Below are 144,179 nucleotides of genomic sequence, written 5' to 3' on the forward strand. Positions count from 1 at the left end.
ATTAGAGCATGGGCTAAAGATCTGGGAGCTAAGCAGCGACTTGCTGACTCACTACAGCTTTAGACCTTCTCTCACACCAAAGCAACAAAGGCAAGTAAATAAATCAGCAGAAAGTAAAACGGAACAACGAAATGGAAATGGGACAGCAATAAATGATACAGCAGTAACATGGAACAACAATAATCAAATGGAACAACAGCAATCAAATGGAACCGCAAACTCAAATGGAACAGCAAACTCCGATGTATGTACGCGTTCTATACTACTGTAGCGATCCGAGAGTAATGTATGATGTGACTATGTTTCTGAACAAAGTGATATTATCTTCAAGCCTCACAAATACTTATTTTATATGAATCCAATAATGATAACATTCATACCAATATCTTGCTGTAGAAATGGATGCAATTCGAATAGATTCAGTTTGTGTAATACAGAGACGTGAATTAAAGAACTTATTCAGATTTAGATATTAATTAAGAAGCATAGTCTATCATATAAAAGATATATCGGATTACTGAAACAAGAGAAATAAGCAAACCACACAAATCACCGTATGATACAAAGGCAGGTGTCCTCCGGAGCCGGGCCCTTAGCTGCCGATGGTACACCGCCTTAGATTACTCCAAACGCAGAGACGGAATGAACACCAAGTCTCTTATATTAATTGCATCCAAAAAAGTATAACAAAGTCAGGTCTCAATGAGACTCAGCGATCAAAGTTTATTCCGAAAGTGCAAAATTACAAAAACAATCCTCCCTCCTCTGATCTTTGGTTTCATTTAAATAGAGAAAGATCAGAGCATAGATAATTACAACATGATAAATTTGGGTTGATTCTAACCATATGATCAACAAGAAAATATATTCCCTCTCATCTCTTCAACAAAAGCAAGACGAATTTGGGTTTACAGCTGAGATTTGGAGGGCAGCCGCAACTGCAAATCTGAGAAAATCGTGCTCAAAGAACCCTGCGTTTCTCCCTGTACAAGCTGAATTTGGGCAATCTGTTCTCTTTGAAGATAATTGGGCCCGTTCTGGACAAAACCCATGTTCCGGATTTTCCAAATTCGTCTTCATTTGCTCAGAATCTTAACCGCAAAACTGTCACTCCTTAAACCAGCGAATTTCTGAGTTGGCAGATTTAAAAATCAAATCTTCAATCTGGAAGTTACTTTGGAGGCTAAAAATGGTAAATAAGGTTACAACCAACTTATTAGAACTATCATTGGTAAAATAATGCATAATAATCAATTTATTAGAAATAAAGGAGAATAAATAATATTTATTCATGAGAGCATAAATAATTAATAAAATGGATTTAAATGATAAATTATAATAAATAACATGATGAAGAATGGTAGAAATGGGTGAAATAAACGTTCACAAGTGACAATAATAATGGCATATTATCGACTCTACACACCCCCACACTCAATATATTGCATGTCCTCATGCAACGAAAACTGAATATATTGCATGTCCTCATGCAACCCAAAGACAAAAACCCATGTGTTAACCAAGCAAAAAAAATATGTTCATCTCAGCTCATGAAATGAATAGAACAAATGAATTCTTCCTTAATTAATGAATATTCACTTTTGGTAATCTTGATGAAGGCATAACAATTTTTACATTGACATTCAATTATATGTATATATGAAGTTGCAACAAAATATGATATATGTAACATCAAACTTCATGAACCATTTTCTCAAAAACTACAAACCAGCTTTTGTTGAAATTTGGCAAGTAAATTTATAATATATGAATGCCTTTATGATCCAAAAATCAGATTGTTTTGATGCATGGATCATGAGATATAAACAAAATGGCTGTAGGTGAGAGTGCATGATTTCCGAAATTTTATGAACCACTATTTCTTGAAATTGTGTGGGTTTGTATTAATGATAGGTATGTGTTTTCCAAAAATTACAAGAATTGGGTTCATAGTTTTAAAAATATGTGGAAATCAAAAAATGAAATTGTATGCCTTAAATAAGGAAGAAAGTAGAAAATATCCATCATGCATAGCAATTCCTCCCCCTCTCTGAAAAATTAGCATGTCCTCATGCGATGCTAGAAAACAAATAGAGGTGGTTGCTACCAGCTGTTGAATTCTACGCTTGGTGTAAAACAATCATGAAATAAGGGAGGTGTTGAGAGTGAATAAGAAGAGCAATGAATGATAAAGAATATGAATGACATGGTGATCAGAAAAAATGAAGGAACACTCCCCCATACTCGGAAATGATATGCTGCTGAAAAAAAAGAAAGTGGTAAAGATGTGGAATGAAAGATGACAAATAATGCTCAAAGTAGATTTTGATGAAATTCTCCTAAATTCATAATAAATTAGAAAACTATGCGATTTTACCTCAAGTTTTACCTCCAAAAAAAATGTGGAATGACATATATGGACTGGCAGTTGTTGAAGCTGATGTAGATAGAGTTGGTGCTGAAAGTGATGCAAAAGGTGGAATCCAGAAAAGCACATCATATCTGAAGAATTGTTCACGTTCACGAGCCTCTACTGTGAAGTGCAATAGTGTGGTCATGCTACGAATAGAATTGCCCCTGCATACTTGTTGTTCTCCTGTAAACAAAGCACTATTTTGCATACAATGTTCTTGAATCCATAGTGTTAGTGTTGAATAGCAACAGACAAGATGCATGCAAAATTTCAATTAGAAAAACTTATGTATACATGCAATACTAATATGTTGTCAAATCAACAAGGTATGGCAAAGTGGAGTAATCATATCGCATGCAATCCCATAATGCATACATCCCCCCCTCTAATTGGAAAATGGGTTCCATAACCATAAAGCATATGAAAGGGGTGGTGCTAAAGGCAAGGCAATGGAATGAACAATATATCAGTAAGGGAGGCAGAGTACACTTATCAACGATAGGACGGTGAAAGTTATGGTTATTTTGAGAGCAAAGTGTGTAAAGATAGTTATGAATAAGAGATAGGACGCTGTGGATTGATGATAGTTTATACAAAACGAAAAAGGACAACAATATGCTAAAAAGATGCTTTGCTGACGGTATTCTAGCTGAAAATGATGTGATTGATCATAAAACAATTTCTCATGCATAAAGGTTCAAACAGGGAAAAAGTTAAGGAAATAACTTCTCTGATAAAAAGAAAATAAGAAAAGGGTATTATAATAATAATTGACGATAAGATATAACTTCAATACCATCAGCAGAGCCGCTGCTGCCAGCAGGCGTCCATAGCCTCGGCAGGGTTGCTTTTTAACCCATATGAGCCAGGATCCTCAATTTATAAATGGAGAGTTTTAGTGTTGTTCTACAGAAGAGATCAGTGTGCTGGCATGGTAACCAGATAACCACACTGCCATTCACTAGGAGGTAGCAAAAGTGATCAAGCCGGCTCGTGATGAGACCTCCTGTTCCAAGGATAATTTGGCTATCCAATGGATCATAACCCTGGTGTGGCGGCCATAATGGGAATGTCACTTTGTTACAGCCTTATGAACATGGTAGGCTGGCTCGTAATGAGACCCCCTATCCTCCATCTGCGAACAAAATTTTGTTATTATTACACATTTTTATGATAAAAAGAGGGAGGCTCAATACTCCTTAAGAGCAGGGGATGGCAGAAGAAGTTGAACATGTCAATATAAAAAAAAAAAAAATATACCCATAATCTCATTTATTACAGACAGAGAAGATTATAACCAGGGATGATGGAACCAGCATGGTATTAAGATGGTCAATCAATATCATGTTCAACAGAAAACAATGCAGTAAAGTGATATATAAATAATTGTGTCCCTTCTGAAAAGAATCTATCATCAAGGAGCTGTCCTGTTAAAGATCATAACTTGAATGATATTATCTTGCTTCAATAGAATCCATAATTCTTGTCCTCATAAAAGTAGTGTACTTCATGCCATGAAAGAGAATCAGGAAAATGTTGTTGAGATGAACTATGAATAATCCCACAAGAGAAAGGAAGGGTTGCTCTCAAAATTACTCTCAAAGTGTTGCTTTTTTTTTCTTTTTTTTGGAAGGAACAGCAAAAACACTCAAAAAGAAAGTGGTGTTCTGTGTAGGGAACAAAAAAGAAAATGCATACCAAAAAAAATCAAAAATACACACAAAAACGCGAAACTGCTGTTCCTTTTGAAAAAGGAATAGCAAAAACACGCACTGCTGTTCCTTTTGAAAAAAGGAACAACAAAAACTCAAACTGCTGTTCCTTTTGAAAAAGGAACAGAAAAAACACGCACTAACTCAAACTGCTGTTCCTTTTGAAAAAGGAACAGCAAAAACACGCACTGCTGTTCCTTTTGAAAAAAAGGAACAGCAAAAACTCAAACTGCTGTTCCTTTTGAAAAAGGAACAGCAAAAACACGCACTGCTGTTCCTTTTGAAAAAAGGAACAGCAAAAACTCAAACTGTTGTTCCTTTAATAAAGGAACAGCAAAAACACGCACTGCTGTTCCTTTTGAAAAAAGGAACAGCAAAAACTCAAACTGCTGTTCTTTTTGAAAAAAGAACAGCAAAAACACGCACTGCTGTTCCTTTTGAAAAAAAGGAACAGCAAAAACTCAAACTACTGTTCCTTTTGAAAAAGGAACAGCAAAAACACGCACTGTTGTTCCTTTTGAAAAAAGGAACAGCAAAAACTCAAACTGCTGTTCCTTTTGATAAAGGAACAGCAAAAACACGCACTGCTGTTCCTTTTGAAAAAAGGAACAGCAAAAACTCAAACTGCTGTTCCTTTTGAAAAAGGAACAGCAAAAACACGCACTGCTGTTCCTTTTGAAAAAAGGAACAGCAAAAACTCAAACTGCTGTTCCTTTATCACGCACTGCTGTTCCTTTTGAAAAAAGGAACAGCAAAAACTCAAACTGCTGTTCCTTTTGAAAAAGGAACAGCAAAAACACGCACTGTTGTTCCTTTTGAAAAAAGGAACAGCAAAAACTCAAACTGCTGTTCCTTTTGATAAAGGAACAGCAAAAACACGCACTGTTGTTCCTTTTGAAAAAAGGAACAGCAAAAACTCAAACTGCTGTTCCTTTTGAAAAAGGAACAGCAAAAACACGCACTGCTGTTCCTTTTGAAAAAAAGGAACAGCAAAAACTCAAACTGTTGTTCCTTTTGATAAAGGAACAGCAAAAACACGCACTGCTGTTCCTTTTAAAAAAAAGGAACAGCAAAAACTCAAACTGCTGTTCCTTTTGAAAAAGGAACAGCAAAAACACGCACTGCTGTTCCTTTTGAAAAAAGGAACAGCAAAAACTCAAACTGCTGTTCCTTTTGATAAAGGAACAGCAAAAACACGCACTGCTGTTCCTTTTGAAAAAAAGGAACAACAAAAACTCAAACTGCTGTTCCTTTTGAAAAAGGAACAGCAAAAACTCAAACTGTTGTTCCTTTTGAAAAAGGAACAGCAAAAACTCGAACTGCTGTTCCTTTTGAAAAAGGAACAGCAAAAACACGAACTGCTGTTCCTTTTGAAAAAGGAACAGCAAAAACACACCACAGTAAAAACACACCCAACGTGAAAGTAAAATGCAAACACGCAAAGAATGAGTTAGCTGTTCACGCATTGATGCTTTTGAATGAAGCAACACCTGAAACACAAAATATAAGAGAAATTAGAAAAGAAACAACATTTTATTTAAAAACAATATGTAAATTAAGTTACAACAGCTATGATATTATGTAAAAAAATGATCTTTTTGAAAAATGTTTTGGTAGTAGTAACAAGACATGAATCTTGAAATTGGAATCAATTCTTTATTTGTTCTATTATGAATCTGTTGGGTAATGATTTGGATAAAATTCCTTTGTTTTATAAAAACTTCTTTGAAAAATCACTCGTCCATAAATTGACCTTCTTTATTTTCCCAGGACCTGCAAAAAACGAGTATCTACCTGTAATAAAGCATTAAATCATGAAGAAAGAGAGGTGTAGGGGCTCCCTTAATCCAAGAATTATGCAAAAAACAACAAGTGGTTATTCTGTATAACAAATCCATAGAGAAAATAACAAAGTAAAATTTATTTGTTACCTGCGGGAGAGCAGTGGTCGACCATACTAACCAGCAGTGTTTTAATCACAACTTCTTTGTTTTTCGTCCAAATTGAGTGATTCCAAAGCAAAATGAGAGCTAAATCAAAGGTTTATCTCCATTAGAAACAGGTTTTAAAAACTCAATCATATGATATGTCAAATTTGTTTAGAACAACCTGCATAATAGAGTCATTTTCGATTACCCAGCTTAGACCAACAGTTGATATTTCAAGCATAACTTTTTCGTTTGATGTCGGATTCGAATGATTCAAAATGGAAATGAAAATAGATTCATTTATTGATCTCCAATAGAAACAGGTTTTGAAGACAAGAAGAATTGATAGGTCAAATACGTTAAGGAACAGCTGAAAAGACATAGTTTTAAGGGTGCTGATTTATGATAGACAGTCAGTATTTTGATCATAACTTCCCCATACGATATCGAAAATGAGTGATTCCAATTTCATTGTAAACTAGATTCATATGGGAACCTACCATATAAACAGGTTTTAAAAATTCATTCATTTAGGCCTCCAAAAACTGACTGTCCCAACTCTGTTCCTGAGCTGCCCACTAGACATCCGGTCAATGTTTTGGCTCTAACTTTTTCGTTTCAAATCCAAATTGAGTGATTCAAATTGGATTGGAAAGTAGACATCAAGGGCTACTTAGGATTGAAACAGGTTTTAAAAATATGGTCATTTAGGCCTCCAAAAACTGACTGTCCCAACTCTGTTCCTGAGATGCCCGCTAGATAACCGGTCAATGTTTTGGTTCTAACTTTTTCGTTTCAAATCCAAATTGAGTGATTCAAATTGGGTTAGAAAGTAGACATCAAGGGCTACCTAGGATAGAAACAGGTTTTAAAAATATTCACTTTTGGTCCCTCAAAACATGACTGTCCCGACAGTTTTTCCAGAAAGTTCATCAAGCCCGCAAGCCAAAAAAAATGAAATTCAAGCATTTTTTCAAATTGGTGATAAAAATGAAAATGAGTGTTTGTAGAACTTATTATTTCCATTATGATTCATCTACATACACAAATTATAAAAAAATTATCACCGATGTTGATTTGCATAGCATGTTGCAACAAAAACCCTAGTTTTACAAAAAATAAAAAAAATGTGCTTGTTTTATTTCGTTATTTATTTTATTTTCTCCACTATCCTACTCTTCTTTGAGAATTGATTATGTTTATGTATAAGAGTATTTCCAGTGGAACCATGTTAGAAATAAGGCCTCATGTATGCACATACCCAAATTTGAAAAATGCATGTTAATGGATATTAGGGTATGAGAAGTCAACTTCCCTTCAAAAAATGGTATCAAAAATTGTTGAAGCATGGAGTGATGTTGCAAACAAATGATGGAGTGAAACCAATCTTCAATGTATCCTTTATTTTGTTGATTTCTCATATCCATCAAATCATGAAGTCCTTGGTCTTTTAAAATGGCTTGTTGATGCAACCTACAAGAAACCTCATTTTCTTCCATAGCTTCTACAATTTTTGAATTTGAAACATTCTGAATCTCATTGTAGGTTTTCTTTAATGGCACATGTGAGATAGAATGGGTGGGAAGGGTGGGTAAATTTGCCAGCTCAACATTGTAAGCATGTTGTACTGGTTTATTATGGTGAGGGTGTGGAATTAGTTGAGCAGGAAAATGTGTAAAGAATGGAGCATTGTGATGATGTGGTTGGTTGGGTTGGGTGAATGAATTTGGTATGCAAGCAGGATGTTGTGAAAGAGCTGGTGAAAAATATGGAGAATATGTTTGTGCTACAAGATGAGGGAGAGTAGTCATGCCATCATAAGATGAACCATGCCCAACTTGTAAACAAGATAGGTGGTTATATTGAAATTGACATGGCTGCCCTAACACATTAGCATTCCATAATGGATTATGCAAGTATGAAAATGGAGAAAAAGTGTTTTGAACCATACCTGTAGGCCTTGTTGCAGCTTCCTCACCTCTTTGATATGCTACTTCCATCGTAGATAAGGAAGAGTGAGTATCTATGAGATGCTCCTTTCGGTCATGAGGGCAAAACACTTTATCAAATTCTTCATTTTTATGAACCTGCAAAACATCCAATTTTTCATTTAGAGAGCTAATAAAATCAACTTTAAAATTTTCAAATAAAACATTGATTTCAGCTCTTATGTCTCCTATTCTTGTAGCAGATTTGGAAAACAAAGAAAAAACATCTCTAGGATTCTTACCAGCCTTGGAGATTCCTCTTGAATACCTTATGCACAACTCACAAACATCATCATATGATAACTGAAAAACATCACATTTTCCTATCAGATTTAAAAGTTCTAAAAATTCATCTTTGATTCCTTTAAGAAGGAGTGTTTTTAAGATCTCTTTTTCCAAATGCTTATATTTTGATTTTTGAAGGTTGTAATGAAATCGATCTACATAGTCCTCCAAACTTTCGTCTTCCCCTTGTATCATATCGAAAATATCTTCATTGGCTTTACAATAGTCTTGGTACTTCTTCAAGAATATGTTCTTCATGTCCTCCCATGATTGGATGCAATTCCCACCTAGGTTCATGAACCATCGGAGAGCTGCTCCTTTTAGAGTAAGAGGAAACACTTTCAATCTTTGATCATTAGTACAATAATCATATCCTCTACAAAGTATTTCAAACTCGAACATAAATGTATGTGGATCTTCATTTGCTAAACCATGAAAATTTGGTAAAGATGGGGGAATTATGTGCATTTGTGTCACTCCTAGATCTTTGATAGGAAATTCAAAAGTAGAAACGTGAGCCATTTCTTACCATAATATAAGATGTTCTTCATGTGTTTCTTCAAGGCTCCTTCTTCAAATGTTCCTGTCAATCGGTTAGTGAAATGGGTGGTGCTTACATCACCACTTGAGTGAAATCATGTGATTCATTTTAAAAAAAATTCTATTTTTCCTAATAATTCACACAAAAATTCAAACATCTATTTCTACTCTAGGTTCTTTAACAGTCCTGCTGGAAAGCGGACGGAGGAGCAGGGCTTTTACATGCTCCGTACGCAGGTTCTTACCTTCCGTTTTTAAGATCCAACTCTTCCCTAGCAGGCAGTCATCAAATTCACACTACTCTTTAGAAATGGCTACACTCTCCCCGGCAACGGCGCCAAAATGTGGAGCGATAAAAAGGTGTCTTGTGAACTCCTAATTACCTCACATTAATTATCAACCCAGGGACGACTTTTTATTTCAAGAGTGTACTCTGTCTAAGGCGGCTATTTACTTAAGAGTAATGTTTCGCAGTATAGTGCTTAAAACCCAAAAGTAAATGAAAGCTGGAAACAAAATCTAAAGCAAGAAACTGAAATGTTCTAAACTAAATCATTCATTCAAATAACCATCAATCGAGGATACAGTTGCAATAACTCATTCCTCTAGAAATTGATGAAAGAAAAGGAATTAGAGTATGGATCATGGATCTGGGAGCATAATAGCGTCTGTTGTGTCTCACGACAGCCTTGATCCTCCTCCCACACTAAAACAGTAAATGCAAGTAAATGGAATGGAAATTAGAGCATGGGCTAAAGATCTGGGAGCTAAGCAGCGACTTGCTGACTCACTACAGCTTTAGACCTTCTCTCACACCAAAGCAACAAAGGCAAGTAAATAAATCAGCAGAAAGTAAAACGGAACAGCGAAATGGAAATGGGACAACAATAAATGATACAGCAGTAACATGGAACAACAATAATCAAATGGAACAACAGCAATCAAATGGAACCGCAAACTCAAATGGAACAGCAAACTCTGATGTATGTACGCGTTCTATACTACTGTAGCGATCCAAGAGTAATGTATGATGTGACTATGTTTCTGAACAAAGTGATATTATCTTCAAGCCTCACAAATACTTATTTTATATGAATCCAATAATGATAACATTCATACCAATATCTTGCTGTAGAAATGGATGCAATTCGAATAGATTCAGTTTGTGTAATACAGAGACGTGAATTAAAGAACTTATTCAGATTCAGATATTAATTAAGAAGCATAGTCTATCATATAAAAGATATATCGGATTACTGAAACAAGAGAAATAAGCAAACCACACAAATCACCGTATGATACAAAGGCAGGTGTCCTCCGGAGCCGGGCCCTTAGCTGTCAATGGTACACCGCCTTAGATTACTCCAGACACAGAGACGGAATGAACACCAAGTCTCTTATATTAATTGCATCCACAAAAGTATAACAAAGTCAGGTCTCAATGAGACTCAGCGATCAAAGTTTATTCCGAAAGTGCAAAATTACAAAAACAATCCTCCCTCCTCTGATCTTTGGTTTCATTTAAATAGAGAAAGATCAGAGCATAGATAATTACAACATGATAAATTTGGGTTGATTCTAACCAGATGATCAACAAGAAAATATATTCCCTCTCATCTCTTCAACAAAAGCAAGACGAATTTGGGTTTACAGCTGAGATTTGGAGGGTGGTCGCAACTGCAAATCTGAGAAAATCGTGCTCAAAGAACCCTGCGTTTCTCCCTATACAAGCCGAATTTGGGCAATCTGTTCTTTACAAAGATAATTGGGCCCGTTCTGGACAAAACCCATGTTTCAGATTTTCCAAATTCGTCTTCATTTGCTCAGAATATTAACCGCAAAACTGTCACTCCTTAAACCAGTGAATTTCTGAGTTGGCAGATTTAAAAATCAAATCTTCAATCTGGAAGTTACTTTGGAGGCTAAAAATGGTAAATAAGGTTACAACCAACTTATTAGAACTATCATTGGTAAAATAATGCATAATAATCAATTTATTAGAAATAAATGAGAATAAATAATATTTATTCATGAGAGCATAAATAATTAATAAAATGGATTTAAATGATAAATTATAATAAATAACATGATGAAGAATGGTAGAAATGGGTGAAATAAACGTTCACAAGTGACAATAATAATGGCATATTATCGACTCTACAGTCGCCATTTCTTAAGTGCATGGAGTATTGCCAACATTTCCTTCTCATAAATAGCTTTGCTTAAAAACTTTCCCTTGATTGGACGACTTTCAAAAGCAATGGGTCTTTCATCTTGCATTAGAACAACACCAATTCCATTTCCTGAAGCATCACATTCCACAATAAAGGTTTTTGTGAAGTCCGGTGTAGCTAAGACCGGTGCTTGGCACATTGCCTCTTTAAGATGTTCAAAGGCCTTTGTTGCTTCCGGAGTCCATGAAAATGAATCTTTCTTCAATAATGTTGTTAGAGGTGCTGCTATTCTCCCATAATTCTTAACAAACTTGTGATAATACCCTGTCAACCCAAGAAATCCTCGTAGATGCTTTATGGATGTGGGGATTTTCCATTCCTTAATGGCTTTAATTTTGCTAGGGTCTACCTTAACTCCTTCATGAGATACAATATGACCCAAATATTCCACCTCCTGGACTCCAAAGAAACATTTGGATCTTTTTTCATATAATTGTTTCTCCTCCAATAGTTGTAGCACCCTGTCAACATGTTCAACATGATCCTTCCAAGACTTGCTGTAGATTAGTATATCATCAAAAAATACTAACACAAATTTTCTAAGGAATGGTTTGAAAATTGAATTCATCAAACCTTGAAATGTTGAAGGTGCATTGGTAAGGCCAAAAGGCATGACCAAAAATTCATAATGACCCTCATGAGTTCTAAATGTCGTTTTCGGAATGTCTTCAATCTTCATTCTAATTTGATGATATCCCGAACGAAGATCCAACTTGGTGAAGTAAATTGATCCATGCAATTCATCCAGTATTCATCAATGACAGGAATGGGGAACTTATCTTTAATAGTGAGCTTGTTGAGCTCCCTATAATCCGGACACATGCGCCATGATCCATCCTTCTTGTGCACCAATACTACTAGAGCTGAGAAAGAACTTTGACTCGGTTGAATTATACCAGCCTCTAGCATTTCTGCAACCATACGTTCAATTTCACTTTTTTGGACATAGGGATATCTGTATGGCCTGATGTTTGGAGGAACACTTCCTGGAATCAGATGAATAGCATGATCATGATCACGCATAGGTGGGAGACCTTTGGGAGTCTCAAATACCTTGGAATGATTGTCCAGGACTTTTTGGAGATCTGGAGCAATAGCCGATTCCAATGTGGAAACATCTAGCGAACATAATTGTGCAATTACGCCTCTTTGCTCCTTTTTTAGAAGCTTAGTCATGCCATTAGAGCTGATTATCTTTCCTGGTTTCCCTGCAATACCCCTTAATTCAACTTCCTTTCCTCCCATAGAAAATTTCATGAAAAGTTCTTGAAAATTAAAAGCTATTGTACCCAAGGATTGTAGCCATTGGACTCCTAGTACAACATCGGCACCTCCCATTGGAATGGAAAGCATTGGGCTAGTCAATACATATTCTCCCATGGATAGCTTGATATTATGGCACTTTCCAGAGCAATTTATTGTTCCTCCATTTGCAATCATCACTTGACACTCTGGCGCTGGATATAGAAAGCAATTCAATTCTTTTGCTACCCTACAATGAATAAAATTGTGGGTGCTTCCTGAATCAATCAACACTATTACCTTTTTCGTCTTGATTTGTCCTTCTATCTTGATGGTTTGAGGAGTGGTAATTCCCGCCAATGCATTACAAGATATGGTCGGATTTATTTGTTCTTCATCTAGGCTTTGTTCCTGGAATATATCCTCTTCTTTTGACCTTTCTTGCTCCTTTTCTTCTTCCTCTTCACAATCTATGTAGAATAATTTCTTCTCAGCACACTTATGACCCTTTGTGTATTTGCTATCACAATTGTAACAAAGCCCTTTTGCTCTTTTTTCTTCCAATTGTTGTGGTGTCAACCTTGTAGGTTGTGGAAGACTAGGGGCAACAACACTTCCGTCTTTATAGTTGTGAGTGGTATGCTTCCTAGTTGCCATAATTTTGCTTTCCATTTTTCTTGCTAACCTGAATGCCTTCTCTAATGAATCAGGTTCCCAGAGGCGAACATCATGTTGGATATTATCCTTTAAAGACCCTATGAACACATCAATCCTATGCTCCTCTGGAATATCTTTTACCCTTATGTTCAATTTTTGAAACTCCTCAATGTGCTCCATTACTGAACCCTTTTGTTTGAGACTTATCAATTGGCTAAAAAAAGTGTTGCTTTTTGTATCTTCATAATGTGCTATCAATTCTTCCGTAAAAATTGCCCAAGTGATAAATTGTTTACGAGAACAAAGCCATTGATACCATACAAACTGATTTGGTTCTAAATATACAGTTGCCATACGTACCTTTTGTGCGTTTTGCACATTATTGAGATCGAAGAATTGCTCCATCTGTAATATCCATGTGGCGGGATCCTTGCCGTCAAACTTCCTCATATCGATTTTTGGAATATGGTGATTCTTCGATCCAACATTAGTGTTACATTAAAATTTGTCACCATGACTATTTGCAGTTAGTATGGCTTCATCAACTGTCATACTATCTGATGAGCCCCAAAAATGGACAATTATTTGGGCTCATTCAACCTCCTAAGATGACTTAATCCACCATTCTCATTGGTTTATTGCATGTTTTTGATTATTTTTATGTTAATAGAGTGAATTTGGTTAGTCATTATGCCAACAAGTCTAATGGGTGCTTTGTGTAGCCTTTTTGGTCAACTTGGAGACAAAATTGAAGGTCTTAATGAGCACTTGGCAGCCAAATTCGTGGGAGAACAAGCTAGAGGATTTGTAGGAAGGTGTCCCCTTCATTTATGGGCCCTTACCTCGAATTCTCCACCATCAGCTCGGAGTTCAAGGGCCACCGAATCAATCAGCACAAGGGCAGCCAACCAAGTCAAGTAGGACTGCTGTTAACTCCAAGTTTTGGGCAGCCGAGTCCCTAACTTTTAGGAGGACTGTTGGGTCCTCAATTTGTATAAATAAGAGGGCTTAAGGCCTCATTTCAGTTAGTCAATTTGGGTTTTTGCTCTTTGTAAGCCAGTTTTGGCATGATGTTAGACTCATGATTATTTAATAAAGGCAGGCAGCTTTGGATTCAATTCTGAGTTTTTAAGGGAGCTATAGCTCTCAGGTTAGGGCCCAACCTGAGAGCAATAGACCTCCTCTTCCTTGTATTGTTACTTGTTTCCTTGCAGCACTTTATTTCCTCTGTTTTGACATGCATTTAGAATTTACAGTCTTCTGATTTGATTTCTTTTATGTGATTGAGTAGGATTAGTTTATAGTTCAAGTGCTTTCAGTTGCTTAGATTAGAGTAGGAGGATTGTAATTCATTAGAGCTCCAAAAAAGGTTGATAGTGCACTCGCTGCCATCTCTGTTTAGAGATTGGGGGTGTGGGCTGTACCAACCACCAAAAACGCAGTCTTATGCTTTCATGCAAGCTGCCACACAGTCATTTCAATTATAGATCCATTCATGCATTCTGCTCTTGAGCACTACTGCTTCGTTCCAACACCATGCACGATTTTTCTCCACACTTTACATTGCTGTTCATTGGTTTAATAACACAGTTAGAATAGGTTGATGGAATTCTCGGTTTTGTGCAAGATATGGAGGATTTGTTTCTTTTACACTGCATAGCATCTCTTTATCGTGTTCTTCTTCTTCTCAACCACGCTTGAAGCCACTTTCTCGACCTCTGTTCAGCTCATTAGCCTTCCAACCCTTCTACATCTCACGTAGCTCCATCTTTTCAACTTTTCCTTGCTTCTACCCTTCTATTCACCAACCAACTGTACTCACTCTTTCCTCACCTCAGATATCTATCCCTGAGCCACCACAAACTCCTCCTTCACCTTACCCATCCACTCATACCACTCCTCCATCACCCAAAACTCCCACGGTAGAACATCCTGTAGAAGTTAGCAGACTTCCTGCAGAATTCCTGAGTTTCCTGTAGGATCCCCTGCAGACATCCTGTAGAAGCCTGCAAACTCGGTTGCCGAGCATCTGAATGTTGTGGACTTCTGTGGACTGATGCTAGGGACCCCCTGGGACCTCTCCTAGCCCTCCTGACCTTTCCCAAGCTTTCTCTCCCTTCGCACCACCTCTGCACAGCCAAACCCTAATAAGAAACAAAATCATAATCACTCCAACCACTTAAGCAAAAATACAAAAACAATGTTCTTTTCAATGGAAGTAGTTTGAGTTCATGCATTTCACATCACTAGAAGTAATGGCATCATTTTTAGACATTTGCACTCTCGCTATTGCATCATAGAGGTTAAACTAGTCAGATTAGGGTTTACTAGGGTTTCCATGTTTTGGTTGGCTTTCAGTTCATTTTTGCAAAGTAGATTAATTTCCTTTGAGATAGCCTTCGTCCATCATTTAGAAAGCTTCTTCTGAGATCATATAGAAGTTGGCTTGAACCCTAGCGGACTTGTGCCAGCTGACCAAGTGACAGCTGCGACAAGAGCTAGTACTTGTGCATACAGCACCGTCGCTTCCAAGTTTGTACGAACTACCGGGTTGATAAAATTAGAGATAGGAAGCCCCAGGAGTTGTAGCATTATTGCTACAATACTGGAGCCCACCATCTTTTTGGCGCCGTTGCCGGGGAAGCGGCAGAGTATTGGTGATTTTTGCTATTCTTCTATTTTCTACTACAACCTTCTGCTAAGTAGTTTATTTCATTTCCATTATGCAATTTCATTTATGCAAAAGTAGATTAGCATTTCTTGCTTTCGTAGATTAGCATTTCAATTCCGCAATTTCATTTCTGCAAGCGTAGATTAGCATTTCAATTCCGCAAGCGTAGCCTAGCATTTCATTCCTGCAATTTCATTTGAGCAAAATAGATTAGTCCTTTCCTGCTTTCATTTCAATTCCGCATTTTCATTTTCGCAAGATAGTTAGTTTCAGTTCAATCTATTTCAGTTTTGCAGGTAGAAGTAGAAAAAAGCAAAAATCAACCAAAAAGATTTCCTTTCATGCCTGGTAGGAGTAGAGATAAGTTAGAAAAATATTTTCACAACACCCCCCTTTGCTTCACACAGCCAATCTTCTCTCTTCTTCGATGGCTGTGACTAAGAAGAACCCCTGGGTGGACATCAAGGCATATTTAAAGAACCTCTAGGGGAGAAGAAGAAGAAAACATTCCTCTAAGCGAATGGCTACAAGCAGAAATGTTGGGAGCAACATCTTGTCCAAAGATGAATTTGAAAATCAGATCAAAGATTTCAAGAGTGATATGAGGCAGTTTCTTGCCATGCAACTGGATACCTTGCAGATCCAACAGAAGCAAGAGGAAGCCAAGAGGGCTTTGGTCATTTTTTGTCCTAGGTGCACTAGAAAGCATCCTAGGAACGAATGTCCATTGTACTCCATAGAAGTGTGTTTTGTCTGTGAAGAATACCATCCTACAGATCAGTGCCCTTCCTTACCCAGATTCAAAGCTGCATATCAGAGAGCCAAAGGAGCCACTGAATCACTCTATTACATGAACCAAAGTTGGCCGCATGGACCTAGATCTTACCAGCAGGAACTGCAAGGGACACCCGAGACCTATTATGACCCCTATCAAGCCACTTTCATGCCTTCTTGGGGTCCCCCTGCTCATCCTTCTTGGTTCACACCTCCTCCTCGTTCCTTCCCAGATCCATATTATGCCCAACCAGCTGCTCATTCGTTTCACTCTTATGCTCAGCCACAGCCTCAGTGGAATGCACCTCATCAGGGGTGGAGGCCCCAGTACAACACTCCTCCCACTTCGTTTCCTCCACCACCTGCTCATCCACAACCATCGCCTCCTCCTCCACCAAGGCAACCCCAAATGCCTGCCCAACCACAATGCCATCCACCTCCATCTCAATTACACCCCTCCACTCAGCTACCCGTAGCACCATTTCCAAAACCATGCAATGGAGCAGCTCAACCAAATTGCAAAGCTGAGGCACAATATGTGCAAATGACTCATTTTGAGCTCAATGATGTTCACCAAAGCTCAGGAAAAGCATTGCAAAAAAGAGATCATCTTGAAAGCATTGAAGGATCACATCCAGCAAAAGAAGATTCAAAAGAGGAGATCAAAGAACCATGGGCTGCACTTGATGAAGAGAAGAGATCAAAATCAGAGATCGAGAGAGCTTCCTCATGGTTACCATCAAATCTTCCATGTATTCAAGAGAAAGATCAGCAAAAAGAGGAAGATGAGAAAGTCATGATAGAAGGTGACATGAAGAATGATCCAGATCAGCAAAAGGACCAAGGATATCAAAGCTATATTGAGACATGGTTCCAGACAGTCACTAAGTTGCAGCAGTACTCTCTTCCTCAGCTATGTTTGATCCCTTCAAGGTCAGAACATTTGGTCTCTGAGATTTGGATACCTATCCAAGCATGCATTTCGAGCCTCCACATCATCTTGTCTCTAATCTCGATGTGCGCATGGCTCCATTGGAAGTATTCTTATACTTGAGAACGATTTTGTTTTTCAAGTAGGGTAGGGTAGAAAAAAGAAAAAAAAAAAAAGAAAAAAAAAAAATGAAAAAAATGAAAAAAGAGGAAAATAGAAATCTAAGGTGAAAACCTCCTCGGAGGCGCCTTAGATTGGCTCATTGATTGAAAACCTCCATGAGGCGGTCAATGGGTTGGAAAAAAAAGAGAAAAGAGAATAAGATCTTTGGGTGAAAACCTCCCTTGGAGGCGCCCAAGGCAGGCAATTAGGGTGAAAACCTCCATGAGGCGCCCTAGTTGTTTTTCAAAAAAAAAAAAAAAGAGAAAAATAAAAAAAATAAAAATAAAACTAATTCCATTGGCTAATTGCAGGTTGCAAGAAGGACGTTTCATGACAGGAGGAGCACTCAAATCAAGGTTAAAGGAATTTTTCTTGTGCCTTCTACAAGAAGCTCTGTATTTCTACAGGAAACATCCTATAGAACCTTTGGACGAGCCAAATTAAATTTCAAAAGTGAATCTAATGGTGGGAGCCTATTGGTTAGGCCTGCAAGCACTTGTGTGTCCATCCCTTGCCTTTCTCCATCATTTTTTCCACCTCAGTATGCTTCTCATTGTGCTTCTACAGGAACTTCCTATAGAAATTTTGGGAAACTAGTCATGGATTTCAAAAAGTGGTTTGGCGAACATGATAGCTTCCTTAAGGGTTCAGAAGTCCTCATGCAATCTTCCAACTCCTCCTCCATCATCTCCATACCTGCATCACAGCCCAAGCTCAGTTTTCCTTTCCATGCAAGCACATGCAAAAAGCCTTGAGGCAAAAATCCATAGAACAAAATTTGTTTTTGCCATAACTTGAAAACCATGCATCCATTTGACAAACCGTTTTATGGGGAATTGTACAAGGTTGATGACAACATGCCTGAGCAGTTTCATGCAATTCCGGTGCATGGTTTCCAAGAAATCAGCCTCCATCACCATCAGCCATTTTTGCATTTTCTCATATCCGTGCATCCGTTTCAAAACCTGTTTCATGGGGATATGCATGTGAGTGATGGTAACATAACCAAGCAATTTTAGCCGATTCCGATGCACGGTTTCCGAGAAATCGAGCTCTGAAATCTTCAGCCATTTTCCATTTTTCTCGAAATCCGTGCATCCATTGATCACGATTTTGCTATGGGAGATGCATAATGATGATAGGAACATGCTCACCAAGTTTCAGATCAATCCGGTTTACCGTTTGAGAGCAATGGCGAAAACAAGTTCTGGTTTTGTGACCATGCAGCAGCAGCAGCTTGAAGGTGCAGATCTGAACGTGGAAACAATGGCATGCAGCTCAGATCCGGCCAGAGGACACCTGCACAAGGAAAAGCAATCAAAGATTAGCAGCCAAGCCACATGCAATCAGAAAAACCAATGCATGCAGCAATGACAGGCCACAGCAGCTCACGGCAGCCATTCAACTTCGAGGTATGTGACTGAAACTCATTCCTCTATTGCATAAATTTAATTTAAAAACTGCATGAATTAATGGAATGGTGGGATTAAGCCACGAATAGAACAAGTTTAACCCGACATCCAGTTCTCTAGCACTCATGAAAAAATCACGTAGCATGCGTGGATAGTCATTCACGTGGAAGTTGAAAAACACCGGCAATGGTAGATTTGTTGAACTTCAGTGCACAGGGCATCAATTAATTAACAAATAGAAGGGTTCATGATAGCACAGCAGTTCATATGGGCCAGCACACGTTTTGCCACCTCACTCCACCAAAAATCACGCAGAAATTAATGAGCGCTCAGCTGAAATTCATGGACTGTTATCCAACTCGCACTTGCAACCTGTTCAACTGAAGATGCATCCTCTTCTCCCTCAATCAGTTAACCTATCATCCTTCGCTGATTTTTTTTTTGGCCTGTTCAAAATTCTCTCGCTCATCCAGTTTGAAGCTTGAAGAAATGCAGTCAAGGTTGTTGCAAAACAACTACAGCCCAGGAACAAATGGATTGCTTCTCCGCGGTAGAGTTTGGACAGACTAACCAGGGATAGAGCGCGAAGTCTTGAGCACAAGAAGCACTTGAATGACCAAGTAAAAAAAACGCTCAAGATATTGATGGTAACTGCTTATCTGTACTTTCATCTGAAAGATCTATTCAGGATGGCTCCGACAACTCTAAGGTCAATATAACTAGCAATGTTGTAGATCCAGATAAATGCAGTAAATCTGGACCAATGGAGACAGGTTGGCTTCGGCACAGAAGCATTAAAGCTACTGCTAAGATTTGCCCAAAATCTCTTCATCAGAGACAGAGTATGAATGATTCGAATAAGAAGGAAAATACGTCTTCCATTTCTGATCAAAAGGACCATCATCAAGTTCACATGGAAGAAATTGGCAGAGATACATTGGGTGTTGCCGATGATCCTTGTGCAAAGAAAGTAAGAAACAGAGGGGATTCCCCTTCAGCTGACTCATTTTCTGGACCAATTCCCTGTCAAGAGCATGGCACATCTGCGAATTTAGTAAATCCAGAGACTCAGAGATACATGGAAGGCTTAGACAGTCATAAGAATGTCTTGAAGGAAGCTCATAGGAAATCAATCCATGCAAAGATATTCAACCCAAGCATCTGGAAGAAGCGAAGAAACGAGGGCATGATGCAAAAAGGTGATTGTGCAAAAGCAAATTGTCCAAGGAAAGACACCTTGAAGCAAGATTTTTATCAAAAGATTCAATCTTGTCCTCCATCCCCTCAAAAGGTTTCTAGGTTTTCCCCAACTTCAACTTCTTCCGGCCAAGGCAGAAAGCCCAAAATGACACTTGTGCAACCTTTGAGGACAAGAACCATGGAACAATGTTTGCTCAAGGAACTTCAGTTCAACAAAAAAACCAAACAGATCTTTTGAGAGTACGGACAACATTTTGACCTCTCCTGAATCAAAGTTGTATCTTCCAAATGTGTTTTGGTTTTTGAAGGGTTGTACATCAACGAATTAACAGATTATTCCTCCTTGAAATGAATTTAATAGAGAATAATCCAACAAAAGCAGGTGTAATGGCAGTATTTATCTCTATGTTGACTCGGATCAAATATGCTTAAGTGAAAAATATTACCTTCTGGCATTCTAGTCCAAAATATGGGTCCTAAGAGTTAATGTTGAAGTCTGTCAGCACTGTATTTCAGCTTTCTGCATTATCATGCCACTGCCCTATGCTTGCAATTACTTCTGTCACTTGTCAACACAGCGTATTGTCTTCAATGCCTGTGACATTTCCTATCAATGATCTTAAGGAAAGCTCTGTTTTCAGCACCTGAATTGGGGCATTTGAATTCAGCAATACATTATATTGTTTCTGCTGCCCTGTGTGATATTTTCCAACTATGATAGGAAAATACAGCGTATAGAAAAGAGAGCACTGATATTGGGCACCTGATTTCTCAGCAATACACAGCATGCTATTTGAGACATATTTCAGAAACACGGCATACTGTATTTGCTGCCTGTGATGTTTTCCGATTATGATAGTAAAAAGAGCACTGCTTCAGTCTCTAGATTTCTTAACAGTATGCATACTGTTCGGGGCATCTGATTTTTCAGCATCAATTCAGGGTATATGATTTTTCAGCAGTAAGTCATAATACATATTTCATTGCCTGTGATCTTTCCAACTATGAAAGTAAATAGAGGACAGGTCAATTTGAGGCACATGATTTCTGCACAGGAAGCCAGAACTCAGCTACAGGACTGTTTCTACAGGAAGACAGAGGATTGTTTCTACAGGAAGATAGAGAACTGTTTCTACAGGAAGCCAGCGAACTGTTTCTATGGGGAGTTTGAAAAGAGGGAAGCCAAAGGAGAAATCAGCCGAGATGTTAGCCAAAGAAGCCACCAGGGCCATCAAAGACGAGGAGAGAGATTGGTTGCTCAGAGGATGAGCAACACTTTTAGTAGGGGGTGATGATGATCCCCAAAAATGGACAATTATTTGGGCTCATTCAACCTCCTAAGATGACTTAATCCACCATTCTCATTGGTTTATTGCATGTTTTTTATTATTTTTATGTTAATAGAGTGAATTTGGTTAGTCATTATGCCAACAAGTCTAATGGGTGCTTTGTGTAGCCTTTTTGGTCAACTTGGAGACAAAATTGAAGGTCTTAATGAGCACCTGGCAGCCAAATTCGTGGGAAAACAAGCTAGAGGATTTGTAGGAAGGTGTCCCCTTCATTTATGGGCCCTTACCTCGAATTCTCCACCATCAGCTCGGAGTTCAAGGGCCACCGAATCAATCAGCACAAGGGCAGCCAAGCAAGTCAAGTAGGACTGCTGTTAACTCCAAGTTTTGGGCAGCCGAGTCCCTAACTTTTAGGAGGACTGTTGGGTCCTCAATTTGTATAAATAAGAGGGCTTAAGGCCTCATTTCAGTTAGTCAATTTGGGTTTTTGCTCTTTGTAACCCAGTTTTGGCATGATGTTAGACTCATGATTATTTAATAAAGGCAGGCAGCTTTGGATTCAATTCTGAGTTTTTAAGGGAGCTATAGCTCTCAGGTTAGGGCCCAACCTGAGAGCAATAGACCTCCTCTTCCTTGTATTGTTACTTGTTTCCTTGCAGCACTTTATTTCCTCTGTTTTGACATGCATTTAGAATTTACAATCTGCTGATTTGATTTCTTTTATGTGATTGAGTAGGATTAGTTTACAGTTCAAGTGCTTTCAGTTGCTTAGATTAGAGTAGGAGGATTGTAATTCATTAGAGCTCCAAAAAAGGTTGATAGTGCACTCGCTGTCATCTCTATTTAGAGATTGGGGGTGTGGGCTGCACCAACCACCAAAAACGCAGTCTTATGCTTTCATGCAAGCTGCCACATAGTCATTTCAATTATAGATCCATTCATGCATTCTGCTCTTGAGCACTACTGCTTCGTTCCAACACCATGCACGATTTTTCTCCACACTTTACATTGTTGTTCATTGGTTTAATAACATTGTTGTTCATACCACTCCTCCACTCCTCCATCACCCAAAACTCCCACGGTAGAACATCCTGTAGAAGTTAGCAGACTTCCTGTAGAATTCCTGAGTTTCCTGTAGGATCCCCTGCAGACATCCTGTAGAAGCCTGCAAACTTGGTTGCCGAGCATCTGAACGTTGTGGACTTCTGTGGACTGATGCTAGGGACCCCCTGGGACCTCTCCTAGCCCTCCTGACCTTTCTCAAGCTTTCTCTCCCTTCACACCACCTCTGCACAGCCAAACCCTAATAAGAAACAAAATCATAATCACTCCAACCACTTAAGCAAAAATACAAAAACAATGTTCTTTTCAATGGAAGTAGTTTGAGTTCATGCATTTTACATCACTAGAAGTAATGGCATCATTTTTAGACATTTGCACTCTCGCGGGGCGAACCTCCTGAAGAGGTCCCGAGTCATTACGAAGGTTTGAAGGTCCTTGTAACTCCTAGTGGCAGTAAAGTAGGTTCACCTGAAGAAGGAGAATCGTCATTGGTAGTCCATCCAGATTACCAAGGTCTAGAAACAGGTTATAATCCTGAAGTTGTTGCAATTTCTGAGCTTGCTGGTAGTTTTTCATCTACTAGTGATATAGGCGAATAACCTGAAATATCTGAACCTGTTACTCCAACTTCTAGTGTTCCTGATTCACCTAGGGTAGAAAGAGTCATCACCGAAAATCTTCCTGTTGGTTTGATAGCTATTGAAGAACTTGCTCCAGAGGAAGAATTTGGCGTATCTATCCTTGAAGATCAACCTACTATTGATCTAAGGGAGCGTGAATCTATCTTTTACAGTCCTCCTAGAAGTACTACTTGGTACCTTTCGTTAACCAATTATTTAGACAACTCAGGGATAAGTTTTTCTCCACCTCGTACTCCTTTTCCACCTAGAGGTATTTATACTCCTGTAAATATGTCTGGTCAGTCGTCTGTGTTCACTCAATCTCCTGAATCTTTCTTGTACGGCGGTCCTTCTGTTCCTTCCGGGTATCAGTCACTTTCTGGTACTTTTGCGGGAGCATCTCCTCAACCCATTGAACATGGGTTATTCGCTGGAAACAATGGTAATAAACCGTTGGGTGTAGGAGACATTTACATGATGTCAGGTTCAGTTCCCGATTCTCAAACTCAAGGTGGCCAATTACCACCTGGGGGGCAGCCTCAATTAACGCCTGGGGGGAAACCTCAAGGTACACAAATTGCGTCTGGGGGGCAACCTCAAGGACAGTATGTACCCATAGTACAATACATTCCTCAAGGTCAACCCCAGCCTCAATATGTACCCCAAGGTCAACCTCAGTATCAGTATTTACCTCAAGGGTATCAACCTCAAGGTCAAGGTCAACCCCAGTATCAGTATTTACCTCAAGGTTATCAACCTCAAGGTCAATACTCGAGTCAAGGTTATCAACTACCTCAAGGTCAATCATATGTTCAAGGTACGGGAACTGTGCCTTTCAGTTATCAATCCTACCCTCAATCCGGTTATGGATCTCAATACCCTCAATTTGTTATGGGTCAACACCCCGGAATGAACATAGTGTGGGATCCATCGCAAGTTCAACAGGTATTGCAGCCAAGTGTACAGTTGTCATCTCAAGCTGGACAACCTTCAGTTGCTGGTCCATCCCAGCAATCAGTCCAGTCTAATGTTCAAACTTATGTACCTTCGGTAGTTACTCAGTCGCCAATTGCACCTAGTACTCCATCTCAAACGACTGCTGCAACTACCGCAACATCTGCTCCTTCTACCACACTTACTTCTGGAGTATCGACAGCTCCGGTTTCTACTGTCTCTGCCACTACTCCGCAGTCATCTTTACCATTGTGTGGATCCACGATTCAAACTACGGTTCAGATGCCTGTAGGGCAGCCTGGTATAAGTACGGTTGTCACTACTCAACCTCAATTTGTTTATCAACCGTACCAGGGACAGTACCAATACGGGCCTACTGTCCAACAGCCGGTTTACCAGTATCAACCGTATCCTGGGTACACTTATCAACAACCTCAGCAACCCCAGTACGGTCCAGTTAATCCTGGTTTTCCAGGAGGATACAATATCCCGAATGCGATTCCTATTCCAAGTTATCCTGGATATCCTCCTCCTGGGACTGGTCTTGTGACCCAGAGTTTTAGGGATCCTAATCGGCAGTTACCGTTTATCGCAACTTTGGATTTACCAGACTTGTCACGCCTAACGAACGATCCAATAAATTATCTTCTGTTTTGGCCGCCAATGCCAAATAAGTTGCCCAGTGATATACCCAAGTTCGAAGGTAAGTCTGGAGAGGATCCGTCCAATCATGTGATGACTTACCACCTCTGGTGTGCTTCAAATTCCATCTCGGATGATTCGATCCGCTTACGTATTTTCCAGCGTACGCTCATTGGTCTCGCGGCCAAGTGGTACATTGAGTTACCACGGGCCTCTTTTTACAATTTTAGTCAGTTAGCTACCTCGTTCCTAACTCATTTTCAGTTGTCGGTCAGATATGATAATGGCACAGAGCTACTAACTTCATTAAAACAGTCAACGTCCACTTATATTTCCGATCATATACATGAATGGAGACGTCGACGGCGATTAGTGAAGGTTTTTATCCCGGACCAAATCTTAGCTGAATGGTTTGTTAAATCATTATTACCGAAGATTACTGAAGACATATCTAAGGCCGGAGTAGTTACTGAGGAGCAAGTAATTGCTCAAGCGCAGTACCTCGACTTAGTTTACACTCAGTCAGGTACGTTACATGAAAAGATCCCAGATCTTCCAAAGACAAATCAAATCGTTGCTGCTCCTTCGGGATCTCATGCTGCTGATGGTATGATTGGTTTGGTAAATACTAAAAGCAAGAAGAAATCTTCAAAGAATTCTTCGCCCATTATAACCTTACCAGATTCCCCGACAGGAAAGTCTTCTCCTGAAATTTCCGCCGATATTCACACTGTAGAGTCATCTACGACTAAATCAAAAAACGGTGGGAAGAAGAAGGGTAAGAAGAAGGATAAAGCAGACAAGGCTCCAAAGGAGAAAAAAGAAAAGTTGGAAACCAATGACAAAAAGCGCAAACATCGATATCCTTGTCTAATTTGTGAAGAGGATCATTTTACAAGAGATTGCCCCCATCGGGCCGAGGTTGTGAAAATCGTCAAAGGTTTCTCAACTCCTGCTGTTTTGAAAGATCCATTTCCAAAGAAGGAGAGTAAGATGATAGGTTCTTCCTCAAGTGCCACTGAAGAACCCATATTGATGATGTCTCATGTAAGGATTGCGACTCGATCACACGATTATGGTAGTAAAAGTCCTGTTGATGGATCGAAAGAAGCAGAATCTTCTCATTCAAATCCATCAACCTCAGCTCCCGGTTCCGATCCACTACAGATCGAGAAACCTAACCCTGACTTAGTAATAAAACCGCCCGCCAAGAGTGTACTTCGAAGGTCTGCTTTCAATCCACATGCGAGAGCAGCCCAGAATTACAACATTGTTGAGGATTTAGCTGTTTCACCCTCAGCAATGTCGGCTTTAGAAGTGCTGCAATCATGCCCAGCACAGCGAAAATTACTTTTGTCGGCTATAGGAGCTGTTGATGTTCAGGACCCGAACCTGATAATCTTTGATCTAGAAAATAGTACACCGTGTCTCCATCATCAGAGAGCTTTCTAGATTCCAGTGATAGTAAAAAACAGGCCTATTCATCGGACTGTAATTGATGAGGGAGCTTCCACGTGTATTATGTTGATTCAGTGTTGGATATCCCTTGGTTCTCCTTCACTGAATCAATCCCCGGCAATTCTTAAGGCCTTTGATGGCCGTGGGTTCCATCCGTTTGGCATTTTACAGGACTTGCCTATAGGGGTTGAAGGAAAAACCGGTAGTCTAGATGTGGAGGTGGTTGATGCCCCTCTAGACTACAACCTTCTCTTGGGTCGAAGTTGGTCTTACACTATGACAGTGGTCATTTCATCGGTCTTCAGAGTAATAAAGTTTCCACACAATGGAAAGATCGTAACTATAGACCAGCTGGCTTATTTTTCATCCGACCCAACCTCTTTGGAGAGTATCCAGCATGTTGGTAAAACGACTATCCCTTATAAGGATGTTGGCGTAGGATTAGTTAAAGATTCCGGTTTACTGGGAACTTTTCCTTTTCCTCCAATCAACGCAGACCCTTCATTCGCATTCATTCATATGATTACGTCAGAGACTATTATTTACGATGACCTTGGATTGTCCCATCTGAATCTGAGATAGAATCATTCGGTGATGCAATGCCTTTGAGTCCATATGAGATTGCTTATGAAGCCGTGCAGTCTTTTTCCGACCCAAGTTCAACCCAAATCGACCAAATGAATGTGGTCCGTGAGGAATCCCTTTTCGCGTCAACCTCGGAGTTAATAACGTTTCCCGAAGTTGTGTCATCTGACGAACAACTTTGTGAAGTCCTGTGTGTAGACGATTTACCATGGGAAGATCTCCATCATAGATCTTCGTTTTTACCTAAGGATGATCGTTTTGAAAACAATTTCTCATCAATATTTACAGCTAAATATGTCAAAGACACTCAGAGTCCAATGAAACATCCTGATTCAGAGCTGAATTTGGGAAACGTTTCTCACACTATTCCCATTGACATTTCAGTGAAGCCTGGAATTGTTGAACACATTCATATAGGTGCCTCGTGTTCAGATGACGAAATTCAAACATACAAGGCCCTATTTCAAGAATTCCGCGATGTGTTTGCCTGGTCCTATGAGGAAATGCCAGGAATTGATCCCTCCATTGTTGTTCATGAGATCAAGACTTACCCGGACGCTAAACCCGTTCGGCAACGTCTGCGTCAAATACACCCTCGGAAAGCGGCTGCAATTAAAGCAGAAGTTGAGAAGCTATTGAAAGCAGGTTTCATTTATCCGATCCCGTTAACGGATTGGGTATCGAATATTGTTCCGGTTAACAAAAAGCAAGGAACAATAAGAATATGTATCGACTATAGGGATATCAATCGTGCTTGTCCCAAGGACAACTATCCAACGCCCTATATCGATCAAATAATTGATGATTGTGCCGGCAGTGAAATATTTTCCTTTATGGATGGTTTTTCCGATTACAACCAAATCAATATTCTACCTGCCGATCAACCAAAAACGGCTTTCATTTGTCCATGGGGGACATTTGCTTATTGCAAATTATCTTTTGGGCTTAAGAATGCTGGAGCCACTTTTCAAAGGGCGATGTCTTATGCATTTCATGACATCAAGCACATTGTGCAACCGTATCTCGATGATTTTCCCGCTCACTCCTTACATCGAGCTGATCACCTTGTCCATTTACGTGCAATTTTTATGAGGTGTAGGCATTATCGTCTACGTTTGAACCCACAAAAATGTGTCTTCTGCATCGAAGTGGGACAATTGTTGGGATTTGTAGTTTCAAAAGCCGGCATTCACGTCGATCCCTCGAAGGTCGAAGCTATCATCAAATTGCCTCCTCCTTCGAGTCTGCGCCAACTCCAAAGTTTGCAAGGGAAAGCAAACTTTTTACGCCGATTCATTCCTAACTACGCCGAGATTACCAAGGGTTTTACCCGGTTGTTGAAACAAAATGCTCAATTCTCTTGGGATGAGATAGCTTAGAAATCTTTTGATGCGCTAAAGCACGCGTTGACCCATGCAGTGTTGTTGCATCCTCCCAACTACAACCAGGATTATTTTTTGTACCTCGTCGCCGCTCATTCCACCATTGGAATGGTCTTAGTACAGGAAGATGAATTCGAAACGGAACATGTGATATATTATCTTAGTAGGACGTTAAATCCCACTGAGCTAAAATATTCGCATGTGGAGAAATTGGCCCTGGCAGCTGTTCAGGTTGTCCAACGTTTTCGTCATTACATTCTTCTCCGTAAAACTACAGTCATTTCGGATTGCAACCCTATGATCTATATTTTGACTAAACAATTGCTAGGGGGCAAGTACTCTAAATGGATCGTTATCCTGCAGGAGTTCGACTTGGAATTTGAAAAATCTAAGTCTAAGAAATCTTTAGTTTTTGCAGAGTTGATGTGTGACTTCCCGCATGCTGACACGGAAACTGTGGCAGAGGAACCCATTGCAGACGAATCTCTGTTTCTCATCAGCACTTTAGATCCGTGGTATGGGGATATAATCGTCTATCTCCAAACCCAATCCTTTCGGCCCCAAGCTTCAAAGTCAGAACGTCGGAAAATTCGATTCCAATCCCAACAGTACAAAATTATTGGAGATACTCTTTATCGTCGTGGGGCAGACTTGGTTTTTCGTCGTTGCTTAACTCATGAAAAGGCAGAAAGGGTTATGAATGACTGTCATTCTGGAGCGTGTGGTGGTCATATGTCTGGGTATGCCACATCCCAGAAGGTGTTGCGTGCTGGCTACTTCTGGCCGTCCATATTTAAAGATTGTATCATTGCGGTCCGAAAATGCCACAACTGTCAAGTGTTTGATCGCAAGAAGCGCGCACCACCTGCTCCTCTCCACCCTATAATTTCCGTTGGCCCTTTTGCAAAATGGGGTATCGATTTTATTACATGTAACCCTCACTCGGCCGGGGGGCATGCGTATATCATCCTTGCGGTTGATTATTTTACTAAGTGGGCCGAGGCGATGCCTACATTCGAGGCAGACGACAAGACAGCTGCGATTTTCGTATTCAATCATATTATTGCTAGGTTTGATGTCCCACAAGCGATAATCACTGACCATGGGCGCCATTTTCGAAACATTATGATGACAGAACTTACAGGTCAGCTTGGTTTATGTCATGATAGTTCTACTCCTTATTATCCCCAAGCAAACGGTTTGGTTGAGTCCATCAACAAAGTTCTAGTTATCATGATCCGACGAATCATTGGTATTCATCGGTCGAATTGGCACAACATGTTATTTTCAGCGCTTTGGGCATACCGAACCTCAGTGAAAACATCAACAGGGTTCACTCCTTTCCAACTAGTTTATGGTTTGGAAGCAGTGTTGCCCATTGAATGCGAAATCCCATCACTTCAAATGGCTGTCGAATTACTTCCAGCTACTTCCGAAGAGGAGAAGCGTCTATTATACTTAGCTAAATTAGGTGAGACTCGACGTGACGTTGCATTGGCAATCGAGACTCACGCAAAAAGGATGAAAGCTCAGTATGATCGCAACGTGACCCCTCGTAATTTTTCGGAAGGAGACCTAGTGCTATTATATGATCAAGCTAACGATAAATTAGGTGCTGGAAAATTCGTTCCTATGTGGCATGGGCCCTACATTGTCAAGCGAAAGCTAGCAAAAGGGGCCTATGAGCTGGTAGATTTTGATGGGGACTCTTTGGGTAAACCCAGAAATGGACTTTACCTAAAGAGGTATTATGCTTAAATGATGGGTATGGAGATTTAGTTAGGTTAGTTTTTCTTTCTAGTTTGTGTGTTTGTTAGTATAGACAGTGTGCTTAGCTTAGAAAGTGTGTTTTTCGTCATTATTCTGGCTTATCTTGGTTTTACTCTTGATATTGCAGATGTCGACGCCTCTCCAAACGTACATTGGATTCGCTGATGGTGCTTGTCGTAGTACACGGAATATCTCTTCTGCAGCTTGGGTTATCTATTCGCCCTCTGACGAGTTAGTTTCTATGCATGGGGTGAGCCTCGGTCAAACAACAAACAACATTGCAGAATACAGTGCAGTGATTGAGTTATTATCTGAATCTATTTCATTTGGGATTCAGAGTTTGATAGTGAGGTTAGATTCTGAACTCGTTGTATTACAGCTTAATAGAGTATATGCCATTAGAAATCCAGTGTTATTAAGATTATTTTTGAGAGTGCGCCTCTTGGAACGTGAATTTGATTACATTGAATATCAGCATATTCCAAGGTCATTAAATACATTAGCAGATGCAATTGCTTCTCGAATGTTAGACAGACATTTGCGATAATCATAAATGTAAATTTAAAAACATTTCATCATACATGTTTAACAAGATGAGCCGGTAATAATGATATATATATATAGATAGGAGTGTGTCAAAAAATATACATCGTCTTCGATCATAGGTTGAAAAGCACCTTATGATCGGCAAAAATGATAAGTACAAAAAACCAAAATGTCACATGTGTCTACAAAAAGTGACTAACCAATCACTGGTGGTGCTCTCTATACGACACCACTGCCCGTGCTACCCTACACAGGAACCTCCTAAAAGGTCCTGGGACTGCGACCACATAGCGCTGAAGTCGGATAGGAATATCGTCTATAGTCGTCTCTGGTATGTCCGCCGTGAGACGCTCTAGGTCTTGTTCCAACTCGGGTAAGGTCTCTGCGGCCGCATCCTGTGGGGCCAGTGCTGGTGCAACTGGTACTCTTCTCTCGAATGGCCAGAGATTGGCTGGACGCTGTGGACCTACATCTGCATTTTGAAAATTGTCACTATCAGTTTTGAGACGATATATAAAAAACAAAAAAAAAAGTAAATAATTTAAAAACTTGTAAAAAATGAAGTACCTCTGTCGTCCCATTGTTCTCCCTGTGGAAGAACCATGTCCGGATCACCGCGAAAATCTACTCCGGCATAAGGAAAATCCTGGATCGCAAAGACCTGGTCCTCCAACCAGTGAAAGTAACCCGCAGTAAATCGGACAACTCCCGCTCCCTCATCAGGATGCCGGGCCATCACCGCAACCCATCGCATCAACTTTGGCTCCCGAGGAGGCCCAGCTGCAACAGTGAGATGTTGTGGGATCAGCATCGGAACCCTCTCTAGGGCAAAGCTCACAACCAGAGGCCCATACCCAAAGGTCTTTAATTTCCCGTTCTTTGCCCTAGTCAGTTGGCCCTTCATATTGGCCAGCACAGCGTCACACCAATTGAAAATGGTGCCTCGGTAGCAATCTATCGCCATCCGCATTTGGGACCTGGTGGCAATATGCAAAGCGGCTGCGCCGCAGAGTCTGGTAACTGTAAAGGCAATTACCATAAGTTCAGGCAGGGATATGTATTTGATTTCTATCCCTTTCTCCTGGTGCTGATTGTTGCACCACTCTAGCCGGAGGCTAGCAAGGGATTGGTCACCCGGCCTAGTCCCGGACAGAGTCAGTTGCTCGCCCCTATTAGGCAAACCAGTGAGAAAATATATGTCTGAGGGCTCTATCTCGAGCTGGTGTCCTCCGATGTAGAAGCATTGATCCTGAACGTTCCACCTTTCAACCAGCCATTCTAAGAATCACACCTGGGCCCTCATGCCAGGTATGGCCCAGTATTTGTAGAGACCGCATGCCTTCAAAGCATCAATGGAGGGTTGATGATCTATTACGGCCAAATCGACATCTTCGTGTTCTCTTTCACACCAATCAAGCATGGTGGGTAATCTACACACCAGAAAACATTCATTAGAATTCATTAAATCAAAAATTAATGGTTTAGTTTTGAGATTTGGGGTTTTAAATTCACTTTGCGCGGAGTACGCACCCCGCGTTCAGAAAACAGAGCGTGGGTACGCAGCTGTTCTGAAGGTAGGCTGCGTACTCCTGCCATTTTCCCATTAACGAAAATGTCGGGGTACGCAGGTCGCCCATGGGGCACCTGCGTACCCCAAAAAGCGGATCCTAAAAACCCAAAGCCCCCAAAAAATCAAACTAGGGCTTAAAATGAAATTCTAAACGGATGAAAAAAAAGAGGAGGATTTTGTGAAATACCTGAAAGAGACGGCACTCGATTCCGAAGTTCGGATTCTCCGCAAAGTCCACGGGAAGTTTCTTGCCAAAAGCCCTTTTCTCTCCCTCAACAGTAAAATGGTAAAAATGACATGGTAAAAGGTCTTTTTATAGGTTTTTTGGATAAATGAATGCTAAGTTTGTTTATTTTTCACCATGGAAGGATATTTCTCAATGCATTTTTGCTTATCTTAAACAGGTATGAGTAATGTGTCATTTTTGTGCAGGACAAAAGGATTTTCAGGGAAAATTATCATTTTTCACAAACCAAAACATCAGAGTCATCTTTTAAACCCTTTTCTGACTCCTAAAACATGAAAAGATTGCCGAGCATTTCTTTTACACTCATTAAAACGGAATTAAGAGACAGTCCCCTTATAGCTCTTTTCTGACCGTAAAAACAGGAAAAGATTGCCGGGTTTTTGTCGTTTCAAACTCGATACTGGAAATAAAACGACGTGTCCTTGATCACTTTTTACTTTTTAGGTCAGAGGCACTAATCATGAAAGTACTCCTTGGTCGCAAGACTAAGCGGTTCTCTCAAGTATTATTTTATACTTTTTCGGGCTTGGGAGACACAACTTTACGAAAAAGTTCAACCTGGAGTCTTCTTAAGTTTTTTCAGACTCTCTAAAAATGAAAAACGCCGAGTTTCTCCTATACTGGACTCGTTAAAATTTCACAGTAAAGGACCTGTTCGATTACAAACAGGAACGGACCACTCCTTCTTAGGGTTCGAATCAAAACTAAGTTGGACTCATCCGAAGGATGAGCTTATAATCAAGCATATGTTATCCTCCTCAAGCTTGTAAAAAATAAAGAGGTACTTGCCAGAAATGGTGGGGGAAAAGAGAGAAAAATGAGCCCATTTGTTATCCTTTGTCTCAGAAGAATCCTTATTACCACTCTTGAACACGACACTTTTCATTCACCTGGGTTGGGAAATCCTTTGCCTCACAGTTGATCAAACCACATTGAAAGTCTTCAGTCGGGTATTAACTTTGGGTCAAATAACACCAAGCCATCCGTCGTGTCGTTATGTGTTCAAGAGGTCTCTGCAATAAACATTCATCTGCAAAATACTCGTCATCCATTTTGACCATCCCTGAGTCAGTCCTTACAGCTACATTTCTTCAACTTGATCTATGATTTCGTGTTGTGGGCTTGCCTGCAATGGGTCGCTTTCTATCGACATCAGCACATTATCTAGAAAGATGACCTAGGAATCGTTAGTACCTTGAAGTCTGCATGCATCAATGGCAAGTTTCTCGCCTTTGACGACAGTTTACATCATTGACTTTCGATCGAAGGATTCCGTGAAATGTTCGACATCAACTCATTCATTCATATCTCATGGATTGTACTGGGTACTTTGAGAACCATTGACATCACTGGTGGTCTCTCTCACGCTTGTTACCAATTTACATCATTGACTGGTAATCAAGTGGTTTCTACCATGTTCGACATCAACTCATTTATTCGCATGGATAGAATCGTACCTGTTCGGGAAGTAGAAATGAAGACCCTGGATATAGTTTCCACCATCCAGGCTGCGAGGAGTTTTGTATTCATTATACAGTAGACTAACTATAAACAGATGGTTGCGTCCATACTGTGTCCACAAAAGTCTATGATTATGATGTACTGCAGAATCATTCCTGTATCAGAGCAGTAGATAGTCAATTAGTTAAAGTTTTCAATCTGAGTATGGGAATGCCTACCTCAGCGATGATATGATCATATATATGTATTTTGTGTTGAATACTTGCAAGTTCCGACTGGGCTCTCCACAAGATAATCCTTGAAATGATAAAGTACTTCACCCTTCCTAGATGAAATGAAACCCTAATCTACTGCAGGCTTCGCACTTTAGGGAGCAATCTGTTACACTAAAATTTGTCACCATGACTATTTGCAGTTAGTATGGCTTCATCAACTGTCATACTATCCTCCTTGGCAAGCCTCATACCTCTGCTCTCCATGTCAAACTCCAAGAAAGAGAGAAAGTCATTAAAAATCTATATATCTCTGGGTACGCAGTTTCTCTTAGCCTTACCTGCGTGTACGCACCCCAAGTTCACAATACCTGCGTACTTGTACGCTCTGTCTGTAAAGCAATGGGTGCGTACTCCTGTGAAGGTCAAAAGGCGCAAGTTTCACTCCCAAAAAGTTACTTGTGGTCATTTCTAGAGCATTCTAGAAGCTTGTTTGACGTGTATGAAGCGCCTCCAGATGGTTCATGTATCCCTACCAAAGAGGAACTTATCCCATCAAGAGGGGAGCTATCCCATCCAAAGAGGGGCTTATCCCATTGATGGTGGACCTGAATAACTTCCTCTAGAGCATTATAAATACAGGCATTGGGCCAGAGGGAGGGGAGGTTGAAAGTTGAACATTCCTAAGGGTAGATGCTGCTGGAATTAGGACTCCCTTGTAAAGCTTGAGAGGAGAGATTCCCATCCTTTCCTAGCCTTATTTGAGAGTGGGTGAGCTGATCAAAGTAAAGGAAAACTCTTGCTGGACCCTAGGAGGGACTTGCACAACACCAAGGCTCAAGTTGTAATGGTTCCTTTTGTTACCTCTTAATACAAATGAACTTATTTTTCTCAACAGATTGTTATTCATGGTTTGTTTCATATACTCCTTGGTCTGTATGATGGATATGTATTGTTTTATGATTTTATCAGGTGCTATTTAATCTTTTGGCTTGTTAGTGAATGTAGGTTTTGAAGAGGAGGAGCTCATCCGGATCGGCGAGGCTGGACTACTACAGAGTGTTGGACTAAAGGTATGTTAAAGATCCCCTGATTACTTGTATTCGCAATGCATGTTTAGAGAAAGGTAGTGTTTATTTGTCTTTTTTGTCATTAGAAAGCTTTTTCTTCTAGGGAGGTCGGTTGTGTCCGCACTATCGACTCTTTCCGCATGACAATTAGCGTCTATGGAATCATGATTAACATTTTTTTTGTTCTCATCATGAGTTTCCTTTACTACCTTTTCACCATTAGTGACCCTTTCTTGTAGCAACTTCTTTAATTCTTCCATGTCTGTCTTCAAATCTATCTTCAAATCATCCATCTTAGCTTCCATGCCCTTTATCTTAGATTCCACGCCATTTATCTTAGCATCTGTTAGCTTTTGTGAGCGTGACATTTGTTGCACTTGTTCTTGTAATTTTGATATATCATGTAGCATTTCTTCCTCTTCTTCATGAGTCATGCTAGAGCTTTCAAGTTCCTTACTAGGTGTTTGCATTTTCTTTCCTCGGGGCATCAGTTACCGATAATAATGCTTTACTATGCCCTTTGAATTCCTTCAAACCAATCTTATGCAAAAATTTAAAAAAAAAAACTACACACCTTTTTTTACTTTGTAGAAGTCTGATATTGAATCTGATGTATCTCTGTAATTTCGAATCATCCAGTTTTGGAATTGTGACCTACAGTATCCTTCTATGTCCTCTTTCCAATGTCACTAGTCTGATCCAAATTGGATTCTCCAAGAAAGAGTTATGCACAATCTCCCGCAGTGACCTGATTATAGACTAGTTCCGTAGAGAGAACTTGTATGAAGTGCCACGTGTCACTGTTTCAACCTTTGACTCTGAAAAATATATAAACGAAAACTACATTCCGTCCTCTTTCTGTACCTTCTTACGAAATTTCAATCCGATGCTCAGAAAGAAAGTTATGATGCTTTTCCCCAGGTCACCTGTTTTGAGTGTAATTCAGGAGTCTGCAAAAAGACCAACTTCCTCAGATCATATCTCCGAAACTATCGCGCGAAAGGATCTGAAGTTCGGACCCAAGGTTCTACGCAATTTCTTATCAAATGGGTTTTTTTTGCGACTTCTGAAACATCATAGAAAAAAAGTTATAGTGAAAATGCCACGATGACCTGTTTGGAGCAGTGAAACCCTAGAATCCAAAGCTCTGATACCAAATGTTATGAAACCAGCTCACAAAAAGATAAAAAAGAGAGATCCATGCCTTAGAATTCAGCCTCTTCGAGGGGGAAACCTCCTTTACATTATCTAAATGAACAATTCTTGGATGATTCAAATGACAAAACCTCCTTTCTATATATAGGAGTCTAAGGAGTCACAATATAATCCAGCCGACCTAACAATAATAATATAAAGCCACAAAAATAACAAAAGAGGGATTCTATGGGGCACAGAAATAACAATAAAGGGGTAATAGGGGCACAACAATATAAATAATGGGTATAACTATAATAGTAATGGGGTAATCACTAGTATTATAGGGACCCAACAGTGACAAACCAAAGAGAGGAATTATTGGAATACGTGATGGATAACAAGCTTCCAAGATTGGCTTAACCTATAACCATTTTCCTTATTGAAATTCTTGTGTGCTTCTCGATTTCGAGTGCTTCCTAAATTATTATAGGATTATGATAAGGAATAGATGCTAAGATCTTATCTTGATCGAAATAGATAAGATGTTGAGTTTTGAATGAGTGCTTGGCAATGGTTGACTTAGAGATGTGGTCTTGGGTGATATTTTCTATGTTCTCTTTGAGGCGGGCCTAGAGGGATTGACCAGTTCGACCGATGTAGGATTTACCACAAGAACATGGAACGTGGTAAACACCATAAGATTGAAAGAGGTCTAATTTATCCTTGGTTGATCGTAATAAGTGTTTAAGTGTTTTGTAGGTTTAAAAATGACTTTTACACATATAAAACTTTGAACATCTTTGTACCACATGTCAATTATGTGTTTCGCATGGAAGGAATTACATATCTCCTTGATACTTAGCTGCAATATCAATTATATTAATTTAGATGTCATTTTCCCACTCCATATTAAGTAGTGAATAAATTATACATCTCCCTCATACTAAAAAATAGAAAGTAGTTATAAATGAAATTATAATTTTTTTACTTTCAATTATATCTCTTTTTATATATAAATTTATGTTATTTAAGATGGAAATTGATATGGTAGACATTGAAAAAAAATGATATTGGTATTTAAAAAAAAAATAATGGAAATCTTATTTTATTATTTTTTAATATAAAGTTATGGGGCAACATCTCCCCCATACTTAGTTAGCTTAATCAAATAATACAATGTATATATTAAATTTAAAATGCTTCAAATCTAATCATGTATATTAATGTGTAATGAATTTATATATTTAATTTTAAATGTTTCAAATGAATAATATTCTAGTGATGGATTTATCATACTTAATTTTAAATTTAAATGTTTCTAATTTAATTATTTTTAAATAGTGGGAAAGCCTATCATGATTCATTTTTCAACGCATTATTGGAATAATCATCATTGTTTCTTATTCACAAACATAAATTAACTCATCACTTTTACTCCTAACAAATATCTTCAGGTCAATACTACAAATCTAACCTTTCAACATTGTAGTGATAAATTTATTGTAGCCAGTGGAAGGGTTAAAAATTGAAGTTTCCATTTCCCTTTAAGAGATTTCTAGCTCCTCATATAAGGGCATGAAACATCATATACACATATTAACTCTGAATCTAATCTACCAAACTCTGAGATAGATCTAATATCTCAAGATGAAATCATCATATTGAGTGAAAAATTTGAGGAAAGGCTTGCGTCTTAAGAGATTTGATCCATATCAATTCTTAATAAATTCAAATTTAAAATGGATCCATGCTCTCTCTCTCTCTCTATCTATCTATATATATATCTATATATATATATATATATATATATATATATAGAGAGAGAGAGAGAGAGAGAGAGAGTGTATATATATATATATATATATATAGAGAGAGAGAGAGAGAGAGTCTGCAAAAACCCTAAAACTCGTAAAACTCTCAAGATAGAAGGAAATATCAAGAATAAAAAGGTTCAAGACGTGAAAGATCGCATCGAGAAAGAAGAATTGAATCCGACCATATCTTGTAATGCATTGGATGGAATTACTACTCCTCAAACTATCAATATAGAAGGACATGTCAAGAAGAAAAAGGTTCAAGAAGTGAAAGATCACATCGAGAAAGAAGAATTGAATCTAAGCATATCTTCTAATGCATTGGACGGAATTACCACTCCTCAAACTATCAATATAGAAGGACATATCAAGAAGAAAAATGTTGAAGAATTGAAAGATCACATCGAGTCTCAAGAAATCAATCCGACCATATCTTGTAATGCATTGGAAAAAATTACCACTCCTTAAACTATCAAGATAGAAGGAAATATCAAGAAGAAAAAGGTAAGAGTGTTGATTGATTCGGGCAGTACCCATAATTTTATTGATTGTAAGATAGCCAAGGAATTGAATTGCTTCCTATATCCAGCACCGGAGTGTCAAGTGATGGTTTCAAGTGGAGGAACCATAAGTTGCTCTGGAAAGTGTCATAATATCATGCTATCCATGGGAGAATATGTATTGAATAGCCCAATGCTTTCCATTCCAATGGGTGGTGTTGATGTTTTACTGGGAGTCCAATGGCTACAATCTTTGGGTACAATAGCTTTTAATTTTCAAGAACTTTTCTTGAAAGTTTTTTGGGAAGGAAAGGAAGTTGAATTGAGGGGTATCAAAGGAAAACCTGAAAAGATAACCAACTCTAATTGCATGAAAAGGCTTCTAAATAAAGAACAATGGGGTGTAATTGCACAATTATGTTCACTAGAGGATCCCACATCGAAATCATGTGTTTCTCTGGATCTCCAAAACATTTTGGACAATCATTCCAAGGTATTGGAGACTCCCAAAGGCCTCCCACCTATTCGTGATCATGATCATGCTATTCATTTGATTCCACGAAGTTTTCCTCCAAACATCAGGCCTTACATATATCCATATGCCCAAAGGAGTGGGAACTCATTCAAAAGTTGCAGAAGATCCCAGTTCAAACAGTATTGTGAGAACTTGACAAGGAAGGAAAAATCATATTGGAACCTAAAGCAGTCACAGAACCGAGAAATCAAAAGCTATGAAATAGATCAATTTCAGAGTATCTCATCAAGTGGAAGAACTTATCTGCTGAAGATTCCACATGGGAGGACAAGAATTTATACAGAAGCATCAAGAACTACTCAAGCATTGAGGACAACACTTTTTGAAGGAGAGGGGCATGTTAGGTCCCTATACTACTAGTGTAACCCCTTACTGTTATTAGTACAACCCCCTTATTATATTGTTGTGCCCATGTAGTCCCCATATTGTTATTATTGTGCTCCATAGAAGCCCACTATTGTTATTATTGTGCCCTTACATTATTATTGTTATGTCGGCTCTGATTATATTATGACCCCTTAGACTCCTATATATAGAAAGGAGGTCTTGTCATTTGTATCATTGAAGAATTGTTCATTTGTGTAATGTAAAGGAGGTTTCCCCCTCGAAGAGTCTTATTTCTAAGGCATTGATCTATCTTTTCTATGTTTTTATGATTTGGTTTCATAACACACACACACATACACACATATATGTGTGTGTATGTATGTTACACACACACATACATACATACATACATACATATATATATATATATATAGATATATATATATATATTCTATCTTTTTGTGATTTGGTTTCATAACACACACACACATATATATATATACATACATACACATACATATATATATGTGTGTGTGTGTGTGTGTGTATGTATATATAAACATACATATATATATATATGTGTGTGTGTGTGTGTGTGTGTATACACATACATATATATAGATATATAGATATATATATATATATATATATATATATATATATATATATATATATATATATAACAACAATCATTTTTATGTCATAAGGTGTTCCCCTCTTGGACGAACTCCCATCCTGCTATCATTTAGTGTCATCTAATCAATGTTAGACGATTGGATTGTTTTGAGGTTGCCCCCTCGAAGAGGCTTATTTCTAAGGCATTGATCTAGCTTTTCTATCTTTTGTAAGTTGGTTTCATAACACTCTATATGTGTGTGTGTGTGTGTGTGTGTGTGTGTGTGTGTGTGTGTGTGCGTGCGTGTGTGTATATATAGAGAGAGAGAGACTCATAATACATATAACAATAGTTATTTTTACGTCATAAGGTGTTCCCCTCTTGGACGAACTCCCATCCTGCTATCATTCAGTGTCATCTAATCAATGTTAGACGATTGGATTGCTACAAACCATTGATCTTTAGTCCAATCACTGTCAAGAACATTATTGAATAGGCAAGAACATTTTGTGCAGCAGAGAGAGAGAGAACTATCTTATTTTAATTTTATTAAAACCCTCATAATACATATAGCAACAGTCATTTTTACGTCATAAGGTCTTCCCCTCTTGGATGAACTCCCACCCTGCTATCATTCAGTGTCATCTGATTAATGTTAGACGATTGGATTGTTACAAACCACTGATCTTTAATCTAGTTGTTGTCAAGAACACTGTTGAATAGGAGAGAACAGTTTGTGCAACACAACCCTCCATGACCACTGAGACCAGATCACATGGTGTAACAAACAAGGCTTCCACTACTGAGCATTGATGTCTAAAATTGAGGGATTCACAAGTGCCAGTAATGCCCCCATTTTGAGCAAAATAAGCCCCTCCACGATGGTGAGTTTGATTTACTGCCTCTTGTATTATTTAGTTACAAAGGAAAAGGTTGCTTGCTTTCTTTATGTATGTTATTATTCAGTTGGGTGCTTCAAACCCTTAGAGAAGATCAAGAAATAGGCACCGTTGAGGATTTTTATATTGCGGTTTAGGTTTTCATTTTAGGTAAGAACAAAACCTATAATTAGAATTGGGTTGAAAATTGATATAATTGTTATCGTAGTTTCATAAGGAATTAGAGACTTATGTAGATTATTGTCCTATATGTGCATTTTTATGTGTAGCTGCTATGTATTAGTTTGTGGGAAGTCAATGTGATACTTGATGGCCAATATGAATTTCAGACTCCTTATTGTGCTATGATTTTAAAGCACCATTAACAACATTAATTGCTCCGTCACTTTGAATTTTTACTTTTAGCATTTTTTGTTTTGTTTGTTTGTCATTGTTTTGTTGCAAGGTGATTTATGAACAAGCCTCTAGGTATTGCACTACAAAAGGTGGAATTCCTTGGTATTAGGGACTAGTTTTTAGGGGGTAACTTTTTTATCACTATCAGCCATTACTTTCATCCAGTCTTACTGCTTTAAAACTCATGTTATATGGGTGGGAAAACCATAGTGCGAACTTGGTCGATAGCTTAACACTCTTCCTCATTAGTGAACAATGTCATGTTACCAAATTGCTAAATATTGGTTGTAACATTCTATTTTGTTTCAAGTGCCGTAATGATGCAAGTTATACCTAATATTTTCATTTCCTTAAAGGTTCTATTAATCTTTTCATTAGAAACAAGGTGCACTCTATAGTTTAGTATGGATAAAATGTGTAACTTGATGCTACTTAGTTGTTTTCTATTGTTTCTCTTAAGCATTCATGACACTGCCAAAACTCTCTAACAGAGACATTTTAACATAACCCCTTGTTGCATCCTCCCTTGAGCTCTCTTGGTGCCTTTTCCATGGCGTAGAAATCTCCTATGAGCTTATTCTTATACAAATTCTCTATTAAGCATATATGTATCCTCTTGTATACAACCATTCCCCTTAAAATACACCCACACAATAGCTAAAGGCACAAAATTTTGTTATCCACTTGATTAAGGATCATAAAAAACTCTCTGTAAACTTCAAGGTAAGAGTTTGTTATCCCCATTTAATATTCTAAAATCTCTAGGACATGTGCCTACTATGAATAGGTTATTTCAAGGATACTATTTTTCATGTAACTTAATTGGACACAAGGCTATAGACGGCAGTTCATATGGAAATGAAAGGAATATGAAGATAAAATCCTATACATGCAATGATTCTTTTGCCCCCTTCTTTGGTCACATAAGATGTTATACATGCAATCAATTTGGACACTTGTAAAAGGAGTGTAAGATCAAGTCAATGAGATCTTTTTGATAGCAAGAAGAACGTATTCAGAATTGGCAACTGAACAAGAAATCAAAAGAAGATCCATTTAACAAAAGGCCAGAAGAAGATGCCTCCATTAGCAGTCATCATACCATAGTATGGAAGAAAAGAAAGAGAATCAAGTGAAGTATGGTCTTGTACTATGTGCACTAGAATAAGATGATCATTGGTACATAGAAAATGGATGTTCTCATCATATGTATAGAGATAAGAATAGATTTACCTCTTTAAAGAAAACCAAAGGTGGTAACATTATTCTTGGAAATAATGCATCGGCAAAGATGATAGGAAAAGGTAGAGCCAATCTTGATGTTAAAAATATAAAATCTGCAAATGAATTACTGGTTGAAGGATTAAACCATAAAATCTTGAGTGTGGGTCAATTGATTAATAGAGAATACATAGTCTTATTCAATTCAAGAGGATGCAGAATTATAGAAGAAGACACTGGAAAGATAATAGCAAAAGGAATCAGAACTCTAGACAAGGTGTATGTGTTGAAAACAAGTCCAAGAAGCAACAAGAGATTGAATACAATATCTTCCTCTTCAGATTCTAAGTAAGAGAATCTATTCCCCACTGTAGTCCATTACTCTTCGATTTATTCACATGAGGATTGCAAAAAGAGTAATGTGGTGTGTATGGTCTCAAGGAGAGCATATGGCATAAGCATGGGAAGCATCAAGATGATATGATTACAAGTTGCATGGTATGACCAAGAGCCTCATAACAAGATCAAGTTTGAAGTATCAACAAGAATCTTAGAAGGTACATGAGCTTAGGGGGAATTATGCATGGTGTTCAAACTTTAAAGGATTGTTTACTATTTTCTCCTTGCGTTTACTACATCTTTATATATTTACATTTGTTGTAGCCATGAGTAGAAGAGCATGTGAAACAATTGTATGTCCATGCTTATCATTTGGAAATTTGATGAAGTAGTCCTTGGAATGCATAGGATAGTGTCACTTGCTTTAGGCTTTCATGGCGGTGATTCAGTTGGTTCAACCATATGTGTACTTTTGTGTGTAGTAACCTTGTACTTTTCGTGAGTAGCCTTGTACTTACATTATTAAATTCCCGTACAATAATTGTTCATCATTTGTTGTGAATTCTCTTGCATGTTTCAAGGAGGCTTTGAGAAGAACAACAAGAAACCATTATACAACAGTATTAATTTGATGATTGTAGCCTCAGTACATGTTCAAGGGGAGCAGGTTCTGCAAGAGGAAGGCCATGATGTTGGTTTTTGTTTTCATTAATGTCACGTTGTTTGTAGATGTTCAAGAGTGAGTAGAAGAAAGTTTTCTTGGTTTCTAATGGCTATTTTACAAGAGTGTTATAGCTGGTCATAATGCTTCATCATTCTATTAGCATGGTGTTCAAAAGAAATTTGGCCACCCTTTTCCATTGATGTCAAAGGGGAATAATAAGACCAATCACTAGTGGAGAATGAGACAAGAGGTAAGTGGAGAATGAAATCCAATGTAGAATATCAGTTGTGATGTGAATGTGGTGTTGTCATCAACACCAAAGGGGGATATTGTTGGCAGCATGGTATTGACATTGATGTCAATAGTGAGTCAACTTGTGTTGGGCATTGATGACAATCAATTTGTGTGTTATTATGCATGGTTCTAATGGGTTGATGGTGTTACAAATGGTTAGAATAGTGCTTAAATATATAATGATGAAGGTGTTTTATGGTATTCTTGATCTAGCTGAAGAATTTTAAGTTTTCCACAAATTAGGGGACGAATGCCAATTAAAGAGGCAGCTCAAATCACTAGTGTCAAAAGAACATCTGAAACCCATATTTGTTGTGTTTAAATAGATTCCAAAGACCTCCTTGTGTAGAATTAAAACCATGGGGTCTTACAAGTGAAATTTCCCATGGTAATTATAACGATGAAGTCAACCAGTGTTTGTCGGGTCATAAAACTATCAACAATTACGTTGATTTTTTCCAGTGGTAAATTGATCAATCGAATTGAAAATATCTCCAAGCTTTGTGTATACATAATCCTCATTGCATATCAAATGGTTATTCAACTAGTGATTACGTAATAACTATATGTGGGTCAAATCGTTCTTACAGGGAATCCAATTGAGTGAATACGATCTGTGTCTTTTTGTATTCTGATACAAGGGTCATGATGTTGTTCAAATGCATGTGTAATCCAATATTATAACTATTGTTTGTTCTGGCACATGTACCATCTAGTTTTGGATTGATATCTATTGGTATAATCATAAATCAAGAGGGTCGAAGTGCATAACAGTGACTTCAGACCAAATCTGAACCAACCACATGACATTTGCATTATTTTGGTCCAATCTAATTTTGATTTAATCGCTTGTGACTTTGTGTATGTTGTAATCAAATGCTACGAACCTTTTGTTAATGGCAGAAGTGTCCTCAGACACGTAATTTTATTAATCAGAAAAAAATAATTACATAATTGATTTTGCAAGAGTTTACACCCGAACAACCAAACACTCTTGCAATGAGCTATTTATAAGCTCCATGTCTTAACTACCTCTAATTATGGATCACTTACAAGTGTCCATTTACAATAAATGCTATTCAAACCAACTAGCTAACTAATCTCCTATAATAGAGCCTAAGATACGACTCATTTGGAGAGTCATATCTTGTTACAACAATATAATAATTCTAATTGTCTCTAAAATAATTAATCATTCTAGAATAATTATTAATTTAATTTATTAAATTAATAATTATTTTATTTCAATTTTATAACCTATGATAATAAAGTATTTTTGGATCATCTAACATTCCCCCCTATGATCCAAAGATACATTACAACAGATACCAAGTTCATCCCTGAACTTAGTAAATTTTATTCTGCCAAGCGGTTTGGTGAAAATGTCGGAGATCTGATCTTCGGAAGGACAATAAACTGGTTTGAGAACATCTTTGGCAATGAGAGACCTGATATGATGATACTTGGTGTCCACATGCTTTGTCTTTGAATGAAAAACTGGGTTCTTGGCAAGTTTGATGGCTGACTGGCTGTCAATGAACAATGATGTAGCTTCTCCCTGAGAAATGCCCAAGTCCTGCAAAATTCGGCGCAACCAAACAATTTCACATGCTGCTTCCCATGCTGAAATGTACTGTGCTTCTGCTGAAGAAGTGGCCACTGTAGCTTGTTTTTTACAACTCCAAGATACTGTTGCTGACCCCATATTCATTAAATAACCTGATGTTGATGCTCGATCATCAATACTCCCAGCAAAGTCGGCATCAGATATCCACCAAGTACAAAATGATTAGTCTTTGTGTAAAGAAGACCAAAATCTTTTGTTCCTTGGATATATCGAAGAACTCTTTTGGCTGCATTCCAGTGGTTGTCTCGTGGTTCCTGCATAAAACGGGAAAGAATACTAACTGCATAAGATAGATCAGGACGAGTATTTGTCAAATAAATCAAGCTACCAATCAACTGTCTGTAAGTTGTACTGTCCACCTTTTCCCCCCCTTCAAATTTTGAAAGTTTCAAGTTTTGCTCCATGGGGGTGAGAACGGGCTTGCAATCTTGCATTCCAAATCGCTGAAGAACCTCTGCGGCATACTTACTCTGAGAAATGAAAATATGATGTGGACGTTGGAAGACTTCAACTCCAAGATAGTAGTGAAGTAATCCCAAATCTGTCATCTTAAAACCTGCATGTAACTCCTTTTTTACCTGTGCAAGATGATCATCATGATTGCCAGTGATGATCAAATCATCTACATACATAACAAGAATTACCAGATATTTGCCCTATTGTTGCACATACAAAGTATCATCAGATTCACTTCGTTGAAAACCAACTTTCTTAATGTAATCATCCATCTTTGCATACCAAGCTCGGGGAGCTTGTTTTAACCCATATAAAGCCTTGATCAATTTGCAGACTTTATGTTCTTGTCCTTCAACTTCAAAACCTGGTGGTTGGGTCATATACACTTCCTCCTGTAAATCCCCATTGAGAAAAGCACTTTTCACATCCATTTGATGAACTTTCCATCCTTTTTGAGCGGCCAATGCAAGTGTTAATCGGATGGTGTTCCATTTAGCTGTTGGAGCAAAAGTTTCTTCATAATCAATGCCTTCCTGCTGTGCAAAACCTTTTCTTGTATTATTCCAGATATCCAATCAAGATTTCATGGTAAACAAAGTGGTGATGTGTCGTATGTCTATGTCTCAAACGACGGCAACCACATTTCCATGACGCAGCCCAACTCAATTTCTTTTGAATCAAGTGCACAGGCACTTGAACAATACCGTTTGTTGGATCAAGTGTACAGGCATACAATACCGTCTGTTGGATCAAGTTTACAGGCATACAATACCATCCATTGGATCAAGTGCACAGGCATACAATACAGCTAATTATGAATGACAGTTAACTTCAATTCCGTTTCTAAAAGCATGAATGCTCAATATTAGTGCTAAAATATCATTCTGTATCAATTCAAGCTAATATTGTTACCAAGTAAAATTATGACCATTTCTAAGGTTCATGCACAGGCATACTGGCGAATCCAAACAGGCAAACACCATGAACTTGGGAGACTGGCCCTTGGACAATCTGGAGAACAAATCCACGTCTTCCGCTGCGACCTGTTGTCGCAATTCATCAGTGATTTCCTGGATTTTCTTAGCAGTGACAGAATACAGATCCGGGGATTGACTCAATAATTTATTGAGAAGATCCACGGCTTCATTATAATTTATTGAGGGTCTTCACCACTTCCAACGTTTAGATCGGATCAGCTCCGATGGCCAACCACGCAACTGTTGTTGTTCCAAGAAATTTTCGATTGCTGGAAGAGCTAGAACAATCCCAGCGATCCACTTATCCTTTCTGCCCAGCGACAACAATTACTCAAAGCAACCTCGTTCAAACAGAAACTTTAGCGCTGTCCTCCTTTTTTTTGTTTCAATTTACTCAAACAATTTGAAACAATCATACAAAATTCCAAGATACAGAGGCAAAAAAAAAAAAAATTATAATAAAAAATGAATTTTAGATTTTTAAAAAATCTAAAATCAATGATAAAATTTATTTTCCTTTTAAACAAAACTGTACAATTTCCATACCAATGATTTGCTGGCCAACTGAATGGAGTTTTCCAGGACTTTGTTGAGCTGAAATCTCCTCAAATCCACTGCAGCATTACTGGAGCTCTGATACCACAATAATGGCAGAAGTGTCCTCAGACACGTAATTTTATTAATCAGAAAAAAATAATTACATAATTGATTTTGCAAGAGTTTACACCCGAACAACCAAACACTCTTGCAATGAGCTATTTATAAGCTCCATGTCTTAACTACCTCTAATTATGGATCACTTACAAGTGTCCATTTACAATAAATGCTATTCAAACCAACTAGCTAACTAATCTCCTATAATAGAGCCTAAGATACGACCCATTTGGAGAGTCATATCTTGTTACAACAATATACTAATTCTAATTGTCTCTAAAATAATTAATCATTCTAGAATAATTATTAATTTAATTTCTTAAATTAATAATTATTTTATTTCAATTTTATAACCTATGATAATAAAGTATTTTTGGATCATCTAACATTTGTATGGATGCATGACTGAATCAATATGATTACAATTGTACACTTACTGATGTATTATGCGTGAAGGTTGCAGACTACTAGCATTTCATTTGATCTATTTTGGAATATGGTTTGGTAAAATATGATATAATTTGTTTTTTTTATTATTGCATAATGTTGTTTCCCTTTTAGTTCTCTTAAAGATATGATTTGTAGGAGGGTATAATCTTGTTTTTGCACATGGTATGTTAGGTCCCTATACTACTAGTGTAACCCCTTATTGTTATTAGTACAACCACCTTATTATGTTTTTGTGCCCATGTAGTCCCTGTATTGTTATTATTGTGGCCCATAGAAGCCCACTATTGTTATTATTGTTATGTCGGCTCTGATTATAGTATGACCCCTTAGACTCCTATATATAAAAAGGACGTCTTGTCATTTGTATCACCCAAGAATTGTTCATTTTTGTAATGTAAAGGAGGCTTTCCCCTCGAAGAGGCTCATTTTGAAGGCATTTATCTATTTTTTCTATCTTTTTGTGAGGTGGTTTCATAACATTTGGTATCAGAGATTTGGATTCTAGGGCTTTGCTACTCCAAACAGGTCATCGTGACATTTGCGCTATAAATTTTTGTCGGCGACATTTCAGAAGCTAAAACAAAAACCCATTTGAGCCGAAATCATTCTGAACTTCGTGTCTGAATTTCAAAGGTTGTCTCGCTATATTTTCAGAGATATGATCTGAGGAAGTTAGGGTTTTTGTAGACTCCCAAATTACATTCCAAACAAGTGACCTGGGGAAAATTGTCATAACTTTTGTTCTTAGTATCATATTGAAATTTCGTACGAAAATCGGAAAGAGGACGGCCTTAGTTTTATGTATATCAGTTTCAGATACTAAGGTCGAAATGGTGATAGGTGGCACTTCATACAATTTCGCTCTACTGAACTAGTCTATAATCAGTCACCGTGGGAGATTTGGCATAACTCTTCCTTGGAGAATCCAATCTTGATCATACTTTCAGGGTCAGAAAGAGGACTCAAAGGGCTAATACAATATGTGATTTCAGATATTCGAGATCCGCAGTTACAAAGATACAACAGATTCAATATCGAGCTCTTACAAAGTGAAAAAAAGAAGAAGCATTAATTGATGCCCCAAAGAAAGGAAATGGAAACACCCAGTAGGAAACCTGAAAGCTCTAGCATGACACGTGAAGAAGAGGAAGAAATGCAACATGATATATCAAAATTACAAGACCAAGGACAACACATTTCACTCTCACAAAAGGTAACTGAAGCCAAGATGAATGGTGTGGAAGCTAATATGAATGGCATGCAAGTTAAGATGGATGGTGTGGAAGCTAAGATGGATGGCATGGAAGCTAAGATGAATGGAATGGATGCTAAGATGAAGGGAATGGATGCTAAGATGGAAGAATTGAAGATAAATTTGAATAAGTTGCTACAAGAAATGGCTAAAAATAGTGAAAGGGTAGTAAAGGTAACTCATTATTAGAACAAAAGAAATGTTAATCATGATTTCATAGACTCTAATGTTGGATTGAAGACCCAACATGTTCCAAAAATCGATATGAGGAAGTTTGATGGCAAGGATCCCAGAACATGGATACTACAGATGGAGCAATTTTTCGATCTCCATAATGTGCAAAACACACAAAAGGTACATTTTGCAACTTTATGTTTGGAACCAAATCAGTTTGTATGGTATATGTGGCTTTTCTCTCGTAAACAAATTGTCACTTGGGCAATTTTAATGGAAGAAATGATAGCACATTATGAAGATACAAAAAGCAACACCTTTTTTAGCCAATTGATAAATCTCAAACAAAAGGGTTCAATGATGGAGCACATTGAGGACTTCCAAAAATTGAACATAAGGGTAAAAGATATTCCAGAGGACCATAGGATTGATGTGTTCATAGGGACTTTAAAGGATAATATCCAACATGAGGTTCGCCTTTTGGAACCTGATTCATTGGAGAAGGCATTCAAGTTAGCAAAAGAAAAATAGAAAGAAAAATTATGGCAACCAGGAAGCCTACCAATCACAACTATAAATATAGAATTGTTGTTGCCCCTAGTCTTCCACAACCTACAAGGTTGACACCACAACAATTGGAAGAAAAAGGAGAAAAAGGGCTTCATTACAGTTGTGATAGCAAATACACTAAAGGTCATAAGTGTGCTGAGAAGAAATTAGTGTACATAGATTGTGAAGAGGAGGAAGAAAAGGAACAAGAATGACATATCAAGAAGAAAAAGGTAATAGTGATGATTGATTCAGGAAGTACCCATAATTTTATTCATTGTAAGATAGCCAAGGAATTGAATTGCCTCCTATATCCAACACCAGAGTGTCAAGTGATGGTTGCAAGTGGAGGAACCATAAATTGCTCTGGAAAGTGACATAATATCAAGCTATCCATGGGAGAATATATATTGAATAGCCCAATGCTTTCCATTCCAATGGGTGGTGCTAATGTTGTACTAGGATTCCAATGGCTACAATCCTTGGGGAAATCGAGAAATATAATCAGCTCTAATAGTATGACAAAGCTTCTAAAGAAGGAACAATGAGGCATAATTGCACAATTATGTTCACTAGAGCTTCCCACATCGAAATCATCTATTTCTCCAGATCTCCAAAAAGTCTTAGACAATCATTCTCCCAAAGGCCTCCCACCTATTCATGGTCATGATCATGCTATTCATTTGATTCCAGGAAGTGTTTTTCCAAACATCAGGCCATACAGATATCCCTATGCCCAAAAGAGTGAAATTGAATGTATGGTTGCAGAAATGCTAGAGGCTGGTATAATTCAACCTAGCCAAAGTTCTTTCTCTGCTCCAGTAGTATAGGTGCACAAGAAGGATGGATCATGGTGCATGTGTCTGGATTATAGGGAGCTCAACAAGATCACTATTTAAGATGAATTCCCATTCCTGTCATTGATGAATTATTGGATGAATTGCATGGATAAATTTACTTCACCAAGTTGGATCTTCATTCAGGATATCATTAAATCAGAATGAAGGCCGAAGACATTCTGAAAACAGCATTTAGAACTCATGAGGGTGATTATGAATTTTTGGTCATGCCTCTTGGCCTTACCAATGCACCTTCTACATTTCAAGGTTTGATGAATTCCATTTTCAAACCCTTCCTTAGAAAATTTGTGTTAGTATTTTTTGATGATATACTAATCTACAACAACTCTTGGAAGGATCGTGTTCAACATGTTAACGAGGTGCTCAAACTATTGGAGGAGAAACAATTATATGCAAAAAGCTCCAAATGTTTCTTTGGAGTACAAAAGGTGGAATATCTGGGTCATATTATATCTCATGGAGGTGTTAAGGTAGACCCTAGAAAAATTAAATCCATTAAGGAATGGAAAACCCCCACATCCATAAACCATCTGCAAGGATTTCTTGGGTTGATAGGGTATTATCGCAAGTTTGTTAAGAATTATGGGAGAATAGAAACACCTCTAACAACATTATTGAAGAAAGATGCATTTTCATGGACTCCATAAGCAACAAAGGCCTTCGAACATCTTAAAGAGGCAATATGCCAAGCACCAGCCTTAGCTACGTCGGACTTCACAAAAACCTTTATTATGGAATGTGATGCTTCAAGAAATGGAATTGGTGTTGTTTTAATGCAAGATGAAAGACCCATTGTTTTCGAAAGTCCTCCAATCAAAGGAAATTATTTACACAAATCTATTTATGAGAAGGAAATGTTCACAATACTACATGCACTTAAGAAATGGCGACCCCACCTAATAGGAAGACACTTCAAGGTAAAAATGGATCATGATAGTCTTAAATACTTTTTAGAACAAATATTATCTTTAGAAGAACAGAAAAATGGGTCACAAATATGTTGTGTTATGACTTTGAGAACATCTACAAAAAAGGGAAGCTAAATGTTGTTACAGATGCACACTTAAGAAAGGATGAGGATGTGGAAGCATTGTTTTGTGTTATTTCTACTATCCAACTAGATTGGATAAACAAAGCAAGGGATGAATGGAAGAAGGACGAAGAAGTGTGGCCACTCATTCAAAAGTTTCAGAAGATCCCAGTTCAAAAAATATTTCTAGAACTTGATGAGGAAGGAAAAATCATATGGGAGCCCGGAGCAGTCACAGAAAGAAGAACCCGACAGCTATGAAATCAATCAATTTCATAGTATATCATCAAGTGGAAGAACTTACCCGTTGAATATTCCACATGGGAGGACAAGAATTTTATACAAAAGCATCAAGAACTACTAAAGCATTGAGGACAACACTTTTTGAAGGAGAGGAGCATGTTAGGTCCCTATACTACTAGTGTAACCCCTTATTTTTATTAGTACAACCCCCTTATTATATTGTTGTGCCCATGTAGTCCCCATATTGTTATTATTGTGCCCCATAGAAGCCCACTATTGTTATTATTGTGCCTTTACATTATTATTGTTATGTCAGCTCTGATCATATTATGACCCCTTAGACTCCTATATATAGAAAGGAGGTCTTGTCATTTGTATCACCCAAGAATTTTTCATTTGTGTAATGTAAAGGAGGTTTCCCCCTCAAAGAGGCTCATTTTGAAGGCATTTATCTATCTTTTCTATCTTTTTGTTAGTTGATTTCATAAAATGGTGGTTCATACAATCTTGACCTGGTGATTATGGTATTGCAGAGAAAAGATTGTGTTGAAATCCAGATCGATAGTTTGTATGGTGTAAAAAAGACAAAACATTTTGTATGGTGAATAGATGTTGTTGATTGATGATAGGATAATTTTATTTTGTTGAATTAGTGGTCCAATGCTTGCATTGACATGGTGATAATGGTATTGTTGTTACAAATCTAATCACAATGTGTTTCCATCGATAAAGTGATTGAATGCATAATAGTTGAGCAAATACCTGATATTATTTGTCTAAAATCTATTGAAGCTAAGTGATTTCTTGTTGTTGAAACATTTCATATAACTATTGTTTATATGCACAGGTTTAATAATGTTCTATGATTGAGTCAATGAGACTGAGTATGCGTCTTATACTACTGTTGATATATGTGTTGTGGCAAAGATGTGTGTATTACTAATCACAGGGGTTTATTATTGAAGCTATTAAGAATGATAGTGTGTTGATGATGATTTTTTATTGAAATAAGGATGAGAAAATTATTGATTCCATGTATAACTAAGTATTTATATTTCTAGAGTTTGTATAAGGGTTTGTAATGCAAAAAGGATTTTCCATTGAATGTACATGTTAAGCAGAGAGAGTATTGGTTATGTCATGTATCTTGTATCATTTCCTTAGTGTGTTGATGATGATTTTTTATTGAAATAAGGATGAGAAAATTATTGATTCCATGTATAACTAAGTATTTATATTTCTAGAGTTTGTATAAGGGTTTGTAATGCAAAAAGGATTTTCCATTGAATGTACATGTTAAGCAGAGAGAGTATTGGTTATGTCATGTATCTTGTATCATTTCCTTAGTGTGTTGATGATCAAAGTATGACAATATTGATCTATGTATATGCTGCAAGCATTTCTGATCATGGGTATGGGATTTCCATATGTGTTATGGTGTATTTCCTTGAGAAACAATTATTCAAATTCTATTGTAATTGTCTTGTATGGTCATAAAACATTTGTATGGTTGAGTGTTAAAGAAGTCAGAGTATGTTGTTGAGGCTTAAGGTGTATGGTTCACTAATGTTGCCAATTTTATATGTTTCTACCATTTACTATCATGGTTTTGACATTGTATTGTAAAGAGGTCAATGTATTGAATTGCTAGAGCTGATAGTAAGTTTATGTCAGAGTATATGTTGTTGGTAGAGTTTGGACCAAGTTTTTTCTACAGGTTGAGATCAGTGTTATGTGTTGAGGAAAGATTTGATGTATTGTCTATGCATATAAATTGTGTCATATGTTGATGTTGTTGATGAGCATAAATGATGTATGTTAATCCTATGAATTGACAAGGTTAAGTTGTTAACCAGAGCTATTAAGATTTTCATGTATAAGGCTTATATGTGTTTATGTATGTGTGAGTATATTATTGTGAATAGAGGTCACACTTTATGAAATGAGGCATCTATGAGGAGAGTTAATTAGAGCACAATATTGTTGGTCAAAGTGAAGTTGGGGTATGTTTTTGGGGTTTTACATTGAGTGCATATGTTAAGAAAAGAGTGAGTGTATTGTTGTTATGTGATGTATGGCTAAGAGAGATTTTAATATGTATATGCTTTCCAATCTGTTAGTGAGGATGTATTGTTGCTAAAGTATCTTCAGTTTGATATGTTGCTAGTGTGAGATGGATTAATGAGTACAGGTTACATTGTACAAAGGTTTTTGATGTTTTTTCATTCAAATTCAGTAGAGAGAGCATGGCTTTGTATGATGTAAAGAACTTTTATTTATGCCATCTATAAGCTTATGTATGTATTATATTGACATGACTTTTCAGAGATGTATTTGGTGGAGTTATCCATGTAAGGTTTTCAAGTGCGAATATGATGCAGATGTTGAGTTGTTGAGATAGGATTTGATTTTGTGATTTTCATGTTGTTGAATATGTTGAGTCAGCAAAGGTTTGTGTTTTTTATTGAGCAGAAATTTTTAGTGGATCCAATATAAAAATATATAAAACAAGGTCTACAAGGGTTAGAAGGATGGGGCCTTCACTAGAAAATGGTGGCTCATTGGTATAAGGAGTGGTGGCTTGAGAAACTATTTGGTGGTCAGAGCCTCCAACAGATCATTCTCTGCAAATCCAGTATGGAGTGGTTTCTTCCAAGAAGTGGGTGCCTACAACTTATTGGGGGTTGGTGCCTCTAGCAGATGAGTGTCTATAAGTAATTGCAGAATTGGTGACTTCCATTAGGTAATAGCTTGGAGCGGGTGGTTGCTTGCATACATCACATTGGTGGATGCCAGTGAATGATGTAAAAGAATATTTTAAATAATAAGAAGAAGAAGTAAAAGGGTATGGTAGTTTTTCTGCTAGAAAGGTTTCCACCTGATATATGTTGTCCTCATTTGTTTGGTGGTGTTTATTTGATGTGTTATATGTTTCTCTATGGTTAATATGTTCATATATTTTTTGCTTATATGTCATGTTTAGATCAGCTGATATATATATATATATATATATATATATATATATATATATATATATATATATATGCCACCATATTAATATAATGATTCATTGGTTTATAAAGAAATTGTATAAAAAAGTAAAAAGTTGAATTGGTGATGGATTGGATGAAATACTGATTCACACACCCCCCCCCCCCCCCCCCCTCATTATTTCCAACATTGAATGCCTTTAATACTATGGTAAGTAAACTATTATCTATTGATATTGAGATTTCAAATGAAGATGAGGGCATCAGTTTTTTATGTTCTATACCAAGGTTGTGGGATATTCTAGCTGTTGTTGTAGGTAGTAATGTAACTACTTTAAAGTTTGATGAAATAGTTTCATCATTGTTATCAGAGGAGATGAGACAGAAAAACATGGAAATCCATAATAGAGATGCCTTTTACTAAAGATAATGCTCCCATAATAGAAATAAAATAAGTCCTTGAGTGGGAGATCTAAATATATAGGAAGATAGAAATATCCAATAAAATATGTAAATGTATGTTGGAGATGTGGAAAAGAAGGGAATTAAAAGAAAGATTTCATATATATACTTCCTAAGAAAGGGAAGGGATCTGAAGATGCTCCTTCTATAGAAGCAAAAACCTCCTGATATGAAGGAGGGGATATGTACTTGGCTTCTTCAAGTACACATGTAAATCATGAGGCATGGTTAGTCAACTCAAGTGCATCCTTCCATATGACTCCTCACAGCGAGTTGTTTCATGAGTATGAAAGATTCCAATGTGGTGATTTATTCTTAACTAGTGAATCGAAAGACATAAGAATGGGATAAGGAAAAATCAAGTTTAATATCATGTGTGGAAGTATTATAATATATTGTGTTGTCATACACATCCCAAATTAGCCATGAATTTGATTTTTGCAAGCAAGATGAGTGATGGAGGTGTAAAAATAGTGTTTTAAAAGTATACATGTAGGATGCTTCAAGGAGAAATGGTATTGCAAAGGGGAGTTCATATTGCAACTTTGTATATGTTTTTGGGAAGAAATATTAGTGAGGGTGCAAAAATTTTGTTGTTCCTAATAATGGAGTAGAAGAAGGAAACACTCCACAGCCTTTGGACAAAATATTATACTATGGCATCAAAGACTTGGACATATAAAAGAGAAGGGCCTTCCAGTACTACACAATAATGGTATGGTAGAGAGTATTTCTAATTACTCACTAGATTTTTATTTTTGTGAACATTGTTTATAGGGGAAGTAGAATCAAGTAAGATTTTCCTTTCGTTATATGATGTCAAAGGGAATATTACAATTGGTGCACAGTGTTTTGTTTGGACATGCGTTGGTTCCATCCTTGGGTAAATATTTTTTTTATGTCTCATTTAAATATGACTTATTGTGGAATAATTTGATTTATTTCCTAAGAAATATATTTTAAGTCTTTGACAAGTTCAAATAATTTAAGGCTCTTGTGGAAAATCATACAAAGAAGAAAAATAAGGTGTTGAGGACAGATAGTGGTGGATAAAATTGTGGTAACGAATTCAAAGAATTCTATAAGAAGTGTGGTAAGAAAGGCATAATACTACTCCATACACACCTTAGTAGGATGGAGTTGAAAAAAGGATGAACTAGATGTTGATGGAGAAAGCAAGGATCATGCATGGTGGTGTTGAGTTTGGACAAGAATTTTGGGCAAAGAAAATAGACACTACATGTTATCTGGTAAATAGATCACCTTCATCCATGTTGAATGACAGAAATCCACATGAGGTATGACCTAGTAGAAAACCTTCTCTTAAGCCTTTTATGATAATTGGCTATGATTCTTATGTACATGTTCCAAAGGAGAATAGGAGTAATCCATATAATAAATTTGAAAAGTGTATCTTCATTGGATATAAAGATGATCTGAATAGTAACCCAAAAAATAAAAAGGTTGTGTAGATTCAATATGTGGTATTCAAATAATTCAAAGATGTTGTCAAACAGGAACACCCACCAAGGGAGAAAGAACTAGAAAAAATAGATTTTGGATTAAAGGATGATGACTTAGACTCTACAGAAGAACAATAATTAGAAGAAGAAGAACCATGTACTCTATCACTAAGGAGATTGGTTTAGGAAGGAAAATAGCCAGAAACGAATACTCCACCTAATTTCCTTTCTAATTTTACTTTGTTTATTACTGATGATGATCCTAGAACTATTAGAAAGGCAATGGATTAAGAGGATGGAAAACTCAGGAAAAGGCCATGGTTGAAGAAATGAAAACCTTGGACAAGAGTGAGGGTTGGGATCTAGTCACGTTTTTGGCCAGAAGAAATCCCATTGGAATCAAATGGGTGTTTAAGAATAAATTAAATGTAAAAGGAATATTGGAGAAATACAAGACTAAGTTAGTATCAAAGGGTTATTCCCAAGTAGAGGGAATTGTCTTTGGTGATATATTTTATCATGTTGCCAAGCTAACTTTTATTAGATTTCCTTTATCTATTGCTGCTTATTTTGATCTTGAAGTAGAAAAAATGGATGTGAATACAACATTCCTACATGGGGATCTAGAAGAAGAAATATACAGTAAGCATCTAAAAGGATGTGTTGTGAAAAGAAAGAAAGAGCTAGTATGCAGACTGGGAAAGTCCCTATATGGGATAAAGAGATCACAAAGAATGTGGTATAAAAAAAGTGATACTTATATATTGAGACTTGGGTTCACAAGGAGAAAATAAAATCACTATGTATTTAAAATTAGTTGGTGATTGTGTGATTATTTTGTCTTGTATGTGGATGATATGTTTTTGATTGGAAATGAAATGAAAAACATCCAGGAAGTGAAAACTTAATTGTTCTATAAATTTGACTTGAAGGACCTTGGTGCTACAAATTTTATCTTCGGAATGGAAATCAAAATAGATCAGGTAAACAAGAAATTATGGTTAAGCCGGAGGAAGTATGTAGAGTCAATATTGTAGAGGTTTAATGTGAAAGAATGTAAATTGGTTAAGGTGCCTCTTCCTGTAGGTTTAAAGTTATATTCATATCAGTGTCCCAAGATACATGAAGAATAAGATGACATGTCTGGTGTTCCATATTCCATTTTAATTGAAATATTGATGTATGCAATAGTTTGTACCAAAAGCATATATTGCATATGCAGTGGGAGTATTGAGAAAATACCTGTCAAAACCAGGGAAGGAGCATTGGATAGCAATAAAGAGGGTTTTCAAGTTTTGTGTGGTACTACTAGATATGGATTTTGCTACCAAGGAAGACCAATATTGGATAGAGTTTTGTACAATAATGGCTTTTTTGGTGCATAATGGGATGGAGATCTAAATTATAGAAGATCTACAAGTGGGTATGTGTTTAACTTATTTGGAGGAGTAATTAGTTGGAAGAGAAAAAAACCATTTGTAGTGGAACTTTCAACTACAAAAGTTGAATACATGGCAGCCACTTATGCAAGTAAGAAGTATGGTTACACATATTGTGGTTAGGTATTCAGTTCATACAAGTTTTAAGGATGGATTGTGATAATCAAAGTGAAATATTCCTAGAAAAGAACCCATCTTATCATGCAAAGACAAAGCATATTTATTTTTAGTATCAGTTTACTAGAGATATGATTGAAGACAAGAAGGTGTTGCTGGAAAAGTGGAAACTTTGAAGAATGTTGTAGATTCAATAACAAAATCTATGAGAATTGAGAAGTTTTGAAGGGGGACAACTCCATTTTCATGAATGCAATGGAGGTGGGGGAAAGCATGGAAGGTGTTATGTATGAAGGGATATGGAACATTTCCTTAGCATGCCATCATAGTAACATAGCTTAACCATGGGAAATGACACTCTTCAATGAGAAAACTATCTCCTAGATGGTGTGATAAGATAAACAAACAAACTAAATAGACTATGAAGTGTGGTAAGTCCTACTTCAATAAACGCCATTTTCACCAATCACTCAAGATAAAACACCATCCAATTACACATGTTTGTATCAAATGATTACAGAAATGGCATTGCTTCTTCCATCTAAGGTCGATGAAGGCTTTTGATGCTTCATGGTTGAGCTAGCATGAGTGATTGAGAACTCTAAAAGTCAACATCACACACCTTGGTGGTTCCTATTCATGTAGTTATGCCTTGGGTGGTAACATTATGTGCTCGCATTGGTGTAAATATTGTGTATTTCTAATTTCTTATGATATTTGAAGTATTTGGTGCATCGCACACAAGCATAAGTCAAGGATTATGTTTAATAGATATGGCTTGTTTAGATGTTTTTTAAACAACCTAATACTATGAAGTATGCCCTCAAAAAAATGATTATGAATACGTCTTCAATCTCTAAAACTCCCAACTTAACTTGAAGCTTTAACAATAGATCATTGTATTATGGATGAATTGACTTAGAATTTGTATCAGTTAAAGTCATTGCGCTAACATATTTACCCAATACCTAAGGGTGTAGTACTTTACCTTCACAATATATGTGAAATAAGTTGTGGGATCTTATAGAAATTTAGCGGTTATGGGTTTGTGTACTAATTTCTTTTGACTAATTCAAATTTCTTGCATGTAAAAATAACTTTAAATTTTGTGCAAAATTCAAAATTTAAAATTTCTTGTTTGCTAACAATATAATTCATTTAACATTTGCAAATTGTAGTTTGGAATCTATATAACCTTTGTATATACATTTTAATCAATGAAATTTTAATTTCAACACTTGAATTTAAACAATGCAATTAGCTAAGAAGCTTGAAAAATCCCTGCAACCTTGTTCAATTTTGTAGCCTAGGTTTATAGTAGTCTAAGTCCCTAGACCTTTAACAGGATCCCCAAACTAGATTTCTAACCTCTTGACTAGCTAGGAATAGCCTTTCCAATCCCTTAACCCCAAGAAACCTTAGTATTTCCTATCCCTTCATGCACAGATATCCAAGAATAACACTCAGCTCATTGATATCCCAGCATATACAATTAGCCTCTCCCTTCAGGGATTAGTCTCTTAAAGCTCTCATATATCTCCTAGTTATGAGTATTCCAAGTGTCCTCTACTTCCAATGGTTTCCACACACCGTGCCTTCCCCCTCCACCAAACATCTCCTAATATATCCATTGTTTCATCCTATTTCATTCCCCTTTCCCAATTTTTCCTCAACCACCCTCATAAATGGTCATCAAATGCCTTCTATATATTTGGAAAGAGTAAATTATAATATAATATTAAATGAATTCCAATAAAATAATTAAAAACATAGTTTTAAGTGGTTTTCCTCTCTTTCTCATGCAAGTTTGTAATCAAAACATAAATATTTACCCTGAATACATAACAACCACCATACTCATTTAAAATCACGCAACCAACCAATGAATCAAGTCAAGGAGCATGTTTAATGATGCTAGATACTTATGCAATTTAATTTTCATAACTATTCAACCTATAATTAAGTAATTAATAACCTAGTCTAGAAACTAATATATCAAGTAGTTGTATTATCATACATGCAAAACATATGTATGCATAGCTAGCATACTCATAAATTGTTTATGTATTAATGATAACTAATCATTGTCTCTTATGCATAATTCATATATTCTTAAAACGAAGTAGGAAATACAATAAATATAGTAATGCGTCATTTAATAACCTATAGTAAGATAATTGCAATAATTCATCATTCAAAAAAATCCAATCTGGATTTAACATCATACAAAGTTCATTATAAATAAATTGTGAAAAAAATTAAAACACGGAAGGGACTAAGAAAAGAGCTATGTTTTCAGTTCTAGTTCCCACCAACATTCTCAACTACTCCAATTTTCCTTACCTACCTAGCCTACTTCCATCTTCGAAATCCTATATTTGTCTTTGTTAGATTATGCTAGAACATCAACTACATTAGCATAACCCTAGAGAAAATCCATAAGAGAAAGTTTAAACTATCTTGAATAAACTTCCTTAGTAGGAAAATGGTAATCACCATCACTCGTCTAAGGGAGTGTGGATAAATACAACCCTTCAATGACTCTAGGTCTTGAAGAATAAATGATTTCCAATACCTCCACCTTTCATAATAGAACTAGGGTCACCCTATCATTGATCATACCATGTTGCTATTGTTATTCTTAAATCTTTGTCATCAAATAACTAGTTTGAGCAACCATGCTTCCCATAAAACCTACACTTGCCCAAATAATAGCAATGTATTGAACCAATAATCAAATAATCGAATAATACTCCCTTGCATACCATTCTCTTTTGGTGTCCATGACATCTACATCATAGTAGTATCACACTAATTTGGCTATCACTTAGGCCATTCATTTTGTAGGTTATTTCACCAAAACACAAGATCATTCATAATCATATAATTATCTATATGTGATTTCCATGTTACTCATCAATAAACAATGTAAACAACTAGTTTATTTATCATCTACATTATACAATAAATAATCTAAATTGGTATATACGTTATTGAAATCTTTTACTTTTAAATATTGCATGTTGGAAATAAATCACACAATAACCACCATTAATAACATAAACAATAACTTGCACATTAATTTCATATTTACGTAGGGCATATGGGTAGGCGCAAAGTCCATATAATAAATTCATACCATTTTAACAAAGTTCCACAAATAATAAGCACAGAGAGATAAAATACGTCATAATGTAGTTTATTTATCTAAGTCAAAATGGGGCATTACATTATCCCATCAAGTGATCTACCTTTCTTCAACAAATAGCTAACTTTAGTGATTTTATCACCAATATAAGGTAGTTTCATCCATATTAACCTTAATTATGAGGATATTTTATACATTAGTAATTGCAGGTTGAGTCTTGAAACATGCCTCTAGACTACATAATCATAATCAAGTTTCTTACCATTGAATTTGCCATTAGGCTTAGTGATTTGGACTTTCACTTCCAACTATAAATAAATCACTAATATTGGGTTCTATGCAAAATGCTCTTGAGGACAATTGTATAGGAGAATTTCTTTGAAGGTTTGCACCATTTCCTATATATTTGAGTTTGGATTTTATCCTAATGAGTATTTGTTTCTTCAAGGGATTTTTTAGTATTTAATTTATGCATTATTTTAACACACATGGACCTCTTGGAGCCTTTACAGAAGAATCACCAATCAATGCTAAAAAATGGAAATTTTGAAGCCAATGGGTGTCATTTATTTACTAGATTCAATACATCATAGATTTGGTAATTCAAGTCAAAAACTAAATTATATTTTATGGCCTTTATAAGGGTGTGTTGTACCTTCAAAGTTGTTGAACTACATTCAACACCCCTTCACCTTGTAGAGCTCACCTCAAGATCTCAAAGGCCCTTTACAATTCAAAATTATAATTTATGGTTAAGGATATATGGTTAAGGTAAGTTATGGGTCCATTAACCCTTAAACCAAAAAAGAGAGGGTATCAATTCCCAAAATGCATAACTTCAAAAGGATGAATCTTGTTGAAGAAAGTGGATCTAGTAGAGGGTTAAAGGTGGAAATTCTCATGGAGACTAGATTTAGGACTTTGATTGAATACAAAGTTGCATGATGTTAGATCTATTAAAGGTAAATATAACGAAACCCCTTAGGTGAATAGAATTAAAAGATACACTTACTAGGATTTGATCATAATTATTGTGAGCATAAATGGTAGTGTGAATCCTCAGACATAAGAAAGCATTAGAGACGAATTATGTAATTATTACAAAAGAATGTTTTTTAGTGTTAAAGGAGGGTATGACCTCAATAGTGAGCCTATTTCTCTATTATTCCAAGGTAAGTTAGAAAGGATTAGTCCTAGCCCCTAGTAACATGGTGGATGCCTCATTGTTAATGAAAAAAATGTGAATATAAGATATTTTATAATGTACACATATTATACATTCATTTTTACCTATGATATATATAGTAGAAAATTATAAGAGACTGATAAATTTTGACCATGTCTTCCATAAAGTACAAAAGGAAAGCTTATGAGAGAAGAAATATATACATGTAAGCTTCTAGAAGAAGGAAGGTTCTTTGAAAAGTACATAGATATGTGCAATGTATAAGAATATAAATTAAAACACATTAATGCTTTTGAATGTGTCTCATCATAAAGTATAATAAAGGCATAGATACGTTGGAAAATTAATACATATGACTAAATGAAACATAGTTAAGTTGGTAAGTATGGGTACCATGCAAGACGTATTGTGTTTCCTAGGAATCATATGGAGACACAAATTTGAACTATTGAGGTGGGGTAGCATCCTTAAGAAGACATCACTCCCACCCAAGTTTTGCATTAAAGGATTTTAGCCAAAATACTTCTATTTTGTTATGGGAAGAGTATTTTTTGGCTCATTAAAAGGTGAATGTTAGCCTCTACTTATAAACATTTCTAAAAGGTAATTAATTTTGCCAGGAGTTTGTGACACACATTGTGCCACTTATCCATCCTCTCAACCATGAGAAACTCCCTTTTAAAGGACCCTAAGGTATGGAAATAGAATTATTTACCTTAATGGGGAATATTTATGTAGTAAGTGATGGTGTAAATGAAGGATTTAGCCCACAGGGGCATTTAAGGAGTCTTAAGCTATCCACAAGGACACGAGTATAAACAATTATGGTTTCCTCATTTTTTTTATGACCTTGCTATTTTTCATCCAATTTTGTATATTTGTGAAGTATCCTTTGTTAGATACCATGTGTTATACCATCAATGATTGTCCTCTTCATAAATATAAAGCAGCTATGGGCAATGGAAGATGAGTTATTTTAGTTCAAAGACAATGTGGAAGAAGTGAAGGCATTATTGTCTGGCAAAGTGAGAAAGGTTGAAAATTTGTGCTCATATACATTATCATGTTTCTAATAAAGGGAGAAGTATGATTAGGGTAAATTCAAAGAGATATATAACATATGGGCATGAGAAAATATCTTAGCTACAATCCCATATATTATCATATTGCTCCTTGGTTGATCATTGATTTCATGTGGAAGATGTGTCATGGTGGATGGATGACTTAGAGGACCAAATATTGCAATTGAAAATTCAAGTTATATATAATACAATACCTACTATTGGTTAGACTCCCAATGTGAATCCCCTTAGGCTTCTCCATGACGAAAATAGAAAAGCATAGATCTAATAATAGTCCAATTGAAAGAAGAACGCATGACCTCACTAAGTGCTTGTTACAAATATCGTGTCATATTAACTTTTTCAAAATATATGTTTTTATGTTTTATTTGTTATATATGTATTATTGGTTAAGGTATAAAACATGTAAATTTCATAGTGTACAAGAGTTTTGGTGCTCGACCCTAAAGCAATATGAATAATATGAATCAAAAGGTGTATCAATAAAAACCATATTGCTAAATTGATCATCTAGGTGAAGTTTTGGGCCATGTTCCTTTTTGCACAATAATAAAAATCCACATTGTTCTTATTTAAACAAAAAATACAATATAGTATGCTATTCAACTTCATTATTTCACAAATATATTGGCATGCATACATCCATCATCATTTGTAGAATCACACACCTATGGATGCACACATTCTTATGAATGTATGTACACACACATACACTCACATATATCATTAATATCATGCTAAATAAACATCATAGTATATACTTAATGCATGTAAACCATTATATGTTTAAATATTTTCCTAATCGGTATTATCTTTAAGTTGATCATGGTTGGAGTAACATGATGGTTAGAGTGAGGTGTTCCACTACCACAAGGAGGAAAGCCCAAACATTAAGGCTTAGAAGGGATATGGAGACACCTGCCAATTTTGAGTGGAATTGGGAGAACATTGATACAAAAGAAGTCCAATAGAGTCATTAAGGATGAAGAGTTTATATTAAGGTGAAAACTAGGGTTGAAGGTTGATTTTATGTGCTAAGTTATCTTATGTTTGAACAATAGATAGATGTATAGAAGAAAATTAATCAAGGAGGCATTATAAAGTATATTTTATTCTTTTAGTGACCTAATGTACTTGCAACCAAGGAAATATAACTTCAAAAAGAGGAAGATACAATCCATCTAGCCTCTTTCGAACCTAGGTGCAAAAAATGAACAATAATCATAAGGTTCAATTTCTTTTATCTTTAATGAGAAAGTAGTCCAAAAAAGGAGAACCTAGGGTTTATTGATTACCTAAGTGGGAAACACCCTTAATTAGGTGAAATAATGGGAAATCAAGATGAATAGTAGGAAAGGAAGTCTACTTGGATAAAGATCTAAGACATGCAGTCTAGAAGGGATAGGAACTTATGTCAGTTTACCTAAACCATGTCAAAGATCCCTTGCGAAATAGACCTGGATAATTGTCTCCAACAATATATGTGATAGGTGATACATACATCAAGTAAATCATACACAAAATATGTAATTAATAATTCAATCATGAAATCCTTGGTGCTTGTTATGAAACCAGCTCACAAGAAGATAGAAAAGATAGATCAACGCCTTAGAATTCAGCCTCTTTGATGGGTCAACCTCCTTTACATTACACAAATGAAAAATTCTTGGATGATACAATTGACAAGACCTCCTTTTTATATATAGGAGTCTAAAGTGTCATAATATAATTAGAGCCGACATAGCAATAATAATGTAAGGGCACAATAATAACAATAGTGGGCTTCTATGGGGCACAATAATAACAATATGGGGACTACATGGGCACAACAATATAATAATGGGGTTGTACTAATAACAATAAGGGGTTACACTATTAGCATAGGGACCTAACATGCCCCTCTCCTTCAAAAAGTGTTGTCCTCAATGCTTGAGTTGTTCTTGATGCTTCTGTATAGATTCTTATCCTCCCATGTGGAATCTTCAATGGCTAAGTTCTTCCACTTGATGAGATACTCTGAAATTGATATATTACGTAGCTTTCGATTTCTTGGTTCTGTGACTGCTTTAGGTTCCAATATGATTTTTCCTTCCTTATCAAGTTCTCACAATACTGCTTGAATTGGGATCTTCTGCAACTTTTGAATGAGTTCCCACTCCTTTGGGCATATGGATATATGTAAGGCCTAATGTTTAGAGGAACACTTCATGGAATCAAATGAATAGCATGATCATGATCAAGAATAGGTGGGAGGCCTTTGGGAGTCTCAAATACCTTCGAATGATTGTCCAAACTATTTTGGAGATCTGGAGAAATACATGATTTCGATGTGGGATCCTCTAGTGAACATAATTGTGCAATTACACCATGTTGTTCTTTATTTAGAAGCTTTGTCATGATGTTATAGTTGATTATGTTTCTAGGTTTTCCTTCGATACCCCTCAATTCAACTTCCTTTCCTTCCAAAAAAAATTCAAGAAAAGTTCTTGAAAATTAAAAGCTATCGCACCCAAAGATTGTAGCCATTGGACTCCTAGTAAAACATCAGCACCACCCATTGGAATGGAAAGAATTGGGCTATTCAATACATATTCTCCCATGGATAGCTTGATATTATGAAACTTTCCAGATAAATTTATGGTTCCTCTGCTTGCAACCATCACTTGACACTCTGGTGCTGGATATAGGAAGCAATTCAATTCCTTGGCTATCTTACAATCAATAAAATTATGGGTACTGCCTGAATCAATCAACACCCTTACCTTTTTCTTCTTGATATGTCCTTCTATCTTGATAGTTTGAGGAGTGGTAATTTCTTCCAATGCATTACAAGATATGGTCAGATTGATTTCTTGAGACTCGATGTGATCTTTCAATTCTTGAACATTTTTCTTCTTGATATGTCTTTCTGTATTGATAGTTTGAGGAGTGGTAATTCCGTCCAATGCATTACAAGATATGGTCAGATTCATTTCTTCTTTCTCGATGTGATCATTCACTTCTTGAACCTTTTTCTTCTTGATATGCCTTTCTATCTTGAGAGTTTTAGGAGTGGTAATTCTTTCCAATGCTTTACAAGATATGGTCAGATTCATTTCTTCTTTCTTTGGGGTTGGTTCCTGGTGTATGTACTCTTCTTTTGATGTTTCTTGATCCTTTTCTTCCTCCTCTCCACAATCAATGTAAAATAATTTCTTCTCAACACACTTATGAACTTTAATGTATTTGTTATCACAATTGTAACAAAGCCCTCTTTCTCTTTTTTCTTCCAATTTTTGTGGTGTAACCCTTGTAGGTTGTGGAAGGCTAGGAGAAACAACACTTCCATCTTCATAGTTGTGAGGGGTAGACTTCCTTGTTGCCATAATTTTGCTTTCCACTTTGTAACAAAGCCCTTTTTCTCTTTTTTCTTCCAATTGTTGTGGTGTTTCTCTGAAGAAGGTGTTGCTCTTTTTATCCTCATAATGTGCTATCATTTCCTCCATGAAAATTGACCACGTAACAAGTCCTTTTACGACAACAAATCTCTTTATACCATAAAAATTGATCTGGTTCTAAATATGAAGATGCAATACATATCTTTTGTAACAGTGGTACACCATGTAGATCAAAATATTGCTCCATCACTAGTATCCAATTTACTGGATCCTTTCCATCAAACTTACTCATATCGCCTTTTCTTGATTTTAGGAGCTCGATCTTGAAATGACTGTAACTCTGTCCTTTCAGATCTCAAAGTTCTGAAATTGTCTCCTGTAGTATCACTCTGAGTCCTCTTTCTAACCCTGCAAGTCTTATCAGAATTTGATTCTCCAAGAAAGAGTTATGCCCAATCTCCTAAGATGACCTAATTATATAATGTTTCAATAGAGCGAACTTGTATGACATGCCATGTGTCACTGTTTCGACCTTCGGATCTAAAAACTATGCATAGAAAACCAAAGTTCGTCCTCTTTCTTCAACTTCTTACGAAATTTCAATTTTTTGCTCAAAGAGAAAGTTATGACGATTTGCCCAAGGTCACTTGTTTAGGATTTAATTCAGGAGTCTGCAAGAACCCTAACTTCCTCAAACCATATATCTAAAGATATAGAGAGACAAGATCTGAAATTCAGACCCGAGATTCAGAAAGATTTCTTCTCAAATGGGTTTTTTCTTTAGCTTCTGAAACTTCGTAGCGAAAAGGTTATAGAAAAAATACCAGGATGACGTGTTTTAAATGAAATTCTGGAGCTTTCAAAAAACCTAACTTCCTCAGATCATATCTCCGAAAATATAGCAAGACAAGATCTAAAATTCAAGCACACTATTAAGAAAGATTTCTTGTAAAATGGGTTTTTTTTGTAGCTTTTGAAACGTCACGAAGAAAAAGTTATAGCAAAAATACCATGATGACTTGTTTGGAGTAGTGAAACCATAGAATCCAAAGCTCTGATACGAAATCTTATGAAACCAGCTCACAAAGAGATAGAAAAGATAGATCAACGCCTTAGAATTCAGGCTCTTCGAGGGGGCAACCTCCTTTACATTACACAAATTATCAATTCTTGGATGATACAAATGACAAGACCTCCTTTCTATATATAGGAGTCTAAGGGGTCATAATATATTCAGAGCCAACATAACAATAATAATGTAAGGGCATAATAATAAAAATAGTGGGCTTCTATGGGGCACAATAATAACAATATGGGGACTACATGGGCACAACAATATAATAAGGGGGTTGTACTAATAACAATAAGGGGTTACACTAGTAGTATAGGGACCTAATAGTGCTTCAGTGTCAACACGCCTTCTTATAGTGCTAAAACCTTCCTTGAGGTGACTTTTGGAAGACTAAGATGCATTTATGGATGGATTTAAAGACATCTTAGAGTGATGAAATGATCTAAAAGGAGGGAGAGAAATACAAGATAAATAAAAACTAATTTAGGAGGCCTCTAGGTCATTGTAGGGTTGAGAACACAACAAGTAGAAACAATCAAAGTGAATGATAAATAGAGATGAGGTAGCTTCGATCACAATTCAACACAAATTTTATGGACACAACCTCTCGGGGGGAGATTTAGTGACCTTTAGCACAGTGCCATGCATCAACTTATAAATATTTGGGAACACCTTGAAGGTTTCGTTGAATGATAGGCTAGAAATTGTACAAGTTGAATTTTTCTATAAAAGTTGTACCATAGGTTTTTACCATCAGCTATGTGAGAAAACACTCTCATATCTCTAGGCCACAAGAGAGAAGTGTCGTAAGTTACATAAAAAACAATTTATACATCTCACACCTAGACTAAGGAAGGTAAAAAGAAGCTTGGTCGAGCTAACCCCACTAAAAATCACATCAAAATGAATTTGGGCCAGTAGGGATTCAAAATGAGGCATTTCCAGCTAACTAATATCAAATCAAGGGTGTGAATCTAAGGTATGATTGAGTTACTTGTAAATTTCCCTAAGTTACAAACCTAAAGGGGTCTAACAAGGCCAAATATGTTACCAATGGTTAAGGCGAAGGAGAAAAAAGAACATGGGTCCTTGTCTTTAAGTAATAGACAACAAGTGGATGGATTTTGGTCATGCACCTAGGTTAGACAAGTGAAATACCTTATTGTCATGTATAAGTGATTCATGTGGTAAATATAATATAGGTACTCAACAAATCCATATCCAAAGTGGGATGTAAGAAGAGTACAGAGTGTGAAATCCATATGCTACAATTGATAAGAATTGTAGAGATCATTTCGCACAAGCCATTTAAGGCCTATATTGTGGAAGCTCCTTATCTTAAAATGGAATTAGACGCACACAAATGGGTTTAGAAACTACTATTAAAAATGAATATAAACAATGTATGAGCACTTTATTATACAAATTGTTAATATAATTAATTATAATAGGAGGTTGATGATCTATTTCAAAAATCCTAAGAATATTTTGCATGCATCTCCATTTATTTAGCTCTTTCTTCCTAGTGTTATATGATTTGGTGGCTTACTTATTTCTTATAGAAACTATTTTCATGGCAAGTCTAATTAATCATCTTAGTAGATAATTATACTCTAGATAATCAAGTGTAGGTTTCAATGACCTTTCCTTGTTAAAAAAATTATTTTATTTATAGGGGATTACATTATATAATAGCTAATACATAGATTTCATTTGAAGAAGTGAAAATACATTCATTGGAAACCACATTGGAGAACTACCTTAAGTCATTCTAACTCTTCAGTTAGACAAGGAGGTGGATTTTAAATGCATAAATGAATCAATTATTTTGAGGGATGCATTCATTCTATATTTATTAGTGCAATGTTGATTAATTGGATAAGAAGTGTCAATTGAATGTTTAATCATTTTTTTGAGTAACTTTGATAAATATGTGAAAGAAATTAATACTAACATAATTTAAAACATAACAATAATAATGGAAACACATCAGCACAAGATACACAAGATTTACCTAAGAAACAACTATCCAACAAAAATAACATAACCAAAAGTCACATCCTCTCCTCATCTCATTGTTCTAACTCAATTATTCACCATGCAGACATTTAGATCTTCTACAACTTCAATCAACCATAATTCATTAACCTAGATTATACTACAACCCTAATCCCTTATATGATATTATATCACAATGGGTCAAAAAATTTCCCCAAAATAACACATAACATATCAAAAAATAATAGTATTCCTTGAGGGGCACATTGACCCCCCATTCCCTCCTAATTGACAGGTGAGTACCTTGCAAACCCCTTCATCTAGGGGCTAGTCCTTCAACCCTAGTCAAGACGTGACTAGTCTACCTATATAGGATATGTCACACAAACAATATTATCCCACTTATTGAATGTTTTGTGAAAATAGGGTCAACGGGAATTCATTCATATAATCAACTACTAAGAGTAGAAATTTCCATTGATTTTATACACCAAGCAAAATTTTTAATACTAACATACAGCATCAATGAGTCCACAACATTATTCAAATCATTAATCTCCTCCAACAATACTTTTTATGTTCAACCATATCTCTAACAAAATGGTACTACACATCACTATGCTTTTCCTTATAATCATAAGCATGATTCTTTGCCATAAAAAGGGTACTTGAGCTATCACAACCTATCCTCGCTACTTTTTAAATGAAACCAATACCTAAACACAACCTTTGCAATCTACATATATCTTCCTTATTTCCATGAGTAGCTACCACGTACTCAACTATTATAGTTGAAAATGCAATTGTGACCCACCTCTTTCTCATCCAATTGGTTGCTCCATCAATTAAGTTATAAACATAACCTCTTGTAGATATTTTGTAATTAAGATCACTATCCCAATCCACATAAAAACAAACCATGTATATGTATTTCTTTGGTAGAAAATTTAGTAATATGAGGTGTTTGCACAAATATGTAAAGGCCCTCTTTATAATAGTCCAATGTGCCTGTTGGTGTTCATATATGAATCATGCAATTCACCCAATTCCACAATAATTGTCAACTCAGGGCTCTGCGAGTTATTTCAAGGCTATAATGTAAAGTATATGCAGGCCACAGTTTCCCTACCTAGTACTGAACATTCAACTATAAACTTAACAATGTGTAATAGCAAGCGATCACTGTAATAGCAAATAATAGTAACAGTAGTAATGACTATAACAATAACAAGAGTAACAACAAAGCAGACTCATAGCAACACATTGATAATCATTCATAGTGATAAATAAATTAATTGAAATAAATGTATGCACACATCTATCCAATAGCACCTGGTTAGGAGAGTGGGCCCAACTCCCTAATCAGGGCTGTGGCGAGATCAAGAAGTCACGAAATGCTCAAAAGATCAAAATTTCATTAATCAAAAGGATAATACATGTATGTTGTTACAGACTCAAAGTTAATTTAATTCCTTGCGATCTTAACTGTCAGATTTCATAGCCCCGTAACTCTACTTATACAATTTGTTAATACTAACAGCTCCTAGAATTATGGTAGTTGTCTGCCTACAATTACATAGTGGTTTCTTAAGCGAAACTTAATATAAAGATAGCAGTGCGTTGATTAAAATATTGATCCACCTTTGCAGCTGATGTCTCAAGATAGTGTTTCCAATTGGATCGTCACCATTGTAGAACCATGACCTTGATCATACTTCCTCCAAATCTGCAAGAATAACTAAATTAGCAAGCCACTTAGGAAACAATCCCCTATGACTATGCTTCATTGATTAATGAATCATAAAGACATGAAAAGAGGTATACTTGTGTGGTTGATAATGTAAATTGACCAACAATGGTGTAAAATGGATACAGGAAACAAGGTAAAAAGGTGGGTAAAAACATGCAAATTCAGCCACCAACATCTCCCCCCAACTAGTCTTTTTTCATGTCCTCATGTAGCTTATTTCCTGCATAGATCAAGTTTAGAGTTGCGATGACTAGCATGAATTTGTGTGAGATCATATTTTGCAGTCATTTCTGTCCCTGGAGGCTTATATCCATCTATCTGGAGGACTTCCTTCCACCAGTCCTCACCTACCTCGTAAGCTGGAGTATACGGATTGGCTGGCAGCCAGATAATGGGGAACCGGAACCTCAAACCCATCCATCGGACCCCACGAAGTTGCATGCATGAAATATGCCAAGGTACCATGTTTAAATCCCTAGCAAAATTGGTGACCCCAAAAGGTTCACATATCTTGACGGTTGATGATGATAGCATCCACCGTTTCTGGTAGTTTTCCTGGGCCTCCTCTTGACAAGTAAAAATTTGTTTTGTGCGTATGTCAACGCACCATTTTTGGGTTTCTAGCATCTGTTATTTCCATCCCTCGTTCCCTAAGAGGGTTTTCCATCTTTTATAAATGTTCACAGACTGACAATTCTCCATCTGAAGGACAAGTGGCATGTTTTCTTGATTCTCTTCGAACATGTCGAACACCTTTTTCCATTTAACCCAATTAACTGTGTAGGAGGTAAAGGCTCTCAATTGAATGTCTCCCAAATATGGTGATGGGTTAAATGATTGATCATCACCCAAAAAGTAATCATGTATATAGAGTTCGCACATCAAGTGTTGATCCAAAATATTGTGGCTTCTCAAGATGCGTAGAAACTGCATTAAGTCTTCAATCTCTTGGTTGTGTTCATGGCAGACACTTTCTAAAAAAAAGAATATATATTTTTCATGGAGGAACAAAGCATAGTTGTGAGAAGGGAGTTGGCAAGCCATTACCTATTATTCCAAAGAAAACATTTCTTCCTTATCAACCTTCAGTAGCTACACATTCCCTTCTAGTTCCTTGATTTTATTTTGTTGCTTCTCCTGCTTCTGTTTCTCTCTCTCCAATTTCTCCATGTAATCAGTAACTATTTCCGCGTCTTGCTTAGGAAATCCCTACACTCCTTCCTAGTGGGCTTCTAAAGGAATGGTCCCCCATTGAAGGCGAGCTGCAACAGTTTGCCACTTTTGATTTTTTGCAGTCATGAAAAACTCTCATGCCTCAATCACATGCAAAAAAGACTCCATCTGTGTAGCCATGGAGGTTGTGGGCCTGTCCTCAGTCTGCACTGCTGCTTAGATGATTTGAGCTCCAGGTTTCACAGCATTCTTATTATGCCTCCTCACATTCCTTCGTAAGCATCATACATGCTTCCTTAACTTGACAATTTCCATTTTTAGCTGCATGTTTTCCCTAAACTGCGACTAGTACCTCTCTTTAAGAGGAGACCTTCTTTTTGCACATTGCTCAATGAATTCTTCTTTGACAGCAACCTCCTCAACCGTTCTCATAGCTGGGTGGGTTTTGGTGGATTAGCATCGACAAATTCATCAATCGGACCCTGCTTTACCCTAGCCCCCTTTGTTTGTTCCTCAACTTAGGGAATGGTCCCAACGTCTTCTCCTTCGGGTCTCAGAATATCCATATCTTCCCTTGGTAGTTTTAGAGTCACTTCATGCCCTTGCAGGGTAGTGCCTTCGACACCCTTTTCTTGTGACTGCTCCACTTCCCGATATTTTTCTCCTTCGAGCCTCAAATCCTCCACACCCTCCTTTTGTGGCTTTGTATCCACTGCAGGTCCCTATGGGGTAGCATCAATAGAAACATCCTCCTCTAATGGCCCTATGGGGACAGTGTCAGCCATAGTCTCTTCAGTTTGCTCTTTGGTCGGCATTGGTTCTTGTGTGACATTGTCAATCACCAATCCCTCAATTTTTGCAATTTTTTCACCAATCGACATTGGTTCTTATATAACAGTGTCAGTCATGGTGCCTTTAATCGCCTTGACAAATTTTAAGATCGAGGGATAGGCTTCCTCCTTCACTAGGTGCCTAGGGGAATGAAACTTCATTACCCCTTTTGGTAAGGATACAAGCGGAGAACGAAAAATGCTTTCTTCAGTGTCCATTCTCTTAGTGCCTGTTGCCTCAGGTCCTCCTTTCCTTGTGCTCATTGGCTAGTTTGTTCTCCCTTTTTATTTTTTTGCTTGTGCTTCTTCTAGTTTGTCCTTTTTCTTAGCAATCAACACTAGTTCTTGTGGAGTAGTGTTGACTATGGCCCCTGCTTCTTTCAAGGGTTATTTAATCACTTGATCAAGTGATGTTGGTCCTTCTGTATCAACACTACTTGCAGCCTCACGCAAAGGTTGCTCAATTTCTTGAACGGGTGACATTGGTCCTGTGTGTCAGCACCACCTGCAATTTCATCCAAGGGTGGAAATTCTCTCCTCAAAGTGGCAGTGGCCACTGGTTCCTACGGAACAATGTCGCTTGCATTTTCTTATATCTCCATTCCTTCTGCTCTCATTGGGCCAACAGGCAACACTGGTTCTTGCGGAGCAGCGTTGGTTGTGGCTTCTTCTGTCTCAATTGCTTCCACTCTCGTTGAGCCAGCAGGCGATGTTGGTTCTTATGGAGAAGCGTTGGATGTGACCTCTCTTATTTCTAGTGCTTCTACTTCCGTTGAGCCAGCAGGCGACGCTGGTTCTTGTGGAGCAATGTCGTATACAACTTCTTCTTCTTCTACCATCAATTCTTCCTCATCCTCCCTTGCAAGCATCATAACTACAAGTTCTTCCTCTGTTAGCTCGGTGAATTGTGGCCAAGCCACAGGTGTTTGGAACAGTGCATGCACCACTAATAGTCTGACCAACCCATGATTTGTAAGGACCACTAATTCTTGTCAAGGCCGATGAGCACACTGTGCCATTAGCTGAATACTATTCCATAGAAAATATGACATGTCTAGGGAATGAATCTATGCATGACGAAACCGAAGGCATGCAAGAAGCTTAAAATGATACTTAAACAAAGTAGCAAACCAACCTTCACAAGTAATGTACCTCATGACAAAATATGCAATCTCGGCCCATGGGAGTGGCAAATACTTTCAATAATAGCCCCTACCCTTCTGGATTATTGTTTCACCAACCTGTAAGAACAACTCTGGGAACTCTAGCAAAGGAGATTTCCTTGAAAACCATTTCTGCCCTCCTTACGACAATCTGCTGATAGTCGAAATTACTTCCTCTGTGGTGAGAATATGCAATCCATGCACTCTGGAATGATTTACATCCAAATTCAACGTGAATTCGACTGTGATGGCTTCGTCAAATCCTTACAACCTCTCAAAATACACATGCCATCCTGCATCTAAAAATACCTGCCATACGTCTTGATTGCTCCAAACCTGCACTATATTCTTTAGTTCCTGTCTAGCAGCTTTCCCGCCCATTCTGCTGTTGCTTTGTAGTATAAATTGGAGTAACAGCTAGACCATTGAGGAGGAGTGTCAGTAGGTGAAATTACAGTGACAGGGTTGTGGTGCTAATTGGGTGCGGTGATAGTGAAAGTCAGAAAGATAATGGTAATATATGGAAAAATCCATGGCAGATTATGGTAATAATGAGTGATAATTATGGTAATCATTTCACAACATTGGAAAGGACTGTCCATTAACACAATCGTACTTATTCAAGTCCCAATGCATAAGGATAACTGTGCGAGGTATGGTGGGGATCTTAGAGTCTATGCACTTGGCACAGGGTTCAATAGTGATACGACAAGTCATTACTTCATTTTAATTATGGTGTCTTCGTATTTATTATAATACCCCCCCCCAAAAAAAAACTAAGGGGATGACCATCCTCAATCATATCGAGTCATGTCAAATGAATTATCGATCAAATCCACAAAGTTGATCGGGGATGTACCTAGTGACTTACCTTGACGGTGTAATAGTAGCAGAGGAATAACAACATCGGAGGGAGTAACAACACCGATGAGTAACAGCATCAGGGAAGTAACAACACCTGAGGAGTAACAGCACCACTTGAACACTTAGTCAGAATCACGATGGAGTAACAGCACTGGAGGAGTAACAACACCAGAGTACTTAGATGAAATCACGATGGAGTAACAACACCAAAGGAGTAACAGCACCAGAGAAGTAACAACACCAGAGTAATAGCACCAGAGGAGTAATAGCATCATAGGAGTAACAGCACCGGAGGAATAACAGAATCGCAGGAGTAACAACCCCAGTGAAGTACTTAGACAAAATCACCATGATCAGAGTAACAACACTAGTGAGATACCTGCAGGAAAAAGAATGATAGTGTAGTAAAAACATTTTATTATATTAGATATATAGATATATATTGTTGTTTTTTTTTCTTAGATCAGAGGTGCAGAGGAAGAGTTCTCTACACTGATAATTTAAAAATTGGAATTATGAGATATATGTTTGATAAAGGAGTCTTTAGAAGTTGGACGGTGGTATAGTCTTAGGTGATGTCCATTTACAAGAAAAGGAGTATGTGCTCATCAATTGTTATAAGTCTAACGGTCTCGTTATCAAACATCGTGTCAATGGTCCCATCCATCTGGAGCAAAGTTTCCCTTTAAAATATTTGAACTGAGAGTCATAGTGAAATGCCCAATCTCCCCTTTGAAACACCTTTTTCTTGATAAATTTGTTGTGCCATTTAGTTCATTGCTGCTGAATTGCAACAGTATTCTGGACAACTACCAAATGAATTTCATCCAACTCATTTAACTATTCCAGCCAGTGTTTCTGGGCTTCTGAAAGATTCAAATCTACTTCAAGGGTTGTCTTGAGCATCTTACTTTCCAATTCCATTGGAAACAAAGGGGATTTCCCATAAACAAACTCATATGGTGAAAATCCTATTGTGTTTCGCCATGTTGTTACATACACCCACAGTGCCTCAGGAAGTTTTTCAGCCCAATTCCAGTGATGGTTTGCTACAGTCTTTGTAAGAATATTTTCCAATACCTCATTTATGCTCTCAACTTGGCCATTCGCCTGAGGGTGATATGGAGACGTTACCCTATGCTTAATCCCATATTGCCTCATAAGTCTCGCTGATGTGATGTGAACTGCATTTCTCCATTTGAAACTATCTCTCTAGAAGCTCCATACCGAGAAAAAAAATATTCAAACAAAAATTCCAAGACAACCTATTATGTTGCTTTCACAAGGGCCTTAGCCTCCACCAACTTTGTCGCATATTCTGTGTAAACCAGAATGTGTACTTTCTCATGTGAAGGTGGATTGAATGGCCCAATGAAATCAATAGCCTATTTTTCGAAGGGCTCAACAACTAGTTGACGCTATAGCAGCATCTCATATGCTTGACCAGGCTGACCCATCCATTGGAAATTATCGCACCCTCGAACATGTTATCACCAAAAAATTTATCATCTAGCCTAATTTACTAGATGGATCGAAGTACACCATGTAAAGCCAATTTTACCATAGTAAAATTGCTTTCACTATGAGAAATTACCTAATAAACTGCCTTTGTTAAGTAACTTATAGTTAAACCCATGAAGAATAATTAAATAAATCACTATTTATTTGATTTTCTTCTAGGAATAATAATTAAACCATTGTTTTATTATTATTCCTTGTCAAATTTGACCCAATCATGAAAAATAAACAAATAAATCATTATTTTTCTTATTTTTCTATAAGAATAATTAATTAATCACGAATAAATTATTATTCTTTGTTAAATTTGACTAAATCCCCTAGGAATAATTAAATAAATCCTTATTTGTTTATTATTCCTTAACTAATTCCTTGAGATAATAAATAAATCATTTATTTATTTATTATTTCTAAATAAAAGTTTAAATATTTTTTCGCTCCTAACCAAATATAATAAAATATTCCAAGTGGTTATTCCAAGAATGGGATCAATAATATTTTATTATTGCTCATTATTCGAGGATAACTCAATATTTTGTTATAAACAAAAGGGTTTTCCATTCATCATTCACTTTTTTATTTTCATTGTTGCACCAATTGTTGTAACTCTAACTATTTTCATTGTCACACACCATATTTTTGTTGGGTTTACGCATTATAGAGGAGAGAGACTCTACAGGAGCTGAAAACGTTTGAGGATAGCCAAGAACCCATCCCATAGAGGGGGACTGGTAACATTTATATGTTCTCTTCACAGGTATTATTATTAAATTATTCTTTACATATATGGTTTCCATTGGATGTTTGGGGTTATTACTCTTTCTTTCATTATTTAACTATGATCGTAGCATAGATCAGAATTTTGGAAAGTTTTGTTTTTATCAATAGCTGCAGATCTATAATGTTTAGCAATCATTTCTATTCTTGAGATTGTTTGTCATCCACAATCTTAAGTGGGTTCTTTTCGTACATCATTGAGAAGAAAACACCACAACAAATTGGCGACTCCACTGGGTTTTATACTTCAGATCCAGAACCCTCGGTAACCTTTGGTTTTCAGCTTAGGGTTTCTTCTTTTTTCAATTCTCTTAATGTTTCCTAGTTTTTTAACCCTAGATCTGATAAATTTCCAACTTCCGCAAACTTTCTGGTCATTTTCACAAGTCACAGGAACCAACTGCGACAAAGGCAGCACTTTTTTCTAAAATTTGCAGACCAGGATCCTCAGAATAGAAATCATAGTTTTCAACCCAAAAAGTGTGATCTGGGCTTCAGAACGCGCCTTTTAGCCCAAAAAGTGTGATTTCAGCAGAAAACAGGTCAATACTTGCGATTTCTAGGTTTTAGGGTTTTTCTCATATCTGTTTCTAGGTTTTGCTGAGAGCTTTCTGTTGGGTATTTGACCTCTATCTCATCCTGCTTAGGCCTTGATCCACTATGATTTACTTGTCGAAGTCGAATTTAGCTTCCCTTAAGGCTTCTAGTACACTTCCACCTCTCTAGAAGGAGTTTAGCTAAGTGAGAAGTCTGAGTTTCTCCAGTTCTTCCAACCATATTTTCCAAATTTGTACCTTTCTGTTTCAGATCTGTTAAGATAGCTTGTTACCATCAATAGTGTCACATTTCCACTTGTTTGGTCATTTTCCTTAGGGTCCCATCAGTTTCCCTGGGTGTTTCACCCATATACCTATCTTTTTGCAGTGATCTTCCACTCTGGTTTTTTGTTGTTGCTGCACCACTTTCCAACAGCGTAGTGTCACTTGATCCCAGTCACACCGACATTCAGATCTCTTGATCGTTTCATTGTATTTTCCATTGGTTTATCCACCAAGCAGTACAGTGTTTGCAAACCCTGTTTGGGTTTGGGTTAGTTAATTATTTTGTTGTTCATTTTCTGTTATTTATTTCAATTTATTTTCAGAAATCTTTTTTCTTTTCTTTTTTACAAACATGATTTGGGCTTAATCGATTAATACACTAGCACACACAAGCACACCTTAAGCGAAGGGCGCTTGGTTTACACCGCCAAGCCAAGACTTAACATAATAAATTTATCTCCTTGCGTCAGAGACAAAAGATATATTGTTGATCTCCCTTCACCATTTATGTGTTCTATGTGTCCTTCCATCATTGCGCCACCAAGGCGTGTGTCACGTAGACTGTTAGGCCTTCACCCCAGTTGCCTCTTGGCCGTATTACCCCTCCCCATTGGGTTCGATTTCATAGCCCTCTGAGTCCCCATACCGAATCTTCTCCTGGTCATTATGATTTCTCATCTGATTCTGAACCTCCTTCACCGCATATCGTCACCATGTACAGACCCACAGCTAGTGCAAGAACCCAAACTAGTGTTGGCTCTGGTTCTATAACGGTGGTCACATCAGGCGGAATAGTCTCAGGAACCATTCTGGAAGCCCCCATGCTCCCCTCGATGGCTGGTTTAAGTCTACCAGCTCTTAACCAGTTGATAAACGACCCCATACACCATGATGTTGGTTGGCCCTCTATGCTGACTAAGCTTCCCTTAGACATCCCAAAGTTTGATGGAATTGCTGGAGAGGATCCTACCAACCATGTTCGATCCTTCCACATGCGGTGTTTGTCCAACTCCATAATCAATGACTCCATTTTTCCTCGGCTCTTCCAATGCACGCTCACTGGAGACACTGCAAAATGGTATGTAGACCAACCCTCCACCTCTCATTCCATTTTCATGATGCTTGCTAAAGCGTTCTTATCATATTTCCTGTTGCCTCTCTGGTACGACACTGGTATGGAGCTATTAACCACATTCCGTCAGTCCTTCTCCACTCATATTTCTAACCATGTTCAAGAGTGGCGTCGAAGGAGGAGCACATGTCGTGCCCCGCCTTTTGAAGACCATGTCTATCTAGATTGGTTTCTTAAGAGCCTTTTATTCCCCATCAAAAAAGATGTCACGTCCCACTTTCCTCAGACCAAGGAAGAATCTCTCTAGACTACTTGGAGATACAATCTAATTTATTCTCAATCTAGTTATGTCTATACCGTCATTCCAAACCTTCCTTGTCCTAGAAGTGCCAATGCCCTGAGGGCATATCACATTGTTGACGGTATCATTGGATCCCTTTCACACTCTTCACCATACACTTACCAGAGTTATGGCTGCCCACAAGGGGGCACCAGTTCCTCCAACATTTATGCCCCTCCTGCTAGCAACATTTTTCCAGGGCCCCAACCCATCTACCAAACGGTTGCTACTTCTTATGCATAGCCTGGTGCTCAAGCCCCCCAAGCATAAGCACTACATCATCCCATGCATCCTCAAACCCAGCATCCACTTCCCCCTCAGGGCCAAGTGTTTGCGCAACAGAGTGATACCAATCACGAAAATTCGAAGAAAAGAATAAGGGGAAGGGTAACAAGGGTAACAAGGGTAACCATGGTAACCAAGGTAACCAGCGTAGTGAACCCCAGGGGAACCAACCTAACACAAACAACAAGCAACAGGGTGGCTAGCCCAGGAAAAAAAAGGCTATTTGTACAAGCAAGCCTTGTGCATGTTGTAGTGTACATGGCCACTATACACATGAGTGTCCTCTTTTACCCCAGATGTGCCAAATGTGGGAAGCTCAAGAAGCTTCTCAAGGTCAACAATCACCTCAGAATCTTGCGCCACCTCAACCAGTTGTGCACACAAATCCTTTCCCTCAGCAAGGATTTGTCACTGCTCAACCCCAGCTAGGTCAAGTAGCCCACCTCCCCCAACCTTCTGGTCTTGGTGACTACCAAATCCTAATGATGAACTCTAATGAGGTTGACCCCTCCAATATCAACCTACAAACTCGGTCATGTCAATATGACAAGCCCTCCACTTCGTCAGCTACTGAATCCAAAACCAAAGTGTCCATTGAGCCTCTTATGACACCAAATGGTCCTTTACAGATCCCTCAACCCAAAGTTGAGGCCACTCCCAAGATCCCAAAGGGACCATTACGTTATAATGCGACTTCTAATAGAGCTTCCCATACATACAGTATAGTAGATGACTTGGTGCAATCACCTGCCACCATGTCGACACTAGAAGTCCTCTAGTCATGCCCTTCCCAAAAGAAGGCTCTACTAACTGCCTTGGGTGTAGTGGATCCTTCAGACAATCATTAGATTGTCTTCTCAATTGATACATCAGAGCATCCCCCATTTCCTTCATCTGTTGCTTTCCAGATACCAGTTAGAGTTCGTAATTCCATCATCTCCAGATGCATTATTGATGAAGGCGCATCCACCTGTGTGATGTTCACTACTATTTCGAAACAACTCAATTCACCCGAGTTGTCCCCCTCCACAATCACCTTGTGTGCTTGGGATGGACACTCCTCCCAGCGCCTTGGCATGTATCGCAATTATCCAGTGACCCTTGCGGGCAAGACTATCCATGTCGATACCGAAGTTATGTGTAACATCCTCTTAGGTTGTAGTTACACATATGCCATGTCAGCTGTCACATCTGCGGTCTTCCACAATATGTGCTTTCCCCATGAAGGGAATATCATTAACAGTGATCAGTTGACTTACTACAAGCTGGCATCCGTGACCTCCCCTGATTCCATCATCTAGTCGATGTCAAACAACTAGTCTTCAACTCCTTGAACTAGTGTCTCGCCCGAAGTCTATAAAGATTCCTCATTGTTGGGTGCCTTCCCTGGTCCTCCCCCTCCCACTTCTAAACCTGCTTCCATGAGTTTTTTCATGTTACAAGTGTCACGAGCTACCCTTAAGCAGTTTGGTACACCTGATCAACAACCAACTCCTCAGCATCCTATTATTGCTCTTCCAGCTGAACCCTATAAACCCACTCCCCCAGGACACCCTCCATTTGTGGGTGCCTCTCCTATGTTCTCTCCAAGAATTGTTCCTCCAGGTCTTAACCATCTAGGAGCTATTCCGCTAGGACATTATCTTGTCAGCCAAATACCTTTCTTATTCCCCCCTCTGAGAATTTTTCTATACCTGTCATGGCTTCTCTAGTCCTTCCTAACATGACTATCGGGATCTCAGTATGGTACATCGATCCCCCTGCAAACACTCTGCGTAGTTAGCCAAGACTGTATCACGCTTTGACCCCTGTTCAACTGGTCCCCATGACCCTTTTCGTTGCTTTAGTTCCATCACAACCTCAACAGCAACCAACTCCTGTTACAAAAGCATTTGGCCAGGGGGGAAAGCCAAAAGGAAATATTCAAAGGACAAGGCTCCCCAAGCTCCTCCAGCCCCTAAGGCCCCAAAGCTGACACCCCTGTGCGCTTTGTGTGAATTCGTTGGGCACGCCACCAACAATTGTCCTGAGCTTCCTCAAATTAAACCTTTGGTTCGTGAAGCATTCCCTGAGTCGAATATTCTAGAATTCGATGTAAACATACCGGTCCCACCTAAGAAACTCAAAATTCTTTGCACAAACCACCCTTTTGCCCTTTTTTATCTTCATGGTCTCTATTCCCATTGTTGCCCTTGTCTCGATGAGTTTCGTGATTGCCTTGGGGTGATTTGTGACTACGAGACCACTCATATTGGAAACTCTACTCCTCTACCTGTGGATTCTAGTACCACCAGTCAACCAAAATAGGGAAAATCTAGCCCTTCTATTGTGATTGATCCCCTCGATGTCGAGATTACAGATACCACAGGCCTCATTCTTTACATGTCGTCATCCATGAGTTCCTCGCTGGAAAACCTTCTTAAGGTTGTTGGGTGCATTTCTATCGAACCTTTTTCGATAGAATCCGAGATCTCAACATCAGTAGACCTTCCGTCTACCCATCTGTCATCTTCCATTCAAGATGATGCATATGTGAACCTTATTCCTCAGGTTGATGCACTAGGTAATGTCGTTGCATCATGTATTCAATTTTCCTCCCATCCGCCCATCTCCCAGCTTGATGTGGACACCATGGAAGCTATGTCTATCCCTAATTACCCCTACACTTGAGTAAGGCAGCATTCCTTCAAGAGGATTTTGAAGGCCATCTCCTTCCTAATTCTCCCAATGTGCTCTACCTCCAAAAATGTTTCTCATAGCACATCCTTTTGATTTTGTGTGTCTTTACTTTTGCCATAAATTTAGGTAGATTTCCTCATCTCATCTATTGTCTTTTGCACCTTTCATATGGATCCATCATCCACACCGTATATTGGCCATGCCAATGGTGTGAGTCGCTTCTCATGGAATCTAGCCTCAGCCATTTTTACCCCCTTGCATACATTAGTCCTTTCAAATGGCATTTGCATTGGATCTGCCACCAATAATCAGGTCAAATATGATGTAGTGATAGGTTTGTTAGTCGATACCCTCGCTGACCGCATCCTTCATCTTCATGTTCGTTTAGATTCCTGCTACTTTTCATGCAATTGAATGGTGTGTATCATGTGCATAACCAAGTCCTATTTATAAAATATCTACGAGTGAAGCTATTGGTACGTGAATTTGAAACCATTACTTTCAGTCATGTGCCTAGAGCCCAAAATCACTATGTAGATACCATTGCAAACAACATTCTAGATTGGCATTTATCACATGTATACCACAGAAGATAACCACACAAATGGCGAACCATCATCATCATACAAAATGCATAATCATATTATGTATCATAAAAGTGTTTGGAGCCATAACTCTAAATACATCTGACATGCCCATAGCATGTTACAAAAATCACAATCAAAGGGACCCACATGTCCCTGCATCTAGTCATTGTCTGGCGGATCTTGCGCCAAAGGCTCTGGTCCACTTGCACATAGATCATGTATTTCCTGACAGACCATCACCATGTTCCACATGATGCCTTGCCACTATGAGGGAAGATCAGTGCACTCATCTATGTACTGATCATCTAAGTTATGCCATCCATGCTCTTAAACCCAAATCAAGAGTACATCAAACCTATGATGCAAATCAACAAGCAGTGTAGTATCCTCTGGACCCTTCTGTGACGATGATGTCCCCCGATCTGCAACCCCAGGCGCTGTGGCTCAACCTGCATAAAACATGTTTCACACTCAGTACCACATACATGTGACAGAAATATAAAATGTACCATAAAACATAGAAACTTAACACTTACCGTATGGTCCCCATGCTCGCCTAGGCAGAAGTGGCAAGTCAGGATCCCCCTGATAGTTCATCCCACTATAAGGGTAATCGTCAATGTAAAGGGGCATCTGATCCCAATGTGCGAAAAACTCAGGTCGGAACACCCATCTAACTCCCCCTCCTCCTCTCCGCAGTAGCTGCCCCCAGCGGCACATCCTGGGCTCCTGTGGGCCCCCATCTTGGATCTGTACATGAGGACGGATAGTGGATATCTTCTCAAAGAAGATTGCACACAGTACTATACCAAAAGCATAGTCATGATTCACTTGCCTATTGCCAAGACTCAACTTTTGTTTCACCGATGACATCATTTGGGCCCACCCATAGTAGGTCCTAGCCAAAACACTCTCAACTAACATAATCTTTCCTCCAGTGATGTGGTGGAATGCTTGGATGCCCAATACCTGTAGCAGAGTTGTGGTAATAGCCTATGTCTCTAGCCTCTCTAGATCAACAAGCGAGATAGTCGTACCCTCGACACAAACACCCCATCGACAATCCATGAACTCCGTAATGTTCCTCCCAAGAGGTAACACTGGATGAATATCCCCCACCACTCCGAGGGGAGGAAGTCTGGTAAAGAACTAAATATCCTAGAATGTGAGCTCGATCTTGTGCCCTTGCATGACAAAGACCTCCTGGTTTGGATCCCAATAGCTCACAATTCTTGATAGCAAGGGCTCACCTGCCCTCATTAATGGGTTCTCTACCAACTTGATAACCCCATAACGAGCCAATGCCCCTCGAACCGCCTGACCCCCCTGGATCTCAGATCGAAGAGTATCCAAGTCTTATTCATGCCAGTTGATTTTAAACTCAACCACATCTGCAAAACACGGCATGTCTTGTCAGTTCAGAAAATAAAAGAACCGGCTACACTGATCAACCTGCAGCCCCCACTAGGCCAGCAGACCAAACCTTCTTCCAGCCAAAAATCATAGTTTTCGGCCCAGAAAGTGTGATCTCGTAGATTTCCAGCTCTAACTTATGAGCCAGATTACACTTCTAGACCCAAAAAGTGCGATGCGACTATGAGGAAGGGCAAGGGTCTCTCATGGAGCTGCCAAGTGCCAAAAATCAAGAAATAAACAACTGAAATTGAAGAGATGAGTAAAGATGCCTACCTGGAAGTCACAGATCCTAATTCCGACAGTCGTTTTGTCTTCTACGATCTCCACAAGATTTAGGGCCTTTTTCTCCTCTCCAAATTCACCACAGCTCACTTAGCAAATGAATCCAAATTGGAGGGAAAACATCCCTTCATAGAAATATCCACAATTTTTCTATTACCCATTACGACTAGACCATAGTTCAGTTTAACAAACCATTAGCACCATTGGAAATATTTCACTAAGCTCTATAATGGGTCTTCCTCAGTTTTTGATGATTTAACACTTCACCAGTAAGCCATTTTTCCAAGAAGGGTCTGTTCGTCGCCTCTCAAAATTGAATTTCGTCATAAAGAAACACTTGTACTTCTAGTTCCACCTCCTCTTAATACTTTTCGTACCATATGTAAATTTTCGTCATGAGTAACCATCATTTATTCATGCTTTCATGGTCCCCACCAGGCCTAGTCTGTGTGGTAGCGTCATCAAGTCACCCCTGTTCAGAGCATCTGCGATGAGTCACCCTTTCATTCTTGGAGTCTATTTCATACCCCATAATATCATGTCATAGTATTCCATCCATATTTGCATACCATTCATCCTGTGTTGCCCATTTTTGGCCTCCATTCATATTGTCCCCATCCCCTCCAGAGTTGAGTCAGTTGCTGCCAGGTCAACCATGCACTTTATGCTCTAACAAGGGTAGTCATTTGTTTGTCCCTCAATCCCCTTTTCCCCATTATCCCTAGTGTAAGCCCATCAGTCACATTCCTATTGTCCCTCGGGCTTTAGTTGAGGATCCTCATTGCCTCATCTATCGCGTGCCTTATTCTATCGACATCAGCTCATTTATTCCAGAAGAACGGCCTAGAGGGCGGCGTACCTCAGTTCCAACTTCCATTCTTGTTTGGCACCTTGGGTCGAGTAGAGGGTCTCATTATTTCCCTTTGACTTGGTCGTTTCATGTTTGTGATCCATACACTTGATGGTCTAGTGATGTAGCAGATTGTACCAGTGATTCCCGGGTGTGTGTGAGATGTTTCAAACCTCATGAGGGCATAGCCTTTCAGGTAGCCCCCCACATGCACGGATGTATACCTACTATGCTACAGCCTTAGATGCAGTTTCGTAGAGTTGATGGATTTGGTTCCTACTAATTGCAGTGTTCACAGCATTCACGTCTCCTCCAGATGATTCATTCAGTTTTGCAGAGCCCTTCCTTGTTCAGCAGGGCTTATGTGGTTGTTCTACCCTCCCTCCCACCCATTTTTTGAGGGAAGGGGATTTGTATCTCATGTACTAAAATATTATTGTATTCAGCCTTGGCTCATCTTTTTTCCAGGTGCATTATGTATATGCGACACATTGTATTATTTTCTATCTCTGTTACGTGAGCATGTCTTGTACCATTCAACATGTACTTGATTGCTCAGTTTCATGTTTCTAGGCGAACCATTATTTTTGTACTAAGTTATCTCAGCGAGTATGGGTATGCCTCCCCCACCTCATTGAGGTCTTGTAGCACAAACATAAAAGGAGACTTGCATTAGTCTCGCCCCCTCCGTCATTATCCTCTCCCATATTCAGCTTCATTGGTCTCTCTCTCTCCTTGACTCCCCTGTGTTGTCTAAGTGATTGTGTCTTTACAACGTACTTCGGTCATACGTTTTGCTCCTAACACTCATACTTTGGGGGCAACTTGTTATCACCAAAAAATTTATCATCTAGCCTAATTTACTAGATGGATCGAAGTACACCATGTAAAGCCATTTTTACCATAGTAAAATTGATTTCGCTGTGATAAATTACCTAATAAACTGCCTTTGTTAAGTAATTTATAGTTAAACCCATGAAGAATAATTAAATAAATCACTATTTATTTAATTTTCTACTAGGAATAATTAATTAAACCAATTTTTTATTATTATTCCTTGTCAAATTTGACCCAATCATGAAAAATAAATAGATAAATCATTATTTATCTTATTTTCTATAAGAATAATTAATTAATCACAAATTAATTATTATTCTTTGTTAAATTTGACTAAATCCCTTAGAAATAATTAAATAAATCCTTATTGTTTATTATTCCTTAACTAATTCCTTGAGATAATAAATAAATCATTTATTTATTGTTATTTCTAAATAAAATTTTAAATACTTTTTCCCTCCTAAACAAATATAATAAAATATTCCAAGTGGTTATTTGAATAATGGGATCAATAATATTTTATTATTGCTCATTATTCAAGGATAACTCAATATTTTGTTATAAATAGAGTGGTTTTCCATTCATTATTCACTTTTGATTATTTTCATTGTTGCACCCATTGTTGTAACTCTGATTATTTTCATTATCGCACACCATATTTTTTTATGGGTTTCTACATTATAGAGGAGAGAGACTCTATAGAAGCTGAATGCGTTTGAGGATAGCCAAGAACCCATCCCATAGAGGGGGACTGGTAACATTTATATGTTCTCTTCACAGGTGTTATTGTTAAATTATTCTTTACATATCTGGTTTCCATTGGATGTTTGGGGTTATTACTCTTTCTTTCACGGTTTAACTATGATCATAGCATAGATCATAATTTTGGCAAGTTTTGTTTCTATCAATAGCTACAGATCTACAATGTTTAGCAGCCATATCTATTGTTGAGATTGTTTATCATCTGCAATCTTAAGTGGGTTCTTTTCGTACATCATTGAGAAGAAAACACTACAGCATAACATATTTCCTTGCAACACGAAAAATAGAGGGCCAATAGTACCCCATTTGCAACAACTAATGACCTGTCTGCTTATCTGCAAAATTTCCCCCATAGGGTCCATCATGAGAAGCTTTTAGGACACCATAGATGTCATCCTCCCTTATGCAGCACCGGATTTGTTGGTCGAGTCCCGTGTAAAAGAGATATCCTTCTATACATGAATAGCGGGCACTATGATGGATAATCCTTCTCTATTCTCTACAAGGTAAGTGTTCAGGCACTTTTCCTATAGCAAGATAGTTAACAATATCTGTATACCACGGAGTGTGAGTAGAAATTGCAAAAACATGTTCATCTGGAAAACTATACTCTATAGGGGTACCTTCATCACTAGTATCCATTCTAGAAAAGAAATCTGCAACCACATTATCTTTCCCTGGCTTATCTACAATGGTAATATCAAATTCTTGAATTAACAAAAACTATCTTGTAATACGACCATGGGTTATTGGTTTATTTATCATATACCTGATAGTTGTATGGTCAATGTGCACAAAAGTAGGATACCCTGTAATATAATGCCAAAACTTATTAATAGTATAAATAACAACCAAGAACTCTTTTACAATTACCGTATAGTTCAGTTCAGTAGGAGTCAAATTCTTACTGACATAATAGATTGCATATGGTTTCTCATCCTCCTGTTGCCCCGAGACTGCCCCTATTATTGTTTGAGAAGCATATGTAGAGATATGAAATGGGAGCTTCCAGTCAGGCCCTCGTAATATCCGAGCTTTACAAACTAGTTCTTTGTTTTCTTTAAAGGTTGCTTCACATTCATTTATCCACACAAACTCTCCATCTTTAGGTAACAATTGAAAAAGTGGGAATGTTGTCTTACAAATATTCTCTATAAACTGCCTGTAATATCCAGCATAACCAATAAATCTATGTACCTTTGTTGGTGTCTTAGGCATAGGAAAATTCAATATCACTTCTACTTTAGCAGGATCAAACCGAATTCCTGCAGCTGAAAGCACATGTCCCAGCACTATTCCTTCCTCCATCATCATGTGACATTTTACAGTACTAAGAGAAACATGTGTCTGCTTTAAGTACTTTCACTAAGTTTTCTAAACCTTCTTCAAAAGAATCCTCATATGGGATGAAGTCATCCATGTAAATTTCAACACTATCATTGATTAGTTCAGAAAAAATTCCTACTATTTCCCTTTAAAAGGTAGCGGGTGCATTACAGAGACCAAATGGGAGGACTCGATAGGAAAAGGTTCCTAAAGGACATGTGAAGGCTATTTTATCCTGATCCTCTAGAGCTATTTGTATCTAGTTGTATCCGCTGAATCCATCTAGAAAGGATAAAAACTTCTTTCCAGCTAATGTGTCAAGGACCTAGTCAATAAAGGGTAGGGGAAAATGATCTTTTAAAGTTGCTTTAATTAATTCCCTGTAATCCACACAAATCCGCCACTTGCCATTATTCTTAGTAAAAATGACCAGCGGGGAAATCTATTGACTACCCGATATCAAATAAATGAAACCCACATCTAATAGCTTATGTAATTCATCTTTAACAATGTTTTTTAAGGCAGGGTTCATTCTTCTCTGTGGATGCCTAACAGGTAAACATTCTTCTTTAATGTATATGTGAGGAGTGCATAAATTAGTAGGGATGCCATTCATATCTATATTCTCCCAAGTAAAGGTTCCTTTATGTTCTTGAAGGACCTCCAGTAACCATTCAGTTTGGGAGGGAGAAAGGAAAGGATTAATATTCAATGTTTTCCTTGTTTCAATTTCTACAGAAATGTTGTCATGAGGTACAATTACTTGAATATTTCCAACTTCTTTTTATGGTTCCATATTTTTTGGGTTGGTTCAAACATGGAGTTGGGACAACTTGGAAAGGCGTTAATGGCATCATCCTCCTTTTCATCCTTGAAACAAAGAGCCTTACTAATGGTAAGGATCGGTTTAACTTCTTCATTCTCGGATTCAAGCTCTTTCATAGGTAGAGATTTTTGCATCAAGGTAAATCTTGGCTTATCTGACGAACTTGGTTTGGCAAGGAGGTAAAGGATAAGATTCTTTGTAAATTCCCCATTGGATATTACCATATTTCCATACCGACGCCCATTGTGAGCATTTGCGGTCGCAAGCCAAGGTCTTCCTAAAATCAAAGGGTGTCCACTAGCTGGGGATTGAGTATGTAAAACAAAAATATCAACAGGGTATTTCCATGAGTCTACTGAAATGGTTATATCTTCTAGCTTCCCTACCAATATTATAGTAGATCAATCTTCCAATTCTAGGACAGTGGGAGTTGGTTTAAAGTTCTTCAGACCCAAGGTAATCACAGTTGCAGAGGTTATAACATTAATTGTTTCCCCCAAATCTACCAGTACATTTGGGATATCAACCCCATTAATCTGTACTGTCAGAATCGGGTTCCCTAGATCCACGTATTTAATAGGTATAGGCTTCCCCAGCAGTATGTCTGATAATTTTCCCATAACATGAATAGTGAGTGGATCCTCTAGTTTTCTGCAAGATTTCTTAGAGCAATATTCTTTAATTGTTTTGGCATAAATCGGTACGTCCTTCATAGCCTAAAGTAACGGCATTTTGAAAAATAAATTTTGCAGCTCCCCTAAAAAGTTGAATTCAGGACAAGAACTTGGTTTTCTCCCTGAAAATCTCTTAGGATAAGGTGGACTAGTCTAACATCCTCTAGTAACAATCATTTGTGAAGGGGCTTGTTGTTTCATATAAATTTGTATTGACTCATCCCCAGTTTTTCTAGTAGAATCTCCAGGTTCTGGTTTTGAGACTTCATCATCAGTATGTTCAAAAATTATTGGTGAAGTCTGAGTATTCACCACCAGAATGGACCGAAGAGTCAATTCGTTACATTTAGTGATGGCAGTACTATATGCAGGGAGGTTGAGTGTCTCAACCTATTGATCCCCCCGATTGTTTGGATATGGATTGGATTGAACAGGCAGTTGCAAACGAAGAGGAGGATTACTAGTGGATGCATTATAAGGCAGTTGTAGATCTTGTTGTGGCATAGGTTGGGAGAAATATCCTAAAGGAGGAGGAGAAGGTCCACGCCAATTCTGGGACCATGAAGGGTTTAGACCAGAATGAGGGTACCATGGTTGCCAAGGCATTGGATATTGATAATACTCTGGCCATGAAGGTGAAAAAGGTACAGACTGAGGCCCAAAATTCATATTATTAAAATGCTGAGAAGGGTCTTGAGGCATACCTTGATTCATGTTCTGTGAACATGGTTTCCATGGTTTCTTTGATCCCATAAAATACATTTGATCTGTTTCTTCATTTCTTCCTTGAAAGACTGCCTTCAGCCTAGGAAGAGATAGATAGGTGCTAGTGGAATGACTTTGTTCACATATCGCACTAGTCTCAATGGAATTCAATGGGTATTACTTCAGTGGATGCTTCTTCCTACATTGAGGACAGAAAATGGACATAGCATTTTCTTCTTCTATCTGCTTATGTTTCACCTGTAACACATCCAGCTGTGATGACAATGTGCTCATGATATCGGTTCTCAAATTATCCAGTAAGTTCCCAATCTCTGCTTTTGTAACTCCACCATTTGATGCCTTGAGAGTTCGGATCACCTGCTTTTGCCTCACAGCCCCTCATGAACACTTGATGCATAATTCGCAAATGGCATCAAATTCCTCCTTTGATATGTCTCCCTTCCTACCACATTCAATAGTTCCAAAGATTCCTCCCTCAATGCCTGGAGAAAGATTATTTCCAAAATATTCTTATCTAGATCACGATCTCCTAATCTGTACAAACTATATTGAAAGCACTCCACAATGTCCTCCACGTTCTCATCCTTTTTCTCCATAATCTTAAAAATTTATTCCTTCACATCTCGGGATTTGCAGTAGTCTTGATATTTGTTGAGGAAAATCGTCTTCATATTGTCCTCTATAGCAATAGGTTTTCCCCCTAAACCCATAAACAATCTCAAAGTTATGCTCGTCAAAGTAGCAGGTAATATTTTCAATTTTTGAGCATCAGAAATATAATCATACCCCGACAAACAACATCGAATTTAAAAAGGAATGTGTCCAAATCCTCAGAAGAAATACCATGGAAATTAGGTAATGTTGTCAAACTAATAGGCTTCATAGGCGCATCACCTCTGATATCTCCAATTGGAAATTCAAACGAAGAGGTTGTAGGAGCCATGAATATCTGTGAATACCCACTTGGAATCGCAACAGGTTCTGCTCTGGTTGTTCTATAACAAGTGGTTGAGTTTGTTTAATTGTTCTCCATTGATCAAATGGCGTAGAGAATTCCCTCAAATCTTCTTCCTCTAAACTTGAAATATGTAGTTCCTCAGATCCTCTACTTGCTACTTCTTCTTCCATGAATTGCACTTATGTTATTGGGGAAGGTTCTAGTTGTGAAATTGATTTCCCTCCAGATCTTGTATGAGATCTTACCCTAACAGCAGCTCGAGACGATGCTCTTGACTCAGCTCTTAAAATGATCTCTTGGATGTAGGTATTTCTGCCTAGATCTCTCCCTCTAATTTTCGGGGGTCTCCCTCTACCCCTTTTATTTGTATCTTTGTTCATAAAATCAGTAAATAAAAGGAAAACATTCAAGAAAAGCGAAAGCTCAGGACCTGGAGTAGGGTATGAAATTCCCTTCCCGGGACAAGGGAGTGGCTTCTAAAAAGAAAGCAAAGAAAGAAAATAAATCAATCACAAAATGAAGCTCGAGACCGGAAACAGTGTGACAAAAAAAGTTCCCTTCCTAGGACGAGAAAGTGCTTCCTATGAAAAAGAAAACAAGACATTCAAAGCAACAAAAATGATCTAATGCTCAGGACCTGGAGCACGGTGAAAAATTCCCTCCCCGTGGCGAGAGATCAGACCTATGATCAATATTGGTCATACTTTCATGCCCTTAATAGCCTCCCTAGAAATAGCGCCAAAATGTTGGTGTTCAAATATGAATCATGTAATTCACCAAATTCCACATTAATTGTCAACACAAGGCTCTATGAGTTATTTCAGGGCTATCATGCAAAGTATATGCAGGCCATAGTTTCCCTACCCAGTACTAAACATTAAACTATAGACTTAACAATGTGTAACAACAAGAAATAACAACAAATAATGACTATAACAGCAACAAGAGTAACAGCAAAGCAGAATCACAACAACACACTAATAATCATTCACAACGATAAATAAATTAACTAAAATAAACCTATGCACACATCTATCCAACAACACCTGGTCAGGAGAGTGGGCCCAACTCCCTGATCAGGGCTGTGGCGAGATCAAGAAGTCACGAAATGCTCAAAAGATCATAATTTCATTAATCAAAAGGATAATACATGTATGTTGTTACAGACTCAAAGTTAACGTAATTCCTTGCGATCTTAATTGTCGGCTTTCACAGCCCTGTAACTCTACTTATACAATTTGTTAACACTAACAGCTCCTAGAATTACAGTAGTTGTCTGCCTACAATTACATAGTGGTTTCTTAAGCGAAACAGAATATAAAGATAGCAGTGCATTGATTAAAATATTGATCCACCATTGCAACTGATGTCTCAAGATAGCGCTGCCAGCTGGATGGTCACCATTGTAGAACCATGACCTTGATCATACTTCCTCCAAATCTACAAGAATAATCAAATTAGCAAGCCACTTAGGAAAAAATCCCCTATGACTATGCTTCATTGATTAATGATTCATAACGACATGACAAGAGGTATACCTGTGCGGTTTAGAATGTAAATTAACCAACAATGGTGTAAAATGGATATAGGAAACAAGGTAAAAAGGTGGGTAAAAACATGCAAATTCAGCCACCAACAGTTCCTTCCTTATTTTTGACATATATTTCCTCAAAACCCCATTTCATGGGAAATGTTTAGTCTAGTATAGAACATATCCTACATCAAACTTCCAAAAAAACTTTCATATATATCATGAGACATTTCCTATACTTCTTATGTCTTGGTACATTGATCTACATATAACTTTACACCTACAAGAATAGTGACCTTGTCTAGTTTATATTACTACATACTAAACCTTTATAATATTGTCTCAACATATTTCCTTTGACTCAACCATAGCTTTTTATTTGCTTGATCTCTTTTAATTTCCATTCCTCCAAAAAAATTGCAACCCCAAGATTTTTCATATCATACTCAAAAGACATTTGTTTTATATCCTTGATGATTTCTTCTTGTTTCCAATCAACAACATATCTAACCACATAAATAAAATGATATTAGTGATCATCTTTTCTTCTTGAGAAACCAACACCCAATAAATAATTTTCAAATTTTTTGTACCATATTCTTAGATATTGTTTTAACATATACTTGATTTCTTTAGCTTGAAAACTAGCTCTTTATTTCCCTTTATTAAAAACATTTTGTTTGTTTATTGTATATTTCTTCTTCAATAACCCCATGTATGAATGTTGTCTTCACATAAATTTGATCTACTTCAATATTGAAACTAATCATAATATACAAAATAAATATAACAGAAGTTGGTTGAGCAAGATGAGAAAATTTTCACCAAAATGAATTCCCTCTACTTAAGAATATCCCTTTGTTGTTAGGCAATCTTTGTGCTTATACACTTTACCTTTTGCATTTAACTTCTCTTTAAACACCCATTTGCTACAAATATGTTTTCTTCTAGCTACCAATTTGACTAGATCCCATGCCTCACTTTTATCCAAGACATGTATTTCTTCAACCATGGCCTTTTTTCAGATTCTACTATCCTCTAACTTCATTGCCCCCATAATTGCTCTAAGATTGTAATCAACAATAGATAGAATGAACTAGAATATAAATAAGATTCGATGTAGATTTTTGGTTGTGTTATTTCTTGAAATAATCTCTTCAAGATTGGATTTAGAGGATTTTCCTCTTCTTGTTCATCTTTTTTTGTTGAGTCGGATTTTTCATGCTCCAACTCAAACTATATTATCTCTAGTTCTTGTTCCCTTAGTTGGATGTCTTGTTTGGAAATAGTTTTAACCTCTCTAAATACTACATTTCAATTGAAAACAGTGTTCTTTATTACTAGATTCAAGAGTTATAACCTTTTATACCATATTTATAACCAATAAAGATACACTTTTTGACTTTACTATCTATCTCACTCACATTCTCCCTTGGAACATGCACATAAGTAGCATGACAAAAAACTCCAAGAGGTTTAAGAGAGAATATATATAAATTCCATTCTTGATGTAATAGTTTTGTTAACCAATGTTGATATAGGTGATTAATTCTCCAAGAAACATGCAATATCCATAACCTCTACCCAAACTTCTTGTGCTAACCTTGCACCACTGAGCACATTGCTTGTCATTTCCATCAACGTTCTATTTATTATTTCTGCAACTCTCTTCTATTGAGGTGTATATAAAGTATTCTTTTGCCTTTATATTCCACATTTCTTTAAAAAAATCCTCAAGTTAATTTCCATAAACCTTTCCACCATTATCTATCCTCAACACATTTATCAGGTTCTATACAAGAGCCTTAAACTCTTTAAATTTATTTAAAATGTGATATTTCTTTCAAAGGAAATGGATCCATGTGCTCCATGAGAAATCATTTATGAATGAAACATAGTACACATATTTACCTAGTGATACCTAAATCCATCATTGTGTATCAACTCTAAGAAATGCTTTTTCTCTTTTAACAATGGATAAGGATCTTACTTGATTTTGTTTCCCAACAATGTTCATAGAAACTGTAATCTAATGAGAAATTAAACATACCTTAATCCATACCTTTACCATTTATTGGTCAAAAGCCCTTCTCTTCAATATGTCGTGGTCTTTGATGCCATGGAATTGTCTTTTCTCTAAAGACATTAGTGGTCTTTTCTTCTTCATTGCTACCCTCGGGAACAACATAATCGTTACACCCATCAACAATAGTTCTTCATAATGACTTGTGAAGTGTTTCAATCCAAACTCACTATCATAGCACCATTTCTCCTTAAACCATCTTGTAGGTTTCCATTTCAAATACAACATTCAAGCTTGCATGCCTATTTTACTTATGGATATTAGGGTTTTGGCTAGATTTGGAATGTGTAAAACCCCAAGGACATATATAATACTTCCATATTTGGGCAGTTTCTTAACTCTTCCATGTCATGATCTTGGCTATCAAATTATCTCCTAGGAAAACATCACCTCCATTGTACTTATCATATTTAGAAAAAAACTCCCTTTGAAAAGTCATGTGAAATGCGTTCAAGAAAATAGGGCATTCCATAAAAGAAGAACACCTAAAGTAACCACTCACAAAACCAAATCAAATATCATAACCCTAATATTTTTACATGGTCTAAACCCTTTAAGAGGGAAACGCTTCACAAACCTAGCCAACATGGCCACTTGAGGAAATTTGATTAAATGCAAAAGAAAATTTGCACATAAGAGAGTTTCTCACTATTGATCTTCAACAATTACCCTCCGTTCTTTTTAAATAGAGATCATGGACCAATTAGGTGTTAAGACATAGATCAATAGTCGTTAGAATTGATGAGAATATGAGCCATTGGATCACTCTATGTATTAAACATATTGTGACCGTTAGATTATAATGCAACCAATGAATACTAAAAACATACAACCTAAATATACATTATATCAAGTTGATCTTAACTAACTCATAAGTGTCTGAATATCCTAACATCCCCCTTGTTGATCCATTTCACTTTTGGTCATTCACACCAACCTTTTTTCTTTTCTTCCTTCCTCTTTTAACAATCTATCATGTGTTAAAAATTATATTAAGTATCAAGTGAACTTTCAAAAAACTTAGTCATACTTATAACTTGTGCAGAAATCCATGTTGTGTGAGATTTTTCTCTGTAAAAAAATTTCCTATATTCCACACAAACTCATCCTTTGTGCATATTCTTTCCCTCACGTAGTGGTCTTTCTCCTCACTTCCTCACTCCACACTCTTGCACTTAAAACTCTTACACTCCACACAGAGCATTCTCCTACATGAAATTTTCTCCATACTTAACCATTTTATAATGATTATGGTGTGTAAATCCTTGAATACTCATCCCCTGCACATTTCCTACGTCCACACGTATTTACTTCCACGGTCTTGTATAATTTTCATATACTTGTTGAAATTTCAAGTCTTTCTAATTTTGTGCCTTATGCACTTCTTGAGGGTCACTTTTGGTTCATTAATGATACTTTAATTTTCAAGGTGAAAGGCTTTGATTTGGGGTTAATGTGGATTTCTTATCTCATTTTCCCATGAACTAGTAGCCTTTTCAATTAACTTCCATTTATGTTATGTGCATGTCACGAAGATAATGGTACATGATGAGAGTATTTTTTAGTAAACGATGTTCATCAAAAAAGCCTTTAGATATTTAAATCTCCATAATTCATGATGAAGTGATAGTCTCATTTATAAAAAAGTGCATCGGAAGAATAAGGAATATGGCAACTAGAAGAAGAAAATAGCCTTTTGTAGGGATATTTTCAATTCCCTCATATGACAAGATAAAGATTCCCATTTCTTTGTTGCATATAAATAGTTATTGAATTTAACTCCAAAGTAGAAACCCTAGAACAAGATTTGGACAACTAGTTTGGTAAAACCTAGACATCTGCCTAAAGTGTTTGACTTTAGAGAGTCTGTTTCATGTTAACATGTTTCCATTGATGTCAAAGCTAGGAAGTCATGGAGAGGTCTTGCTCCTAAGGCTTTGAGGCTTTGTTCTTTGAGGATTTATGGTTTCATACATGATCAATTCAATTTTATCACCAAGGATTGAAAACACCAGCTTTGACAAAACTGAAAAAAATGGAGTTCATTGTGATCTTATGTGAATAGTAAATAAAGCCTTCAAACAAAACAAACTTGTAAGGATTGAATGCAAAGGTCTATCAAAAAGTGATTACAAGAATATAGGTGCAAAACTTAGCAATATGGTACCATGCATCCTTGTCGCATTTGATCACGAACAAATTGTGAGTTGGTGGGGAAAAAATCATGTTTTGAAAAGCATGAGGAGGTTTGCAAAACTTTGGTTCCTTGTCTCGACGGGACGAATTATTTCATTCCTATGGAGAAATTTCCATTGGTACCTCTGCAATATTTCTCAAAGAATTTTTTCCTTGAGGAATGCCAAAATTACTTATTCATCAGATGGGGTAAAATTTTTCGCCAAAGCACCAAACACCAGGAGATTAAGCCCATGACCTTCAACTAGAGCATCTGTTCACACAAATTGGCTTGCTAAATCATTCATCCAACAAAATAATGTCTAGAATGTAAAGTTGAATCCAAGAACAAATTATAGGTGGGCTCCAAAATGTGCCTGGACTTGTATATATACATAAGCTTGCGAACTTGTCCCTTAGTGAGAAAATCAAGCATGTGAAAGAAATAGAATTGTGGAGATAAATGTTATTACTTGTGATCTCGTTAAGTGGAATGTTATGTGAGGACTATCATTGCTATTTCTTAGGTTCCAATTAATGAATGATGTGAAGAGGTTGATTTCTATGTGGATTATAGCTTACCCACTTCGCTTCTCCGATTCTCGGGGGATTTATGTGCAGAGTGCACAGGTCAGTCGGGTTTATGTCTTTTCACAAAAAGTTTTGATGCCATGAAGGCACCACATAGTTGTAAAGGATCGAGAAATTCAAGTTGTTGTATTGAACCCGCTAATGTGTTTTAGAGAATAATTACACAAGTCAATTAGTAATTGAAGCACAAGACTAGGATATTACGAGCCAAAGGTTGGCATGGTGTATAGATTGAGAAATTTCATTAAAGGCACAAGTCAGTATTACTATGACTTATTTCAAAGCCATTAATAGTGGAAGGTTGGGGGAAACAAAGCTCCAACATTACCTATCCTTACAAATCGACATCAACATGATATGAGGCTCATCTATGACATCAATGTTTAATATGGTGTAATGCCACATGAGCAAGCCGAATTTCATTGTTGTGACTTAGAGTGTAACCGATAGTAAATCAGTGGGTGCCCCTTGATTGGTCAGTTGAAGAGTAGGAAGTTGAAGTGTTCAGGCAAGGTGGTTGTAATCAGAGTTGAGAGTGGAAATTTGTTGATTTCATGGTGCATTTACAACCATCTAAGGAAGGAGTAATTGACAACAAATCCACAATATAACTTGGAGTTGGGTTGGTGTTCATGAATCTTTCTGACTTGGTACTTAGTTGGGGGATTGGTGTTTCATGTGGGTTGGTACTCCCGAATTCACTAAGTTGGAGATCAATTAAGGGATTGGTGTATCTTGTAGTTTGGAGCTAAAAAAAGTTTCAATTGGAGTTGATAAACTTGACTATACTCTTTATATTAAGAAAAAAAATTCCAGTTAGAAGGAATATACCTTAAGAATAGATGGAAAATTCAAGAAAGTAGTCCTCCAAGCACTCAAAGGAAGTCCCCTCCAATACTATATTATCAAAACATTGTAAAGATGTTAAAGAAAGTTTGTTTTCCCCAACACCTCCATTTGATGGAACAAAGTATCATTTATGGAATGTCAAACCGAGGCAGTATTTGATGAGTTTTAGTTGTGAGGTACGGGAATCATTTGTTACCTAAAGCATAGCTAAAAAGGAGTCAAAAGAATATAATACAAAAGTATTGGAAGTGACCTTGAGTGCTTTATCATATTCTATAAAAGTCAAGATGGATAAAAAAAAATCAGCGAAAAGTATTTGGGAGAATTTACAAAAGATTTATGCATAGGAATATGTCCTACTGGTAGTTGGGTCAGAACTAGAATGTGTGGAACGAGAAAATGATCAAGAACCAAAGAAGATAAATGAAAGTAAAATTAAAAGCACCAAAAGCATGGAACACTATGAAGATGAAGAAGGATATAAAGTAGAGGCTAAAGTATACATTGAAGTAGAGCTTGTGGCTGCCCTAAAAGAAATAAGCAAATTGAGAAATGAAAATAAATAACTTGAAGAGAATAATCAAGACCTTGATTGTACAAAGGAAGAAGTTGTCCTCCTACGACTCTTAAGGAGAGGAAATATCTAAGGATTTTAACAAGCTTGAAGTAGAATTTGGTCAAAAAAAAGGAGATATGAAGAATAATTCATCTTGCTGAAAATTCAGATAGAAGAAACAAAGAGAACAGAATAAGTAATGAAGATCTAGATGATGAAGAAAAAACAAGATTGGGAGAAGCTTGAAGAAGATAATGTCTCAATAAGAAATGAAGTTGACAATCTATGCAAGAATTTGAAGACTTCTCAATTGATGGATGGCATTCGCAGGCATCAAAGATCACCATTTGACAAAATGGGACTTAGTTATATAAGTGAATCTCCATGCAAAGAATATACTAGACCTAAATACCCAAAGGTTAAATTTGAAGAAAATCCTGAAAGTAAAGTCGTTGTCCTTCAAATGCCAAGTCACATTGAAGTCCAAAACAATGTTACAAGTGCTACCTTTTCAAGAATTTATATTGATGTTCTCATGGAATCTTCTCTCAATGCAAGTGATAGTGAGAATCAACCAAGGATTGAAACTCCTCCAAGGAAAACCAATTTCACAAAACCATCAAGGGAAAAATTCTCATCCAGGTATCAAACCATATTCTTTGGACATTGTTTTTCATGTATTAATTTTGAGCATAAGCCAAGAGATTGTAGGGCTTATACTAAGAATTATTATAGAAAAATAACTCCTTATCAATCTTCCATAAATCAATTTGCAAGCTATAAAACCAGAGGACCTATTGGCTACAACATAATTTATGACCCATTTGCTCCATTGTTCAATTACCATATAGAATGCTACAAATGTCACAATCTTGGACACGTAGCATGTGATTGTAGAAGCATCATGGTATGGTCTCCTAAGCAAGTCAAATAAGAAAATATCCCTACTATGCACAGAGAAAATTCCACTAAAGTTTGGAGAAGAAAACAAGAAGAATCAAAACAGCATGAACTAGTTTTGAACAATCAAAATTTAAGCTTGAATTGCTAAATCCTACACCTTTTGGACTCAAAGCCACCTCCATTTATTTTTGTAGAATATAAATGGCTAATGTGAAAACAGGTCTTGTGGCAGAGTCCAAGAATAATTGATTCAAAATTACTCTCAAGGGATTTCTGTGTAGAGGGCGCAGATCAGTCAGCTTTACATATCTTCATGAAATGTTTCAATGTCATCAAGGCACGACACAATTGTAAAGACTAGAGCAATTCAAGTTGTTGTATTGACCCTGCTAATGTGTTTTAGAGGTTAATTAATAATTGAATCTCAATATTGGGAGATTAGGAGCCATAAGTTGGTGTGGTGTAGAGATTTAGAATTTTATTTCATTAAAGGCACAAGCCAGTATTACTATGACTGAGTTCAAAGCCATTAATAGCATAATTTTGGTGGAAGTGAAGCTCCAAGACTAACAGTCCCTACACATATACATCAACATGATATGAGGTTCGTCGATGACATCAATGTTTGATAGGGTGTGATACCACATGAGTAGAGGTAGAGTTTCATTGTTGTGAATTATGTTAAACACACATATAATGGCAGAAGTGTCCTCAGACACGTAATTTTATTAATCAGGAAAAAAATAATTACATAATTTGATTTTGCAATAGTTTACACCCGAACATCCAAACACTCTTGCAATGAGCTATTTATAAGCTCCATGTCCTAACTACCTCTAATTATGGATCACTTATTAAATAAAAAGTGTCCATTTACAATAAATGCTATTCAAACCAACTAGCTAACAATCTCCTAAAATAGAGCCTAAGATACGACACATTTGGAGAGCCATATCTAGTTACAACAATATACTAATTCTAAATGATTAAACATTCTAGAATAATAATTATTAATTTAATATCTTAAATTAATAATTATTTTATTTTAATTTTATAACCTATGATAAATTTTATTTTTGGATCACCTAACATTCCCCCTTGTGATCCAAAGATACATTACAACAGATACCAAGTTCATCCTTGAACTTAGTAAATTTTATTCTGCCAAGCGGTTTCATGAAAATGTCGGAGATCTGATCTTCGGAAGGACAATAAACTGGCTTGAGGACATCTTTAGCAATGAGAGATCTGATATGATGATACTTGGTGTCGACATGCTTTGTCTTTGAATGAAAAACTGGGTTCTTGGCAAGTTTGATGGCTGACTGGCTGTTAATAAATAATGATGTAGCTTCTGCTTGAGAAATGCCCAAGTCTTGCAAAATTCTGCGCAACCAAACAATTTCACATGCTACTTCCCATGCTGAAATGTACTCTACTTCTACAGAAGAAGTGGCCACTGTAGCTTGTTTCTTACAAGTCCAAGATACTGTTGTTGACCCCATGTTCATTAAATAACCTGATGTTGATGCTCGATCATCAATACTCCCAGCAAAGTTGGCATCGGAATATCCACCAAGTACAAAAATTTTAGTCTTTGTGTAAAGAAGACCAAAATCTTTTGTTCCTTGGATATATCGAAGAACTCTTTTAGCTGCATTCCAGTGGCTATCTCGTGGTTCCTGCATAAAACGTGAAAGAATACTGACTGCATAAGATAGATCAGGACGAGTATTTGTCAAATAAATCAAGCTAATAGTGAAGACTTCAACTCCAAGATAATAGTGAAGTAATCCCAAATCTGTCATCTTAAAACCTACATGTAACTCCTTTTTCACCTATGCAATATGATCATCATGGTTGCCAGTAATGATCAAATCATCTACATACATAACAAGAATTACCAGATATTTTCCCTGTTGTCACACATACAAAGTATCATCAGATTCACTTCGTTGAAAACCAACTTTCTTAAGGTATTTATCCATCTTTGCATACCAAGCTCGGGGAGCTTGTTTTAATCCATATAAAGCCTTGATCAATTTGCAGACTTTATGTTCTTGTCCTTCAATTTCAAAACTTGGCGGTTGGGTCATATACACTTCCTCCTGTAAATGCCCGTTGAGAAAAGAATTTTTCACATCCATTTGATGAACTTTCCATCCTTTCTGAGCGGCCAATGCAAGTGTTAATCGGATGGTGTTCCATTTAGCTATAGGAGCAAAAGTTTCCTCATAATCAATGCCTTCATGCTGTGCAAAACCTTTTGCGACAAGTCGTGCTTTATAATTTTCAAGTTCTCCCTTCTGATTATACTTAATTATGTAAACCCATTTGCATCCTATGGTTTTAACATTTGATGGACAATCAACAAGTTTCCAAGTGTTGTTATCAATTACTGCTTGATATTCTTCAACCATAGCCTGTTTCCATTCTTTATGTTTTACTGCTTCTTTGTATGTGGAAGGTTCAGTAAAATCATTTGCTATTAAGGCAAAATTGCCTTCACTTCTATGTGTCCTTCTGGTTCCTGTTTTATTCTGCTCATTAGGCTTTACATCTTTCAAAATTTGAATTGCCCATTTCGGTAGTTGGTGCTCACTTATTTGCGCTTTTGTAAAATCTCCATCATTTTAAAGAGGATTAATATAAATTGATGTTCTTTGTTCAGGTGAAGAGTGTGGAGAATCACTGTTAGAAGAACTGTTGCTGCTTGGAGATGCAGATGAACTTCTAGAAGACCCAGATGATGTTGTTGATGTAAATGGACTGGATGACTCATCTTCAGAGGAAGGAAAATTAAGTTCATACCAATTTGGTGAAGTTGGTTGACTTTGCATTTTTCCATTTCTTTTACTTCCCTTAGTTTCTAACTTGTTAAGAAGATTTTCGATTTCTTCAGCACTTTTACTCTCAGTTTCATCAAAAATGACATCCCTGATCACAATGAATTTTCCATTGGTCAAAAGATGATACCCTTTCTTCTCATCAGAATAGCCAATCATTGTGTATTTTAAACTTCTTGAGTCAAGCTTAGCTCATTTTTCTTTCGGAACTAAGGCATAACATACTGATCCAAAAAATCTAAGATGTTTAACTTGAGGTTTGAAACCAAACCAAGCTTCATAAGGTGTGATTCCATCTAAAGAAGTAGTTGGAGATCTATTTCTTAAGTAGACAGTTGTATGTATTGCTTCTGCCCAATATGTTGGAGTTAACCTCTTGAAAGTTAACATGGGTCTCGCCATTCCTAACAAGGTGTGATTCATTCTTTCGACTACTCCATTTTGTTGTGGTGTGTAAACATTAGTAAGGTGCCGTCTTATGCCATTTTCACTGCAATAAGTTTTGAATTCATTTGAAGTGAATTCTCCCCCATTATCTGTCCTGAGAGTACCTATCTTTTCTTTGACTTCATTTTCAACAAGTTGGCGAAAAATTTTAAACTTCTCAAATGCTTCTGACTTGTTCTTCAAAAAGTAAACCCAAGTCATTCTACTGAATTCATCAATGAATAGTAAGAAATATTTGCAACCACCAAATGAAGTTTGTAATGGTCCACAAACATCACTGTGAACTAGTTGTAGCCGCCTATTTGCACGCCATGAACTTGTTGGAAAACTTTCTCGACTTTGTTTACCATAAATGCAAGCTTCACATTTTGCATTTTCCCTTTTGAAAGTGGGAAGTCCTTTAACCATTCCTTGTTTCTACAATTTAGAAAGACTCTCAAAATTCAAATTTCCATATCTTACATGCCATAGTCGTACAGGTGAAATACCTGTAGTCATTGCCCCTGCAAAATCAGAATGCCTTGGACTAACTGTCCCTTTCATCCGTAACAATTTTCCATCTTCATAACATGTCATCACTGTTTTCAAGTTCTATTTGATTGAATTAATCTTGACTAAACCATCTTCCATAATCACCTGATGTCCTGCTTGTCGAATCGTGACTAAAGAGAGCAAATTTTTCTTAAAACTTGGTACATACCATACATTGGAAATCATTTTTTCTCCAATTCCAAGGAGAACAACTTTAACTGCTCCTTTTCCATAAGGAGTATGTTTTGTATCATCAGCAAGAAAAATGGAATTAAGTTGGAAATCTTGAAAATTCCAAAAAAAATCACGTCGACAAGTCATGTGCTAAGTTTCCCTTGAATCCAAGATCCAGGAATCTTCATAGTCACTTCTAAGATGGGATGAAAGTTGTGATGTTGGCGAGGAAGTAAAAACATATTCTGAGTTATCATCATCTTGATCATTTGCAAATTGCACTGAATGCTGCTGAAACTTTGGAATTTTATTAAGTGAAGTTCGACAATCTTCAGCACAATGGCCAACTTTGTTACATCTTCGACACACAATTTGACTTAAGTCTCTTCCTCTTCCTAAGGATTGTCCTCTACCTCTGCTTTGACTTCTATGTTGAGATTGTCCTCTACCTTGATTATTATTTCCTTGTCCTTGAAAATTGCCTCTTCCTTGGTTGTTTCCTCTACCTTGAAAATTACTCCTTCCTAAGTTGTTGCCTCTGTTAAAGTTGTTTCCTTTGCTTTGGCTTTGACCTCGACTTTGTACATTATGTGCTGCTTGATTCTGATTCCCTCTGCCTCTGCCTTGAGAACTATCTGCTGATGATTTACTAGTGCTGGCCTCTGTGAGAAAAACATCTTCACCTACTTTCTTCTTCTTCCCAAAAGTTTTATCATGTTGGGTCAACATTTCATAGAGCAAATCAAACTATAGTTTCTCTAATTTCCCAGTTAATTGTAGAGTCTCCAAAAAATGTGTGCAGGAAGAAGGAAGTCCAGCAATTACAATTGTGACCGTAAAGCTATCATCAATTGCTGGAAAACCAGCGTTGATAATTTCCTGCCTAATATTCTTAAGTCTTGAGATATATTCAAGTACATCACCTCCTTCAGTCAATTTTTGTTGTAACAATTTTAATTGTAGATCAACTTTCTTTGATTCAGGCTGAGTATCAAAGAGGTATTTAAAAGTTTTCAAAGAAGACCATGCATCTGTAGCATTTTCTATATGGACATACATTTCATCATTCATAGAAGATTTAACAAGATCTAAGGCTTTGGCATTTTTAACTTCCCATTTTGCTAGTGCAGCTGCATTTGTGGGTTTATTCGGCTTAATATCTCCATCACATATACCCTACCATAATTCATTGTAAATGAGAGTGCTTTCGATGAGACGGTGCCATGTTTTATAAGATTTTGTGCCTTCAAGTTTGTCGGAATCAGAAAACAAAGTAATCAACTTAGACATTGTAGTGTTGAGGCTTCGCACCAAGAATCAGAACAAAAATGTCAAAATAGACAACACAACACACCACACAACAAACATGATCTATCAAGGCTTAGCCTTGACCCTCGTATAGTCATTGAAGTAGGAGAAAAATGACTGAGCTTTGCACTTGGCTCTAGTCAATTTCTCAAAAAATTACAAGGTAACTTTCAAAATTTGCTTTTTACAACGATGCTCTTGCAAAACTTGGTAAAAAAAATTGTTACCCCCCCTTAAAGTAAAATTACTTTGAGTTACAATGCCACACTTATCTCCCCAAAAACAAATCTCCTTATTACTCCAAAAAATTTACTGCCCTAATCATTTACAAATAACCCCTCACACCTTATTTCTTCAAAAATATTATTTTACAAAAAAGAGAAAATTCCTTATCTCTCCAAATTACAAATTACAAAATATAAAAAAACCTTATCTCTCCAAAAGTATTTTATCCCTCCATTATTTTTACAAATAAACTTTCCAAAACTTTTCTCTTATACCCTCATTGAAAATCCACTTAAGTAACGTGCTTTTTATAACCATGAACATTTTATGTGCAAATAATATTCATGTGAGTTTAAATGAATAGCTTCATGATTTAATATCAAAACTCACCTGCAATATAAATGTGCACTTTTCAAATGCATTGAGGGATTAATAAATAACACCAAATATTGTGCCTCAATTCCATTAGCATTGCACCTTTATTAAAAAAAACTTTTCATTTTTCCACGCAGGCTCTGCTCCATGGCAATTCTCAAAATGACAATTCCATATAGGCAGGTCTTTCTTCAGCACTGTTTCACACGATGCCTGTTTCGATCAATTCTTCCAGTTTGATGGTTTGTTGATGTAGATTTGATGCGGGTTTTTTTTTAGAGTCAGCTACCGCTTCCTTTGTCAAGTCTAAATATTAATTCGGCCAACAGAATCTCCTCTTACCACCGCAATGATATCATTCAAATGCTCCTTTTCGTAGAATCACCTGCTGGATTTGGTTGGTCATATTCAAATACCACTACAGACTACACATGTGGTGATGGATCTACAGTGAAGAATATTCATTTGTTTCTTTCTAGGTGGATTAAAAGGTTGCTTGAATATGCATCCAGAGATTTATTCTTAACTGGCAAAAGCTACGCAGGGCATTATATACCACGGTTAGCCAGCAAATTGCAACAAAGTGGCTAGAAGATATAAATTCAACCTTTACGGGAAAACTGCAAAGGAATTCCGTCGGTAAAATACCAAGAGCAGTCTTCAGTCATAGCTTTGAAATTGGGATCTAAGATATAGGCTACAGTACTAATTGTTGCGTATAGGCTGCAAATAGCATTCTGCGGAGTAGGGATGCAAATAGAATTCTGCGGAGAGAGTTTTGAAGATGACACAGAGAGTAATATGTTTAGCAGCAGCGATGCTAGAGAAAATATGGGGAGTTCAGCCAGCAGGAGGCGAAGGAGCAAACGCAGGCCATAAGTGTAAATCGCTGATATAAATTTTCATGAAAAGTAGGGGGGATAATAAAGAAAATGATTTTTAGATTTAAAAATCTAAAATCAATTATATAATGAAAGTTCTTTTCCAGAAAAACATAGATACCAAATCAATAGATTGCATACCAAATATTAACTAACCAAATTAATGGAGTTTTCCATGTGCCTGTAGAGCTGGAATCTCCTCTTCACATCCACTGCAGCATTACTGGAGCTCTGATACCACAATAATGGCAGAAGTGTCCTCAGACACATAATTTTATTAATCAAGAAAAAATAATTACATAATTTGATTTTGCAAGAGTTTACATCCAAACATCCAAACACTCTTGCAATGAGCTATTTATAAGCTCCATGTCCTAACTACCTCTAATTATGGATCACTTATTAAATAACAAGTGTCCATTTACAATAAATGCTATTCAAACCGACTAGCTAACAAATCTCCTAAAATAGAGCCTAAGATACGACACATTTGGAGAGTCATATCTAGTTACAACACTATACTAATTCTAAATGATTAAATATTCTAGAATAATAATTATTAATTTAATATCTTAAATTACTAATTATTTTATTTTAATTTTATAACCTATGATAAATTGTATTTTTGGATCACCTAACAACATATGGCAGAGACAAAATATGAAAGATAAGCATGAGATTGTATCTATTATTTGAAAATGATATACATTTATAGTACATTCGTGTGACTGTTGGGTTCTACATCCCAAGGTCTCTTGGACTCTCATGGCTATTCACATTCTACACCAACCCATAGAGGATTAGGTGTCCAACATTCCCCCCCTTAATCCAAAGGTTTATATATGAGTCCATTAGGTTGAATGTGCTCTTTGAAATGTTGGTATAAAGAGCAGTGGCTTAAGGATGAACACCAACACTAGAATGCTTAGTGCAGTTCCCGGAACTCTTCCGATTCGAGCATGAAGCTGAGGTCTTCTGCTAGAGGAAGTGCTCCTAGTGTTTTGAAGAGGGAAACCTTCAACCAATAAATGAAGGTCTCACCCCGGATAAAAGGGAGAACCTCAACCTGAAAAGGGAGTTATCAACCTGTGATGGTTTAAGGATGACCAACAACTCTGGAATGCTTAATGCAATTCCTGGAACTCTTCCAAAACTAGCAAGAAGCTGAAGTTTTCTGCTAGAGGAAGTGTCCCCAATTCTTTGAAGATGTATCACCGACTGAAGGCATGCTCATGGGCATACTTGTCTCCAGCTACAACCCTAAATCTCATATGGAAGGTTGTGGCTTAGGCTCTCTTGATGTGGCTTTGAAGCTTGTAGATGACCATCATTTCCCCCCCTGTCAGATACAAGGTGAGAAGATGAATAGATCTTAACTGCAAGACTTTTCAATAATCGAGAACAAATCCTGTTGTATGAGTGAAATATCTTCTTGGTCGTTGAAGCCCATTGCCAAGAAGCAATCCATCAAAGATGAATCTTTGTTCTTGCAGGAGGTTTGTTTCTGAAGCATCTGTTTAAATAATTATTGGTTTTATGACAGTTCTTACATTGATGAAGATCAAAACAGTGATCTTTGACATGGCCAACTTTGTCACAATGTTGACATTTAACAACTTTTGACTGCGAATGTGGAGGAGCAAAATCTGGAACAAGTGAAGGTGAACCGCCATGAAGAAATCCAACACTCTAAAACTGGATGGGCTTTGAGTAATCTAGAACGTGAAAGGAAACCTCCTTATCATATCCAAGACCTATTCTGTGTTTGTTATGGACAAGCTCTTCCCAAGGTCTCATGATTTTCTTGGGAAGTGCAGGTTGAATTTCTGCTTCTGCATGCAATTATGTTGCTTCATTGGGTACTGGATCTAAATCAACCTCAATCTTACTAATTTCATCACTTGCTGGTTTTTGATGGGTGTTTTTTTTAACCTTGAACAAAGGATTGTTTTGAGCAGAAAAAATTTAGAATGAAAAATCTGTTGAAGCTCATCTCGCTGGAACTGAGATTCAAGTTGCAAAAAATCAATATGTTATTGTGCATCTTGTAGACAAAATCTAATATCAGACATAGTATCCTTGCTGATTTTTACCATCCCATCAACACTGGAATGTATTAGAGTATTCAACAACTCTAATATTCCATCAAGTCTGGCCATCTTTCTAACAAATCAAGAATAAAAATAGGGGAGCAACTAAAAATATCAAAGGCTTCAAATCAATGTCACCAGAAAATCAACTTTTACCCAAAAATACTCCATTTTTTCTTGCAGATTGAAAACTCTTCTATGCAACAGTGATTTCAAATTCTTGGATCATTTGTGCATTACATTTATTTTTCCCCATTCACAATTGATCACTTGCCCTTCACACCTTCAGATTTCTTGGCCCAAAAACTTTTAGTTGTAGTTACGGTTGAAATGGAAACAAAAATCTAGTCCAAGATATTAAACAAGAAAATGAAAAGCCGAAAAAGTCCTCTTATTTGTGCCCAAAAGATGTTTGGGATTCTTTAAAATGGTAAAATTTACATAGACTAAGCCATAATGATCCAAATAGCCGAAAAATTGTCGCTATCCGAGAGAGCTCATGACAATCTTGCTCAAGTGCAAGAAAGAGGACACCAAACCACCTCCAACGCAAGCCACATGTTTCCTTGAACTATTGAACCCTATATTCAATCTAATATAGTCACTTTCCATTCAATGCAGCAACAATCGCCATCAAACCTTCAATCATTGAACTGACTATGCCAAATTAAATATAGGAGTAGAGCTCTTAGGTTGCCACACTTAAACACAACTATCAGGTTCAGACCTGTCCACAAGTCTAAGTACACATCTCTTGTGTCGTCACTCTTTCCACTGTGGCACAATTGTTCAACGCATCGCAGAACACAGTTTCATCACTCAGGATCGAACCACGCAGGATGTCCCCTATCGCAATAATGTGGACATTATTTGACGGCATTCCTTACTGGATAAGTGTTCAACCTTGACTCGTTTCCCACCAGCGCCTCCCACAATGCCTGGAATTTGCATCCAATGCAAGGCCAAGGCTGAAGCGAGTTTTTTTGATTTGCACTCTGGAATAGCGGAGTTCTACGATGAGGCAGTGAAGACTAGTGCCTCCTATTGCCACATCTCATAGCACAGCAAAGGGCAGTAGCATACTAGATTGACTCTAGGCAGGGACTGAGCTTTCTGTGCCTACTAAAGCATAAACTCCAGCCCGTCCCCTCATGCTAATAATTTCCATTCGGTACAATTTAAGGAGAGACCGGAGTTCAAACCCCGGAAACTAGAAAATGTTTTTCCACATAGTGCTAGAGCAGAATATGTAGCTGCATCCTCGCCACTTTGGGCCTCACTTGCACAATAAGCTCGTCTCTAAACTCATGCATGATGTTGAAGGAACTTGCAGTGGCTGTTATGGGTTCATAGTTGCATAGTGGGGAGAGGAACCGATGATCGTGAGTTCGCCAAACCAAAGCATAACATTCGGGAGATGACAGTGGTAAGTGTGGTCAACATAAGCCAGCCATGGAGGAATTCATAAGCACATTTATCATATTATTTCAATTATGTTATGACTCAGGCAGATCATAGATCCTACCCAAAAATTTCATCGGGAGAACCGCAGAAGACATCACTACAGCTAGTGGACATGGTGAGGGATTGTAGGTTACCTAGCAGAGGCATCACTAACTAGCCATCTATCTACGTTTACTCTTGGTGAGAATGAGATTTCAAAGGCATCTGCAGTGAAGGCAGCAGAGAGAGTTGTGGAAGGTGTGTCAAATAGGAGTGGCATTCAACAAATAGCAGGTACAACAGAGGATCAGCTTTCCTTCAAAGATGCTTTGGTATCTGTTAGGAACTATGCTCAGGCAGCAGCATGCATACAGGTGCAACAGTTAGGAAATGTCGGTCGAAGGCAGCTAAAGGAGAATATGTTATAGCAAGAATCGATAGAGGAGAGGTGTGAGGACAGTGAGCAAAATGACATAATTGACATGTGCATAACACATTATTTCAATGCTCCATCCCAGTGACTTTTAGAATGTAGAACACAATGCACATTCAACTTCGTGGAATTTCCATCTGAGCATACACTTTCCAAATATTTCAAATGGATTTCAACGCACCAAGCGTAGCATATCATATGTCGGAAGGTATTAATGGCGGAGGGTGTATCTGGCAGAACAACAATTGGAGAGGTCGTATGTGGAGAGGCCAGAGGAGATGGCTTGTTTCAATATGGAGAGGCTACGTAGAGAGGATGTATGTGGAGGGGCCAGAGTCAAACAAACCACTATGACAATAATTCTGAAGGCCTTTGTAATATGACAGAGTGGAGGTATTATCACACAGCATGAGGGAGCGTGATAGACATTGTAAAATAAATACACTATAAAATAATAGGGTGTTGCGAGTTAAGAGGGAGCGGATAGTGGTATAGGTATGGAGACAACATTTGGTGGTAATAAGTGTGCACATAGGTGGTTTTAATGCAGAGGTGGTTTAATATGGCAGAAGGGCGGCTCAATGTCAGGCCATTCAATCGACTATAAAAGCTTTATGCATTCACCATATATGCCATCGACCATCAAAAAGAACTTACCAAACACCATCAGTATTTGAACCAGTTGACGCAAAATGCATATTGCAGTCTCCCAACACCTCTAGGTCAAGCTCACATTCTTTTAACGCACAGGTGGAACACTCACCGCACCAAGGCTTCAACGATTTCAATGACTATTTGAAGGTCCACTCCAAACAACTTCTACGAGAGTTATTCAGCTAGAGGTTAACTCAGAAATCCTTCCAATCATCGCAGAGGTATTTCAAAAATGCATTGAATGCAGAGGATGGTCTGTCCAAATGCAGAGATTTGACAAAGGACAAATTCTGGAGCTGCCAGAAAGAGCAGAAAACTAAAAATAGAGGCTAGCTCAGATCCAAAATGTTCGAGAGCAACATCTCTCTTTCTTATAAAGGTCATTTCTAATAGTTTTTTTTATTTACTAAGGATAGGTAGCACTGACAAGTTCTAGGCGCACAGGATTTTATGTGTTGTCCTTACTGAATTGCAGGAACAACAGGTAATGAAGACCAGACCAACGCTATTCAAGGCAACTCAGATTAGCTTAGCAGGGAATAACAACATGCCATTTTTTTCTTTTCTACCTAAGGCATAAATGGTAAGGAAGAAGACTACACAGGCCACACATCATGGCTCTGATACCATGTTAAACACACATATGGCAAAGAAAAAATATGAAAGATAAGCATGAGATTGTATCTATTATTTGAAAATGATATACATTTATAGTACATTCATGTGACCAGTGGGTTCCACATCCCAAGGTCTCTTGGACTCTCATGGTTGTTCACATTGTACACCAACCCATAGAGGATTAAGTTTCCAAAAAATTATACTATAATCTATTGTAAATATGTGGGTGCACCCTAATTGATCAATTAAAGAGAAGGAATTTACAATGTTCGGGCCAGGTGGTTGTAATCAAAGTTGAGAGAGGATATATGTTGATTGTATGGTGCAGTGATGACCATCAGGAGTAATTTATGACAAATCCACAGTATAACTTGGAGCTAGGTTGGTGCCCATGAATTTTTCTGAGTTGGTACTCAGTTAGGGGATTGGTGTCTCTTGTGGGTTGGTGCCCAAGAATTCACTGAGTTGGTTCTTAGTTAAGGGATTAGTGTATCTCATGGGTCTGATCCTACAAAAATTTTAGTTGGAATTGATAAACTTGATTCTAATCTTTGTATTAAAAAAAAATTCTTTCCAGTTATAAATATTATATGTTCATGTGTTCAATCTCAAAGAATTAATGTAGTGATTTGTTGATTAAAAAATGGTTACTTAATGAAATATTGATTCATCCCCCCGCTTATTATTTCCAACATCCTAGCTTGCCTAATGATTTGATCCAAGTGGTTCCAAACACATGCAGAAGTCCAAGAGGGCTCAAAAATAGTCAAAATTAGAAGTGGTCATATTGCTATCATACTAGCACTAGATCGAAGTTCTCGTCATCTTGATTCCAACGGTGTGAATGGCACTCAAATCCGAGCTCATATGGAGGAGATAGAGTCAGTCAAAGTTCAAGGTTGAATTTGCCAAGTGGCAAGGTTAATGGACCTACAAATTGCACCAGCAATGGTTGTCGAAATCCGGTCACTGGTAGCAGGTGAAATTGTTGCCTCTTTAATTCGCCTAATAACCTTCAGGTTTAAGAATTTTCAAAAATGGCTTATGGTTATATGAAAAACAAAAAATATATATGTATGGGGGGCGTGCCACCAACCCTGCCACCCTCAACACCCATATTAACATAAAATAATATATAAAAAAGGGGGACCGACAAGCCGTGACCCCCGCCAGCCCCAAACACCATAACAGGCGTATATGGGGGTGGGCCACCCGAACCAGGCAGCCTGTCACCCAGAACAACCATATTTAAAACAGTGAACAAAAATGACACGGTTACATAAAATGAAATGCGTGCCCATTTTGGAAGGCGCAAGAATTGATCCCTTGACATCCCTGCCTCAAACCAAATGACCCAACCAACTGGCCAAATGGATTTTCTTGTTATCTTTGCCCGAAAACACATAAATAAACCTTCAATTCATTTGAACAAGGAGGAGAACGAGGGATGGAACGGGAGGTTGTGAACGAAACGGAATAGAGATGCACAAGAAAGGAGTTATGTGCAGTATAACCATGCCCAGGTGGAACCATGATGCAGTTCTAGGAGGCAGAACCTTGACACGTTTTTCGAGACGAGGAATATTCTTTTGATGCCGAAGATTACTTGGGAGGTAAAATTTCATTTGATCATAATGTAATCAAGTTTACAGTCATTTTTCTCAGATTTTCGCAGGGAACACAATGGTGAGGTCAGATTCGCATTTTGAGCAGCAGATTTTCAAATTCCCCATGGAGGAGAATCTTCGAGAATCTTGAGGGAATCTTCCAAATTCCTTAGAGGCTGAAATTTTCCAGATCCAGAATGTAGCCAACTTTATACTCATTCTTCTCATAATTTCACAAGGATCTTAATGGCAAGATCAGTTTTCTGATTTGAGTTGCAGATCTCCAGTTAACCCAGAGGAGGGAATCTTTGGAGAATCATGGGGGAATCTAAAAGATTCCTACAAGCCGAGATTTCGCCCGTGTCAGAATTCGACAAATGGATAGTCGATTTTACACGTCTTGACAACACAAATTCAGTGGTGTAGTCAGTTTTTTAAGCTAAGCCTTCTATTTTTCAGCCATTTTCCATATTGGAGCGATGGTGTTAGATTTTAAAGCATGGACAGTTGATTTTATGCCATTCAACGCCACGTTTTCGATGGTGCATTCAGATCCAGCAGCTGAGTATTACATTCTTCAGTTAGCATCAGAGTTGAGGTATATGAAGTGTTGTTGTCATGTACTTCTTTGATCATTTGTTGTGAGATGTACTATGTTGTTTTGATTCCTTCTTGATGTATGATGCAGAATCTTTGTGTCTATTTCATGTGAGATGTATTCATCATGGATTGTTATGTATGTTTTGATTGAGATCCCTTTGTTGCAATGATGGCGGGATACTCATTGTCACCATGGGTGTTTTGGTTGAGATCCCTTTGATGCCATGATGGCGGGATACTCATTGTCACCATGTGTAATTTTATGTCATGCTGATAGGAGGTCTATTGTGAGTGATATTTCTTGTAGCGGAACGTCTCATGGAGAGACTTTGCCACTAATCTAGAGGGAACATGTCCTTGTATGAAAGAAAACATAGTCCATCTACATCTTCACCATTTCCAGCACTGAATGAAGCAGCCAACACCATCTTGACACCGGGCCTAGAGGCGTAGTCCACATTGGATGAACTCCATTATCAACGTCTCGTCTATGATTTGTTGATTGTCATTATGTTTCCATTTGCTTCAGCATGCATATATGTTCATTTATGCTCTTAGAAAATGCAATTCTAACTACATCACGGAAGAAAAATATCTTGGTTAAATCCAGAATTTGAGTCAACTTGGATCATGATTTTATACCAAGGGTATAACAATTCAACTAGGAATTGAAGGAAATAATCTAGTCTTGTTAATTCCTAGATTTTTCATAATGATGCTCCAACTTCCTAGCTCTAACAGAAGTCTCAAGTTTCCTGACACAAACTCTTTTTTGGATTCTTGAGGTGGTGGATCAAATTTATTGAAGCATTTCTTAGCTCCATCAACTCAAATGTTATCTAACCTTTCAGTTATTGATATATCTCTATAGGCAGAGTCATATCAATATTTTCATGGTAATTTGCTTGTTTAATGGGACAAGAGTCCACATATCACATTCCCAAGTCAATTCTAATGTTTTGTATTTTTTTTTAAAGGAAGCCATATTTGATTGGGTTGAGGTAATCTCAAATGAAAATATCCTACTAGCTACCCAACTACTACAAAACTCAAAGATTTTTCATGATTACATATATTGTAGCGATGGTTTCTTACTATAACGTGTTTGAGAGATTACCTTTAAGGAATAATTTAGATATTGAGAAAGATCATGTTTAATTATGGTACCCAATTGTTTAGAACCATAATGCACCTTTTCAAATTTCCCTTTTTCAAGATAAATTTCACAAAGAAATTAGATTTGTGTTAAGTAGAGTAGAACCATCGTGAATGAATCAAGAGTGGGAGATTTCCTCAAAGGAACATGAATTTATGTGTAGAAGGAAGATCATACTTATATTAGATTATATAGATATAAGGGAAGCCCTTTCTTCTTCCTACATTTGTTTGTGATTGATATTTTGTAGTTGAAGTTTGTAGATAGTTTAGGACATGGTATATCCTTTTTGACAAGAAGAAAAAGAGGGAATTCATTTCCTTACTCTTTAATATGTCTAATGTGACAATAAGAAATTATTCCCATTTAACATAATTTTTTGAAATTCTTAATGCATTTAACCTAAGGGAAGACAAACCCCTAAAAGGTTTTGCTACTGAAGGATGATTTTCTAAATTCTTGACATCTATGAGGTATGGTAATCTTTTCATCAGGATTGTTGAAGAAATTGGAGAGAATGACCCAAATACTCCTAAAAAGAGAGCAAATAAACATGCAATGAATAATCAATAACTTGGGCAAGCACCAATTCTCAATTTGAAAGGGCCAAAATGAAATAAAGAGGTAGAAATGCAACCAATGGACAATCTTCTTCTTGCCCCCCAAGCACATAGGAGTTCATTCTCTACAAAGAAAAAGAAAGACTTGAACAAGAGTAGAGATATATTAATGAAGGACATGCTAGAGGAAGTGACGAAGATGATACCCCTTATATAGACATTGGTAAAAACACATACATTACCATAGTCAAAATGGAATAGAAGCCAAAGCAAAGAGGGTCCACATAATTCTAAAGGGTCAAGAAACATTGTTGACATGGAAGTAGACAATGTTATTGTACCTAAATGGGTAGCATTGAGAATTTTTGAAAGCTAGAGAATTGTAGAACAATTAGCTCAAAAGAAACCAATTGTTTTTGAAGAATAATCTTTAATGATGCACAATGCCCAATATAACAAAGAAGAAGGAAGTTGCAAATAGAAAAAGGTCCATCTAAAAAATAAGAAGATAACTCAAAAGTGGACCTCGTATGTGGATGTCTTGAGAGTTGGATCCTTTGGACTCCTAAAATTACATATGACTACTAGTGATTCTCTTATTCATTTTGTTTCAAATCAAGATCTTGGAAATTTTAAATTAAAAAGAAGGATAATTAGCTTTAGGATGCATTAATTCCTAAACCTTAGTTTACAAAACTATTAGCTATTGTTGTGCCAAATTAAATGCCCCAAAATATCAATGGACATTAACATGGGTAAATAAAGTTGTTAAATTACTTAGTGAATTGAGAACATATGACGTAAAAAACATTAATAAGTGACAAAATATTAATTCAAAATCTTGAGAGGTCGATTCAAATATGAGGAATATATCAGAAATAATTTAAATTTTTATTAAGTATTTGCATAAATATTTGGAACATGATAAACATTTTTATAAAAATGTTTTAAATACTTTCATTGCTTGAGTCTCTAATTTAAGTATTTCCATAGGAGTAAATAGGGTTTACCCTCAAAGAGAAGAATAAATAGGTAAAAGTAGGATGGTTGACAAGGATATAGTTGTTATAAGAACCAACTGCTAATTGTGCAACGATCAATGATAGAAGGAGTAATGTATTTCTCAAAACACTTGAAATTGTTCAAGATTTTGAGGGATCGAAATTGATAAGAGAATTTATGCTTATAACAAAGGAATGATTGGAGGAGGAATTGAATGTTGTTAAAGCTTGATGGGCTAGTGATTTTAATAGTCTCACTGATCTTTTGGAGGAAGAAATCAAAAGGAGGTTAGTTCCTTTTTTTAATGTTAATGAATACCACATGGCATTAGTGGAACAACTATGCTTTGAATCAAAGAAATGTAAGAAGAAATATTTTCACTTTAGGTTAAATGAAATATTGTGGTTCCACCATTAAAAACAATATATTAAATAATGGCTCAAGAAATCATTAACACTTGTTCTTAACCCAAAGTAAACACCAAAAGGTGGTTACACTTGAAATGCTTAAGTCCTAGATATATATACAAGAAGACCTTGATGCTTAAGGCGAGAGAGATAATTCCATCCACCATTCCTCTTATATTTTGTTATTATTACTAATATATTTGGTCCACGGGAACCCCATGCCTATTCGGTTTGATGGATGCGTTTCCTTTTAGTTTTAAGTATTAGAAACATTGTGTGGTGTGATAGGAACACACTTTGTTTTATCTTGAACTTAAATTTGTAATATTTTTTTACTCTCATGGAGAGCTATTCCAGGAGTTCATAACATTTTCGGTTTCAATACTTCATATAAGAATGATATCCCATGCATGTTTTTCCTATGCATCTTATGATTTTGAATGAATAATTTAAATCTCTCTGAAATTCTAGTCTATAAATCTTATTTTACATCTATGAATATTGCTTCAAATTTGTTTCCCTCATTGTGTGAATGAATGGATGTGATGGAATGAGTTTAGTTATTTTTTATTGTGAGGTTATCATCTTTCAAATGTAATTTATTTGTTACTTTTTCTTTTCAACCACCCGGTCCATCAAGAGGTGTACATGTAATGAAAGCTTGATTTTGTTGTTTGTGAAAGTATACTGAAAATATGAGTGAGAAAGAGTACCACCTCTACAAAAATGTAGACGGAATATTAATAATTCCCTACGAGGTTGACTCTTGTAATTGATAACAAAATAAATCACACCCCCGTAAGAATAATTTTTGGATAAGATGGAAGGATTTACAATGGTGACGCAATATGAAAAGGGAGTAAACACTAGATCCTATATCCTCTTAATGGCATCTTCCTAAACTCCTAAAACAGATCGAAGTTTAGAAAAATTCACTTATGTAAGAAACTTTGTGCAAATGTCTACAACTTGATAATTTTATGGGAAAAAGATAACCTCAATAACCCGATCATGAATGAGCTTTCTGATCAAATGCATTTGTAAATTTCTTTGTTGTGATAATGTTGAACTAGATCTTTGGTGATATTTATTTCACTTTTATTGTTGCACCAAAGGGTGGTCGAATGTTGTTGTTGAAGTCAAAAATTTGGAAGGATCTATAGAAGAAACAAGGATTATTGACTTGCATTAACCATTTATTAGTACTCTACTTTTGTTAAAGAAATAGAAACAACTTGTAACTTATTACAAGCCCAAGTGATATGTCTCTAAGCAGGATTGAAAAAATAAACTATAGCAGATTTCCAATCATTATGGTCACCAACCAAATCTAAATCAGTGAATCCAACCAAGAAAGGAGTCCCCCATAAACTATAATGTATCCAAAATTGAATTTTACCCTAGATATGCCTTCCAATAACTTTCATGAGGTGTTTATGTATACCAAGCAACACGCCAACAACTAAGGAAATATTATGATGAGTATGTGACAATTATAAAAGGATACCAACTAATGAAATTCATAACATAAAATCACCTTTAGTTCTAGTGCAATGGTAGCAAGTTTGATTCCATATTGGAAGGGCGAAGGGGTTGGTTTACAATTTTCCATGTGAAAATTGAGAAGAAGGTGACACACATACTTAGATTGGGAAACAGAAATTCCTTCCTTAGTTTGCAATGCTTAGAGGCCAGGGAAATAATACAAATATCCTAATTATTTCATTTTCACATGGGTTAAAATTTTAATGCACTACCAGTGAGGATAAATTCATCAGCATAAATAACAAGGATTATGACATGGATTCCTGCTCTCTTGGTGTAGATATTGGGATCATAATTACATCCAGAAAAGCTAATTTTAAGAAGAAAATTATCCAGTTTAGAATACCAAGCTCAAGGAGCTTGCTTAAGATCATACAAAGATTGCGTAAGGTGACAAACATGGTTGGAGTTGAACATAACTGTGGAGTTGTTCCATGTAGATTTGTTCTTGTAGATCCTCATGCAAGAAAGCATAGATTTAACATCCATTCAATGGAACTTCCATCCATGTGAGGCAGCAAGGGCTAGAACAAGGTAGATGGAATTCATTTTGGCAATAGCGAAAAGGCTTCATTATAGTCAACTCCCTCAACTTGAGAGAATTATTTAGCAACTAACTAGGACTTATGTTTTTCAACACTTCCGTATAATGCATACATAGTTCTATACACCCACTTACATCTAACAAGATTTATTCCTTTTACAAGAGGGACAAGTTCCCAAGTATCAATCGCCATTAAGGAATGATATTTTTCATTCATCATTGTATCCCAATATGGATGGCTTGAATCTTTTGTAAAAAAATTTAGATCATGAATCTTTAAAACTTAATCCAAAGGAGATGAGGCTCGATAAAAATGTGAATGAGTATGGTGTTGATTTGTAGGTTCACCAGAAAGATAATTTGCTACTTCTCAAATTGAAAGGACCCATTTGGGAAGTTGTGGTGTCGGTGTAGGTTCATGTTCGATGGACTCACCTAGAGGAAGGTGACAAAATGGAGGTGGATTTTAATCATCACTATCATCATATGAAGAAGAAAAAAGATTACAAATTGTTGTGGAAAACAACAACCGCCATTTTATATTAACATCATAATAAAATATGGGTACCCTTTACATTTTTAGACTTATATTTTCCTTAACCTTTCTTATAAAACCTCACAAAATCCATTTAATCTTAGTTTGATCAATATGCTTAGCCTTGATTTCATTTCATGTATTATTAATTAGTTAAAAATTGTGTCTTAATAAGGCCATAGGCCAAAACCACTGTAGTCGAGCACTAATCAAATAATCCAAGTTTTCATGCTTGCAAGTGTTATAAAAAGCCTTTATTTTAAAAAATGTGCATACCTTGTTTCATTGCTCGACACCTTTCTTGATAGTGCTTCCCCATATTTTTCATATCCTATTCAAACCCATCCTTCGAGGGATCACCTTGCAGGGTGACACAACCATATTATGTGGCATAGTGAGCCCTCCCTTTCTCACTTGGCCTTCGTTTTAAAAGCTTTTCCCTTCATGCTTTTGAAGTTTCCATTTTTCCACATCATCTCATGGAATATATCATCACCACACTTTAGATTGTCGACCCCACTCACCTTTTCTCTTTGGCTTTCTTATTAGTCCTTGAGTCTTCCAGCTTCCATGCACTCCCACTCCATGTTGTCTCGCTTCTTTCAATGCACTGGCCCTTCACTCCTTTTGGGCTTTCATTTCTGAAATGACTCAGATCATCCACATGGTGTCAATATAAATTCCCATTGGAACTTGTATGCTCACATTCCACATCACCCTATACTCCAATCATCTCGACCATTCCTTAAACATGCTTCCTTTGCTCCTTTCGGGCTCTACCTTCCGGGATGATGTAATTAACCATAATGAATTCCAATTCACTATCATTTTCAATAAAGTTGTGCCACCTGTCACCCTCGAACAATTTTTATGATGACATAATGACTTGGAAAACATCCTCATATTCAATTTGGCATACTTACCACCTTTTTAGTTATTTACTCCCACATGTAAAATTTTAAGTTTATAGTTGCTTGCATGTATATAGATTTACAAGTTTTAATAGTAATAACTCAGTGAAAGAACCATAGCCCATTTTTTATTTTGTAACAATTGAACACATTTTTAAGCTTTGTATTAGCAACAAGAATGGTGAAACCAAAGAAAAAAATGCCCCCACAACAACCAACTAGGCATTTTTGGGTGATTATTGATGACAAGTTATCAAACTCTTTTCTCTTTTCAGATACTATATGAATAAGGGATTATGGCATTTCATCTTGGAATGCTAAGTATGAGCTACTTAAGGAAGAATTAGCAATTTAATACTATGAAAGGTAGACAATGGAAATCATAGAACAAGGTGGCAACAAAACATTTGACGCAACTATTAGAGATGTTTCAAAATCCTGCTTACTCAAAATTTCTTCGCACCCCGGGATTGTCCCCTATGCATATATGATTTGCTGGGTGGTGGAGAATATAGATATTTTAAACCAGCAGTTCATCACCTCGCGGGGAACAATTATTGGTTCATTCAAGCCTCAATATATATAGTGTATGTATCATATGTCTGAGCCACATTTTGTGTATAATTCCCAGACTATTGAAAGATTTATGGAAGAAGAATGTAATGGCAAGGATAAAGAGCTACCTAATTTCATTAAATATTGGGGAAGTGACCCTAACAAGCATAAGGAAGAGTTGTCTGGCCTTTATTCCATGCAATCCTTAAGTCCTCCTTTTTTTCTATATCACCTCTATGTTATGTAGGTTATTTTCCTACCAAAGCGTCTCATAGTTCCCTAAAGGTTGGTTCCCTCATCTTCACAGGGTTGCTGAGGGATTTATTTTCAATTGGGCTCAAATATTGTCTAATAATTTAGCCAAACATATTTTTCATTTTCACTCCAAACAAATAGTCACTCATGACCCTCTTTTTTATATGTTTGCCTATATAATGGATTCCATATGTTTCTCTTTAGACTTTCCAGCTATGGGTTGGAAATGGACACTTGTTGACCCTCTTCCCTTCCACATTTACAGTAGCATATTGTGGGAGGAAAATTATTTTAATCACTTTTAACACATTTTTCATCTCATCATAATTCCCATTTACCAAGCCATTTTCAGTTCCAAACTTATTAGAATATCCATAGTTTCTTTGAATTGTCTATCAAGAATTAGGGAATGGTATTTGGAAAAACTTTTTAAATATATCAAGATTTGGGGATATAATGTAAACCACATGTTTTCCCCCTTATGTTCTAGACAATCTTTTATGTAGATAAGTTTCCTATCAAACATTCGAAATAGGAATAATCCTTGAATTAAAGAAATCTTCCAAGAATATTTGGCTCAAATTCACTTTACATATTGGTTTGTTTACCCTTCATAATTACACTCATGCTGAAAAGGAACTCCAACCTTTATATGAGTTGAAGCTAGCTACTATTCCTACAAAGCCATATGACCCTTATAAGGTGGTTGAGAGTTAAGCTATTGATTCAAATATCAAGAAATATGTTTATGAAGCCAACCATTTTGATGAGTTATTTTGTGGATCTCTTTCTTATTTATTTGTTTATAATAAAGCCAAGCAGTTGTCACCAAACAACTATCAGCATTTCTTAGTCTTTAGGGACACCAGAAGATCCACCTTACCTTTACACTTTCTTAAGATACCAAAAGGTGATGGTATATCAGAAAAAGTTGCCAATTATTCTTCACAACACATCGCTCCTCAAATTTCCATTTTTTTTCAATTTTTTTCAATAGATTCTCAATAGAAAACTATTTCAAAAAAACTGTTAGTTAGGGATATCATCAAATATTGGCAAACATTCGTAGAAATTTGTTATGAAACCAGCTCACAAAATAGAATAAAAGATAGATCAACGACTTAAAATTTTACTTCTTTGAGGGGGAAACCTCCATTACATTTCATAAATGAACAATTCTTAGATGATACAAATGATAAGACCTCCTTGGTATATATAGGAGTCTAATGGGTCACAATATAATCAGAGCCTACATAACAATAATAATGTAAGGGCACAATAATAACAATAATAATAAGGGGGATACACTAGTATTATAAGGACCTTCCATGCCCCTCTCTTTCAAAAAAGTATTGTCCTCAACACTTGAGTAGTTTCAAATGCTTCTATATAAAATTCTCATCCTCACATGTGGAATCTTCCATGGTAAGTTCTTCAACCTAATGAGATACTTTGAAATTAATCAATTTTGTAGTTGTCGGGTTCTTATTTCTGTCGCTGCTTCCAGCTCAAATATGATTTTTCCTTCTTTGTCAATTTTTGGCAACATTGTTTGAACTGGGAGCTTGTCATTGATAACCTTATTTAAGCATCAAACATGGAAAATTGGGTGTACTCAAGAAGATGCAGGCAACTCTAATTTTTATGCCATACTACCAATCTTTTCCAACACCTTGTAAGGACCATAGTACTTGGGTGATAATTTATTATCCTTCTTAACTTTCTTGAGGGACATTTGTTTGTATGGTTGTATCTGTAAAAAAATCTAGTCGCCTACATCAAAACTTATTTCATTGTGATGTTGATATGTCTATTGTTTCATTCGATTTTTGCACCAGAGTGAGGTTATCCTTTAAGAGTTGGAGAACTTGTTGTTGATGCTCGATGTGATCTTCCACTGCTTGAACCTTAGAATTTTCTCATAAAGACGATGTTATTGATGGTGGATGATATCCATAAAGTGCCATAAATGGGGTCATTTTTGCTGCAGTATGGAAATAAGTGTTATACCACCATTCAGCTCTAGGTAACCACTTGACTCATTGTGTTTGTTTATCAGATACAAAGCAACGAAGATATCCTTCCAAACATTTGTTCACTATCTTAGTTTTCCCATCAAATTAAGGATGATAAGATGAGTTATGAGCTAACTGAGTAACAAGACAAGAAAATAATTTCATCCAAAAATTTCTAGTGAAAATGGGATCTCTGTCACATACAATAATCTTTGGGTTTCCATGTAGCTTTTGAATTTTTTCCATAAATGAAGTAGCAACTTTACTCACTTTAAAAGAATGAGATAATGCATAAAAGTGTGCATACTTGGTAAGTCTATCAACTACCTCCATGATGACACTCTTTCGTTCAGACTTGGGTAAACCTGTGATAAAATCCATTGAGACCTCCTCCCAACACTAACTGGGAATTTCTAAAGGTTTTAACAAACCCGTTGTTTTATTTGTCTCAACTTCATTTCATTGGAAAAAAAATATTCTACCGAAAACTTATGAATATCATATTTAAGGCCATCCCAAAAAAATTCATTCTTGACTCTATGGTAAGTTTTTTAAAATATTGAGTGCCCTCCTGTTATAGATCTGATCCAAAAATATAAGATAATCCAAATAAACCCAGAAATAATATGAAATGATTCTTTATTGATCAAACCCTTAAGGTAGGGCAACACCATACATTCACTCCTTAAGGAAGGAGAACACTCCACAAGCCATATGCTTGTTCATACAATAATACTTCTCTTCATATCTCTCCATGTGGAATCTCTAGCCTCTATATAGGCCTCATACATACAATACCATGGGTCATTACCATGGTTCCCTCATACCATCAACTAATACCATGGGCCCATTACATTATTATTAACTACTTGTGGTCCCTTACATAACATGGGTTAACCACCTTATTTATTACTATGGCCCATCCCATTATTACATTATTACCTTGGGTACCTCCCTTGGTACCCCATATTATCCCCCCTAGGTATATAACATTCCACCCCCCTAAGCATGTTTCGTCCCCGAAACATGGGAAGAACATAAATAATAAGATCTACTCAAAAGAGTAGTCCACTGGTACCATGCACGTGCATCTAGCCATCCAAGAGAAAGGTGAACCCTCGATCTCGCTGGTGCCTCGCTCGCTTGAGATGGAAGTTGACTGTGGTAGCTCTTTTGTGTGGATGTGTAGTAGGTGGATCTTCGCTCCTCTCGATCTGTCGTGCGGGGGTTGTTGTCCATGTGGCTAATTGGTTGCCATCTTGATGGTTGTCTTGCGGGGTGATGTGGGTGATGATATGTTGAAGTTTTAACAAATGATGGCTTTTTCTTTACTTCACCCTGTTGTGGTGCCTGTTGTGGCGTCTTCTTTTTCAATATGATTTCAACCACTGAGCCCTCCTCAGATGTGTTAGCACCTATTACCTTTTCGTCTTCAGCCTCTATTTGTGTTTGATTGTCGACCATCAACTGCTCATCATCTGATATGTCATTCCCTGGAACATCTTCTGCTTCAGCCTCCTTGGACTCTACCTGTTTATTAATGGAAATATCCTGTAATGTAATTTTCTTATTTTTATACCAGAGCTTCAGGAATTTCTTTTGCACATTAATATTGATAGTACCTACTAATTCCATCCAAGGGTATCCCAAAACAACATCCATGTTATTCATATCTGAAGCATAAAAATCACCATGAAACACATACTTACCCATGGAAAGCTTCAAATTCTTATAAATTTGAACATCCTTATCATCAACCTGTGCATGTTCAATTTGTTTTGCTGGGACTTGCAATTTTTTTGCCAAATTAACACTGATAAAATTATGTTTACAACTAGGATTGATAGAAACAATGATCTTCTCTTTCTGAATCAATCCATGAATCTGCAATAAGGATATACCAATAGGAATTAACCCTTTATGTGTCTCATTCTCCTTTTTTCTAGCCCGAGACCATTTGTCCAAAAAGACTTTTTCAAATTCTGCATCTGAAATTTTGTTCAACCGCTCGTAGTCAAGTAATAAATTCCATTTTTGAGCCTCACCTCTAAAGTTAGACAGCATTTGAAACTTCCAAAATGTCCCACAACTTGTTGTCCCAAATTTGGACTTGTATCTTTGTATGAATTCTTCAATAGTAGGACCATCATCTTTTCCTGTAAAATATGGATCCTTGCTAGAAGCCATGAATGGTTTGGAAAAAAAATTCACTTACTTGGCAAAAATTTGAAAATGTCACAGTTTCGTCAATATTGCTCAGAATCTCTATTATAACCTGTTTTTGGAAATGGAACAACCATTCTGCATCTGACCATGTGATAAAAATCCTGATTCAGACACTGGAATTACAGATCTGCGCTGCTACTCTCCCGCCGTCACCCAAAATTTCTGCAAAAAGAACTGATTTTAAATCAGCGATATCTCCCTCATCCGAACTCCGATTCGACTGATTTTTTTTTTGAAATTAGGTGCTTTTTCACAAATATTCCAGATCTACAATTATATTTTGTAGATCTGGTGTCAATACGTCTAGATCTGCGCCGCAAAACTCGCTGCCCTGAAAATTGTCTGCAACCCCACTGATTTTTAAATCAGCGATATCTCCTTCATCCGGACTCCGATTCAACCGATTTTTTTTTTAAATCAGCTATTTTTGCACAAGGAATACATATTTTCAATTAGATTCTACAGATGTTGCACCAAAACATACAGATCTGATCTGCAAATTCACCACCCAAAAAATCCCTGCAAAAATGAAAAAAAATTCTCCACGGTTTGCCCAAGAAAGTGCTCCGATACCAATTGTTGTAGATCTAACCCGGAAATACTATAGATATGATATAAAAATATAAGATAATGCAAGTAAACCCAAAGATAATATGAAATGATTCTTTATAGATCAAACCCTTAAGGTAGATCTGACCCATAAATATATGATAATGGAAATAAACCCAGAAACAATAAGATAGAAATAGATAGAAATGCTTCTTTATTATCAAAACCCTTAAGGTAGGGCAACACCATACATTCACTCCTTAAGGAAGCAGAGCACTCCACAAGCCATATGCCTGTTCATACAATAATACTTCTCTTCATATCCTCCATGTGGAGTCTCTAGCCTCTATATAGGCCTCATACATACAATACCATGGGTCATTACCATGGTTCCCTCATACCATCAACTAATACCATGGGCCCATTACATTATTATTAACTACTTTTGGTCCCTTACATGACATGGGTTAACCACCTTGTTTATTACTATGGCCCATCCCATTATTACATTATTACCTTGGGTACCTCCCTTGGTACCCCATATTATCCCCCTAGGTATATAACACCTCCTAAGGGGGAGGTATGCAATTCCAAAATAATATTTTGTTTCAATTGGCAATTCTTACAAAGATATAAGTGATATTTGTACCATAATGAATCATTTTTCCAACTAAATGTACTAGATGTATAGGGATCTTGCCGCAACTTTTGAATGAGTTTCCACACCTCTTCATCATTCTTCCATTCATCCTTTGCTTTGGTTATCCAATCAGGTTGGATAATATAAATGGAACAAATAAATGCTTCCACATCTTCATCCATTCTTGAGAGTGCATCTGCAACAACATTTTTCATCCCTTTTTTGTAGATGATTTCAAATTCATAACCCAACATATTTGTGACTCATTTTTGCTACTCTTCTGAAGATAATAATTGTTCCAAAAAGTATTTAAGACTATCATGATATTTTATTACCTTGAAATGTCTTCCCATTAGGTAAGGTCGTTATTTCTTTAGTGCATGTAGTATTGCCAACATTTCCTTCTCATAAATAGGTTTGTGTAAATAATTTTGCTTGATTGGATGGCTTTCAAAAGCAATGGGTCTTCCTTCTTGCATTAAAATGGAACAAAATCCATTTCTTGAGGCATCACATTCCACAATAAAGGTTTTTGTGATGTCTGGAATATCTAAGACCGATGCTTGGCATATTGACTCTTTAATATGTTCAAAGGCCTTAGTTGCTTCTGGAGTCCAAAAAAATGAATCTTTCTCTACTAATTTTGTTAGAGGTGTTGATATTCTCCCATAATCCTTAACAAACTTGCAATAATACCCTGTCAACTGGAGAAATCCTCGAAGATTCTTTTAGGTTTTGGGGATTTCCCATTCCTTAATGGATTTAATTTTGTCAGGGTCTACCTTAACACCCTCATGAGATACAATATGACCCAAATATTCCACCTCCTGTACTCGAAAGAAACATTTGGAGGTTTTTGCATATAATTATTTCTCCTCCAGTAGTTTGACACCCTATTAACATGTTGAACATGATCCTTCCACGACTTGTTGTAGATTAGTATATTGTCAAAATATACTAACACAAATTTTCTAAGGAAGGGTTTGAAAATGGAATTCATCAAACCTTGAAATGTGGAAGGTGCATTAGTAAGGAAAAAAGGCATTACCAAAAATTCATAATGACCCTCATGAGTTATGAATGTTGTTTTCGGAATGTCTTCAAACTTCATTCTAATTTGATGATATCCTGAACAAAGATCCAATTTGGTGAAGTAAATTGATCCATGTAATTCATCCAACAATTCATCAATTACAAGAATGGAAAATTTATCTTTAATAGTGAGCTTGTTGAGCTCCCTATAATCCGGACACATAGACCATGATCCATCCTATAGGTTTTAACCTCGTACAGAAATTACCTGCATACAAATTCTAAAACACAGAAAATAAACAATGCGAGAGAATAGCACATAAAACACATATACACAGAGATTTCCCCTGGATCCCAAAACTGGGACTACCAGCTTGATTTTTCATTATGCTCCTTTCAATGTTATAATACATATTTATACATGCCGAAGCATCCAATACCATGGACCGAAAACCATCACGTCCAAAAAACATGTGCGAAAATCATGCACAAAACCATAAGTGGGTCCGCCCAACCTAACATAGGGTCCAAAACCAGAATTTTACACCTCAAAACCCCTGTGACCCCCACACCCCCACACCCCCCCCGCTGCACAATCGGCGCAACGAAGTGGGTGCTCCGACCCCCCCTAACCCCCCAGTTAACTATGTGGTCTAGTCATGGAAAGAATATAACACAACCCAACATTCTCCCACTTGTTGTTTTCTTTCCACAGGGCACCACAAGAGAGCTTAGTCATTTTTCCAACCCTGAAATGCCCATTGTTTCTCTACACCAAGAGAACTTCTCAGAGCTTACAAATTTTGTTAATGCATCTGCAGTATTCTTGAAAGTGTCCACCTTTACCAGCAACACCCTTTTGTCTTCTATCATATCCCTCACAAAGTGATACTGAACATCAATGTGCTTTGTCTTTGAATGATATGCAGGGTTCTTTGCCAAGAAAATTGCACTTTGGCTGTCACAGTCTATCCTAATAGCTTCCTGTACTAACCCCATACTTGAACACAATCTCTGTAACCAAACTACTTCCTTGCTTGCATGAGTGGCTGCCATGTATTCTACCTCTGTAGTTGATAGTGCCACTACAGATTGTTTCTTACTCGTCCAACTGACTGCACCTCCAAATAGGTTAAACAAATACCCACTTGTAGATCTTCTCTGATCTAGATCTCCAGCCCAGTCTGCATCAACAAAGCCATGAATATCCAACACTCTGTCCAATCCTAGTCTTCCTCGATAGGACAAACCATAATCACTAGTGCCACGCAAATACCTGAAAACCCGCTTCACTACTGTCTAGTGCTCCTTCCCTAGTTTTGACATAAACCTGCTCAATACTCCCACTGCATGTGCAATGTTTAGTCTAGTATAGACAATTGCATACATCAAGCTATCGACTGCACTTGCATATGGAACACGGGACATGTCCTCTTCCTCTTCTTTTGTCTTGGTACACTGTTCAGTAGATAACCTCACACCTACAGGAATTAGGAACCTTCACCAGTTTACTATCCTGCATATTAAACCTCTACAGTGTTGTCTCGACATACCTCCTCTAGTTTAACCAGAGCTTCCTATTTGCCCGATCTCTTTTAATTTCCATGCCCAAAATATAGTTTGCAGCACCAAGATATTTCATGTCGAATTTGGAGGACAATTGGGTCTTCAAATCCTGGATAATTTCTTTAGCATTTCCAACCAGCAACATATCATCCACATACAAGACCAGATAAATAATACAGTCACCAATTAATTTAAAATACACACAGTGATCTGCTTTTCTTCTGGTGAAGCCAAGTTCCCATATAAATGTATCAAATTTCTGATACCACGTCCTTGGTGACTGTTTTAACCCATACAGAGACTTCTTTAACTTGCATATCAGTTCTTTCTTACCCTTCACCGCAAAGCCTTCAGGTTGCTTCATGTATATTTCCTCTTCCAAATCCTCGTGAAGAAATGTTGTCTTCACATCCATCTATTCTACCTAAAAATCAAAAGTAGCAGCAATAGATAGAAGTAATCTAATAAAAGTTACCTTGGCAACAAGAGAAAAAGTATCACCAAAATCAATTCCCGACACCTGGGAATAACCTTTTGCTACCAACCGAGATTTTTATTTGTCCACCTTTCCTTCTACATTTGTCTTCTTCTTGAACACCCATTTGCTGCCAATGGGTTTCCTTCCAACCGACAACTCCACCAGATCCAAAGCCTCATTTTTGTGCAAAGATGCCATTTCATCAACCATGGCCTCTTTCCAGAGTTTTTCATCCTCTAAATCTACTGCTTCCTTCACAGTTCTCGGATCATCATCAGTATTAGATAAAGCAAAATTTGAACACAAAGTAGATGGACTATACCTTTCTGGCTGCCTTCTTTCTCGAACTGATCTTCTCACACTTGGAGTTTGCGGCTCTTCATCTTCTAATTCCTCCTCTGCTGTAGAGTCTGATTCTTCCTCCTTAAGCTCAAACTCTATCTTCTCGGGTTCCTTTGGTTGGACTTCATGTTTAATAACATCTTTTACCTCTCTAAACACCACATCTCGGTTGTACACAACCTTCTGTGTGACTGGGTTCCAAAGCTTATAACCCTTTAAACCATCCTTATACCCAATAAAGATGCACTTTTCATATTTACTATCCAACTTGGTTTGTTTCTCCTTTGGAACATGTACATATGCATCACATCTAAATACCCTCAGATGTGAAAGAGAGGGTTTCTTACTAGTCCATACCTCTTGTGGAGTCTTATCCTCGAACGTTGAAGAAGGTGACCTGTTGACCAGGTAACATGCAGTATCCACCACCTCTGCCTAGAATTCCTGTCTTAACCCAGCACCACTGAGCACGCTTCTTGCCCTTTCCATCAACATCCTATTCATTCATTCTGCAACTCCATTTTGCTGAGGTGTATATGGAGTAGTCTTTTATCGTGCTATACCACACTTCTTACAGAATTCTTCAAATTCTTTTCTGCAAAACTCTCCACCAATATCTATCCTCAACACCTTTATCTTCTTCTCTGTCCGATTTTCCACGAGAGCCTTAAATTCTTTAAACATGTCAAAGGCTTCAGATTTCTTCTTAAGGAAATATATCCATGTATTCCTTGAGAAGTCATCTATAAATGATACATAGTACAAAAACGTATCCAGTGATGGAACCTTCACTGGTCCAAACACATCACTATGCACAAGTTCTAATATTTGTTTCGCCCTCTTACTACCAGAGGGGAAACTCACCCGATTCTGCTTCCCATATACACAATTTTCATAGAAATCAAAATCCAGAGAGCTATTAATCATACCTTCTACCATACCTTTACCATGAAGTATTCAAAGGCCATTCTCTCCAATATTTCCAGGCCTTTGATGCCACAACATGGTCTTCTCTCTAGAGACCACTGGCTTTTTTGCTCCACTTTCAGGAACCACAGAACTATTGCACCCATCAATAATAGTGCTACCTTGCAGCTTGTACAGAGTTCCAATTCAAAATCCCTGCATCAATACCAGTGCTCCCCGAACCATTTTGCAGGTATCCTTCTCAAACACTGTTTTTACACCTGCATCATCCAGCTTGCTTACAGAAATCATATTTCTGGCCAATGCAAGAATATGTAGAACACCCGAAAGTGTTCTAACCCTTCCACCTTGCAACTTCAACTTTATTTTTCCATGACCAATGATTCTAGAATTCCTATCATCCCCTAAGAAGACATCACCACCATCATATTTCTCATACTCGTAGAACCACTCTCTATGGGGAGTGAAGTGAAAGGATGCACCTGATTCAATCAACCATGCCTCATGATCTACATGTGTACTTGAAGAAGCCAAGTACACATCCCCACCTTCATCTGAGGTGGTTTTCACCTCTGCAGAAGGAGCATCATCAAATCCCTTTCCTTTATTAGGGGCTTTAGATTTACAGTCCCTTTTGTAGTGCCCTTCCTTTCCACATTTCCAGCACACCACCATTACAAGTTTTCCTGGAGATTTAGATCTCCCTCTAAATTTAGATCTCCCACTCGATGACTTATTTTTGTTTCTGTTCTGGGGCCATCCTCGTACAGACAAGGAATCACCATTCTGGCTCTCCATATTTTTCCATCTCATCTCCTTTGTCAGCAAGGATGAGACTATTTCATCAAACTGCAAGGCAGTTGCATTGCTACCTATTGCAATAACCAGACTATCCCACGAATCTGGTAGAGAAAACAACAAACTAATGCACTTATCTTCATTTGAAATTTTAATATCAACAGATGCTAACTAACTTACCACAGTATTAAATGCATTCATATGCTCTGTCACCGAGTCTCCATCTTTCATCCTTAGGTTATATTTCTTTTTCCGCAGGAACAGTTTATTCACTAGAGACTTAGATTGGTACAAAGTCCCTAACTTGTCCCACAAAGCCTTCGTCGTAGCTTCCCCTGATACATTTAACAATATTGAATCTGAGACACACAATCATATTGTGCTCTTTGTCTTCCAATCCAACTTCTTCCATTCTTCATCAGACATTCCTGTTAGTTTAGTACCTGAATCTACCGCGATCCATTGATCTTTATCCACCAACAGATCCACCATCTTGAGTTTCCACAACTCAAAACTCTGACCATTAAATTTCTCAATCTCTATCTTTCCACTGCTTGCCATCTTCTTTCACCACCAGAATTGATCTCGCAGATCTCCCACTGAATAGGGTCTGCCACAGGCCCGAGCGAAACCCCTCAGCAACAAGGCATCCCCTTAAAGCCAAAATTGCTCTGATACCAAATGTAGGTTTTAACCTCGTACAAAAATTACCTGCATACGAATTCTAAAACACAGAAAATAAACAATGCGAGAGAATAACACATAAAACACATATACACAGAGATTTCCCCTGGATCCCAAAACCAGGACTACCAGCTTGATTTTTCATTATGTTCCTTTCAATGTTATAATACATATTTATACATGCCAAAGCATCCAATACCATGGACCAAAAACCATTGCATCCAATACCATGGACCGAAAACCATCGCGTCCAAAAAACATGTGTGAAAATCATGCACAAAACCTTATGTGGGTCTGCCCAACCTAACATAGGGTTCAAAACAAAAAATTTACACCTCAAACCCCCTGTGACCCCCCCCCCCCCCCCCCCCCGCTACACAATCGGCACAACGAAGGAGGTGCTCCGCCCCCCCCCCCCTCTAACCCCCCGGTTAACTACGTGGGCTACTCGTGGAAAGAATATAACACAACCCAACACATCCTTCTTGTGCACCAATACTACTAAAGAAGAGAAATAACTTTGGCTCGAATGAATTATACTAACCTCTAGAAATTCTGCAACCATATGTTCAATTTCACTCTTTTGGGCATAGGGATATATGTAAGGCCTAATGTTTGGATGAACACTTCTTGGAATCTAATCAATAGCACAATCATGATCACAAATAGGTGGGAGTCTCTAATACCTTAAAATGATTGTCCAATAATTTTAGGAGATCTTGAGAAATAGATGATTTCAATGTTTGAACCTCTAGTGAACATAATTGTGAAATTACACCTCGTTGTTCTTTCTTCAAAATGATTTTCATGCCCTTAGAGTTGATTATATTTTTTGGTTTCCCTGTGATACCCCTTAATTCAACTCCTTCCCAAAAAAATCAAAAAAACTTCTTGAAAATTAAAAGCTATCGTCCCTAAATATTGTAACCATTGGAATCCTAGTACAACATTAGCACCACCCATTGGAATGGAGAGAATTGGACTCTTCAACACATATTCCCCCATGGTTAGCTTGATATTATGGAACTTTCCAGAGCAATCTATAGTTCATCCATTTGCAACCATGACTTGACACTCTAGTGTTGGATATAGGAATAAATTCAAATCCTTGGTTATCTTACAATGAATAAAACTATGGGTACTACCCGAATCAATTAGCACTATTACCTTTCTCCTTTTGATATGTCCTTCTATCTTGAAAGTTTGAGGAGTGGTAATTCTTTCCAATTCATTACAAGATATGGTTGGATTCATTTCTTCTTTCTCATCTTCACAATCTATGTAAAATAATTTCTTCTCATCAAACTTATGACCTTTAGTATATTTTCTATAACAACTGTAATAAACCCCTTTAGCCTTTTTTTCCTCCAATTGTTGTGGTGTCAACCTTGTATGTTGTGAAAGGCTAGGAGCAACAACACTTCCTTCTTTATAGTTGTTAGTGGTAGACTTCCTTATTGCCACAATTTTGCTTTCAAATTTTCTTGCTACCTTGAATGCCTTCTCCAATGAATCAGGTTCCCAAAGGCAAACCTCATGTTGGATGTTATCCTTTAAATTCCCTATGAAGAAATCAATCCTATGCTCCTTTAGAATATCATTTACCTTGATATTCAATTTTTGGAAGTCCTCAACGTGCTCCGCCATTGAACCCTTTTGTTTGAGATTTATCAATTGGCTAAATAAGGCGTTCCTCTTTGTATCCTCATAATGTGCTATCATTTCCTCCGTAAAAGTTTACCATGTGACAAGTGGTTTATGAGAACAACATCATCGATGGCATATAAACTAATTGGGTTCTAAATATAAAGATGCAATGTGTACCTTTTGTGTGTATTGCACATCATGGAGATCAAAATATTGCTTCATCTGTAGTATCCATGTTACCGAATCCTTGCCATCAAGCTTCCTCATATCGATGTTTGGAATGTGTTGGGTCTTAAACCCAACATTAGAGTCTTCAAAATCATAATTTATATTCCTTTTGTCCTCATTATGATTTTCATGGAATACCTTGTCACCACTAGAAAGCCTTTCTTGCAGCAACTTTTTCAAACCTTCCTTTAAACCTTCCATGTTTGATTTTAAACCATTCATGTCACCTTTTATTTATACATTTAAACCATCCATGACACCTTTTATTTATTCTTTTAAACCATCCATGTCCCCTTTTAGTTCATCTTTGGTTTATCTTTGTGAGAGCGAAATTTGTTGCAATTGGTCCTGTAATTTGGATATATCATGTTGCAATTCTTCCTCTTCATGTGCCATAATAGATATTTTTGAGGTCTTAATGGGAGTAGAATTTATTTTTTTTCAGAGGAATTTTAGAACCAAATATTGATACCTCTTCTTCAATATTCCCTTGGAATCACTTCAAACTGATTTTTCAAACAAAATTTATGCAATTTTTAAAAAATACACAATGTTTTCTTTCTTTTAGGAGCTCAATCCGGAATAGTTTTAACTCTGTAATTTCGACTCCCCAAGCTCTATAATTTCATCCTGTGGTATCCCTTTGAATCTTCTTTCCAACCCCACAATTCATACTAATATTGGATTCTTCAAGAAAGATTTATGCCCAATCTCCCACACTTGCATGATTATAGATTGGTTTGGTAGAGCGAACTTGTACAGAATGCCATGTATCATTGTTTTGATCTTCGGACCTGAAAATGATACAAGAAAAACTAAAATTTGTGTACTTTCACTCACTTTTTACAAAATTCAAATCTAATGCTCAGAGATAAATTTAAGACGATTTTCCCTAGGTCTCTTGTTAGATATTGAATTCTGGAGCCTGCAAAAACTCTAACTTATTTGAACCATATATAAAAAACTATAGCGAACCAATATTTGAAATTTTTACATGAAGTTCAATGAGATTTCGACTCCATGATATCAAAATTTTATCTTATGAAGCCTTGTAGAAAAAAAAATATTGTGAAAATTCCAAGATGACATGTTTGAAGTAGCGAAACCCTATAATCCAAAGCTCTGATATCAAATGTTATGCAACCAGCTCACAAAACATAAGAAAAGATAGTTCAATGACTTAAAAATTATCCTCTTTGAGGGGGAAACCTCCTTTACATTGCATAAATGAACAATTCTTGGATGATATAAATGATAAGACCTCCTTTGTATATATAGGAGTCTAAGGGGTCACAATATAATCAAAGCCTACATAATAATAATAATGTAAGGGTACAACAATCAAAATATGGGGGATACATGGGTGCAATGATAAAAATAGGGGGATACACTACCAATAACAATAAGTGGTATACACTAGTATCATACAGACCTAACAAAATTACTTCAGTGTCGGTTCAACCAGGGAAAGAAGCAGCAATGCCTGAAACAAATACTTTGCCATTGTTGGACAGAAATCAGTGAATTTCTCTCCTAATTCCTCAAATACTTATCTTACACAACTAGATGTCATTGCTAAAACACCTATTAGCTCTTGGCCTAGTGTGGAGACAATTCCAGCATCTCCAACTACTACAATTTTGTTGAACATTGAGGAAATTCCACCAATAGAGGTATTTTACAATCCTCAGCATAAGGACATTCTAAAGAATAGCAGGAATAAAAGGGAGGTTGTTGATACATTGGTCTTAACAACAAGCACTACTTTACATTCATACTTGCTAGAAGTAGTCTAGAAATGAACATCAGAAGACCCTGATGAAGAGCTCAAAGAGTTAACTCAATATGCAGGAGCTTATGCTTCTACCAGTGTTTATAAAGCATCCAAAGTTAAAGAATCCATCAGGGAGAAAGATGAAAGAACACAACAATTGGAACGGGAGCATTCACGGTTTCAAACACAATTGCAGGCATAGGTCACCTTGGTTAGAGGTCAATATGAGTTTGAAATTAAGCACATAGATGACAGGATAAACAAGCTACAAGAGAATATAAGCAAAACCAAGGGAAGTGCTTTATATCTTGTCAAATTCAAGCATGAAGTTAATGAAAAGTTGGTTAAATATTTTGTTGATGAATTTATTGATATAGAAATCCAATGTGATGAAACCAAGTGTAATCTCAATGAGATTTTGCAATGGAAGGAATACCCTAAAAGGATCTATCTAAATCACCCCAAGGTTAACAAAATGTAAAAGTCAACAAATCTTCATACGTGTAAGGATAAGATATGATTGATTAGAAAATTAGTGAATGATTTTTAAAGGATTTCCAATTCAACGATTCAATCTATCACCTAGTCACTCAAGGAAGCAAAGATTGTTGAAAATACAATAAGAAAATCTAGTTTTTACTTTTCCTTGGTCAAACTAGATTAAAATTCAAATTTATATTTCAAAAAAATACTTGGAGGTATTTAAATGAGGTGGCGTGGCTCTTGTCACTCAATTAACTCATTAAATTCGAGTTGGAGACACTTGATTTCAGTTCTACATGATTGATTGCTAATTTGTAGCAATCTATTTCAGTTAAATTGAGTTATTATTAGTTTAACTAGTTCTAAATGTCAGAAGAACTAGTGGAGGTCAAGTTGTGGATGTGTAACTTCAACCACACTCAGTGATCAACTAGTTAATTGATCAATTAGCCCAAAAATAATTGTTTCATGCAAAGAAGTCGAGTTACCCAGTTGAGATGGAGATTCCAAGACAGTCTAATATTAGTTGTAGCATATTCCCATGTGTACAGGTGGCGCATGCAGACACAGTTTGACTTAAGTCTATTGCACAATTCCTTGGTGTGCAATTCCTAAAAAATAGGGGCAATTCCCAAGGGAATAGCACAAGGAAATAGGATCTTGGGAAGGCCTGAAATTGGCTAAGTGTTGGGCCAGGTTCAATCGAACAGATAGAGAGATAGATTATAAACTTGTAGGGTGTGCTCAAGCTTGACAAAGCATTGTATTTCTTCTACATTCTCTGATTAATGCAATATAGATAGTAAGGGTTTTTTAGCAATTGTTTTCCCCTAGTTAAATATTTGTGCATGTGTGATGTTTCCTTTTGCATGTCAAGTATTCTTGTTTTAGATGGTGAATTAACTTCCACATATCAGTAGAGTAGCTTCAAGTCTTGTGATTTAGCAAATTTCATGAGAAGTATTGAATCGACACATTAACTTCTACATGGTAGTAAAGCTGGAGTCACTGTAGATAAAAGGTTTCAAATTTGTCATTGTAGGAGATTCGAATTTCAAGATCATTGTTGCAAGTTTTCTTCAGGAATGAGAAGATGGATTTCAATGGACTTAGGCTCGATTATGTCTTGGAAGGCACCTCAAACTTTGTTGCATGGAAGAACCAAATGGAGGTAGTACTGGATGATAATGAGCTACTACAATACATCAAGACATATGTAGCAAATCCCCAAGCATTTGATGCCCAGAATATTTCTTAGTGGAAGAAGGATGCGGCCAAAGTGAGGAGAATCATATTGGAGGTAGTTTGGGATCATATTGTCTTGAATCTCCATGGAAAAGAGACTTCGTTTGCAATGTGGAAATCACTGACCAAGTTGTTCAAAAATAATAGTGACCACAGGAAGCTGGCACTCAAGGACATGATTTGAAGTATCAATACGCAAAAGAATGACACAATTCTACAGTACCTAAGTAGGTTTACACAGTCTCGTGATGACTTGGCGGGGTTGGTGTTAATTTCCCCGAAGAATACTTGGTAGCTATAGCCCTTTTGGGCCTTCCCAAGAGCTAAAATAGATATCAATATTCTATAAATGGTAGATAGAAACTACCAAGTTGGGAGTGGTTATGGTCTAATCTAGCGCAGCAAGAAATAAGGTGGAACACCAAAGATAAGACCTCATCCAAGGGTGAAGATGAGGATAATTGTGCCTTGGATGGAAAGGAAAAGAAAGGGAAGGGGAAGAAATCCCAATCCAAAGCATATTCAATTCAAGGGGGGAAGAAGAAAGACTTGTCCAGAATCAATTCCTTTCATTGCCATGAATATGGGCATTATGCAACGAATTTTCCACACAAGAAAACAAGCAAGAATATTGTAGGCGGAGAAGTGGGTGAAGCTTTGGCTTCATAGTTTGAACTTGATTTTACCCTCATTGCATGCATGGAAATCACAATGATGGGTAGTGTTTGGTATCTAGATAGCGGTGTCTCATTCCACATGACAGGGAAAAAAGAATTTTTCAGTGACTTGGAGAAGAAGGATCTCCTTATGTACATCCAGATGCGAGATTATGGAATATATAGCATGACTGGTATTGGTACAGTTACTTTTCAAGGGGAGTCTGGCTCCCCTCTCAAGCTCAAGGATGTGATGTTTGTACCATGTTTGAAGAAGAAACTAGTTTTCGTAGCTGTGTTGGAAGACTATGGCTACGATGTGATATTCATCAAAGGGAAGGATTTCCTGGGACACATCGCCACGGTACAAGTGAATCAGATCGAGGCTCGAGTGAAGAACCTCTACAAATTAGATGTGGAATACTTTGAAGCATTTAGCACAAAATTAGAGAAGGTGTAGAGTCGATATGTCGGCGAATTATGGCATAGAAGACTTGGCCATTTGCTTCATGGTACTTTGAAGATCATGCAACAAATTTCTACAAGCCTCCCGTAAGGAGTAGTAGAGCAATGGGATACATGTAAAGGGTGTACATTTGGGAAGTACACAAAATCCACCTTCAATGATCAGGACAGCAGGGTGCATGTAGTCCTTGAAAGGATCCACTCTGATGTCTGTGGACCTTTCTCGATAGCCTCCACTACCAATCATAGGTATTATGTTATATTTGTAGATGATTTCTCATGAAAATTTTGGATCTACTTCATGTAGAAGAAATACTAGACATTCTCAAAATTTGTTTAGTTTAAATCACTTGTTGAGAAATAAATTGGTAAGAAAGTGAAGGCTCTTAGGAGCGATAATGGTGGTGAGTACATGTCAAATGAGTTTAAAAATTTATGTGCAAAGGAAGGAATTCTACTGGAGTTGACAGAACCCCATAAACCACAACATAATAGGGTGGCTAAGAGGAAGAACATGGGTTTTGTGGGAGAATCAAGGGTGATGTTTCATGACCAAATCCTACCTCTACACTTGTGGGTTGAAGAATGCAACACAACAGTCTATTTTCAGAATAAGAGTCCTCACAGGGTTCTCGACATGAGTACGCCAAAGAAATATTTTTCAAGGAAGAAACCTGATGTGTCACGCTTCAGGATATTTGTATCATCAATTTATTGTCATGTTTCCAAGGAAGCAAGGAAAAAGCTAGAGCCGACAATAGATTTGGCATATTTTTGGGGCACATAAACACACCTCACAACTATTGTGTGTACTTTCCATCTCTTAGGGTGACAATTGTTAAAAGAGATGTGAAATTTTATGAGGAGAAGGAAATGAGGTGTTCTCATGAGAGGGAGCTTTAGTTGCAGCCTTATCAGGAGATTTTGGCTCCAAAGGAAGAACCTCAAGAAGTTGTGGAGTAGCCACAAGCAGAGGAGAAGAGATTGGAGACATTCACTCAAGCAAAGACATTCAAAGAAGGAAGGAAGCAAACCAAGGAAGTTGAAATATTATTGCAGGATGCTAGAGAGAATGTGGGAGCACCTACATCACAGCATAGACAGAGGAGGTCATCGGATTAGTGCACTGGCTACATGGCTCTGATGAGTGAGATTGTAGAGACTAAGCCATCCTCATTCGAGAAAGCTATAGAGAAACCAGTATGGTTTGATGCTATGGTAAAGGAACATGATTCCATTATCAAAAACAGTGTTTGGGAAGTGGTCCCAAGACCAATAGAAAAAGCAGTGGCTAGTTCAAGATGGATTTACAAGGTAAGACATGTGGTAGATAGAATCATAGAGAAATAAAAGGCCAGATTTGTGGCCAGGTGGTTCTCTCAGGTTGAGGGAATTGACTATGAGGATACCTTTTGTCTAGTAGAAATGTACTCATCCATCAGGTCAATTCTAGCACTGTCAACGCAGATGGGGTGGAAGATCCACCAGATGGATGTGAAGACAACATTCCTCAATGGAGTTATTGAGGAGGTGTATAATGAGTAGCCATAGGGGTTTGATACCTTTGACAGAGAGTCTCATGTGTGCATACTCAAGAAAGCATTGTATGGACTCAAGCAAGCACATTGTGCTTGGTATATCAGGATCAAAAGCTATCTCACTGGTTTGGTCTTCACTAAAATTGAAGTAGATGCAAACCTTTATCACATTGTGGTAGAAGGTAAATAATTCATTATTGTTTTATATGTCGATGACTTGAAACTCATGGGTGATGAGAAATTGATCGAATCTTGCAAGGAGGACCTTGTAAGAGAGTTCGAGATGAAGGACATGGGCCTCATGCACTACTTCCTTGGTTTGGAAGTATGGCAAGGATATGGGGAATTGTTTGTCTCTCAAGGGAGTATGGCAAGGATATGGGGAATTGTTTGTCTCTCAAGGGAGTATGCCAATGAGATACTTCAGAGGTTCCACATTGATCCCAAAAACTCTTTTCCTTATGATGCATTAAAGAACTACATATTAAGCTTGCATTTTAACCATGAAATTACAAGTGCCTTAAGAAGAAGAAGAGAATAATAACAAGTCATGCATAAAAGACACAGGATTGATATCAAAGTTCGTCTAGGAGGGACTACATCTCTAAGCCCTACTCGAATTAGTGGGGAGGCCCTGTTTTCATTAGATGGAAAAATAATGAAAATACATCAAAATTCAAAATGATGACCTTATACCTCCACAATTGAAGAAGCCCGGAAATTTTAGATCTCTGATGGAAAAATGGATAGCACCATTGAGTTTTTGGCGTCGAGAAATGCTGAAACCATATAAAATTTGTCGAAATCTAACAAAGTGAAAATCGGGCCCCCTGGAGAAATTGCTCAAATCATGGTTCCATCCCCTCTCTGCACTGCTCATGGTTCCACCTGCATAGAAATGTGTGCCTGCTCCTGGCCTCCTCCTGGCGCACTATGCAAAAGGGCTGATATACCTCTTGGTGGGCGGATTACCCAATGAGGGTCGTTGGGTGCAATGGCTAAATTAAAAGTTTCGTTGAGGAGGGGTCGGGTGATCAAACCCCACCCCTCCCATTTTTAATACATTATTTGTTTATTGTTTAAAATGTGGGGCGGCGAGTCCACTATTTTGGTGGCCCGCGGCCCTTTTCCCACTGGCATTCGTTGTATATATGGGAGGTGGAGACGTCGGCGGGGTTGACAGCCTGTGCCCCCACCATTAATGTAAGGTTTGTTGAGAGGGCTCCAGGGGTGATGAGGTTGGTAGCACACCACCCCAAAAATATATATTTTTTTGTTTTATAATAAATCCATGGTCATTTTTGAAAAATCGGAAAATTGATCGAAGGAGTCAATTTAAATAGGCCAAATGTTTTCCTGGAATCTAGCCCAGCTTGGTCAAAATCTGGTGACCAGATTTTGTCCAAATTATTGCCTCCTTAAGCTTGCCCAGTCACCCAAGTCAACCCTGAATTTTGACTGCTCCTAACTTTTGCATACGGAATCGGTTTGATGAATCGTTCACACCACCATGATCATGACAAAAAGATCTTCAACATGAACCTAGTTCAAGCACAATACAAACACTTTGATTTTGACCCTTTCTAAGTCCTCTAGGACTTCTCCCTGTGTCTAG

This window comes from Pinus tabuliformis, chromosome 6, assembly GCF_031772625.1.
Source record: "Pinus tabuliformis cultivar Carrire ecotype Pingquan chromosome 6, CPIR1, whole genome shotgun sequence".
Lineage (NCBI taxonomy): Eukaryota > Viridiplantae > Streptophyta > Pinopsida > Pinales > Pinaceae > Pinus > Pinus tabuliformis.